General features: G+C 46.7%; 16 protein-coding genes, 1 long non-coding RNA gene, 1 other non-coding gene and 1 pseudogene across 21 annotated transcripts; 11 read left to right on the plus strand and 8 right to left on the minus strand.

The window, feature by feature from the left end:
* Positions 1-1,273: 1,273 nt before the first annotated feature.
* On the plus strand, positions 1,274-5,831 carry LOC100821797 (dnaJ homolog subfamily B member 1). The gene is made up of 3 exons (XM_010232376.3): positions 1,274-1,796; positions 2,613-3,088; positions 5,167-5,831. Exons 1-3 carry the CDS (start codon positions 1,632-1,634, stop codon positions 5,603-5,605), a joined length of 1,080 nt encoding a protein of 359 aa, XP_010230678.1. The 5' UTR covers positions 1,274-1,631; the 3' UTR covers positions 5,606-5,831.
* Positions 5,832-6,522: 691 nt separating this feature from the next.
* Positions 6,523-10,762, minus strand: LOC100832234 (triose phosphate/phosphate translocator TPT, chloroplastic). The gene is made up of 12 exons (XM_003566180.4): positions 10,392-10,762; positions 9,993-10,061; positions 9,807-9,872; positions 9,605-9,683; positions 8,923-9,043; positions 8,734-8,829; positions 8,336-8,448; positions 8,134-8,211; positions 7,927-8,043; positions 7,583-7,682; positions 7,371-7,471; positions 6,523-6,862 (listed from the first exon to the last, which is right to left on the minus strand). Exons 1-12 carry the CDS (start codon positions 10,670-10,672, stop codon positions 6,848-6,850), a joined length of 1,236 nt encoding a protein of 411 aa, XP_003566228.1. The 5' UTR covers positions 10,673-10,762; the 3' UTR covers positions 6,523-6,847.
* A 13,849-nt stretch (positions 10,763-24,611) lies between these two features.
* LOC100836856 (receptor-like protein kinase HSL1) lies at positions 24,612-28,623 on the plus strand. The gene is made up of 2 exons (XM_003566189.4): positions 24,612-27,537; positions 27,624-28,623. The coding sequence occupies exons 1-2, from the start codon at positions 24,924-24,926 to the stop codon at positions 28,010-28,012; spliced, it is 3,003 nt and encodes a 1,000-aa protein (XP_003566237.1). The 5' UTR covers positions 24,612-24,923; the 3' UTR covers positions 28,013-28,623.
* Positions 28,624-35,795: 7,172 nt separating this feature from the next.
* Positions 35,796-38,385, plus strand: LOC100822421. The gene is made up of 3 exons (XM_003565510.4): positions 35,796-37,010; positions 37,876-37,976; positions 38,081-38,385. The coding sequence occupies exons 1-2, from the start codon at positions 35,906-35,908 to the stop codon at positions 37,950-37,952; spliced, it is 1,182 nt and encodes a 393-aa protein (XP_003565558.1). The 5' UTR covers positions 35,796-35,905; the 3' UTR covers positions 37,953-37,976; positions 38,081-38,385.
* Positions 38,386-40,771: 2,386 nt separating this feature from the next.
* Positions 40,772-47,394, plus strand: LOC100822731 (annotated as a pseudogene).
* A 1,601-nt stretch (positions 47,395-48,995) lies between these two features.
* On the plus strand, positions 48,996-50,252 carry LOC100823046. The gene is made up of 2 exons (XM_024458713.1): positions 48,996-49,305; positions 50,092-50,252. The coding sequence occupies exons 1-2, from the start codon at positions 48,996-48,998 to the stop codon at positions 50,154-50,156; spliced, it is 375 nt and encodes a 124-aa protein (XP_024314481.1). The 3' UTR covers positions 50,157-50,252.
* Positions 50,253-51,600: 1,348 nt separating this feature from the next.
* On the minus strand, positions 51,601-53,225 carry LOC100823363 (NAC transcription factor 56). The gene is made up of 2 exons (XM_003565511.2): positions 52,902-53,225; positions 51,601-52,432 (listed from the first exon to the last, which is right to left on the minus strand). Exons 1-2 carry the CDS (start codon positions 53,077-53,079, stop codon positions 51,747-51,749), a joined length of 864 nt encoding a protein of 287 aa, XP_003565559.1. The 5' UTR covers positions 53,080-53,225; the 3' UTR covers positions 51,601-51,746.
* A 3,139-nt stretch (positions 53,226-56,364) lies between these two features.
* On the plus strand, positions 56,365-58,472 carry LOC100823668. The gene is made up of 2 exons (XM_010232377.3): positions 56,365-57,478; positions 57,653-58,472. The coding sequence occupies exons 1-2, from the start codon at positions 56,795-56,797 to the stop codon at positions 58,187-58,189; spliced, it is 1,221 nt and encodes a 406-aa protein (XP_010230679.1). The 5' UTR covers positions 56,365-56,794; the 3' UTR covers positions 58,190-58,472.
* Positions 58,473-59,356: 884 nt separating this feature from the next.
* Positions 59,357-64,070, minus strand: LOC100821696. Of its 2 annotated transcripts, none has more exons than XM_010232379.3 (13): positions 63,753-64,070; positions 63,318-63,424; positions 62,462-62,645; positions 62,328-62,390; positions 62,131-62,233; positions 61,840-61,944; positions 61,684-61,757; positions 61,469-61,598; positions 61,224-61,287; positions 60,612-60,803; positions 60,196-60,316; positions 59,899-60,123; positions 59,357-59,821 (listed from the first exon to the last, which is right to left on the minus strand). In XM_010232379.3, exons 2-13 carry the CDS (start codon positions 63,389-63,391, stop codon positions 59,744-59,746), a joined length of 1,413 nt encoding a protein of 470 aa, XP_010230681.1. In that variant the 5' UTR covers positions 63,392-63,424; positions 63,753-64,070; the 3' UTR covers positions 59,357-59,743. The 2 variants fall into 2 exon arrangements, with proteins under 2 accessions (XP_010230681.1, XP_010230680.1); XM_010232378.3 differs by having other exon boundaries at positions 63,318-63,427.
* Positions 64,071-69,786: 5,716 nt separating this feature from the next.
* LOC104582527 lies at positions 69,787-72,501 on the minus strand. Its single transcript, XM_010232380.3, has 7 exons — positions 72,366-72,501; positions 71,765-71,842; positions 71,499-71,685; positions 70,668-70,781; positions 70,533-70,585; positions 70,216-70,432; positions 69,787-70,129 (listed from the first exon to the last, which is right to left on the minus strand). The coding sequence occupies exons 3-7, from the start codon at positions 71,655-71,657 to the stop codon at positions 69,974-69,976; spliced, it is 699 nt and encodes a 232-aa protein (XP_010230682.2). The 5' UTR covers positions 71,658-71,685; positions 71,765-71,842; positions 72,366-72,501; the 3' UTR covers positions 69,787-69,973.
* Positions 72,502-72,653: 152 nt separating this feature from the next.
* LOC100822013 (leucine--tRNA ligase, cytoplasmic) lies at positions 72,654-77,513 on the minus strand. Its single transcript, XM_003566211.4, has 2 exons — positions 77,359-77,513; positions 72,654-76,175 (listed from the first exon to the last, which is right to left on the minus strand). The coding sequence occupies exon 2, from the start codon at positions 76,169-76,171 to the stop codon at positions 72,881-72,883; it is 3,291 nt and encodes a 1,096-aa protein (XP_003566259.1). The 5' UTR covers positions 76,172-76,175; positions 77,359-77,513; the 3' UTR covers positions 72,654-72,880.
* Positions 77,514-78,949: 1,436 nt separating this feature from the next.
* On the minus strand, positions 78,950-79,023 carry TRNAI-UAU. The gene has a single exon. It is a non-coding gene; the product is annotated as a tRNA-Ile (tRNA).
* Positions 79,024-81,742: 2,719 nt separating this feature from the next.
* On the plus strand, positions 81,743-82,538 carry LOC100823972 (monothiol glutaredoxin-S3). Its single transcript, XM_003565513.4, has one exon. The coding sequence runs from the start codon at positions 81,913-81,915 to the stop codon at positions 82,303-82,305; it is 393 nt and encodes a 130-aa protein (XP_003565561.3). The 5' UTR covers positions 81,743-81,912; the 3' UTR covers positions 82,306-82,538.
* Positions 82,539-84,998: 2,460 nt separating this feature from the next.
* LOC100824485 (WPP domain-associated protein) lies at positions 84,999-89,974 on the minus strand. Of its 2 annotated transcripts, none has more exons than XM_010232381.3 (5): positions 89,650-89,974; positions 87,332-89,186; positions 85,983-86,109; positions 85,724-85,825; positions 84,999-85,449 (listed from the first exon to the last, which is right to left on the minus strand). In XM_010232381.3, exons 2-5 carry the CDS (start codon positions 89,152-89,154, stop codon positions 85,399-85,401), a joined length of 2,103 nt encoding a protein of 700 aa, XP_010230683.1. In that variant the 5' UTR covers positions 89,155-89,186; positions 89,650-89,974; the 3' UTR covers positions 84,999-85,398. The 2 variants fall into 2 exon arrangements, with proteins under 2 accessions (XP_010230683.1, XP_014755116.1); XM_014899630.2 differs by having other exon boundaries at positions 89,580-89,974.
* Positions 89,975-94,682: 4,708 nt separating this feature from the next.
* LOC112270882 lies at positions 94,683-95,493 on the minus strand. The gene is made up of 2 exons (XR_002963454.1): positions 95,352-95,493; positions 94,683-95,009 (listed from the first exon to the last, which is right to left on the minus strand). It is a non-coding gene; the product is annotated as an uncharacterized LOC112270882 (long non-coding RNA).
* LOC112270881 lies at positions 94,895-96,233 on the plus strand. The gene is made up of 2 exons (XM_024459402.1): positions 94,895-95,009; positions 95,352-96,233. Exon 2 carries the CDS (start codon positions 95,354-95,356, stop codon positions 96,200-96,202), a length of 849 nt encoding a protein of 282 aa, XP_024315170.1. The 5' UTR covers positions 94,895-95,009; positions 95,352-95,353; the 3' UTR covers positions 96,203-96,233.
* A 106-nt stretch (positions 96,234-96,339) lies between these two features.
* On the plus strand, positions 96,340-99,503 carry LOC104582528. Of its 2 annotated transcripts, XR_002963453.1 has the most exons (3): positions 96,340-97,574; positions 98,970-99,030; positions 99,180-99,503. XR_002963453.1 is itself a non-coding variant. In XM_024459401.1 (2 exons), the coding sequence occupies exons 1-2, from the start codon at positions 96,382-96,384 to the stop codon at positions 98,977-98,979; spliced, it is 1,203 nt and encodes a 400-aa protein (XP_024315169.1). In that variant the 5' UTR covers positions 96,340-96,381; the 3' UTR covers positions 98,980-99,238. The 2 variants fall into 2 exon arrangements, 1 of the variants encoding a protein (XP_024315169.1); XM_024459401.1 differs by having other exon boundaries at positions 98,970-99,238.
* Positions 99,504-101,838: 2,335 nt separating this feature from the next.
* LOC100824277 lies at positions 101,839-103,725 on the plus strand. Its single transcript, XM_003565514.2, has 2 exons — positions 101,839-103,012; positions 103,467-103,725. The coding sequence occupies exons 1-2, from the start codon at positions 101,839-101,841 to the stop codon at positions 103,526-103,528; spliced, it is 1,236 nt and encodes a 411-aa protein (XP_003565562.2). The 3' UTR covers positions 103,529-103,725.
* A 1,769-nt stretch (positions 103,726-105,494) lies between these two features.
* On the plus strand, positions 105,495-106,295 carry LOC112270690. The gene is made up of 2 exons (XM_024458715.1): positions 105,495-105,934; positions 106,070-106,295. Exons 1-2 carry the CDS (start codon positions 105,495-105,497, stop codon positions 106,293-106,295), a joined length of 666 nt encoding a protein of 221 aa, XP_024314483.1.
* Positions 106,296-107,006: the final 711 nt, after the last annotated feature.

The following is a 107,006-nucleotide window of genomic DNA, read 5'->3' on the forward strand; positions in this document are numbered from 1 at the left end:
TCTATTTCTACAGGTCTAATTTTATAATTCTACGAGGCGGTGATAGAAAAAAAACAAAAGAAACATTACATTGCACATATGGCCAATGAGCTAGAAAACTATTAGATTGCTAAGGATATGTACCCATGGCTAGCTTAGTCACCGGGCAAGCTTCTGTCTGTGGCTGCCCTAACCTGTTGGAGAGCAACTCTAGAGAAAAGGCCCTATTAAGTCCCCATGAGGGATAGGAGGTCAATGATGTCGTCACTTACGTTGAAGATGGAGAAGAAACCCAAGCACCCCCAACGGTGACGCGAAGTTTCTAGAACAATACTTGGTGAAGATCTCTTTCTCGCAAAAGTTGAAAAGCCCCTGACATGGGCAACTCCCAAGCAATGACCACAAGCATTAGGATGGTACCAAATCTAGAAAACACAATGCGGACCTCCATGGAGCGAGGTTACATCCTTGTGTGTCACCATGGCACGCCAGAGGCCAAGGATAAGCTCCCTATTGGCGCAGTAGAAGGACATGAATCTCATCACTGGTAGGAAGAAGCAGCCCCGCTTCAACCCTAAAGAGAGTAAAATGGAAGCTTTGAAAATTGTTGTTGGTTGTCTGACTATTGGAGGAGCCAACAATATCAAGACGAAAAGAAAGGATGGGTATTATATTGTATCTAGAGCAAGAGGAAGAAGAAAAGACCAGCATGAGCAAAGAACCTAGATGTCGGCATGGGTGAAAGGGATGCCATGATCCAGCATATATTCCGGCCTTATCACTTCTTTTATTTTTGTGATTTCCACACATATCTTGCCAAAATAGACGCGACACAGATAACACGCAATAAATGTTCAACACGTTTTGTGATAGGTGATCGTGTGAGTTAGGCTGGATCTATAGTGAAAACCCGATGAAAATTAGTAACTCATAAACATTGCCTACTTCTTTACTAAATAGAAAAGCATGCTTACAAAAAAAGAAAAACATGCTTACAATCCATGTCAATTTGCTTCACCTCATTAAAAAGCATGGTATGTGGGATGTGACATAGGAGTCTCTTACAGTGAGCTTTTTTTAGAATATTTTTACAGCCATTTAGGGCATTATTACACCTGTCAGCTTACGTCACACTTGCCCTCGACCTTTTTCTAACAGGTGGCCCCGCTGCTCATGGTCAAACCCATTATTGGGCTTTACTTGGGCTTACGTATTAACTTCAAAAAGGTCCATCAAGGATGACCTGCAACCATCTTCTTTTACTTCTGATGAGAAAGCCGAACCCAACCCCGACCGAACCCAACCCCACACGACCGCCGGCTAGAACCTGGTATCCCATCGGTATGCTGTAGCTGTACACGTATCACACGCTTGTTCTCGAAGGTTCTACGGCCCCCTGATTTGCTGGCAACCCACCGCGAGCGAGCCGCCTTTCCCGTCACGAGAAGGAAACGGACGGAGGGGGTCAGAGGGCACAACTCGGCGCAGCGACGCTGTGGCAGGAGCGAGCGAACCTCTCCGACAAGGGGGCGGGGACCAACAAGGCCGGCAAGATTCGAGGGGGCGGCGGAGCCAAGCGGAGGCCACCGGAGTCGGCGTCTGCGCGGGGCGGCCGCCGGCGCAAGGAGCCGCCCGCTGCGGCGCCCAAGGAGATGGGGGTCAACTATTACAAGGTCCTCGGCGTCGACAGGGGCGCCAACGACGACGACCTCAAGAAGGCCTACCGCAAGCTCGCCATGAAGTGGCACCCTGACAAGAACCCCACCAATAAGAAGGAGGCCGAGGCCAAGTTCAAGCAGATCTCCGAGGCGTACGAGGTTGCCATTCTTTCTTGATCTCCTCTCGCAAAGATTAGGTTTTTCTTTCATTCTCCGTGTTGCGCTTGTCGATGCCCCTGCGGATTCTGCTGTGGAGCGAAATCACGAAAAATATGGCTGTTCTATAGGCACATAAAACGTAATACGACATTGCCATTTAGGCCTGCATCACCAGTCATGAAAATATCACGTTTTGATACTTGTGTATGTGTGTATGCGATCGATTCAGATTGATTTATCGTCATTGCTATGCTTGTGGGAATAGATTTCGTTTAAGGACCAGCTTGACATGATATTTGTATGTTCTTTGTTGGTACTGCTGTATCCAGGCACATCATTTGGCATATTATATAAAAAAAAATGTTTAAACTGGCAGAACTGCATGGCAAATCCTTTGGAAGTTTCATCTACATCCATTTTGCAGCCCTTTGATGATGTCATATGGGGTGTTACTGCGGCCATTCGTTGCATAACTAGTGTTGTAGTTACATTATTTATCAGTGTTTAGAGGTGGTGTTATAAAAAGTAATGGGAGGTTGGAACCCCAGGAACAAGTTCAACTTCAGAAGATACTTCTTTGTTGATGCAATCTTTAATCCACCCCTTTGGCATCCTTTAGTCGGAAGAATCCACAGAAGCTAAATTGTACTAAGTTTTAATCTATGGTTGGTATTTTCTGGTAGTACAATTTAGAATGTTATTTCTTATCCAGATCTTGCAATTTGTTGGTAAGTTCAACTAATTTGTTTAGTCTCTACTTCCAGGCATTTATTATGAATGTGCATTCATGATATGCGTTTCCTCATTATCTTTCAGGTCCTTAGTGATTCCCAGAAACGCTCAATCTATGACCAGCTAGGGGAAGAAGGGCTCAAGGGGCAGCAGCCCCCAGGTGCAGGAGGTCCTGGTGCATCTTCCTTCTACCCTGGCGGTGCCCAGTCCACTTCATTCCACTTTAATCCAAGGAGTGCAGATGATATATTTGCTGAGTTTTTTGGGTTCAATGCACCATTATCTGGCATGAGTGGCATGGGTGGAATGGGTGGAATGGGTGGCATGTCAGGTGGCACTGGCGGGATGAGAGGGGACCCAAGGTTCTATGCTGGGTCACCTATGTTCAGCAACGAATTCCGCTCTTCAAGATTTGGCACAGAGAGTTCTGCCAGTAATATGCCACGCCCATTGCACAAAGCAGCACCTATTGAGAATAGGCTTCCAGTTACCCTTGCAGATTTGTACAAGGGTGCAGCCAAAAAGATGAAAATCTCAAGAGAGGTCATAGATGCCAATGGGTAAGCTTCTTCTCTATATTATTCTAGTGGTGCATTCGCTATCAGAAATTTTGTTGTGTGTAAGCTCATGTAGGCTATACGGAATTACTTTGATGAATTATTGATTGCATCTGAAACTCTTAGTGGGAGCGAAACTATTTATTTATTTATGACACGTGCATGTCCATTGATGTTGTATGCGTCGACTTGATTTCAATTTAACTACTCCCTCTGATCCATATTAATTGTCGAAATATTTCATGTATCTAGACACTTTTTAGGCATAGATACATCCATATTTGGGCAAATTTGAGACAATTAATATGGATCAGAGGGAGTACTGAAAATAGCTATGTTAAGTTGTCAGCTAATCAAGTTGTCCTTTTCGGGAGGAGTATCCGAATCTGACTCGGATTCGGATGTCTGATTTGGAAAAAAAATTGAAACATGTTCTGGAATCCAACACAGATACGGGACGTCCAATTCGCCCGAACAAAAAATAGAGTATATGGGTGTCTGCGTTGGCCTTTGTTACCAATTTACCATATCTGTAATGCTCAGGTCAAATTATGTGGTCACTGAGCAATCAAATTCCAGCACTGCTCTTAATAACTTTACCAATGGGCCTATGGATGCATGAATTCCAATTTTTTGCAAGTGCTAATCTCTGGCTAATGTCTGCACGTAAAGTCAGTCATTATGTGCCAACTTATCCTGTATAGAAAGTGTTGGCTGGCACTTTGTAATACCCATGTAAGTATGTATTCCCCCAAGCTGAGTGGATTTTTATTAAAATAATAATTCCCAAGATGATTGGATTGCTAAAAGATACCTAAACTACAGCTTGACATGCTTAGATACCTAACATATTAGGTGCTGGATGCTGGCAGTGAAGATATACATAGGGTAATGTCAAAACCGTTAGTTCACATGCCAACTGTTTAACTTTTGGTTTGATAATTTATGTAATTGTATTGATATTATCCTTCATCAGCATCTTCTCTCAGTCTGCCCACTTAAAAAAGCAAAAGGATTGGCCTTTGTTACTACCAATTTACCATATCTGCAATGCTCAGTTCAAATTATGTGGTCACTGAGCAATCAATATTGTGCATGAAACTTTTTTTAGGTCAATATTGAACTGTTTTATAATTCAACATGTAGCTCAATATTGGAAACATGACATGATTGCATGTGGGGGAACCACTTAGTGCCAACAAATAATATGCTGTGAAAATAGAACTCCTTCTAAAACTACAGTATGGATTGCTAGCAGATCAGGTTCTCTTTTACTGGGTGTAGAATAGAACTAACCACACAGAGATTGTGCTAAAACATAGGTGGCTGCTGTTCTGCCAAATTGTTTAGGAGGCACAAAAGCTGCATGTTTATTTGGATTCTGCCAATAGATTAGGTCCATGTTTGTCATGTAGAATTGGGCGGCTGAAGAATACCAAGCACTTGTGCAGTTTAATGCCTCCCTTGGAGGTTAGCAGGTTGAACCTTGACAAGTTATTGCAATCCATATTAAGTGTGCCCTAATGATTCCTGGCCATGTGTCTCACTGCTCACTGTTGATGGTGCAATGGCTGCCCATCAACTCATTTCTACAGTAGTGGATGACGACAACATATTATACCTAGAATATATTCAAATTGGTGGGTTTCAAAGAAGAATTCATCATATGATTCTTTCAAAGAAGAACCTCTATAATTATGCATGCATGTATATTTTTGTCTAATTTGCTGAAGCAAAGCAGGGCTTAGTGGGCATTCACATTAACCATTTTTCAGCCGCCCACCCCGTCAAGGTGGCTTAGGATATTGAAAACTTGTGAAATTATTTTTTCCTTCTTGGTAGCAATGTCCACCCAAAGGGTGTACATGGTGCTGCTGTTTCCTTCTTTTTTGTTAACTTACGACAAAATCCCCCTCCCAAGTTTTAATTCAGCTGCTTCTTCTGTGACTTATTTTGCATGTTGAACTGTATGACCATGTCCTTGTGAGTTGTGAATACTATCTATTATGCTTTGACGCAAATAGATCATTGTTTCTAAACTTCTTTACTTAGTTCATGCTTGCTAATCCTACTTTTTTCAGGAGAGTCTCACAGCAAGAAGAAATATTGACAATAGATATAAAGCCTGGTTGGAAGAAGGGGACAAAGATCACTTTTCCTGAAAAGGGGAATGAGGCTCCAACCATGACACCTGCTGATATTGTTTTCATCGTTGAGGAGAAGCCCCATGATGTTTTCACCAGGGAAGGAAATGATCTTGTCATGACAGAGAAAATCTCTTTGGTTGAAGCGCTGACTGGCTATACCGTGCGTGTCACTACACTTGATGGACGAAGTCTGTCGGTACCTATTAGTTCGGTGATCCATCCTAGCTATGAAGAGGTGATCCCTGGAGAAGGCATGCCATTGCCCAAGGAGCCGAGTAAGAAGGGAAATCTGCGGGTTAAATTCAACATCAAGTTCCCTTCCAGGCTCACCGCTGATCAAAAAGATGGGATCAAAAGGCTTTTCGGTTGTTAGCCGTAGATGGCATTCTATAGTGAAAGTGATTGTGAATATTGCCGTCATGTAGCTAGGTAGATTTCTATATGTCTGGAGGAGGCAATGAGCGGCAAGTGATTTAAGGAGGGTGATTCCGTGACATTAACATACCTGTAACATTATAGTGTTATGTGATGCTTTTTATCCCCATAATTTCCTAGAGGCTTTTGACATATGCAAGAAGGTGAATGTTGCCATTGTTGAATCTGTCCTTCCCTCATGGAATTGATGGTTGAGTCCAGGCAATGTGGTAGGTCTCGCACCTCTACTGGTTGTCGGCAAATTATCTTTTTCAAAACCTCTCAGATACATTTGAAATATGATCCTGTACGGAAAGCATAGGGACTAGTTCAGTCTGACGACAAGTCTGAGCTTCTTTGGAAGCTGTGAATTGTCAAGGTAGACAATTACTTCATCTGTTCCTAAACTAAATATGAGATCTTCGAGCTTTGTCCTAAGTCAAAAAATCTAGAGTTTAATCAAGTTACCAACATCTGTAACTCAAATTATTAGTTTTATCAAAATCATCATGACATACATCTTCATGATATACATTTCTGATAGTGTTACGTTAGTGCATTTTTTCCATTAACTGGATTTTTTTTTCTAGAATACTTAACTGGATTGATTTGACCTAGGACAAAAATAGAAGATCTTATATTTACCAACAGAGCTAGTAGCTCGCTGTTTGGAACCCTTCTATGAGGCAGTGTAAAGCCTTGAGAACTTCAGAGCAACATTTTCTTCCTAATATCAGGCCTTTTCTCCGTATCGAACTCAATTTCTGTATCGCACAATGCGCATACGTGGCCAGGCCACCGTGGCCAGTAGGAACATAAATGGGCTCTCCAATAAGGCAATAAAATGGTGGCAATTTGTGCCATGAGAGATCAATATGCACATCGGAAGAACTAGCAAAAGGAAGAACACAAAGATACAAAGAAGATACTCAGTTTTCACACACGCACAACGAAAAGACTTCACAAGTACGAGCGTTTATTTCTGCACATTTGAGCTCTCTGGGTGATAATCCGATCGGAACCAGTCTTAACATCTGCAATATTGCTGTTCGGCCTCAGACTAGGAACAGTTGAGCAGATAACCGAAAAAAACAAAAACAAAATAAAGGAAGAGGAGACTGGTTCTCGTCCAAGTCGTCTCCGGGGCAGTGCAAGTCAAACACCAGAATCATCCAATCATATTCACAGAAGCCACACCTAATCACGCGCTCTTTGCCTGCAAGATTTTAGCAAGATAATGAAACGGCGGCATGTAAGATTCATTCACAGAAACACTGGCATCAGCATGGCTCTTGGACCATAGAAAAATATCTACTGTACTATAAATCCATGTTGGTTTTCTCTATAGCCATGGTTAACATCGACCATCACAATCATATTGTTGGAAACTTGGAATGTTTGCTTGTTGTTACTTCTATGTAACAAGAAAAATATGAGTCAACCGAAGAAAAATATGTATTATTTTTTAAAAGTAGCTGCCTTTTTTTACTTTTGAGGACCTTAGTTATTGAGGTGCAATATGCATCTTGCTTGGGGTGATAACCTAGAACAAAAATTGTGGTTATCTTGCTGGAGTTAATCAAGAAAGTGTTTCAAGTTATTGTAGTAATTCAGCGTCACCAAGTGCTGTGCAGCCATATTCCAATCAGAAACAACTCGTATTGGTTCCGATTTACATGTATTCAGATTAGAAGACACTGCAACAATTGAGTGCAAAAACTTACCCTTTTCTCCTCCTCGATCTTAGCCTTGATGTATGAGTAGATAGCAACACCAGCTATTGCAACGCAAGTACCAATTCCAGTCTGTGTGGTAATTGTGTTGCCTGCTCAACATTAAATTTAGCAAGTGTTAAGCTAGCCATAAACACATGATGTAAAAATGACAACATAACGAACGGTGTTCACTCATAAACAAATGGGAATTTTTCAGTTACCGAAAATGACGATTGAGAAACCAATGACGAAAACCCTTTTCAACACATTGCCAACAGCATGTGTCAGAGGGGCCACCCGCTCCAGAGTGTTTGTAGCAAGCTGCCACGCCATAATTGCATTAGCCATGTTATAGATCATAACAGATGAAAGGTACATTTCATGCATGCCTTTCTTATAGATCATAACAGATGAAATGTATATTTTCCATTAAAAATGGAATGCAACAGTTTGGCAACGTTATGATTAACTACTTCTAAATGTTTATCTCTACACTGTACGAGAAAGAGATGCCGGTACATCGTTATTGAAGTGCCATTACAGTGCATGGCATGGAAGCGGTTACCTGGTTATAGAGATGGTAGAACAGTCCCACCAGAAAAAGGTCTGAAACAAATTTTGTCAGGCCTACTTTTGCAATGGCGTCATTTAATCCATACTGCATGAGTTGGGGTCCTTCAATCTGCAAGGTTGGTCATGAAAAGGAAACGTCAATGTTAAGCCGGATTATAACGCAAGATTTTATTTTACTTGGGCTAAATTTATTACTTACAATAAGCGCAGGTGGTATGCAGACAAGGAGAGCAATTATTGAGATGTAAGCATACACGTTGGTGCTATCCATGTCAGTCTGCAACAACAAGAATGATTAGTGAAAAGAGAAAGATGAAAACAGGAACTGAAGCACCAAAAATGATCAAATAAGAAGCAAATGACAGGAAGAGTAAAGAGTTGAGAAGGAAATAGGCACAAACCATGGCTTTCTTGGAATAAATGCTCCGGTAAGTGAACGAGATGTTAGAGATCATGGCATTGATGAAACCCTTCCAGTTAAATGAAAGTTCAGTGAGGGATGCCATAGAAACACCTGGTAATTTTCAAGTGGTTAAATAGGTTGAAGAGGAAAAAGGCATGGAGTCCATGGTCCTAGTGAGAGTGTGAGATCAAAGAAGCTACAAGTACGAAGTAGCACGTGTCAAATGTGAAATAGGTACTGTGCTATTAGAAAACCCGCCCTCATCTGATTGAGATATTCTTGGTTTATTAATCATTGTATCCCACATATTCCTTTTGTTGCTAATACTACTTTTAGCAAGGGCTGCATCCCAGGTTTACCAGCAAACAGGTAAATAAGGCTTAATTCAGAAATTACCAAGCACGACAGGGGCAAGAGACAACCACAGAGACAAGGGAACTGTCTGTCCAAGGACAAACTGGGTAGCAGCTGCATTGAAGAAGGGCTCCAAAGCTGCATCGCAATTATACAAAGAAAAGAATCAGGATACAGAACAGAAAAGGGATGAGGAAAGTCTACAATAAAATTTGCATATGAAAGAGGCACCTTTGATAGTATGGGCAAATGAGACTGCAACAGTAGCAAAGGACACGTTGCTTGTGACATGACCAAGAGCATGGCACAACGCCACTGGAAAGAGCAGCTTCAGAAGCGTTGAATTGATAGGCTACAAAAGACAGTGGTATTATGTGTTAATTTATTGCTAATTTCGAGATAAGAAAGATGACCTTGAATAAGAAGCAGCTGATGATTTATGATATACTATTCTAATATAATGTTAAGACAAGGCATACTGTTCATATCATCGTACGTACGCGCAAACTTTCCTAACACACGAAAAGATGGAGGGTGTGTATCAAGTTTAGTTTAAAATTGTGTACCATGCAAAGAAACAGCAGATTTGCTTTACGTTTTGAGTAAGGATCTCTGTATCATTTACTGAAAAACTGCAGGTAGCCATACTTCATTATTCCCTTCAGAAACCAGAAAATGTGAGATTTCCTACCTTTTATCTAGATGTTTGAACATGGCAATGACAGATGATCCATGAGTGGCAATATTATAAACAAACTTATGGCAAGCCTATCAGTCGAACAATGTTTATAAACTTTTACATAACCTTTGTTCTTTAAGTCAGTTTTATATGAATGGAGGACCATTCTGATCCATGTGTCATGTGTGAGTTCTCAAAAGAAAACACAAAACTATGGTAGGTTGTACAAATTACCGCACGCTTTGGGAGACCAACAGCCCAGCTGATGAGGCAGTACACAACACCCACGAGTAGATGGATCACCGACACAAAGCTGCAATCAGCAGTACAATTTTTCCATGTAAGTTGGAATCCAAGCAAGAAAATTGAAAGCGAGATTGGTCAGCTCACTGATTTCACTGTCTCAAAAGCAAAACCAAGCGTTTAACACACTTACTATGGGTAGGGGAAGTAGTTGTAGATCTTCTTGTTGAGGATGTTGAATATCACGTTGAGGAAGTACCTGCAGAATCACTTGCACCAAATTGCAGCATTTAGCCGAAGCAATCACTTCAATATAACTTCACCAGGACATGCCAGCCAAGAAGAGGCCCCGTTAACTGAGCGGGCAGCGAAAGCTTACCACATGAAGAAGAAGAAGCCGGTCGTGATGGCGGGGTACTTCTCCAGTAACCCCGGCGACTTCGCCTCCCTATTACAATCACAACCAGAGAGGAAAATTAAGGAAGGCACGCGACAGGTTCTGAATTATTGCAACTTTGCAAGCATAGCACGCAGCAGTTCCTGACCGGTATCACTAAAGAATTGTGTACAGATTTCGTTGCTGTGAGCCCCACTGATCAGCGATCGGCGTGGCTGCAAGTGGGACCAGAAAATTTCAAGTGCGTCAAGCAAACTAGTGGCGCTACAAGTGCAGCAGCGCAGATGCGGCGCGTGGGAGCGGGGGAACCTACTAAACAAAACGGCCGGACAGAGCTTCTAGAAGCTTCCAGGGTCGGGGTGTGGCTAAATCAGTACTCACCCGGCAGGCTCAGCAGAGGCAGCGGGCGGGCGGAGCGGCAACCTCTTGGAGGCCCGGGAAGGGATCAGGCCAGCGGGGAGGAGGAGGCCCGGGCGGAGCTGCCGGCCCCAGACGAGCTGGCCGCCGTCGTGGACTGCGGCGGCGGCGGAGCACCTGGCGCCAGCGCCGGCAGAGGCAGGCAGGGGCGACGCGACCGCATGGCCCCGGCGGAGGCGGAGCAGGCCGGCGACTCCGGCGGCAGCGCCGCCGCCGGCGGAGATCGTCCCGAGCGGCGCCGGCATTGCTCGCTGCTGCAGCTTGACAAAGCGGACTAGCGGAGACGAGGAGGGGGGGAGGAGACGCGGCTGGTGGGTGGTTTTGGATTTTGGATAAGTTTATGGGAGGAGGGGAGGGATTTGGGTGGCGGAGACGCGCGCAGGGGGGGAGGAGGAATGGATAGGCCGGGCTGGGGATTGGAGGCGTCGAAGAGAGAGGACGATGTCGGCCTGTCGGGTCGGGCGGACGTCGCCGTCCTCGGCCCGCTGCGATGCGATGCGAGGAGAAACCCTTTGGACTCGAATGGAAATAACTCAAATATGGGCGGTATTTTCAGGGAGGAGCCCGTGCAGATGCTTGGAAAGTAGTGGCCGGCGTCGACAGAAGATCCAAAAGCAAACAAGAGCCTTTCAATTCCAGGTGGGAAAAACTGAAAATGGAACGGTTAATTTCTGCGTCCTAATCTACTGCTCGCTTGAAAGCTATAGAACTTCTTTTCTTGTTGGAAACGAACTGTCAGTTAGGAGCCTCTCGCGCTACAGTTCAAAGAGCATCACAATGGTGTCTGGCAGAGTAGCAGGACAGGATGCTCGTCGTTGACCTCATGGGTAGATGAAAATAGGTACAATTTGGTAAGGAACGTTATGTTCCGTCCATTTTAGTTTACTAATCACATTTAAGTGAAGAACATTTTATGGCCAGTTTTTCGTTCCAAGAGTGATTATATTAATGTGTATATGAGTCTACTTGTCAAAGAAACAAAACCGGAGGAAGTGATCAGGGGATGCTTAGGTTCCATCTTATTTGAAAAGGTTGATCTCTGCTACTCCTCCGATCCTAATTAATTGTCGAAATATTACATGTATCTACACATTTTTTAGATATAAATACATCCATATTTGAGTAAATTTGAGACAGTTAATATGAATCGGAAGGAGTATCTGATTTGCCGCCAGGTAGTGGTACTACATATGCTCAACCCAATTCAAGCAACAAGCATACATGTAAATGAAATTTTGAAGAAAGCTTACCACGTTTGCCGTGTGGCAACAAGCATACTTTTAAATCGAGTACAGTACTACGGATTAATAAGGTTGTTGGTACTCCCGCATTTGGTGTGAGCGGCAAAGGCGATGCTCCTATCTTGACTAGCAATTTTCTCTGTGGCTCCTCTTGCGTCCATGAAGGGTTTTTTTTTAGCACTAGATGGTATGAAAAAATGGAAGAGAGACTTGGGCTATCTTAGCACTAGATGGTATGAAAAACTGGAAGAGAGACTTGGGCTATCTTCGGCACTGCTTACAGCCCAGCAACCGGAACAACTCATGGCCCATTGCGAGGAAAAATCGTTACTCCACAGGCGGGCCACACAGTTTGCATGACGCACCCCGACCGGGCTCCTAGTGGCAGCCCATTCTTGGTATTGCAACTCCTTGCGAAAGAAACAAGGATTCACCCACCGTGTAGTCTCCATGCTTGTTTAATTTGGGCCGTCCAAATATACGGGCACATTTTTTTTCCGTAGCCTTCGTTCTTCTTCCACGATGATTTATTTTGATGGACCAGATTCAAGGCCTCTCTCTGCATCCGTTGTTTCATGCGGGAACGCGCGCATGCTGAATGATGAACACTGGTGTGGTGAGCAGCGACCCCTTCGTACGATCTCGACATGGCTGGATCTCGTCAACAGCATGGGCCTGAAAGAATACATTCTACGTACGTGACCATCTATCGAGTCTGACAATGAGCGCACTGGTCTAACCAGCAGACCGACCAGATCAAGGGGCCACGAGCGCTTGTAGTTAGTCAAGGCCGCTCAGATGAGGAAGAATTGTTTGCACAAAACCTTTTGTTCCGGCCGCCTAACTCTTGGATTGTGACGTAGTAAGTGAAATGCACACTACTAGTACCATAGTATGGTGGGTGTGCTTTTGTCCTCAGTTGTCTAAAGTTGCCACAATTCCATAATGACGATGCATGATCATTGAGCTGACTATGTTTAGCGCACCTTTCCTTTCGAAGCTCCGTTTAGGCGTTTAGATCAACGATCAAATGATTGATCCAGTTAGAAGCATCACGTCAAAACCATAATTGTGCTCTCTCTCAAGTCTCAACAACAACAACAAAAGAAAACAATGCTAGTGCAGTTGTGTACGCCTCGAGGCAATGCCTGAAATGCAAAAAATTCACCGCAATCAGTTCAGTTTCTGTGTCTCAGACGAGATTATGGCACGTACTTTTGCAACGGGAGATGGTGATGGACGATGCGTGCGGAGTTGGCCGCTCTCTTCCTTTGTTTCTCGCTCTGCCCCAAGGTGCGTGCTCAACGACCGTCCGTCGCTGTTTCTACAAACGCATTTTTGGAGTCTTTGCCCCCAAGGAAACTTCCAAAGCGAGGCCACTACTCTACAAACGCAGAGCAAGACCGGGGTGGCATGCTTGATACAGAAGTAACAGAACTCACCAATCTACCCTAACACGATCTCCAAGTTGCTCGATCTATATTCTGTCTGCAAAGAACTTGTCACTTTGGAAGACTCCGAAGCATACAAAGCGAGTTTAGCACGTTCTGGTGAATCTAATGATTCCGCAGGCGAAATTTTTCGTCGCCATCAGAAGTACTCGCAGTGGGATTTTTTCGGCCGCGCGTCGTGAAATGCAGGCTTTTGCGCGCTTGCAAACGCACGTCGTCCTGCTCGATGGACAAACGCGCTACCACTAATTAACCGCGCCAATTAAAAATCCCCGAGGACGACTGTCGCCCGGTCGGTGTTGTGCCGGGCGGCAGAAGAAGCCCCTGCGAGGTGCTCCCCGCGCGCGCAGCCGTGTTTGACCGCATCGCCCCGGCGTTTTCACACGTGCACGCGCGGCGCGGGATGACATTCCGTTCCGTCAAGCCACCACGGAATCTTGGATGGGAACATCAGTCCAGTGTCGATGTGTGATCGAGCCCCTGTTACATTCATCGTCAGACTAGGCGTGGTGCCGAAACCGAATGCCGCGGCGTCTGCGTCCGATGACTCCGATCGCGACGGCCACCACGGCAATGCGCACGGAGAACCGATCCATGGCAACATTGACGCCCAAGAACCGACCACGACCCGGTTTTCCTCTCCCCGTTCAAGACGGCACTTGGCTGTTTCGTCTTTGATTCGGAGTCAAGAAATGGTCTTAAGCTTGGAGTGCTAGCATCTAGTTGGGTCCCTAATTATTCTCTCGACCACTTGTCCTAAAGAAATAACTTGGCCTCCCAGACCGAACCGCTCAACTCCCCACCCAGCTCGATCGTCGAGCACGATCTAGTAGACGAGCAATTAGAATATTCCATGCACTTCAAATGTGGAGCACGCGTGATTAGGACCTACAGCACACTTGCTCATGTCAAATGGGCTTCTTCTGTTCTGCTCGAGCTTACACATTGCTAGTAATGTATTCCCTGCAGTTTGCAAGTTTCACCTAATCCGTTGCCTTCCCGCAGTAAGATTTATTTTAAAGGTCAAGTGTCGGTCCATGCGAACGGTGCAATATCAAACTCTTGCATGCAACATGATATTTTTATGTAAGCAACATAGTTGCGACATTTTCGCCGCAATCACCTCAAAACACATTCCAAAGCCTTACAACATTCCAAACACGCATATGAAACAAAAGATTCAGCGAATGCAACAAATCACTATTACATTGTAAAAAAAATGTTGAAAAGAGGTCGCCACACATGCAACATGAAAAACGAACACACATAGCATCGAAAAACAAGTCATGCAACAATAAGAAACATGCTTTGCAGCATGAAAACCACCCTTATAGTAGAGTCTAGAGCCATTGCAACATGATGCCCGCATGTAGTAGCAAACAACACATAGTTTGGTAGCATGTCGAAACAAGGAATGTAGTATAAGAAGAAGAAGAAATCTAAATTAACTAACCTCCGTCACCAATGGCAGAGGTGTCAACCATCACCGATTTGGACTTGCCGGTGGCAAATCCAGCTCGTTGGAGTTCCCCGGATCCATTTCTCTCTGTCCCAATGCCTTCTGCAGCTCGGTGACAAAGATCTCGCGTCGAGGAAAGCGACTGTGGGAGACTAAGGTGATCCGAACAGGGGGAGGCACTTGGAAGAGAGGAGGGAGCTGGCGTTGCAATGGTGAAGAGTTTGGAAGAGAACGTGCTGGAGAAAGACTGTTGAGAAATAGCAATGCATACTTGAGAATATTCTGGAACACTCTGGATAATTGGAGAGTGTTGGGAATTAGTTATGCATATCTGAGAAGATTCTAGAATAGTTTGGATTATTAGAGAAGATATTTACAAGGAGTCATCTAGTGTCATGAGAAAGGACATTAATATTCTAAAAGGCTTGGGAGGTTACTTGAAGAGTGTTGCAATTTACCATGTAAGGACCTAGTTAGGATAAGTTTCAAGAATAAGTGAGAATTCTCTAGAACTATGATACATGTAGAATATTCTAGAGAATTGTAGGAGGAAATTGCATCGGAGATCCATTAACTTGGCAGCCATGTTCACTTTGATCCACAATCTTGCGGATTAGAAAAACGGCACCTTAAACTTGGCACGCGGGGTTAGATTAGTCCAAATTGACGATTTCGGGGTTAACTATGCCACGCTGGCGTCCGATGTGGCTACGCAGGGTCCTTTTCACAAAGTTTCGTGTTATGGAATCTTGCAATAACCCCCCCTAGAAAGAATCGGCTTCAGACTCCGGTCCAACACAAACGTGCTATGTAATATATTCAGGAACCCCCCTCCTTCCTATCCAGTTACACGATCGGGCCCTTGTCCTCCTCTGTAACTTCGCCTGAAGGGAACGAAGCGACGCAAAGGGCGGGAGGCAGGGCGGCGATCGTCGACAGCCATCGACGGCACAGGCAACGACACGCACTCGTCGGAGATGGAACCGCGTAGACGACAACCAGGGCGTGAGCCGCCGGATTTAGGTTAGTTATGATCTTCTCATTGATTCTGGTTTTTGGTAGTTTTTGGGGTGTGGATGATCAGACAGTTGTAGATTATATGGACGATTAGGGTCATGTATCGGCGGAATTTGTTACTCTTTGTCTGCAATGTGTTTGCTTTTTAGTCCTGGACTTGATGAACAGATGATGGGATTTAGGGTTTTTGTGTTTCTGAAATTACTCAGAGATTAAGCGCATGACTTGTTGTAGTAATTATTTAAACCTCACATGTTGATTAATATGTTCATTACAAACTGAAAGCATGTTTATGCATAGAGAATTGCCATTAATGTAGTGAAATTTCTTTCTAAAAATGTGAATGCAGGTTCATATGGTGACTATTTTACTGTTGAAATACACCATGCTGGCTTCTTCTGTGGTGTTGGAAAGAATAGGACATATTTGGATGCTAAGGTTGATTGGTTTGACTATTGTGATCCAGACACATGGTCTTTGCTTTGGTTTGAAGACTTTTTAGGGCAATTGGGGTATGCTGCGGAGGTGAAGAAGAGGAGCATGAGATGCTACTGGTGTGAGCCAGGGAAGGTTGTCTGTAATGGTTTAAGGCAAATGACAATTGATGCAGATATGGTTGATATGACTAATGCTAGTGGAAGAAACAAGAACATTCTCATTTATGTAGACCATGTCAATTTGTTAGAGAAATAGAATGTGGATGGTGTACTCGTTGATGGTTTCAAGGAGCTGCCACAAGTCATCAGCCCACAGAAAGCAAGCAAGCAGCAAGTGGTTGTAGATGAAGTTGGCAGACAAGCAGCACCAAGGAAGAAGATAGTGAAGCTTGATGTTGAAGGCTCTAGTAGATGTGATCCTGCAACAGAAGATGAATCAGAGGAAGAGGGAGAGGACATGACGTTTGATAGTGATTCTGAATTGGATTCAGATTTTACTAACAGTGACTTTGAGCCACATAAAGGAGATGATGACCTATTTGCTAACAATGTGGACAAAGATGTGGAGGATAACATGTGTTCTGCTAAACAAATTGGGAAGGGCAAGAAGTTGACTTGTAAGGGCAAGAAGAAGGTGATAGATAAGGGGAAGGGGAAAGAGTGTGAAGGAAAGAAGAAGTATGAGATTGATGATGTGCCATATGAGGATGAGATAGACATGAAAGATGCAGACTCAGAAGCAGATAGAGGTGCACAATGGGTTTCAGATTCAGAATCAAATGCAGATGCAGAAGAAGATGAAGATGAAGATCCAGAAGAAAGGAGGAAAGTGAAGTTCAATTCATTTAATCCAGAAGTTGATATGAGAGCACTAAAGTTTAGGGTTGGAATGACTTTCTCAGATGTAAAAGAGTTGAGGCAAGCACTCACATCTTATAGCATTAAAATCAGAGTTCTAACCAAGAAGATAAGGAATGATAAGAATAGGCTTGAGGCAATTTGTGCACCAGGTTGTCCTTGGTATTTGTATGCATCATATGATATCAGGAGCTGCAGCTTTATTGTGAAGAGATATGACAGAGTGCACACATGTCAAAGGCAATGGGTGATCAAAGCTCTGACAGCCCCTTTTCTGGCCAAGTTCTTTTTGGAGCAATTTAGGGATGATGAAAATATGACATTGAAGACATTTGCAAGGAAGGTGCAAAGAAAGTTCAATTTGAGAGCAAGCAGGACAAAATTGGGCAGGGCAAGAAAGAAGGCACTTGCCATGATTTATGGTGATGAGATGGAGCAGTTCAACCTCCTATGGGATTATGGACAGGAACTTAGACACTCAAACCCTGGCAGTAGTTTCTATCTGAGTTTACAGGAGATAGCTATCCCTCCTGCCCCTGCAATAGAGCACTTATCTACTTTGTATTTTTCTTTAGATGCTTGTAAGAGGGGATTTCTCAAAGGGTGTAGGCATGTGATTTGTTTGGATGGTTGCCATCTAAGAACAAAATTTGGTGGTGTAATGTTAACTGCTGTTGGGATTGACCCTAATGACTGCATCTTTCCTATTGCTCTTGGGGTGGTTGAGGTTGAGGCAACACCATGTTGGACCTGGTTTTTGGAGTCCTTGAAGAAAGATTTGGGGATAGATAACACAGGAGCATACACACTCATTAGTGATAAGCAAAATGTACTAATTATTAACTTGTCCATTCCAACATTATTTATGAACTGCATGCTTATGAATTATCTAATTTGTTGCATTGAACAGGGACTCATTAATGATGTGCAAAAAGTCTGGCCTGATGCTGGACACAGGTTCTGTGTGAGACATTTGTACCAAAATTTTCAGAAATTGCACAAAGGTGAACTCTTGAAGAAAGATCTTTGGGCATGTGCAAGATCTTCCAATATTCCAGAATGGGAGAAAAACATGCTGCAGCTTCAGGCAGATAGTCCTGCTGCACATCAATGGGTTGAGCAGCTAGCTCCTAACACATGGGTCAAGGCATTTTTCTCAGAATTCCCAAAGTGTGACATCCTTCTGAACAATACTTCAGAGGTGTTCAACGGGTATGCAATCTATTGTCCATTGCACATCCTTCTGAACAATACTTAATAACTGCAGCAGTTGCTAAACCCTTTTATACTTTTCCTGTTGCAGCTATATTTTAGATGCTAGGGAAATGCCAATTCTCAGCATGCTTGAGCAGATTAGATGCCAGCTCATGAGTAGGATTTGCAGCAAGCAGAAAGAAGCTCTTGAGAAGTGGATTCGAAGCCTGTGCCCAAAGATACAGAAAAGGCTAAACAAAAATGCAAAATATGCTGCCAATTGCTTTACTCTAGCAGCTGGCAACGGAGTTTACCAAGTCACAAGTGCTGAAAATAAATATGTTGTAGAGCTGGAGTTAAAGAGCTGTGATTGCAGGAGGTGGCAACTGTCAGGCATCCCTTGTAGCCATGCTATTGCTTGCCTCAGGGAAGAGATGATCAATCCAGAGGAAAGAGTTGCTTCCTGTTTTAAGATTGAGAGATACATGAAAGCTTATGGATATAATATCCATCCTTTGAGAGATACCCCTCATTGGGATAAGATGAATGGTGTGCCTGTTGCACCACCAATTTACAAGAATAGGGCAGGTAGAGTTAGGAGAAACAGGAAGAAGACACCAGAAGAAATTGGGAAGAGGAAGCTAAGCAAAACTGGTGTAACAATGCATTGTAGCATATGCCATAGAGCTGATCACAACAAAAAAGGGCATCACATGTATGTCAACACACCACAAGGTCAACCCATGATGGACATTAGCTCAGAAGATGATGATTATGAGGTAAATCATCTACTCGTTATTTCTGTTAATACATAACTATGTTGGTCTCTACAAGGATTTGACCATTTATTTCATTACATGTGCAGTGCAATAGCCATGAAGAGATAAATCCTAACATAGAACCAACCTATGTTCATGATCCAATGGTAGATATTTTGAGCAGTGAAGTAAGTATTGAAACTGCACATCTTCTATGTTTACAATGTAATATTAGAGATTAATTGACTTTTTCTACATGAATGAAGTTGACTGCTAGAGCACAGCAAAATCCAGGAACACTACCAGAAGAGTCAAAATTTGTGGTTGAAGCAAGAGCAACAATGGGCCCACCAACTGTGAGAACAACTGCAATGACAGGATCAAGGCCAAGAGGAAGAGGGAGGGGAAGAGTAGCAGGAGCTGCCGCACCTCCAGGAGAAAGTAATGTGGCTGCAGCTACAACAGCCAGAGGAAGAGGGAGAGGAAGAGCAGCATCAGCTGCAGCTCCAGGAGAAGGCAGTGGAGTAGCTCCAGGAGAAAGTAGTGGAGCTGCAGCTACAACAGGCAGAGGAAGAAGGAGGGGAAGAGCAGCATCAGCTGCAGCTCCAGGAGGCAGAACAGGAGGGAGACCAAGAGGGAGTGGCAGGGGTAGGCAGCCTGCTGGTGCTGCTTTGTATCATCTTATGTTTGGAGATGATGGAAGCCAGCTCTTTGATGTTGAAGTGCAGGCTGATGAGCAAGATGAGATGAGCAACACACAAGATGCTCCTGTCTTCAACAGTACTCAAAATATGTGATCCATTTATGCAGTAGCTTTGTTGGTCTGAGAACCATGTCTTACTAAGATGGTGTTATTTTGGTCTTATCACAAACTATGTCTTTTGGGTCTTGTTTAACTGTTCAGTACATTTTCAGTGGGATCTGTGGGATGTTATATACTCTAAATTTGCATGATCTGTGGGATGTTATATACTCTGCATTTTCAGTACATTACTATGTCTCAAGGTTGTCAATATGTGTATGCTTGCACCATATATACCAGCATCTTTGCACTAAAATTAAAAACTGAAATTTTTCATAATCAGGTTCAGCACGGGATCACAGAACTATTTGGTTCAACTGCATACATAGGGCACTAAGCCAGATTAGAACCATTATACATTCTGGTTCAACATCACAGAGAGAGAGAGAGAGAGCTTACAACAGGTTAAGCTATCGCAATTGCCAATGCAAAAACTAGAGAAATGGCAGCACTAAGTGTACATGAAAGCTTCTGAACTCAGCCATTCTGGTCATCTTCAGGTTAAGCTCCTTATTCTTCTTCAGCAGCACATTCTGAACCTGCTTCTGCTCTTTCACTTCTTCTTCTAGCTCAACCATTCTGGTCATCTTCTCCAACTCTTCTCCAACTCTCGTGAGGAAATTGCATCGTCTTCCTTGCCGGTGAAGCCACTTCGGCCAGCCATCGGCGGCGTCCAACCAGCCACAAGAAAGGCGGCGGCGAGGGAGAGACGGCGAGACGGCGAGAGAAAGGGCTTCGGGGGCGAGCCCTTGGACGGCGGCGGCGGCACCCACTCGAACGGCGGCGGCGCCTTCAGAAACACACCGGCCAGCAAATTTTGGGACCAAGGGTTAGGGATTTCAGCATGTACCAGAGTCTGAAGCCGATTCTTTCTAGGGGGGTTATTGCAAGATTCCATAACACAAAACTTTGTGAAAAGGACCCTGCGTAGCCACGTCGGACGCCAGCGTGGCATAGTTAGCCCTGAAATCGTCAATTTGGACTAATCTGACCCCGCGTGCCAAGTTTAAGGTGTCGTTTTTCTAATCCACAAGATTATGGATCAAAGTGAACATGGCTGCCAAGTTAATGGATCTCCGATGCAATTTCCTCGAATTGTAATGTGATGTACCACATGATCTTGTACAAGTATAAATAGGGGTGCTCCCCACCTCATAGGTGTACTACAAGCAGCACAAGAAGTAGTGTACCACATTAAGAAAAGTGTGAGCTAACAAGAAATAGTACTATAGTTGTGTAGTAACAAGGTAGCCACTAAAGGAGTGTTGTACCAATATTATGAGAGTAAATAAAGTTTTGGGTTCCCTTCCAGTGCGTGTGGTATCCCAAGTAGCGTAGGTGTGCAAAGGTCCTAAGAGTGGGTGTTAGGGTCCACGTCCGTAAATTCCTTTGTGGGAATGAATCGTTTTACTTTACTTTTCTGCATATACTACTCTGTCCAATCCTAAATTATTCTTGTGTTGTTTTAGTGCAAATTTTAACTAAAAATGACAATAATTTAGGGTTGGAGGGAGTAGATTTTTTGGGTAAGACGTGCATATACTTGATCAGGGGAGCTGAGTGTCGTTGTCCCGATTGATATGTATCAACGGATTCGTGGTCTTAGCTACATTCTCTCGCTGCTAGTGCTGTCGTTAATCGTTGTACTGGTTATACCGTTATAGTATCAATCAGGACTATATGGATCATTTATTCCATTCTTTAGTGGCACACGTCCTTTATGCGCTCCTTAATCCATCGGTGATGTTGCTGGTCACGACCGTCGTCAATTCTCGTTGTTTTTAAGCGTGCTAAAGCTAGCCAGGGCTTTTGACAGTTTTAATATCCAGCGCCAAGGCTTTAAAGCAAAGCACGACAGTCAGCAGCCCAGGCTAGTTTATAGATTGGCGAGCTAGTTGTATTCCCATTACCTCCCGTGCCTTTTTTTCATGTTTTCCTCAAAGTTTTATTTTACTTGCAAACATAAAAGCACCTGACGAGATCATGTGTCATGGCTGATTTCTCAGTTCTAAGTGCAAAGAAGAGTGACAGTATACGAGAAAGCGATGATGAGGAACTACAACCACGCCGTTTTGATTCTAAAGAAAAAAGGCAGCAATCTATCATGCCGTTTTCATGTAGAAGTTAGGTGTACACCGTGAAGCTCAGATAAGATTCGAACAGTTCTCCAAATGTGCAGGCAGAATGAAGTGGCAGATTTTCGTGGGCCAGCATATCACTTGCTCTGTTGTTCGATGCAGCCTGTGATCGGAGCAGTTTCGGTTCTTGTGATTGCTACAAGCCTGGAGATTTGAGGGGCAGGGAATAAAGGCACGAAGCTTCCTCTCCTTTTCCAGCGACATGATCAGCGTAGGGCGGTGGATAGAGCGAGCGAGAGGTGCTCCTTTCTCCAACAGACGGCAGCGCCTCGATAATGATCGAATCATATCTCATATTCTTAAGTGGCAAATAAGAGCTAGGCCCAATCTTTTTTTTTAGTCAGAAAATGTGAACTTGTGCGACGAGTCCACACATTTTTCTCAGATTGTGTCGAATCTACGCACGGAGCAGCTTAGCAGCAGCACATGCATGGTTTCCTCTTATATAAAAAATGCTGGAGCCTATGACTGCATGCAATGCGCTTTACCAGTTTACTGGAGCATTTTGTTCGTTACATGTTTGGAACATATCCCGCTGGATTAAGGATTCTATGCTGGATTAGTTTAATTTCCATTTTTCCAATCCATTTTAGGTTAATCGTGCTCGACCTGCGCATTTTTTGGCGACGACGTATACAAGCGGCGCCCGCATGAGCCATCTTTCCAGCCGAACATGCATCCTGAAACGACGAAGGACTGGAGCGTGTCGCGAGTTCTCCCAAGGAGAAAGATACATGGCCAACCCACCAAAACCAAGCTCAAATTGGTGCCTAGATCGCGCTTTGATTACTACTAAATCGTCACGGGCGGCTGACGGAAAAGCAAGTAAGAGCATTGCGCCCTGATATCTGTACTAATTGCCATGTTCAGTATAGCCGGAACTTAATTAGGCTTTTGTACTTGCAGAGCACTTTTTTTCTTCTTCCGCGTTCTATTCTCTTCCAACTGCAGTTCGACCTGCTGCTGTACGCAACTTTGCATCACAGCATCGTATTATTCATCATACATGCATGTGCGGCAGAATCCAAGTCGTTGAGAGGTGCAAACATTCTCGCAAACATCGCCATCGCTCGTTCCATTTCACCGCTGGAGAAAGAAGGAGGAGACTCGGGAGAACCCAACCCATGTGCCCGGAATCTAACGTGCGAGCCACCCGGGCGTACATGCCACGTCACGCTGCCGACCGTGGCAGGCGCTGCCGGTTACCGGAACCGATCGATGAAGCATCGATCCGTCGGTCGGCAGTTACCCGTCTCGCGTGCTTCCGTCCACCTGGCTTTCTGGCCGTACGGGATTATTGCCGAATATTCTAATAGACACAGTTAATCAAGCGTAGTACTAGCCATCTTCTGCAACGAAAATGTGCTGTGTGGTGACGGCGACGACAAGCAGATTCGTTGGGGACGTGTAAGTTAATCTGTGCGCGGATAATTTAACGGAGATACTACCGGCTGGCGGCAACTCGAAAGCGATTTGGTGTTGGGGAATCCATCAACATAATGACGAGTGCTGACCCCGGCGTGCTGTTGTCTGTACTCCTATCAGTTGAGTAGTTGGAGTACTAGCAGTAGTACATTGTTGCGCTCAAGTTGCGATATCGAGAGGCCGGACTGTTGTGTATAATACGTGACTGTACTGAAACGATGACCTGAGTTAGCATAATTGCCACGGGTTCAATGATACAGTAAGTACAGTAAAGATAAACGATCCATCCTTTGCGACATGCAATTATTGCCGAGATTTGCAAGGAATGTAACATCGGACAACAGCAGTAAAAAGACGAACACGTACGGTACCTACCGTGGGGACCATTGGATCAGGCAGCAGTACGTGTTGCCTTGCGCCGAAGCTACCTGTAGCATGATTCGACTCGCCCGCAGCGTGCACCGGCATGGAGCCATGGACCAGTGCGGTCCTGCAGCCCCGGCCCCCGGTGGCCTTGAAGGCTTGAACAGATCTTGGCCACGCGTCGTGCAGAAACCGGGGCATGCACGTACGGTGAAGCGCTTGAACCGTACGTGTCGACCTGCGGGGTATAATATTAGTAGCTGTGGAAACTGGTCGGATACAGCAACTTAAGCGGGTACTTCTTTCGTTTTATAATTCTTGTCGCAGTAATTCATGTATGTAGACGTTTTTTAAAATAGATACATTTATTTTTGAGCAAATTTGAGATAAAAATTATGAAACGGAGGAAGTATTTCAGAGTTGAGATGTTATTTTTGATGGCGAAATTTGACAGCCACAAAAATTAACCCGTAGTATTTTTAAAATATAGTCAAATGCCTTTACGTACATCGTACTCCTATAAGCACAGGGGCTCCCCCTGTTAAACTCTCTTTAGAGCAAAGGAAACATGGTTAATGAGCGGAATCTAGCTTACAAAAAAAACCATCTATTTTGCCCGGTCTCTGTTGTTCGGCCACTGTATGAGCATTGAGACTGAGCCAGTGGATCTTTAGTTGATGAAAAATTAAGTTTGGCCTGGACATATACTGTTTTCCCCTAATGAACTAAATGCGGAGGGATCTACCATTTATACCGACAGAGAATCTGTGGTTGAGTTTGCGCAAAGAAGAAAAATGAATTTGAGGGTTGAGCTGATGCTCAGAAGAGTAGAAACCAGCTCAGATTATCCACCGACAGAACCTTGGACGGATGAATTTGAACTTTGACCGCAAAGGAAGCATCCGGCTCCACACCCCAGAGACCCAAACCCAAAGCAGAACAAAGGCTCTCTTCCGTTAAAACGCGTGTAGCACTAGAATCCAGAGCCCAACGAAACAGGTCAACCGGCAGTCTCCCCGAGGTTTGTTTTTCTACTACTGTCGATTTCGGTTCTCCCTCGCCGAAGAATTCCCCTTCCGAAACAAAGCCCCGCTTAAAAAAATCGGACAGCTTCCATCCACTCCCCCACTCTCCTGGGCAGTAGTGCGTGCTCTGCTCGGGCTCAGCTCAGCTACCCACTTGCTTCCCTTCTCCTTCTTCCCCGTCAATCTCCATCTCAATAAGAGCACTCGCAGTCGCCGTGGCCAAATGCCGACGCCGATGTCGCTGTCCTTCGCCAGCTCGCTCTGACAAGCCTCGCGGAGCACCCAGCCAAGAAAGAACCCGCGCCCGCCGCCGCATCCCAGAACGGCCATGGGCGCCTTCCTCCCCATCCTGCTGCTCGCCGCCGTCGCTGCCAATGCCGGCCTGCTGCTGGCGCAGGCGCTTAACCAGGACGGGCTCTACCTGCTCGACGCCAAGCGCGCGCTGACCGTCCCGGCGGGCGCGCTGGCCGACTGGAACTCCCGCGACGCCACGCCCTGCAACTGGACGGGCGTCTCCTGCGACGCGGCCGGCGCCGTCACGGGGCTCTCCCTCCCCGGCGCCAACATCAACGGCTCCTTCCCGGCCGCGCTCTGCCGTGTCCCGCGCCTCCAGTCCCTCGACCTCAGCAACAACTACATCGGCCCGGACATGGCCTCCGAGGCCGTCGCCGGATGCAAGGCGCTGGCCCGGCTCGACCTGTCCGTGAACTCGCTCGTGGGCACGCTCCCCGGCGCGCTCGCGGGCCTCCCGGAGCTCGTCTACCTGAACCTCGAGGGGAATAACTTCTCCGGCCCCATCCCGGACTCCTTCGGCCGGTTCCCCAAGCTCGAGTCGCTCTCGCTCGTGTACAACCTGCTGGGCGGCGAGGTGCCCTCCTTCTTCGGCGCAGTGCCCACGCTCCGGGAGCTCAACCTGTCCTACAACCCCTTCGCGCCGGGCCCCGTGCCGGCCGAGCTCGGCGACCTCGCCGCGCTGCGCGTGCTCTGGCTCGCCGGCTGCAACCTCGTCGGCCACATCCCGGCTTCTCTCGGCCGGCTCCGCAACCTCACCGACCTCGACCTCTCCACGAACGCGCTCACGGGGCCGATACCGCCGGAGATTACCGGCCTTGCAAGCGCCGTTCAGATCGAGCTGTACAACAACTCGCTCTCCGGCGCGATCCCCAAGGGGTTCGGCAAGCTCGCGGAGCTGAGGAGCATCGACATCGCCATGAACCGCCTCGACGGCGCCATCCCGGACGACCTATTCGACGCGCCCAAGCTGGAGACCGTGCACCTCTACTCCAACTCGCTCACGGGGCCCGTGCCGGAGTCCGCGGCGAAGGCGCCGTCGCTCGTCGAGCTGCGGCTCTTCACGAACCGGCTCAACGGCACGCTGCCCTCCGACCTCGGCAAGAACACGCCGCTAGTGTGCCTGGACCTGTCCGACAACTCAATCTCCGGCGAGATCCCGAGGGGGATATGCGACCGCGGCGAGCTAGAGGAGCTGCTGATGCTCGATAATGCGCTCACCGGGCGCATCCCCGAGGGGCTCGGGCGGTGCCATAGGCTGAGGCGGGTGCGGCTTTCCAACAACAGGCTCGACGGCGACGTGCCTGGCGCGGTCTGGGGCCTGCCGCACATCGCGCTGCTCGAGCTCAATGGCAACCGGCTCACCGGGGAGATCTCCCCGGTCATCGCCGGCGCGGCTAACCTCTCCAAGCTTGTCATCTCCAATAACAGGCTAAGCGGGAGCATTCCGTCGGAAATTGGATCTGCCGCGAAGCTCTACGAGTTTTCGGCCGACGGCAACATGCTCTCTGGCCCGCTCCCCTCCTCTCTTGGCAGCCTCGCAGAGCTTGGTCGGCTCGTGCTCCGCAACAACTCGCTGTCTGGCCAATTGCTCCGAGGATTCCATTCTTGGAAGAAACTTAGTGAGCTCAACCTTGCTGACAATAGCTTTACAGGAGGCATCCCCCCAGAGCTAGGTGATCTGCCGGTGCTCAATTACCTTGACCTCTCCGGCAACCGTCTTAGCGGCGAAGTACCAATACAACTGGAGAACCTGAAGCTGAATCAGTTCAATGTCTCCAACAACCAGCTCAGTGGTCAGCTCCCGCCGCAATATGCAACGGAAGCATACCGCAGCAGCTTCGTGGGTAATCCAGGGCTGTGCGGAGAGATTACCGGCTTGTGTGCCACCTCACAAGGAAGGACAGGGAACCACTCTGGTTTTGTCTGGATGATGCGCTCAATTTTCATATTTGCAGCTGTTGTTTTGGTTGCCGGCATTGCATGGTTCTACTGGAGGTACCGGACCTTCAACAAAGCTAGGCTGAGTGCTGACCGCTCGAAATGGACATTGACATCGTTCCACAAGCTGTCATTCAGCGAGTATGACATCCTGGATTGCCTTGATGAAGATAATGTCATTGGCAGTGGGGCATCCGGCAAGGTGTACAAGGCAGTGCTCGGCAACGGTGAGATTGTCGCTGTGAAGAAGCTGTGGGGTGGGGCACTGAAGAAGGATATGGAGAACAGCGGTGAGGGCTCGGCGGCTGACAACAGCTTTGAGGCTGAGGTGAGGACGCTCGGCAAGATTCGGCACAAGAACATTGTCAAGCTCTTGTGCTGCTGCACACACAATGACTGCAAGCTGCTGGTGTACGAGTACATGCCCAATGGTAGCCTCGGCGATGTGCTGCATAGCAGCAAGGCTGGTTTGCTGGATTGGCCTACGCGGTACAAGGTTGCTCTGGATGCAGCAGAGGGGCTATCGTACCTGCACCAGGACTGTGTCCCGGCAATAGTCCATAGGGACGTCAAGTCAAACAATATCCTCTTAGATGCAGAATTTGGTGCGTGTGTTGCAGACTTTGGTGTCGCCAAGGTGTTGGAGGCGACTGACCGAGCCCCCAAATCGATGTCAGTAATCGCTGGCTCGTGTGGTTACATCGCTCCTGGTAAGACTTTCAGATTGTTTTGAGAAGTTCAGTTTGTCCTCTTATATATATGTGAGACTGATCTAGTTGTTGTTTTTGTTCTGCAGAATATGCTTACACGCTCCGTGTCAATGAGAAGAGCGACATATACAGCTTCGGTGTGGTACTCCTGGAGCTCGTGACCGGGAAACCGCCGGTTGACCCAGAGTTCGGTGAGAAGGACTTGGTGAAGTGGGTGTGCAGCACAATTGATCAGAAAGGAGTAGAACCTGTGCTGGACAGCAAGCTTGACATGACCTTCAAGGAAGAGATCAGCAGGGTCCTGAACATTGGCCTCATGTGTGCGAGCTCCCTGCCGATCAACCGCCCAGCTATGCGGAGGGTAGTCAAGATGCTACAAGAAGTGCGCGCCGAGGAAAGGCAGAGGCTGGAGAAGGACGGCAAGCTGTCGCCGTACTACTACGAGGACAGCTCTGATCAAGGGAGCAGTGTCTAAGGTAACCGCAAAAGATAACACAGCAGCGCCCTTCTGTGACTTACCGAGCTGTAGGTAGGAAGGTTCAAATTCCAATTATGGCCGATTTACGCCGAAGTTCTTCAAATCGGGTAGATCTAGAGTGCTGATTTTGACTGCTTGCTGCCTACGCCTCCAGCACCCAATGTAACTTTGGAGCTACTATGTTGTTCAGTCATCCAGCGATGGAGGACAGGTGGGCTAGTTAGGGTATAGCTAGTGGGGCTGCTCTTGGTTGCGCTAGCTGTCTGTGGGCCGCGCCATTGATTCCGGTAGGGCAGATGGCTCGTCTAATCTTCAGAAAAAGTCTCTGAAGGGAATCAAATTGTAGGTGTGTAATTAGTACTCTGCTACTTTCGCTTTCTCTTGATGGAGATGAAACATTTGATACATGTTCATGGCCCATGTATGGGTTGTTGCATTGACTATCTCCAGTAGATGGGATTGAACTGGATACAGATTGGTGAAATTATCAGATGTATCTTTAGTACTACGTACTACCAAGTGTTCAGTAGCAGTAGTATGATTCTTGTACTTGTTGGTTTCTGTACCATTATCATCTCTTCCAGTCCACCACAAATGATTGCACGGCATATCTGTATTGGTGCGCTAACTGTCGATGAATTTATCTTTTGTGGCGTCTCTATCAGAATCTTGCTGTGTTTCCTGTACCTACACCGCACGGCACAGTTCCGCTCGGCAAGTTGTTGGAGGCTTCGAGCCAGTTTGGCGCCATGTCTATTTTTGTTTTTGTTTTTCTGAAGAAGAAACAAACCAAGTTATTTTTGTGTAAGCTCTCAATTAATTGGTGTTGTCGGCTGGGTACGGGAGAAGACAGTGGCACGTAGCGAGGGATTGTTTAGTGGATTGCAATTTTTCGAAAAGGGTGAGTTTAGTGGATTGGCGTCTGTCATCTCTTCCGGTCCTTGCATTACATCGTCTTCGTTTCTGAGTTGCGAAAGTTTTGGAGTTTGGAATGGTTTGCGGATTACAATCTGCGTCTCGTTTGTATCAATCAGGCCGCATGCAGGTGGATTAATTTGCCTGCCACGCGTTCCACACACTAGGCTGTCCTTGGGTTCAGAAACAATGGAAACGAGGTCGTTGTGGTTGCATCTCGTTTGTGTCAATCAGCTTGGGCTTGACTCATGCATCGAGTTAGCGCATCAAATGAGTCCGTTTTCTCTAATTCCTGTTCCAAATTGCACGGCTTGCAGATCGATGGGCCAAAAATTACGATGAAACTTACCCGCAAAAAAGAAAACGATGAAACTGCATACCGCACCCTTTGACATAGGATTTTGGTGTCCCCGATCTTCCTTTTGCCAGGGTGGGGGTCTTTAGATCCTTCTTCAGAAATGAACAGAGGAGAAGGCCAACTTATGACATATCTCAAATTTTGCTAGACAACAATGAAATAAAATTTTACAATAGTAGAAGTATGTAACAACAGCCAAAGCAGTAATCGTCTCTTGAAAAATAAAATAAAAATAGTCCAAGCACATTAAAAAAGCATATTCCGTTCAGAATTATGCCTAATTGGTCGATGAAACTTTACCGATATGCTCTTTTAGCTTCATCTCTAATATTAGATTACATTCTTCTACTCTCTCCGGCTGAAATTACTTGTCTCAGATTTAGTACAAAATCAATGACAAGTAGTTCCGGCCACAGGGAGTACTTGCTTTCAAAGCCCGGGATCAACAGCAATACCATCCATATTAAGCTCATCTTTTGTGCTAAGCACTGGCATTACCAGAGCCATCTAATTTTGGATGGAATCTCAAAGTCAAGCCAGCACAGTCTCTTAAAAGTGTTCATAGGTATAAAGCGTGCGTGTAAGTGCATGTTCGTGAGCAACGTAAGGCCTAACGGAGTAACGGGATCGATCAATCACGACCGACGGACCGAGCCATCTCTTTTTTAGAGGAATCAAAAGTTCAGAACTGTTAGCGTTGGCGCTGGGCTGGGCAGTTTGCATATTTGGGCAGCCGGCCAGGAGCTTTCTGGAATTAGTTCTATGGGCTGAAATATTTCTTATATCCTGTGTTATTTACATGGGCTGGATCCGTGTTACAGCCAGTCTAGCACGGGCCTTATGCACGCAGAATTGTGTTATGCACGCACTGTGCGTGCATGTAGAGAGAGGGCATGGGCGCCACGGCAGAGAGAGGAAATTAGGGTTAGGGATTGTTTCGATTTGAGGGATTTTTTCGCCGATTTGGGGAAGCTCGGAATGGATTTTAACCAGAGTGGTGATTTTGCAAAAAAAACAAACCTGTGAAAATCAAGTAACAGTAGGCTGTCCTGGCCGAAGCCGACTTGGCAGCCACGTGGCGTGTTTAAAAACCGCTAAATCGTTTTTAAATAAAGTAACACAATAATCCCAGTTTAGTGGTTTAAGTGTGTGTTTCATGAGTTTATGGACTAAAGTGTTTTTTTTTCAAGTTCGCTAGTGGTCTATTTACTCTTGTTTCATCACCTACCGACCATTTTACTCCTTGAAAAAAGAATCATTTCTGCATTTAGTATATATTGGGTGTATGATGCGTTTGCCATACACAGATTTTGTGCCCGCTGTAAATAAAAACCTATAAAAACCAAAACACGGACCGTTCTGGGAAAAAAAGAAACACGGATCTTGTGGTTGATTAAATTGGCCACCGCCGCTTGAGATGGCAGCCTGACAGGCCCAGCAGAGAAATACCGTAACTCCGTAAGTTCGACTGCAGAAGACGTTGACGCGTGTGGAGTGGAGCGTGCCACCATCAAGTGGAACGACATGAAAAAACATCGCCGCACTGGTTTCTTGGCACTCGGCACGTATCAAATCGTGCCGGTGACCACCATTCCACCAACAGTACCCGCCGGCTATCACGTGGCTGCTCTTTCGGATCAGGCTGCGGTTTGTTCGCTCCGCAAAGACAGCGTTCAAACGAATGCCTGCCTGCACGGTGCGGAATTGCGGATGCACAAGCACAGCACATGCCAAAGCCTTTCAAACTCGATCTCGGGACATGCTGTCAAAGGCTCGCTCCTTCCTTTTCCATGCGTGATTCTACTGCTCCACCTTCTGCACAGCGGCTGCAAAGTGGAGTACTAGCAAAAACTGCAAAAGCAAAGCCCCCCTGTTCCCCTGTCACCAATTGCCCAGACGCAGCTGCGCCTCTTCCGCTATCGAGTCAAACCCGGAACCACGCCGCAAGGGGGCACGGGCCAGGGGGCGTCACATGGCTACCAGACCGGCGGTGACGCACGCCGTTGCCAAGGTCGGGATCGCCGGAACTTGAAGCCGGAGTAAAGGAAATCATTTTAAGCAGCTGGTGATCATGGATGGGATGAAGAGGTACATTATTAAGCAGAATGTCTGGCTACCAAGACAGCTCATCCATGATCATCAGCTCCTTGTAGCACTGCCGTGACACCACAGCCTCCGGCTTCTTTCTTTGGAAGCTTTGTGCGTGCAGCTTAGTGCACCGTGGTGTCGGGGGCTATCGCCTCCGGGCAACGCGGCACTATACGGATACGCATGGGCGGACCGAGAAGAAAAAAATCAGAGGGGGCAATTCATGGGCTGGGGCAATTTATGGGCTTGAGTGGGGTCAAATTCATGGACTTTGTAGCATGGGCCTAGCTACTAATGGGCCAGAAAATGAGTGGGGACAGTTTCCCCCACGGGCTTCAACGTGGGTCTGCCCATGCGCATGCGTGTTATTGTGGTCGAGCTTCTTCGTGTGATCTTCAGTATGTAGTTGTGCATGATGAAGTTGGACCGAGAGATGGCAGCGGCAGTTCTGTCGAGAAAAGCAGAATGGTAGCAGCGATGACGTCGACGGTATTGAGTCCGGGCGCCTGATTGGCCCAAGGTCTTTCGTGACGGCGGGTACATGTTCGAAAAATGCGGGTACACGATGAATGCTGGACTCAACAATGTTGCCGGGATAAGAAGTGAAGTGATGCCCCTCATTGCCACGCGGGCACTTTCCTTTGCCACGCAGGCTCCGAGGAGTGGTTCCTAGTGTTAGTTTTGGTGTCAATTTAGGCTCAACTATCGAGCTGCAGGTGCAGCCAAAACCACTGGGTTTTTTTAGAAGAAAAATTTTGGTGGAAAGATCACGTGGCTTAAACGTCGTAATTTACTTAGCTTCCCCTCAACCCCGACACATTGTTTCGGTAAATTGCGTACAACCATCGTATTTGAGACAGTTGTAACGAAAATCACCGGTTTGCTAATTTTCGCGTAGAACCATCGCAATTCAGTGAAATTGTTGCGCATAGCACTGATTTCATCAATTGTGGCGTATAAGCACGTTTCTGACCGGCCAGGCCCACATGTCAGGTTGACTGGGGCTAGAGGTGTCCGTTAGCGCCGCTTGGACCGTTTCGTTTTCTGGCTTCATTATTGGACTCCGTCGCTGCTCCCAGCTAGTGTCGCTGTCGACGTCTAGGGATCCAGCCCCTTCCTTGCCGTCCGGTTGCCCATATCCCTCCTTCTTATCCCCTACCTGAGCTCTCCCCTCCTCGCATCTCTGCTTTCTCTTCTTCTCTCCCTCCCGCAAATCGCGCCGCCGCATGGAACCACCGCCCCAGCCGATTTCCGCCCCCGTGAGCACCTTCGTGACCACCGCAACAGCCCCGCGGACCCGCATACACACCGCCCGAGCCTGTCCTGCGCCCGAGCCTCGTTGCCGCCGCTTTTTTTTCAACTCCGGCGGGAGGTCCGCCGATCCCGCTCCGCTTCTCCGCGGCCTCCCTTGCCTATCCTACGCGCGCGGGAGCACCGCGACGGCTCCCCAAACCCGATGGCGCTCTCGATCTCGCCGTCCGCGCCCTGGAGCTCCTCCGTGCCGTCGACCATGTCATCCGCCTCGACCTCGCAGTTGCGACCCACGTCCGCCGCCTCCTGTTCGATTCCGACGCTTCCAGGAGGTTTGCCGCAAGGCCGCGCATCTCGAAGACAAGGTGGTTTCCCCACGCGTCGCCCAAATCAAGCTCGACGGCGCTTCGCCGGAGCTCAGGAAGACAAGCACGCGAGGCGGGTCCAGGCGGCGGGTGACGAAGATGTGATTTCGACAATGTCCATATCGATGGACTTGTATCAAGGGAAAATTTGGAGTGTGTGTTGGCGAACTCGTCGGCTAACAAGGACACATGGACGCGATTTACCCAGGTTCAGGGCCCTTGATGAGGTAATACCCCTACGTCCTGCTTGTCGGATCTGTATTGATGAGTCGATTACAATTGGGTGCCGCAGAGTCTAGATGCACCGAGTCGTCGAGTGCATCTAGGCGACTTGTATCTAAGTTGGGTGTCTCCCCTTGGCTCCCCCTCCTGATCCTTTATATATGCAAGAAATCAGGTCTCAGGTAGAGTCTAAGTCGGTTACAATGAGGAGATATAGTCTAATTAATCTTCCTTATCTCGAATCGCAATACTTGGCAGTAGACTCCTGAAGTCGAAATAGGCTTCCTTGTGAGCCTCCAACTGAGCTGTACTGGGTATACTTGAGTTGAGTACGTGGTTAGTCAGCGGGCTCGCAGCCAACGGCAGAGAGCTTCGCGTGCGCTTGAGCGGGATTGCTCGTGCACCGGGCGGCGCTGTGGGGATAAGAAAAGGGAGCAGAGGAAGGAGCTTCGGGGGGAGATGAAAAAAAGTGGGGTGAGGGAGACAGAGCATGGCCAGGTGAGGAGATAAGGAGGAGGGAGGCTAGCTTGGGGATAGGAACAGGGAGCAGAGCAGGCAGGGACGGACGGGGCAGGAGGCATAGGACGGCCGGCCGGCCGGCTACAGGAGCGGAGAAGAGGCACGCACAGGAGATGTTGGCGGGAGGTTCCGGGCACAAACCAGAGAAACGTAACTAATGGAAGTCGCTAACGCCACCTCGGCCTGGTCAACTTGACATGTGGGCTCGGTCCGTCAGAAACGTGCTTATACGCCGCAATCGACAAAATTCGTGCTATGAGCAAAAACTTCACTGAATTGTGGTGGTTCTACACAAAAATTAGCAAATTTTGTGGGTTTTTGTTACACCTGTTTCCATTTCTATTTCTAGAGGAACCACTAGCCGACGAAATGAAAAGGCCCACTTCCGATTTTTGGAACCAGTACGTCCAACTGTGAACTGTCCAAGGCTGCTACGTCGGATGATCGGATCAGTGGACCAGTCGGGTGTGTCTGGCTGCCTGCAGCTCTGCATCTGTGCCCTGGCGCCAAGCGACCAGACTGCCAAAGCCACTGCTCCCGTGTAGTGTAGCCCCTACCCTGACATCCCGTGCTACCAACCGAAACCAGGTGCATTTTGAACGTTCCACAGGCTGCCTCGCAACGTTGTTCTGCCCGTCAGGACCCCACTGAATCACGACCCTCAACGTGTCTACGGACGCGTAGACGAGCCTACTTTACATACCAGACCAACCTCTGCTAGTATCAAATGTTCAGCAACGTTATATTTCCCAGCCATGTGTACAAACGCGTGCCTACATAAATTAATACAGTATTATCTACGGTGTTTCATGTATGAATATCAGCGCAAACACACAATCGTCATTTCAGCATCTACTTATGTCAACCAGCAGTATTCATACATTTGGAAATTGGAACCAGCACAAAAATTCAGTCTGTATTTGAAGCCAGGTTATTTTAAGTCCCACACACGGCAACTGACCAAATTATTGACAGTAAAAATGGGTATAAATAGAATTTTCTAAAAATCCTAAACCCTATCACCTACCAAGGCACGTGGCTGCCATTCCATAGCCCACCACAATAGCACAGTCACGCATCATTGGCATTTGACTTAGATGGTGTTTTTTCTTCTTTGCAATGTGGGTGGAGGCTGCTTGGCAGCAGGTCGGCCATTGTTTGTCCTGTGTGCCGTCATGTTTCATGACAGCATTTTTCAAAACATGTTGTACCAGTTTTTGTTCGGTTTTTCATAAATTAATTGGACAATTTTTTTCTTCTTAATTAATGTGCACGCAGGCAAGCTCTTGCCGAATGAATAAAATGCTTGCTTATCATACTATTTCTTCCGTTCCTAAATACTTGCCGCGTGCACTAAAATAGCGAAAAATATTTAGGAACGGAGTGAGTAATACGCAAGTCAGGCCACGAGCTTCTATTCTTCACGTGACAATCCAGCTTCCAAAATGTACAATCTCCTCCCGCCGAACAGATTTCTTCGTCACATTGTTCCGGTGCATTGGGATGCAACAGATCATTTCATTGGAACGGGTAGCCTTGGAATTCTCGGCTGCCCGGCCAAGAAAGCTGATTCTGGCGCGCGCAAGAAGCAACACGCTTCCCTCACCGTGTATTCCATCGGTACGACGGTACACTCACGCGGTGGCTGGTACGACGCAGAGATCCTCAGTCACGACTCGTCAAATCAATCCTCCTGCCCGTCACGAGGCCGACCCGATCTGCCTGCTCCGTATCACCCGAAATGCAAACTGTGTAAAAGATGGCAAAAGATAGCAATCCGTCAAACGGCACCTCGTCTCTCTTTGGCTCTTTTTAATTTGCTTTGCAGATGCCACTAGCCGACGAACAGAAAAAGGCTCTCCTTCTGATTTTTGGACGCGGTCCAAGGTCCAAGGTTGGCTGCAGCTCTGCTGCGCCTGTGCCCAGCAGCGCAGAGGACTGCCGTTGCGTGTTCACGCCACGACGGAATCGGGCGAGCTTTTTTTTGCACTTGCACGTTCCAAAGGCTGCCGCGCGCGATAGCTCTTCTGCCGCTCCGTTTATCCCCACTTCGCTCGCCGGCTTTAAACCCTACCCCCCATCACCAAACCGGGAAGCCGCGATCACCATTCCCCCGCTTCACCACCGACCACCTAACGCCAGGCACCACCAGACCGAGCTAGCTAGCGCGAGATGGCGTCCGCGTCGCCGTCGTGGGTGATCCTGGGCACGGTGCCTCGGGTGGCGGCCGCCGACGCCGACCTCCCGCCGGGCGCGGACCTCTCCCTCGAGCTGCCGGCGCCGCCGCGCGTGGCGCTCCTCACCATCCCCCCGCGCATGTTCCCGGGCCGCATCACCACCGACCGCTTCCCGTCCGTCGTCGCCGCCGACGCATCTGGCCTCCTCCTGCTCAAGGCCGACCAGGGCCGCGCCACGGGCCCCACCATCATCGACACGCCCCAGCGTAAGGAGTTCTCCTGGCGCCCCTTCGTGGAGGGCTACTTCGTCCTCGACGCCAAGACGGTCTCCGCCTTCCCGCTCCCCAAGCCCGAGCTCATCATGCACCCGGGCCACCTCGGCCACATCGCCTCTCCCGGCGGTGCAGGCCGTTACGTGGTCGCCGAGCTCCAGCCGTTCTACGGCGGACCAGAAGCCACCCTCATGCGCTTCTCGTCCGAAGTCGGAGAGTGGGTCTGCACGAACGTCGGCTTCCCGCTTCGCTCCCGGATGCTGTCACCAAACGGCGTGGTTTCGCACTCCGGGAGGCTCTGGTGGGTCGACCTCTCCTGGGGCCTCATCACCTGCGACCCCTTCGTGGACGAGCCGGTGCTGAGCGTCGTCCCGCTCCCGGAGGGCAAGGCGCTCAAGGCCAGAGAACGTTGGGGATTGCTCGACAAGTGCCGCTGCGTGGGTGTTAGCGACGGCAAGCTACGGTTCGTGGACATGTACAGGAACAGCAACAGCCCCTGCGACGGCTCTGAGCAGATCAGCGTGTGGACGCTCGCCGATCCGGATTCCACGGAGTGGACCCTGGAGTACGAGGCCACCTTTGCGGAGATCTGGGACGACGCAAGCTTCACGGCCACTGGACTGTCAAGGAAGATCCCGGTGCTGGCGCTCCTTCATCCCACCAACTGTGATGTCGTCTACTTCTTCCTGGACGAGCACCTGCTCGGTGTCGACGTGCGTGCTCGCAAGGTCGTGGAGTGCGAGATGTACGAGCTGGTTGCGCCGCCTAGCAAACACGTCGCTAGCCGCTTCGTTCATGCTTGGCAGCTGCCACGTGCTCTCTGCTCAGGTAACCATCCCTACATATAATCCTAATTCAACTTTTGAACCAATTGCATAAGCTTTTGTCCAAGAAACATGTTCGTTTAGGCTTCATTATCTTAGGCACCTGATAGATTTATATACTTGCTATTCGATACTGTTCAAAGTAATAAGATACGTATTGGTTTCTTTCAATTGACTGTTTACTTGGCTTTCATACATGACAATGCATATGCTTTTTAAGTTCAGTGCGATGAATTAATGCAGCCCATGTAGAACTTAAGTATGCTATGGATTGGAAATGTGGGATTCATAATCCTATGCTCCCTCCGTCCCATTAATTCATAATCCTATAATCCCTCCCTCTGTCCAATGCAAATCCTATACTTGTAGTTTTCTTGTTAGAATGATCCAAAATACGTTTTTTTCTATTTGAATTGCCAAGTTTCTTTTCAAATTTAAATTATCACCGGAATCCATTACTCAAGTCTACCTTAGAAAAAAAAAGCACTAGTACTAGATTTCAGTTTATGATAAATGAGCACTAGAGTCTAGAATACTTGGTACTACTCATATATTGTGACGGAGGGAGTACTTTAGAATGCTTTTCTTTGCAATAATTGTCTGAATTCTTGTGCCAGCCCCCCTATATATATTCTTGAATGTTAATAGTAGGAGCCTCATACCCTGGATATATTAAATCTTAAACAGAACTGATTTTTTTTTTCAGTTTACATGGTGTCTGAGATGTGTATACATTTATCAATAAGCACAATGAATCAACTGTTCGACCAAAGTACAACATGGTTACTGTATTTATCTAACCCATAATAGAAATAGATGATCAAATCCAAATGTGTTATATGCTTTCACTAATATGCTGTCTTTTGAAGGTTCTGCAAAGGAGACTCTCGACGGCCCGAATGACGGGCTGCAGCAGCTGCATCTGTCAGTTGAAAATGAGGAATGAGAACTGCAGTTTACTTATTAACAGGTGAAGTTAAATTAGTTATTTATGTGCATCGACCACAATGTTACTACCACAGTTCCTTAAACCATACACACTATTCTCTCTGATTTCTTTCTTCTTGGCTGCAGGTAGAGGAAGTAATACTCCAAGTTATCAGGTGGCTAGGGTCTGAAGCTGAGTGAAGACCAGTTGGCAATGGCGTTGACAGCAGTCTGTCTCAACGAAATCGACAACATGGCTGAAACGTTCTCCTTGTTTTTCTTATCACTGTTTAAATTCAGACCTTAGTAGTACTGGCCTGTAATTTGAAGGTATGGTTGATCCATCTTCTTGGCTCAGAACTGATGGCAGTAAATTCTTGATGGATTATGGCCTATGGGTGGAAAACTGGAAGTAAGGCAGTAGCCTTTGATGTCTCGGTCTCCAAAATTTATCAGTCTTCTCCCTAACTGAGTCTTCTAACTTGCTCCGTTTGTCGTCCAGTAGATGTCATGGTCCATTACCCTTCGCCTGTGACTTTGTTGCTGTTGAGGTTCTTACCACTTTAGCTCAGTGATTTCTGCTGACGGTCGAGTGAGAGGTTTTGTTTTCTTTGACGAAACGGTACGGCGTGCCATTCATATATCATAGCAGCCACCCAGCTAGCGGGGTCGAACGCGAGCACCTTAAGCCAAGCTGCAATTCCAGCCCAGACACGGCGGGCGTAACAACATTGCATGAAGATATGCAACACGCTCTCCATACTGTGCAAACAAAAAGGACACCACTTATCGTTGGCCATGCTCCTCTCGAGCAAATCAACCATGGGCACGCGATGATGCACAAGGAGCCACGCAAAGAGTTTGCATTTCTCCGGAGCATAACACTTCCAGAAGAGCTTGTTGAACGGCTACCGAATCAAACCCTGGAATTGCCCCATGTATGGGGAGCTAGAAGAATAGTGCCAGAGGAAGAAAGCTTCCAACTAATAGAGTCAGAGGTGCCGTCGATCAGCTCAACTTGAGAGACGACATCGAAAATACTGACAAACTCACCAAGCTGATATGCAGATAGAGTTCGTGTAATACTCCGTATCACGTTTCCACCTGTCATCCAGCATAGGCTGCCGGAGGCTTCGATTTTTTTCTCTTGGATCGAGCGAAGAGAAGAGGCGCGATGTCCATAGGCCGGCGGCTGATCGAGTATTCGAGTGAGAGCTTTTGAAAGTGAAGATGTGTACCTTCATGTGTTCTTGGCGGAACATTTGCGTCACATATGTAAAAATTAATACTACTTCCGTTCAACAAAAAATATTTCAACTTTAACTAAATTTGAATGCATTTATACATTAAGTCATGTCTAGATACATCCAAATTTTAACAAACTTGAGACATCTTTTGTTGGACGGAGGGAATATTTGTAATACTCCGTCATAAAATAAGGAGGGAGTAACAGTTTCGCATGCACGAGTAGCAGTGAAAATAATATCTCTGGAGCCCTGGGCTCTTGGCTATACACACCATGCTTGCACCAACAAACGAAGCAGCCCATTTGACTTAACTCAGATTACAAAGTGACCCAAAGCTTCTCTTTTTTTCTCGCATTGTTCGAGTTACAAAATCTTTCGTTTTAGATCGAGTAACCTTGAAAAGAGGTAATTGCACCACTGGTCCAAGAAGTTGCAAAATGATCAAAACTAGTCTCAGAAGTTGAGATTCGGGAACATTTTAGTCCAATTAGTCCGAATTGAACACGTGCAGCTAGATGGAGTCCCGTCCGTCCGTGTAAATTTTGCAAAAGAAAAAAAACAGACATGAACAATTTGTACACACGCTAGCCACTGAGGCTATTGGAGGCGAAGGAGAGCTTCCGAAGGCCATCAAGGCCAAAGAGCACGGCAGGGAGGGCGCCGGTGAAGGAATTGGCGGCGAGGAAGAGCTCCTGGAGCGTGGCAGTGCAGGAGGCGGAGGAGTTGAGCGTGACCGCGAGGAATCGCTCTCTTTGATTTTCATCCGGGAATTGCCGGCCTCTTCCTCTACTGGATCCGCCACACTGGCCTGCTTAGCCCAGGAGTCGCCCAGCGTCGTCCACCTCGCCGGCGCCGCCTTCTTCGAACCTGCTGGCCACATCTCAGGAGGTGAGTGGGATGAGCAATAACCGCATGGGATTTTCAGCAAAAACACACAGGACACGTGTCAACACCTGATTGGTTTGGACATTTAAACAATTCGAATCTCGAACATATAGCACTAGTTTGGCTCACCGCCCAGGTTGGCAGCTCCTTAAAAAAATCGCTTTATACACGTACATATACGACTCGCCGTGTGCTCCGTTGATCCTTCCACGGGCCTAGCTTTGCAACTTGGTCGCTCCTCTGACCCCGGCCCGACCTGGTCTGCTCCGCTATCGTCCAGTCAAAAGAACGTCTCCTCCCTCTTCGCTTTGCTGCAGCCACTAGCCGACGAACAGAAAAGACCAGAGCACAGCACAGGCCACTGGCAAGAACACACCTCGCCGTACGAACCAGACACGAACACAACCAACTCCCCGCGGCCGGTCGCTTCCTTTTCTTTGCTCCCCACCGTACAACCCCAAAGGCCAAACCCCATCACCAGCCGGCGAGCCGGCGACGCGACCACCGGCATTCGTCCATTCCCTCAGGCAAACAAGCTCCCGAAGCCTCCAACGGACACCAGACCGAGCTAGGCGAGATGGCGGGTCGCTTGCTTTTCTTCGCCGCCCACCTTAAAACCCTAAGCCCCATCACCAGCCGTGGAATCAGAAACGCGACCTCCACCATTCGCCACTTCACCACCACCTCAGGCACCGGCCATGGCGAGATGGCGTCCGCGTCGCCGTCCTGGGTCATCTTGGGGGCAGTGCCGCGGGTGGCGGCCGCCGACGCCGACCTCCCGCCGGGCGCGGACCTCTCCCTCGCGCTGCCGGCGCCGCCGCGCGTGGCGCTCCTCACCATCCCCCCGCGCATGTTCCCGGGCCGCATCACCACCGACCGCTTCCCGTCCGTCGTCGCCGCCGACGCATCGGGTCTCCTCCTGCTCAAGGCCGACCAGGGCCGCGCCACGGGCCCCACCATCATCGACACCCCCCCAGCGTAAGGAGTTCTCCTGGCGCCCCTTCGTCGAGGGCTACTTCGTCCTCGACGCCAAAACCGCATCCGCCTTCCCGCTCCCCAAGCCCGAGCTCATCTTGCACCCGGGTCACCTCGGCCTCATCGCCTCCCCCACGAGTTACGGCCGCCACTACATGGTGGCTGAGCTCCAGCCACTCCACGTCACCCATCAAGCCACCCTCATGCGCTTCTCGTCCGAAGTCGGAGAGTGGGCCGGCACGGAGGTCGGCTTTCCGCTTCCCCCCCGGATTCTGTCGCCCAACGGCGTGGTTTCGCACTCCGGGAGGCTCTGGTGGATCGACCTCTCCTGGTGCCTCCTCACCTGCGACCCCTTCGTGGACGAGCCGAGGCTCCGCGTCGTCCCGCTGCCGGAGGGCAAGGCGCTGGAGGACAGGGAAGCTTGGGGTTTTCTCGACAAGTACCGCTGCGTGAGCGTCAGCGGCGGCAAGCTACGGTTCGTGGACATGTACATGAACCACAACAGTCGCGGCGCTGCGCAGATCAGCATGTGGACGCTCGCCGACCCGGACTCCACGGAGACGGAGTGGACCCTGGAGTACGAGGCCACTTTTGCAGAGATTTTCGACGACGCGAGCTACAAGGCCACTGAACTGTCAAGGAAGACCCCGGTGCTGGCGCTCGTTCATCCCACCAACTGTGATGTCGTCTACTTCTTCCAGGACGAGCACCTGCTCGGTGTCGATGTGCCTGCTCGCAAAGTCGTGGAGTGCGAGATGTACCAGCTGGTTGCGCCGCCTAGCAAACACCTCGCGACCCGCTTCGTTCATGCTTGGCAGCTGCCACGTGCTCTCTGCTCAGGTAATTCTACTGTCCACCCTCTGCAGATCTATGTTAATTTCGGTGTAGTGCTCGTTAGCGATTGCCTGCTTGTGGTTGATATGTGAGAGATGTGATTGCAATGTCGTGCAGCGTTGTGAGAGATGCATGTCACCATGGCGTGTGATGAACTTTGTCTAACATTTCAGTGGTAGGAAACAATAGTTTAATAGAATAGGTTGTTTTAGTCTAGCTCGTGTTTAGTCATTTTGCAGGCACCAGGCAGTGCTTATGTTTGATATGTGAAGGGGCTCCTAGAGCAAAGGGCTCCAGCTTTAATGTGTGCAGGATTTATCTGTGTAAAAATGTATGGCTTGCTAGTTGGTACTTGACCAGATCACTAGATGTGATCGTAATTAAACATTCCACCAAAGTATTGCATAAGCATATGTCCAATAAACATTTTAGGCCATATAAATTATATTGGGCACCTGATACTGATAGGCTGAAAGCCTTATCCCTTGTATGCTTGCTCTGGGTAACATCTATTCTATTATATACTAAAAGCAATACGAGGGATACCGAGGGGAGCCACCACGTTGATCCACATCACCTCAATTATCTTGATCGTTGGATGAGAGATTTATGAAACCATAACCGTTAGATCTATGTCAAGTCACGTACGCGGATTCTAAATCCAAATCAAATCTGCCACGCGAAGTATGTCACGGGCCAAAATAACACGTAGAAAACTATTGCTGTAAAAAAAACACGTAGAAAACCCACCGAATTTATTCGGGCGCTAGCTACGCGTCGGCTGGGCGTACCGCGTATGGAGCACATCGATCAGTCGGTGCAACGCATCGATTCCCCAGCCTTCTTGCTCGCCGTGCCCTGCCCCCGTCGTATAACAAAACAGAAACACTATTACACACACTAATGAGACATCAAAACGCACAAGGAAAACACAAATGAAAAATAGCGAGAAAAATAAGGTTTTTATTTTTAAAGATGCGTACTCGATATGTGTCTTCTCCGTGGCTTCAGGTTACAAGTTTTTTCAGGCGTCTTCAATGTGTGCAAAAATTGGGTTTAAGAAGTCGGAAAAATATAAAGATGGGTCTTAAACATCGTGGGGATGGGTCTTAAGAATTTTTTTCTAAGGTTGGGTCGTTGCCCTGTGGATGGGTTTAAGCAAATTGGAAAGGGATGAAAGTGGGTCAAAAGCATTGTGTGAGTGTGCCTTAAGCATTTCATTCAACACATATGCATCAATTCTATTATATACTAAAAGCAATGTGAGAGGTACCGAGGGAGCCTCAGCCTTCAGGTTGAACCACATCACCCCAATTAATTTGACCGTTGAATTTTATATCTAATGGTTTAGATTTAATGAAGGGGTATGTTTATTGGGCTTTCAATTGGTTTAAGACCCACCTAACCGTCTTGGCCCAATATGCTACGGTAAAATCAACTCCATCACGGCTAGATCAAGATGGAGGCAAGACTGCACCAGCCTCCACTCCCAATCCTCCTTGCAGCCGGGTATTTTCTTTTCTCACCAAAGAATCAAATCCGTGTTAACTCCCAATTCTAATTGCCGTCGGCCGGGTATTCTTTTCTCTCCAAAGAATCAAATCCATGAAAACTACGTGCACCCATGGATGATAGATTAATCAGATGGAAAGTCAAAACAAAATATCTTTCGATGATAACAAACACACGGAAAAGAGCAAGCAGATTTATTTTATTTTAAAAAAAATGCATATAGAGTACACCTACTAAATCTGCAAGTTAAATCAGAAAATATCCTAGGTTAGTGTTAAGTAAATACGGTGCCAAACGTAACACACTCCACTTGTCGATCAACACATTACCTCTTTTTCCATTGTTTTTTCACAATCATGAGAAAATTATGTACTTCCTCCGTTTCATAAAAAGTATCTTTCATTTAGTAAAAATTTGTACTAACTTAGTACAAAATAGGCGACACTTTTTATGTATCAGACTAGTAAGTTCAGATTAATATAACGGGTACCGAAGGGAGACTCCACGTTGATCCACATCACCATAATTATTTTAATCGTTGGATCTTATATAAAATGGTCAGGATTTTAATAAGAATGACATATTTGATTTGATAGATGGGCTAGAAATAAACATCACATAGGCCCGGTACCAATTAACATCGGATAGTTTGATTAAGAAAAAAAAGAAACGGAACCGGTGCATGGTGTATGTACGTACTGCCGTAAATAGACCTTCCATTGACGTGATTTGTAGTTGGAGCTACATGCTTAGGTGAACCACGTCTGACATGATTCCCAAGATTACTTTCTGAAAACAATTTCGATAAATAGGTTTCTATTTTTTTTTACCAAATCTCAATAAAAATTTGTGTTTAAACATTGTGCTTGATCGATAAAAGCATACAACAAAACTATAACAAAAAGAAAATTTCACACCAGTAAAAACAATTTTTTGGTGTAATAGATAATCAATCGTCGATAGAAATTCATTCGACATGAGTTCTGTCAACCGTATATTTTTATGCGAAAGGCAAAAGTCATATATTAAAGCAACCAACTCTTACAGTACTATGCTCAGTTAAACACAAAAAATACATGACTCAACGTTTTTTACGTGGTAGCTGGGAAGTTGCCGGTCTGAGACAGAAGATGTCCACGATATTGATATGAGAAGCAGACCGTCGTAACTGGAGAAAGGCGACGTTGAGGGCTGGATACCATGGTAGATTTGGCCAGCTACATATGTCGAGACCTAACCTTACTAGCTCCGCGCCGAAGCCGAAGCTGGCTGAACCTTCCCGATCAAAGAAAATGCACCAAGACATGAAAAAGCATCTGCAAAATACAAAGAAAGAACCAAATCGACTACTCCAGGAGAGTCGCCGCCAATGAGATCGTCGCTTATGAGGTGGATCATAGTCGAGGAAACCTTATTCTTAAACCGCACGGCGCCGCCATATCCATCAAAGTGTCGCAGCCGAGGAAGCAAACCTAACTCTAAGAACAACGCATGTCAGAGTCCCATGCCTACCATACTATCACCGTCGAGGAACCAAATCTAATGGCTGGCCGGGGAGCAGGGGTCCATCGCAGTGCCGGCGGCGAGCGGTGTGGCGAGAATGCCATTTTGGAACAAAATTGGCTACGGTTTTGGGAAATAGAGACTTTTTTATTTTGACGAGTTATGACACTCTTAGGCAAGACGTCATGTCAACGACATATGATGAAGAGTTCGCCACATTGCAAGCATAAGTCTAATACAAACGTGAATAATAGAACAACTGGTCCACATTCTTTGCAAGCTAAAATCACATAAAAATAAATGTTGTTTCATCTCCAAAACATAACATGATATACTTCCATACTTATAGGTGTAGTCAGGTTGGTTAATTCTAACTTTGTAAATGTACTAGCGTTTATCTCATAATCTAAACTTTATTCGAATGTATTACTCCAATGTCTATACAAATACGACACTTTTTTTTTCTTTTTATGTAAAAACTGTAAGGGAAGCCCCTATAGCTGTAAGGAAAACCACTACATCATAATTATTAATTATGAGCACCAGGATTTGAACCATGTCGCGTGAAGTTATGCACCCGCGATTTCACCACCAAACTAAGAGATGTTTCTCACAAACACAAACACACATGTCAGATTTTACAAACAACTAATTGCCCTATATCACACATGAATGACATACACCTATCATTGGTTAGTGTTTTTTAAATAATATAGCAATACGTATGTTTTCTAAAAATCTAAAAAGTTATAAAGACGTATCCCGCGCAATTGCGCGGGACACCTTGCTAGTTCAATGTAATAAGATCATCACGGCTATATGCCAATATATAAATGGTCATTTGTTTCTTTCTTGTGTCTGTTAAGAGGGTCAATTGATTTGTGCACAGCTGTAGCACCTGATATTATGTATGCTTTTCCAATAAAATGCAGCCCAATGTTTTTTAAAATGTAGCTCATTTTACTTCAGTATTCCATGGACATCTGGAATTCATATCCATATTGTTCTTTGTGGATGATGACTGGCTGGTTGCTTACTGCTCAAATGTTCTCAATGTAGATCGTTTTTTCTTTATTCCAGCTTTATAACCGGCCTTCACAATCAATATGTTTTCTGGTAGAGGATCTGAATCTGCTGACGAATTTTAACTTGTAGGGAAATTATGTTGAATTGTGTAAACTTTGCTAAGAGTTTTCTTGGAAAGAACTAACCATGCCTATGCATATAAGTAAATTCCTTGAAGATCCACTTCTATATCTTTCCACAGACGCTCTCTGTTGCGCTTTACTATATACATGCACATTTGTGATAGAACTTATCTCCATGAATCCTTGAATAAGTGATTGGCCTGTTGAAACATAGCATTTTTCTCTCTTTTTTGTCATAATATGTATTAGAATGGCCCCATCCATTTTTTGTTTTCAATTTGCAATGTCCCAAAAAGGTATATATATAATTATTAATCTGCATATCCGCTATTAGTCCCAGACTCACAGTACTACATAAAGCAAGCCGATCAAAATGAATCGCCATAACTCTCTACTCTTATGGATTCCATATTTGTGATACAGTACTATCTTTCTTTACTGTAGTACTGAATGTGTTCTTAAGTTAATGAGCACCATACTAGAACACTATACTATATTAGAATGAATTGTTTGCAATAATTTTCAGAATGCGTGCCTTGTTTTGTTTTGATTTCTTTTTCGTACAACTGTCTGTGAACCTGGTTCTCCGTTTTATATGGAGTGCGGTCGCCGTTTGGCAGGCGGATGGAAAAAAACAATAAGCAGAATGGAATGGCTGTGCGTACGACTGTTTTCTGTCTAATTGTGCTACGATATTCTTCTCAAACGCACAGATGAGGGAATTGATGCGATCCAACGATTGACTGATGTGTCGTACAAAAATCGGAAGCAAAAGTGTTATACCCATAGCATCACTCTAAGCACAATGGATCAGCTTTTACACCTAAGTACCACATGAATTGTTACTGTATTTGTCTAGTCCATAACAGAATTAGGTGATCAAATCCAAATGTGTTTTATGATGCTTTGACTAATATGCAATGTTCTTTTGAAGGTTCTGCCAAGGAGAATGTTGTCGGTGTGAATGAAGAGGTGGAGCAGCTGCATCTGTGAGTCGGAAAAAAAAACTGCAGTTAACTTCTTAACAGGTGAAGTTAGTTTAGTCATTTATATGCATCCACCACGGTATCACTCCACTCTTGCTAGATCTCACACTAAACATTTCCTTGTGATTTCTTTCTCCTTGGTTCCAGCAGGTTACAGTAATCCTTCCGACTATCAGATGGATAATGTCGGGTTTTTTTTTCGAAAAGGGGGAGCTCCCGGCCTCTGCATTGGATAATGTCTGAAGCTGAGTGACAACCGGTTGGCAATGGACTTGTCGTGGACCGTCCCAGTGAAATCTACGACATCGATGAAATGTTTTCTGTTCAAGTTCAGACGTTATCGCTGTTTGAGTTCAGACTTAATTAGCATTGGCCTGTATACGCTATATGCTTGATCAACCGTCGTGGCTCAGAACTGAAGGCAGTAATTCTTAGGTTCTTAGGGGTTATGCTTGGGCGAAAGTAACGCATTAAACTCTAAGCTTTTTTTTTCTATCTATAGTTAACTTGATCGATCCAGCCAGTGCTTTTGTGATGCCAATTTAATCTATGTCTTCTCCTAAGCCGAGTCGCGGTGAGCTTGCACAGTCTATTAATTACCACTTTTTGCTGGGTGATTTATGTGGATTGGAGAGAGTGCTTTTGGGAGTCAGTCAGGTTGTGCTCCTTAAATTTCTTTGTTCTTGGCGGAACATTTTGGTTCCGAGTTCCGAAATGCAACAACTGTTCGTCCGGTGGAGTAGGCACTGGACCCTTTGGGTACATCACGAACGTTCCTTTGTACTGTGCAAGATGCAAGAAATGGCTACGGAAACTCGGGCGCCGTTCGATGTCCATGCTGCCGCACGACGGTCTCCTTTCCGTTTCCATGTATCCGCGGCTCGGTTCCTCTCCCTGCCCTGCGCCGCAGCACCGAGACAGCAACTGCGAAAAGATTCCGCGAGATGTAGCTTCTAGTTCAAGCTAGCTAGCGTTGCTCTGGTCGTACACTCCGATCCCATGCCTGCTTTCTCTCTCGCTCCTTCCGCCTCACAGCTGGCCTCCACGCCCTTGACCGTCGCGGTCTTGCGCAAACCGACAAAATTCAAACCCGCCTTTTTCTCTTTCCCTTTTTCCTAACAGCCAAACCCCGGCAGTCACCGCCTTTCAAAACCCTAGCTAAGCTCTCATTCCCATCCTAATCCGCCTACCAATCAAAGCACCCAACCCCGCAAGGGTAAGGCAAGTGCCGTCGTCGTCTCTGCTTCTTCCTGCGCTCGCCGTCCGTCCACGTCCCCGTCGTGGGTCATCCTGAGCCGGGCGGCGCGCGCGTCCGCCACCGGCGACGACCTCCAGCAGGGCGCCGCGCTCTCCCTCGCGCTGGCCGCGCCTGGCTCTCCTCTGACGTCGAGGAACGGGAGGTGCGCACTTGGGGCGACGAGAACGGCGTGGAGCGCTCCTTCCACGTCGGCCGCATCCCCAACCCGCGCTACCTCGTCTGCGACGTCTCCTCTCCCGCCGCCGCCGCCGCCGCCTCGCTCGTCCCCAACCCCGACAGCCTCAACAACGAACCCGGCGTCATCGCGGCGCCCGGAGGCGGCGGCCGTTTCATGGTTGTCACATCGTCGGCGGCCACCGAGCCGATCTCCTCTGCTTCTCGTCCGAGAACGGCGAGTGGGTCCGGAAGGAGGTTGTCAACCCCCTGCCCGGCCCGTTGGATATGGACCTTCGCTGACATTGTCTCCCATGGTGGCAAGCTCTGGTGGGTGGATACCGTCGCCGGTCTCCTCGCCTGCGACCCGTTTGCCGACCAGCCGGTCATGGAGTACGTTCGGCTCCCGGAGGGCGACGTCAAGCGTGGTCATGGTTGCGGTTACTGCTCCGAGAGAGCGCTCGGCTCCCGCCGTGTCGTGCAGCTGAGCAATGGGAACTTCTGCTGTGTGGAGATGAGCTGTGCAAGGCTGCAAGCCATGGCGGCGCTCCCAAGGTCTCCATGGGGGCGTTGGCTGATCCAGGAACCGCGGAGTGGACGCTTGAGTATGAGGCGAGTTTTTCCGAGATCTGGGCCGCTGAGAGCTACAAGGCGTCGGGGCTGCCGGAGAAGACTCCCGTGCTCGCGCTCATCCACCCCAAGAATCCAGATGTGGTCTACTTCTTCTTGGAGGATCACCTCTTCGGCGTCGATATGCGCACGAAGTCGGTCGTGGAGTGCGAGCCTTACGAGCCATCCACTCCACGGAAGAAAGGCAGCTTCTCTTCTTGGCTCGTTCTTCCATTTGAGCTTCCGCCCGCGTTCTCGGCAGGTAATCTCTCTCCACTAACCTGTACTGTTGATGTAGGCCGTAAGAGATGGACAGAGATAGTTCTTGTGTACAACTTTCTACGTACTTGTGGACATAGTTTGCAAGCCAAACTATTGGTATTGAGTATTGGCATGTACCATGTAGAGTTGTAGACTTTAGTGGGGGCGTTATATTAGGATGATGATGATTTTGTCAAGCAAAAAAATGGTTCAGTTTAAATGTGATCTAAACACTTCATACCGCGCATACCAGCCAGTGGATTCGACGCAATAAAACTTTGACTATAATTGATGTTACTCAGTTTTGTGATTCATGCCCTATAATTGTCATTTCTTGTACTCGATCGAAAGCTAAAGCTGAGTGCATGAATGTTATTCAGTATGTGTGAAGTAATTGTAGATACCATGTAATTATTTAACTGTGTAAAGATATGTCTAGATAGGTGTAGGTTTACTGATGGGAATTTCTTTCAGTTCGTCTAAAATGATATCTTCATACTCCTTTTTCCTGACATTGCACTAGGTTGTTATTTGAATTATTTGATCATTAGTTTCTCTGCATATTCTCTAATTAAAGTGTATCTGATCATAGAAAGAAACTAGCTAGTTTTCTGTCACTCATATATCAATTTCCATAACAAGAAGCTATCTAGTTTCTGTCACTCATATATCGATTTCCTCATTTCCATAACAAGACGCAGTAGTTTCAATCAAATACAAAGCATTTGAACGTTTCAAGTTCTCCTTTTTACCTAACATGTATTTGCTTTGGTTGAATGTTCGTCAGGGTTAAGGAATGAAGCCTCATCTACGCCACCTACTTCTGCTCCAGCTGCAGGCAACAGAGTTTAACATGGGGAGCCTTCCACTTGCATCATCCAAAGTTCCAAGCCAAGTGAAGTTAGCTGCGTGTGATCACCTGTTTGTCATGTAGTGCTCGTCTGTCTGTTACAAGCTGAATATGTTTTGCTAGTTCTTGCCCTGCTAATTTCCTTTGTGGCCTCAACCAACGTGACCTTCTATGATGGTACTCCTTTCGGCAGCAGTTTGATTTGATAACTTTGTTATGCCTCCATGCTTCTCTTTGATTATGGTTTCTGCATGCTTAATACTCCCTCCGTCCCATATTAACTGTCTCACATTTGCCTAAATATGCATGTATCTATACCTAAAAAACATCTAGATACATGTAATATTTTGACACTTAATATTGGACGGAGGGAGTAGAACTTAACTGTTGACATGTGCCTTAACAAAATCCTTGCTACGTCATCAGCACTGACAAATCAGTTGTTTTACTTACCCATTCTGGTATTCAAATTGTTCATTTGTGGTGTCATTTGTAGTTCTATCAGGCTTGCTGGTTGCCTTGCTTGTTATAAGTTTAAACTATTTTTTGCAATTCTGTGACGGTTGTTTTCGTTATAGAACATACCATTCTGTGACAGTGGGATTAGTATTAATCTGTGTGACATTATTGTGCTACCTGCTGCCTTCTGCTCATGTATCTTTCTTAGGGTTTTGCATGAGTTCTGATGATGGATCACATTGTATATAAGTTCTGCATTCTGTTCCAGTCTAATAGTAGTATGCACTGTTCTGCTGATAGCTCATACAGTTTAGGCTCTTCCTTAAAAAATTGTTTGGGCTGTTTTTTTTATTTTTAGAGAGAGCTGTTTGTTGTTTGTGGTCTCAATGTATAGCAGTTTATCTTGTTGCATGTTTTGGTTCAGTCTTTTCTGAGAATGGTTGTAGCGGTCATAATGTATACGGAGTACTATTCTTTAGGCAGTTATCAAATTGAGGACCTTATCCATAGGTGGTGCACAGTATGGAAGTACCTTTCGTTACTGTGGTAGTCCGTTGATCTTATAATAGTTATAGGCGAAGACAATGCATTTTGTTCATCGGAAGCTATTGTACTCCCAGTTCTTCTTTGCCTGTATTTCAATCAGAAAGGACTCCGGAGCTTGATTCATACCAACACGGAGTTGCAAACAGACAGATGAACAAAGTTGTTACGTGCTCTGGTTTTTATTCTCTCAATATGCAGTTGGACTGTGTGACTGGTTGGATGAAAATTGAAAGGTTCACACCAATTAAGCTGTTTGTGCCGATTCAATAATGATTGAACCTGTGTATTTTTGCTTTCATCGGAAGCTATGGTAGGAGTTTATAGTGTTGCCAACGCCAGGTGCATTAGCAGCTAGCAATGGTTGGCAAGCGCAAGTGAATTTGTGATAATATTGCACAATACTAGCATGCATGTCCACAATCGATGCGCAATTGCGCGACCTACAAATGGCAAATGATATTTACAAACACGGTAGCAAAGCTTATTGCAACATACTCGCCAGGAACGAATTGAGTACAAAAAAATTACAAACGCGCCAGGAGCGAGTCAATCTCTCGGCTAGAGGCAGCCAGTACTTTCCCGAGCGCCTAATCAATCTCAAACATGGGCAGCGATGTTGACGACGTCGGCAGCTGCTGGTCGTGGTGCGCGTCCTCGACGGCCTCGAACGAGAGGTTCCTCTTGATGGTCTCCAGCACCGACGCCAGCGTGCCGCCAGGCGCGCTCTCGCCCACGGCGCCGGCACCGTCCGCCTGCCCAGAGCCCCCCCCGGCTATCAGGTACTGCAAGATCTGGCAGTCAGTCCAGTCGTCAACGTAGCCGCCTACGCCGTACGGCGCGTCGGGCACCTGTACCGGAGCTACGCCGGCATGGCTTGGCGGAGCCGCCCCGGAGCCGAGCCCGCCCGCGTCCGGCGCGACGGGCACGGACGCGGCGCCCTTCTTACGCACGCGGCAGAGGACCCAGTCGTCGAGCCTCATGGAGTCGCGGGGGTGATTATTACTGTGGGCGGCGCCGTCGTCGGGGTGGAGAAGGCGGAACTCGTGCATGACCCAGTCGGTCTTGGCGCCCCGGGGAGAGCGGCCCTGGTAGAAGACGAGCGCCTTCTTGACGCCCAGGCAGCGCGCTCCGCCGGAGGCCAGGATGGGCTTGTCGGTGCCCGTGGCCTTCCAGTAGCCCGACCCCGCCGTGCGGTTCGGCCGCGCGCCGTTGGGGTACTTGCGCTCCCGCGGGCTGAAGAAGAACCACTCCCCTTCCCCGAACATCGCCTTGCCTGCACGCACGTACGTACGCACAAAATTGTTATAGAAATATGTCCATACTCCATTTCATTACAGGTTGCCCATGCAAATAAAAATATGTGCAGTAGTGCTGTTCCTTTCGATGGATTGCATGCTGTGGGTGTTAATTAATTAAGACGATCGAGGTGGGCAAAGCTCATCAACTGATCGTGTGGGAGTTAAAACTACTTGCTCCGTACAGCGAGATTGTATATTTCTATATATATATCGGAGTAGACAAGGAGATGAGGAGATCGACACGTACGGCCGGACACTTGTTGTACTTGTCCAATTCTCTTGTTCGACCTGGACGATGATGTATAAATAATATTCTCTCCGTCCCCCAGCTAGATTTCTCGTTTTTTATTTTATTTACTAAAGGAAAATTAATTTAAAAAAAAACAGCTAGTCGAAACGGTGGTGGATAACAAAAAGAGCTTGTCCTGTCTCATGGCTGATTACCAGGGAGTTCCCAGGGGTCGAACTTGTAGATGTCGACGTCGGCGATGATGGAGGTGGCAGCGGAGGCGGCGGAGGTGACCTTCTTCTTGAGGTAGCAGACGATGATCTCCTGGTCCGTCGGCTGGAAACGGAACCCCGGCGGCAGCTGCCACCCCCGGAACACAAACCCTTCTTCCATCACCGATATCCCTACCTACCTGTGAATCAATCAATAAGCTCCCCGGCCGGATCTTTACTGCTCACTCGCACCTTCACAGCTAGCCTAGAGTCGCCGCCTACATACGACGAAGAACTGGCTCGATTTGGGCAATGGAACACAAGGGAATCAAGTGTAACTACAGGAGATGCATGCACATATAGAACCTATATATATATATATAGCTGGCTTGATTGAGAAAAAAAATTAGCCAGCTTAGTGATCGATACTGGTCATGGTCAATGAGTAGTGTCCAAGCAAATAGCTATTGATCGATGTGTTTATCGATCCAGCTGGGACAGCGACAGGCGGGGCGTACATACACAAGGGACAGTAATTGCTGACGTCCAATGTTACGTCGCGCTTACAAGTAAGCCACGCGCACGTGACCATGACAGCCGCCGGCCAAATTAAGCTTTATGGATATTACGTACGTTTGTACGCACTTTAATTTCAGCATGCATGAATGTTAATTAGATCGGGTCGCCAGCTATATGGCTGGTGAATGTGGAACCGTCGTTTAACTGGTGTGCCGCACAAAAAGTTTGATTGCCGATTTGTCATTTCTACACCAAGCACGTTACACGTATACGGTCCTTATTCGCATTGCAGAGGCCGGCGAGAGGTTATCTTCTTTTTCGGATGAAAAAGCACACCTTCACTTGGCTACCTGTCGTCGACACGTTGATCAAGTGGACACGAATACAAGGAGCAAGGTGTTCATGTAAATGTAACATATTCGGTGTGTAACGAATATAAGGCGGTGGTGAAACCAAGAGGAACGAATTGGCTAATTTTGCAGGATTCGTAATGCATCGTGTGACGACTTGCCGGTCTCAGAAGCAGATATTTTACAGTTACACGGGCGAGGAGAGCAATGTTGCGACTTTGTTAATTGCGGACTGTCACTGTACGTACCCACAGATTAATGCTTTGTCCTTGCCCCTCGGTGCCATGTTGATCAGCAGACACCAGCATGCAGCAGCAGCAACCGCTTGGACGGTGCAAGCAACGGAAGAATTGATTCCCCGGATAGGCCTGAGGTCATCTCGCCATGAGTGTCCCGGGAAGCAACTTAAGCTAGTTTCATGATCACGAGCAAGTTACCTACGGTTGAGCCCTGTAATCCTGTCACTTTGTTACACTCTTGGTTCATGCACTGGAGCGATTATCGCGTGGCCTCGGCGGTAGAGGTCATGGGCCGTCATGTCACCTGGGCCCACTCATGACTTGGAAGGCCGGGTTCGAACGAATTATGCAAGAGGGCCCGTGTACGTTGCTCTCTTCTCCTGGGCGAGATTTCGCCCGTGTGCAAGCCCAAGCCCAGATTGATTTGTATTTCTAACGGGCCGATGGTCTTGGCAAGCCGATCTGTCCAAGTGCCGAGGCACCCCACCAATAAATTCGAGTCCATTCCATTCCCCGTATTCCGCGCCCCACGCACGGCCCCCACGGCACATGGGCAGCCACAACCCTTCTCCTGGTCCTGGATGCGTGGCTGCGTCCAACTCTCCCGTAAGTTGAGCCGATGGACCAACAACGAGACGATGATCCACTCAGCATCCAAGGAAAAAATAAGAGCCCGCAACGCATCACATCACCAACACATGCAGCAGCATCGGCTGGCCCAAGGCCAAACCCACCGCGAACCCAGGTTGCACCAGCCGGCCGGGACGGGCATCATTGCGGCAGGATTAAACTATCAACTGCCTGCGAAATGATCCAGCCAGTACTGCTTGCTGGTACTAAGCATATATAACTGTGGCTCTATCACTGGGCGAGCGGGTATAATTAGGGCCACGGGTTTGCTCGATTCTCAGACGTACACACGCCATCGTTGCGTCACAACACACTGGCTCGCGGTACAGTTGGCAGCTTATTAATTCCGTTTATATATATACGTGCGTACTGCTGCCTCACTCAACGTGCTTCAAGAGGCAAACTCTCAATCTGAGACACGTGTGTGTATCGTCCCGGATGATATGATCAGTGTGATGTTTTACTGTGCCAATTCTTGAATTGTTCGACTAATTGGTCTTTTTCGACTGAGAGCGGCGAGGACGACCTTGATAAATATACACTCGCTTGCTTAACTGACCACGAATTGAAGACGATGTCGATCCATGCAACGTGGAAGAAGTTAACCGTGGCATGCGTGCAGAGTGCGTGACTGTGATGTTGGACTGTAGCAGCGTTACTATCTTGTTAACTGACCACGAATTGAAGACTATGTCGATCGACGGGAACCGGCCGGCCGGCCGTCCATGGAAACGTGGAAGAAGTTAACCGTGACGCGTGTGCGGCGTGCATCACAGTGATGTTGGACTGTAGCAGCGTTATTATCTTGATACTTGCTCCGTCCAACAAAGTATGTCTCAATTTCAATTAAATTTGAATACATCTATACACTAAGTCATGTCTAGATACATCCAAATTTCGACAAAATTGAGACATCTTTTGTTGGACGGAGGGAGTAGTAAAATTCAAGGAGCAACAGTTCCTCCTTAAATTCAGCGGATAAACCTTGATAGAGGTTGCATGTGAGTGTCAACATTGAAGGCGATTTGCACTTAACATATCACTGAATGAATTGTATGAATATTTTTACTCCCTCGGTCTCATATTAAGCGACTAAAATTTGCCTAAATATGGATGTATCTATGTCTAAAAAACGTCTATATACACGTAAAAGAAAATCACTTAATATGGGACGGAGGGAGTAAAAGTTTTCGTTTGAAGAAACTGAATTCCCGATGATTTTTAGCGCTGGTTTGCTCCTGAATCACTGGGATGTTTGTGGATGCGCAAGCAATTCCCAATAAAAGTCAATCTACTCCTATTGTCTTTTCCAGTTTCAGGATCAAGTACGACAAGGCATCAAATAATTTTCTTGTCTTTCATATCCTTCTGATTTTCAATTTCATGTTGTCTCATAGTTTTCTGCGTGTTTTCAATCCCTACATCCAAGATGCAGTAGATCTATTGATGTTGTTGACTTCCCGTAGTCAACTGTGAAATTGCAGGGACCATTTCTCTAATCCCGTTCCGTTGAGAACACGCACACACACCACAAACAAACAAACAAAAAAAACACTTACATGGCTGTCAGTGCGTCACTCCTTCCCGGCGAAGTAACCACACACATTACCATTCCAGCCCTAATCACAAGGCGGATCCATCCAATGCGACTGAGCACAAGAGATAGAGACGGAATCACGCAGGCAGCTGAATGAAGAAGATAACCCCAATTATCACTCCTCCCCAAACGGCCAGACCTCAATCAATCATGTGCCGATGTGCGACGCGAACGCGAGTAGTACTAGAGCGCAATCATCAACCGGGGGCGTGTCGCCCAGCCCAACTGGCGAAACAAGAAAGAAAGAATTCCCCTCCGCCGCACTCGGGACCCCCTCGAGCCGAGCCACCGCAACAAAACCCCAAACCCGACACGAGAAAACAACAAAGCGGCGGCGCCCATCCATCCATCCAATCCGTAGACACCACCTCAATTCTCTTCCGCCTTCCCCGCTAGTACTCCCTCGAGCCGAGCTAGGAGCTCCTCGCCCCCTACGGGACAAGAAGACAATCGCTCGCTCGCTCTCTCGAGGCTCGCAGTGGTAGGCCAATCCAAAAAGGCAGCTCGCGCGTCATCCTTCTTCTCTCCTTCCCCGCCACGCACGCAGCAGGAAGGGAAGGCATGAGCTGCTTGCAGTCGCCGACTCCGGGCGTTGACGTCGACAGGAGGAGGCGGCCGGCGCAGAAGGCAGAGGCGGAGGGTCGTCCGGCGCTGGACATGCTCGACGAGTTCTGGTTCTTCAGCAACACGCTGGGCAAGCAGGACGACGGGAAGGGGATGCGGAGGCCGCCGCTGCTGCCCAAGTCGCCCTCCACGTCGTCCGCCTCGTCTGGGCGGACCAAGGGGCATGGCTCCGACGGCCAGCAGCAGCAGCAGCAGCAGGCGGGGGATAGTAGGCTTAGTAGCAAGTCCCGGTTCTTCGCGTCCGGGTGCCGGAGGCTCCTCCGGACGCCGTCTCTCCCGGCGCCCCGCATCGGCAGGGAGGAGCTGCCCAAGGACGAAGAGATAGTGGATGAGGATGCTGCTGTTGCTGATCAGGAAGTGGAGGTGGAGGACGATGATCTGAACTGGAGCTCCATTTACGAGGGCGTCCTGCGCACCAGGATCGCCGAGGAGGAACGCAGGTCGTCATCGGCGGCAGCGCTGCACCGGGCGCCGTCCATGCCGGTCCCGCCGTCCGCCACGATGGGCGGCCGCCGCGGCGGCGGCCTCGAGACGGCCACCATGTCGACGCCGAGCATGCCCAGGCTCCAGCACTCGTACAGCACGCTCGAGAGACACTGCCGCTCGCACACGCCCACCAAGGTACGTACGCACAGACGCACCAATGCATCGCAATTGCAACCGAAAAATTTCGACCATGGCTTCCGATCCGAGGCACCATCTTGGGTGATCGATCGAATGCTCTAACTAGCTCTGGAGCTTGTTGTTTCCTGCTGAAACAAACAATTGATTCACGTGCTGGTTGGTTCTGTGCAGCCTGACCGGCCGACACCGAGGACGACGGCAGGCGGCAGCAAGCCGGGGCGTGGCCAGCCGCGGCGCGAGCTCCGATCGTTCAGCGCGGCCCAGCAGCCGGCCATCGCCCGGAACAGGAGCTCGTTGCAGTTGCAGGACAAGATGTGGAAGAGCTCGAGCGCCCTGGAATCGATCGAGGTGCAGGGGTTCAAGGACCTGGGCTTCGTGTTCGACAAGGAGGAGCTCAGGGAGAGCCTGGCGGACGTGCTCCCGGGCCTCCGCGACAGCAAAGCGGCCAAGAGCTCCGGCTCCGTCTCGGCCGGGTCCGGCAGCGCCAGCGACGACAACGACGACACGAACGGGAGTGCCGTTGGGGATGGTGAGACCGTGCGGCGGCCGTACCTGTCGGAGGCGTGGCACCACGGCGCGCGGTCGGCGCCGCCCGCGGCGGCGGGGATAAGGCTGCAGCAGGCGGACGCGAGGTCCGCGGCGGAGATGAAGGACCAGATTCGGATGTGGGCGCAGGCCGTCGCGTGCAACGTCAGACAAGAGTGTTAAATGGGGACGCCCCGTACTGCCTCGTCCCGTCCCATGGCTTGGCTCCACTCCAACTCCATCGATCCTCCTGCAAAAACAAACTACACAGCAGCATCAGAAAGATCAAGATCAGGAAACACAACTACGCCCGATGCTATGATACTCCGATTTTTGTTACTTTGGCCTCCCTCCGCAGAAAAACTCCACACGGGATAAATATTTAGGTAGCTGTTCGGTGCTCTTGCTCTCGTTGGTTTCTGAATAAAAAGAGGTGAAAATCATCGTATTCTTTCGATCCATTCCATTCCATTGCTGCCTTTTCCACTCGCGTTTTTTTCTCCCTTTTGCTACGGTAACTGAAATGGTCAATGGGGATCAGAAGATGTCCTGAGCCACTACAGCATTCCCAGGGAAATCTGGCAGGCAACTCAATTTTCCCAGTCGACGCTTACTCAGCTACGGAATTGCTAGCGAATTTCCACGTTGCAGGCGACGATTGTTGCTACAAAGTGGAGTTTTAAACTTCGTTCGACATTGCTGTAGATTATTATGACAATTACGTTTGTCTAGCCGTCTTTTTTTCTATTTAGACATTTTTTGTGTGACTATATTCCACAGCTGATCCCTAATTATAAACTATGCTCAACACAGCACAATACAGCAACCATAAACTAAGCTTAGCAGTGAAAATGCATAAACTGAGCCTAAATCCTTCAGTCGTTGTCAATGTCACAAAATCCGGACCTCAGCTCATGGCACAAGTAACAAAGGTAAAGTGGAAACACGCAAGAGTGATTTTTTGCTGATACGTGTACGTAACTACAAGTAGGCAGTGATTGAGGCAATAATGTAATCTGCGTAGAGAACAGCAGGAGAGCATGGCGACGCATACCTAGCTGCCCGCCAGCCCACCGAATACCACCATGTGCCGGCTTCTGGCCACCAGCAGGCAAGGCCAAAAACAATGTTCGGAATCTGGTCAGTTCGGCGCCAGTAACATGCGAGATCCAATGCGAGCCAACCAGCCAGGTATAGCATATGCAGCACCATCATCATTCGTCAGGTGTCACACACGATTGGACATTAGAGCAACTCAGACTCGGCGCCGATCGCGGCGGCCGGCTCGCTATTTATTCCTTTCTTCTGCCATCCATCCATATTCCATACCACCCGAGGACGGCCAAGAGCTCAGCATGCATCAAACAACTCATTTTCGTTGTTGAAGTACACAGCATTCAAAGTAAAATAGACGATACAAGTATGACTAGAAGATATAAATAGTACTGTATTTAATGAAAGTACATGCTGCAAAAGTGAGAACTCCGGCTAGTTAAGTGGCATCCATCATGCACAATCATCAGAGGTCTCCCTTGCCGGGAGGCTGGGACATGGGCTGATTGTGCTGTCACCCATCTGGTACCATGGCAAAGCTGAGCATAGTGCCCTTGATGCCCACAAAATGAGCCCTAAAACTCCTACCTCCGGTTGCGCCTGAATGTTATACCCTGCCTAAAACTAGTTGTGCCAAAAGTTGGAGCCCAGGTTTCTTTCCCTCCAGGCTTCAGTAGGTTTAAATTACCGAGCAGAAATGCCACTGACAGCAGGTCTTTTCAAGATCGCACCTTGCAGAAGATATGACGCCTTGTTTCGAACCTGCATGAAACAATATGCTCCAATATAAGCAGTAGGAAAAGAAAAGGATGCATCAACTCAAGCAAAAGATTCGGTACCTTTGAAGCGTAGAATCTCCAGTCTGTGCATCCAATTTGGGTCGAACAGTTTCGGAGATAATTACGCCAAGCTTCAATTATCGCAGGCTTATTTCTAAACGCATCACTTGAGAACAGCAAGTTGTCCATCAGAACCAGGTACACGTACAGCCTGAAGAAATTGCATTCTTTCTCCTTCACATTTATGGATGTGACAGACTTCAAGATCTTTTCAACATTTGCAACCTAAGTATGAAAGATAGAGTCAGCACACTGGCCAAAAGGAAATTAATATTTAAGACACATCATCATGGTTACTTTAAGGCCAAAGCTGATCTTGAGAAACTGAAGGGCCAGCTGGCTCCTTAAGAATTTGCTACGCTCATTTGTTCCAGTAATGCAGTCAACAATCCTTAAACAATTGAGATCCAGAGGGACTCTGCAAGGTTATGAAATTGACTTCAGATAGGCACATAGCATAAGAGAAAACCATGGTAACGATTCAAGGAAGCATCTTTTACTGTTTTCACATGTCACGGAAGTAATGGAGAAGCTTAAGTCCTAAACATTAGCACAACAAGGTTCAGTGATGATATACTTGTCGGGAAGCAGTCATTGCTAGTCAGTATTTAGTATTTACCGACTCTTTTAACTACTGCAGCACTTTATGAGACATGGATATATGACGAAACAGTGTTGGTCACAAATTTATAATACAATCTCTTAATGTTTACCTCTTAGCAATTGACTCAGCCACCACTAGGCAGCTACTTTCCCATTCACTTGAGTTGAAGTACAAGACGAGTGAGTTCAGGCAGTCTCCCAAAATAAGCAGCAGTCCTTCAAGGTGACGGTCCAAAAAGAGGGAAATAACAATAACAAGGAGATCTTCTGCTTCAGAAGGCGAGAAGACAGAATGCATTTTTCTGTATTGAATAAATGAACCATGTAAACAGAAAGAATGATAGAACTATTAGAGTATTGGTTACCATCACAGTTTTTATAACTTTTTCGAGGATTAAATGAACACATATTATCAGTCACATGTTATCATGACCACAATAGTGACAACTGTTAACTCCTCTCCATGCAGAGATGCACATAATGTTGGGAATAAAGATAACTAACTGGAGGAAAAAAAATAGACACCTTATACTAGACTTTCTGTTGCTGACTGCAAACACACAGCAGAAGAAACTACACCTTAAATTTCATAGGTAAACAGAACATTATAGTGAATATCTAGATGTTAATTTTATATGGGCAGTTCAATTCAGATTTTGCAGGTGAATCATAAGCACAAAAAGCTATAACAAATTACCCACAGGATCAAACTTTGCAATTACCTAATTTTGCAGCAAGCAGATACAACCCTTAACCATGCAATGATGTTTTGGGGTGGACCGTCATCTGTAACCAAAAAGTTTATTTTCGAATTTGTATGCTGCTGAGAAATAGTTACAAATGGACATGGACTTTTCTGAATGTTCGCCATGACAAGTCTGAAATTCGCGATTCAAAATCAAATATGTTGCACATAAGTGATATAACTGACTAAGTGATTAATAAAGAAAATCTGTATCGAAATAACCTGCAACAGCACTTCCAGAGATGCAAGTTTTAGTGAAGGGAGCATCATGTAGATATCCATAGTTAAGTACAGCATCCTTTAGAATAGAGTAGCTTGGGAAATACCCAAACTTGATCAATTGTTTATCATCCTGTATCAATCAAAAGTCATTGTATAGAAGCTTTGAAGGTTGAACACAGAAGCTCGAAAGAAAAAGAAAAAAGAGATTCTGTTACCTCATTTAGGGAAAGGAGACTATCCCAAAATTCAGATGCAGAATTTTGTAACTTCTTGTTGGTTGAGTACAGCACTGGTGGCTAATGGTAGTAAGCATACAGTGCAATATAACATAACAATTTATGAACTGAAATTAGCATATAAATTAGTCTTACACTTGGTTAGTGTCCATGATACTATAGAGTCTTCAACAGAACCATACAAGAGGACCAACTTCAAAAGCCAGCCATCCCTCAGCATGCCTTCTAGAAAGCCCTCTCCTAGACAAACACAAAAAAACATCAAGAAGTTACTGAGATTATCTGCAAGGGGCAACACCAAAACTCGAAACTATCTATATAACAGACAAAGTAAAGAATGCGGGCAACGCAACGGGTTAAACCAAACCATGTCCAATCTCCATTTTTGGTTAAACAGGAGACTTACACACTCGTAACACAACTAACCTTGTTCCATTTCTGGATCAAAACCTAAATGCTCTTCTCCAGAGAATGATTGCAAAAGTTGACAATTTTCGATTCCCGAGTCGTTAAGAATTGGGGGCAATTTCTGGAAGCACAACTCATGAAGATAATTTAGCAGTAGGAAATAAAACACTGCACATAGCACTCAAAACATCTGAGCAGAATTAGAGTCATCGGACCTGGCAGCCAAATACTTGCAGTCCCCATTGGGGTACATCATCTCCAGGATCCATTGCTTTCGCCTTCAAATGCAAGAAGTTAATTTCTGAAAAAACAGAACACAGTCTACTAACACGTATTGATTGACAATTACCTGTTCCTCACACTCCTCAACAAATTTGCAAAAGTTAATCTCCTTCTCCCTAATTTTTTTGTCTTCGTCGTCTGAATTATATCCCTTGAGGCCGCGCTTAGACTTGCTGCCAGAAGCTTTGAGCTCATCCTTGCCCGATTCAAAGAAATCCACTAAGAGATCGTCCAACCCAATAACCTTCTTCCTGCAAAGAAGCTTTGATCAATGCTTGCTAAATCGCTAAAGGTTGTATGATCGACACACTTAACCACCATTGCACACTTTCAGTTCAAATTATTCTGGTGGTAACGTGCCACCGTGCATTCTACGGTTCTACCATCTAACCACAGATGATCAAACAAGTTTTGCACTGCCGTACACACCACAGGACTAATTGGGTACTGTGTTTGTTCAGAGAACGTCTGATTTGTTTTCTGATAAGAGCTACTCCATCATTTCCTTCATGTGACTGTTTTTCCTATTACTACAAATTGCTTTGGTTTTAAGGGGGCGCCTCTGATCCTAGTGCTGCTGCTACAACCTTTCCAAACAACATTATCGAATATCGATCGATCGGTAATTACCAAATCCGACAAAAATGAAACCGTTCGATAGCCTCCAGCCCTTAAAAGTGTAAAACCCTAAAACCACTAGTACAAGGAACCGCAGCAACCAGCTAATTCACGCCCCGACTGCTCAAAACCTCAGCAAGGCACCCCCAACAAAATGTCCGAAAATTAGAAAGCTTCGGACAATCAAATCTAAGGGAACATCCTATCCACGTGCCCCTGCCGAAATCAACAAACAAAAATGAAAACGGGACTGGAAAGAATTGCAAGGGGTGAGGAGGAGGAGGAGCACGGGGCCGCCGGGTTACCTCTTGGCGGGGCGCGGGGCGGAAAGGAGCGGGTCGTTCTCTCCCTCGAAGTCGAGTGGATCGTCTATCACCATCCCTGCGGGCTGCAGCTTTTCCTCGACTCCTTACTTCTAACAACAGAACGATTTCCAAGCAACACCATACCGTTATTAACCGACCGAAAAGCCTTAAAGGTTTTCGAGAACTAACCAGTTCAGAATGCAGGTAAACGATTTCTTAGAGAAAAAACAAGGAGAGAAGGACAAGACAGAATCATCAGCATAGAACAAATACTCTACATTCTTACACCCGTGTGCCTACATGCTAGCCAAGAAAGGGACATGGATTAAAATCCAAAGGTGAAGAGGAGTACATACTTAAATTACCTCTAATCGGTCAAACAGGGTAAAACAGGAAACTATTAAAACAACTACGGAGTACTGTTTAAGACCTAACCAAGGGCGGAGGACCCGGTAGGGCAAGGTAGGGCGGCCGCCCTACCTTGATTTTTGCCTCAGTTACGAATTGGGGAAGATTAAGGATATGCAACGGGAAGCTAAAGGGCGGGATCTGTTCGTGGGGTGATTGGAGGAGAAACGGTCGGGAACGAGAGAATTGCAGGGGAGATAGATATCTGCGGTGGAGGCGCTCGCACGAGGAGGAAGACGAGCGACGGAGCGAGGGGGCTGGGGCGCTCGGCAGCGGTGGCGGCGCTCGCTCGAGGAAAGCAAAGAAAAGGAAAAATCATACTGCCCTCTTTTCCTCAGCGTGAAACCTAGCCGCCTGGAAAAAAAAAACCGCATGCGATCAGGAGCTGAGAGCAAGATGAACGTCTCACATCGTTTTACCATTTTTTGTAAGGATTTTGCGTGTTCTTGACGGCGGCGCCTGATGATGAATGGAATGATGTTTAGATTAATGGTCTCTCCACTCCATCCCCATTTCAGCGTGGCTATCATGGTCTACTTTTTTTTACCAAACTATCATGGTCTACTCCATATAGTTTCTGTATCTCACGGCTCGTAATTTCGTGATTTTGATCATCTTTCTCATCGGTTCGGCTATGATTCAATGGTTCGACAACCTTTCTTGCGAGGGGTGTGGCCAGGCCACCGCACGTTAAACGATCTTAAGTTCTCACCCGCTGGGGTGGGCGGCTCAGTAAAACCTACAAGGTTAGTCCAACTTATGCAGGTTTGGTCTTCTACTGTTTCGTCACCAGAGATTTGGAGAAATATCAAGATGCGATCGGCGCGGCTAGAGAACTTGGCTTCAACGATTTTTGTTGTAATTTTCGGTTTGTCCGAAATCTTTGTTGTCGTCTTAATTTTTTGATCAGTTGTATTTTGCTCGTTGAATAAACAAAGTCAGATCGTTGTTCTAAAAGACAAAAAGAAAAAAAGAAAACGTGAGAGATAAATGAGCTGAGAGTTCCTACCCTAGGCCTAACTGAGAAAAGGTAGTTTAATAATTCGTGTGATGTAAAAAGTTTGTGGCCAGTTGATATCTGTTGGCAAATTAGCAAAAACCGGGAACTAGTGAGACGGGACCCCAAAACTGTGGTTTCTTAAAATTTACCCTTTTTATTTTGCCAAATATCTATGGGTGTGTCCATATCTCAGGCGCCTGAATTTTTAAGTAAAAGATTTAATTCTTGGTCGATAGTATTAAAGTCACTCATTTCCCTTTCGCTGCGAATTTTAAAACACAATCAAGATCCAACAGCTGAACAATCAACTTATCTCTAACTAAAAATCATGCAATTTGGGTATAACAAACCCGAATATCTATTTTGTTAAGCATATAAGTATGCAGATTTTTCTGGAGAAAAATATAACTATATATTTACTCTTGTAAAAACCTAACTTCATAATTCACCTCCATGTATTTATGCTTGCTTGAAACATTGGATTATTAGAAAAATACATAGCATTAATATTATTACACACTTGATAGTTTATACCTGTATACGATGCGACATTGTTTTTGCATGAAATTATTGAAATATTGAATGTTAAAAACAAAATGTTGTAAGAATTAATAAAAATACAAACAAGCACATTAAAATACAGTTTACAATTATAAAATATAAATATTAAATGTTATATGTGTGTTCTACGAATCTGTTGGAAATATGCCCTAGAGGCAATAATAAATTTGTTATTATCATATTTCATTGTTCTTGATAAATGTTTATTGCCCATGCTATAATTGTATTGATTGGAAACTCAAATACATGTGTGGATAAATAAACAAATACCGTGTCCCTAATACGCCTCTACTAGATTAGCTCGTTGATTAAAGATGGTTAAGGTTTCCTAACCATAGACATGTGTTGTCATTTAATAACGAGGTCATATCATTAGGAGAATGATGTGATGGACAGACCCAAACCTAAACATAGTTTTTGATCGTGTCACTTAAGTTTAAGTTGCTTATGTTTTATTATGTCAAGTATTATTTCTTTAGACCATGAGATCATGCCACTCCCTAGTACCGGAAGAATACTTTGTGGGCATCAACCGTCATCTCGTAACTGGGTGATCATAAAGGTGTTTTTCAGGTATCCCAGAAGGTGCTTGTTGGGTTGTATGGATCAAGACTGGGATTTGTCACTCCTTGTGACGGAGAGATATCTCTGGGCCCTCTCGGTAATATAACATCCTAATGAGCTTGCAAGCATGTGACTAATGTGTTTAGTTGCGGGGGTATTATATTACGGAACGAGTAAAGAGAACTTGCCGGTAACGAGATTAAACTAGGTATGGCGATACCGACGATCAAATCTCGGGCAAGTAATATATCGCGAGACAAAGAGAATTGGATACTGGATTAATTGAATCCTCGACATAGTGGTTCAACCGATGAGATCTTCGTGGAATATGTGGGAACTATTATGGACATCCAGGTCCCGCTATTGGTTATTGATATTTGATCATGTCCACATGTTCTCGAACCCGTAGGGTCACACACTTAACGTTTCATGTTGCTTGGGTTAGATGAGATAAATGATGATGATATCGAATTATGATTCGGAGTCTTGGATGGGATCCTAGACGCAACGAGGAGCTCCGGAATGTTCCGGAGATAAAGATTTATATATGGAAAGTTGTTTTCAGGGTTCTGGAAAGTTTGGAATATTTCCCGGTTTTGACCGGGAAGCTTCTAGAAGGTTCCGGAGGGATCCGGAGGGTTCCACCTTGAGGCCCACCTATCCCTGGGCTAAATGGGCCTGTGAGGGAGCACCCTGGCCTTAATGGGCCGAGGGGCTAGCCCACAGGGCCCATGCGGCCAGGAGGAGAGTCCTGGCCGCGGGAGAGTCCTGGCCGCATGAGAGTCCTGGCCGCCGGAAAGTCCTGGCCGCGGGATAGTCCTGGCCGGCCACGCCTCCTCTACCCCTATATAAATAGAAGGGGGGGCAAGGGAGAGAGACACCCCAAGCTTTCAGTTGGGTCTCTCTCCCCTGAGCCCTCCTCTCCTCCTCTTCTCACGCGCACGGCGTAGCCCTGCCCGTGAGAATATTCACCATAGTCACCACGCCGTCGTGCTGCCGGGATCTCGTCTACCTCTCCCTCTCGCTTGCTGGATCGAGGAAGGAGGAGATAACGTGAAGCTGAACGTGTGGATACCAAGGAGGTGCTGTCCGTTCGGCACTGAGATTGATCTCATTGAAAGTTCCACTACACCAACAACGATCTCGTGATCGTAACGCTTAGCGGTCTACGAGGGTATGGTGTTCATGATCCCTCTCGTTACATACATCTAGTATATATATTCTTGGGTTTCTTCCGCACTTCTCGTAGGAAAATTTTTGTTTCCTATGCAACGAACCCAACAGAATCGCCCTACCTAAAGAATTTTTTGTCCTTCGTCCATGTACCTAACTACCAACCCCGAGATTAATCATCTCCGGTACTAAACGAACACGAAAAAACTACACCACCTATGCTCGAATTATGAGCAGAATACCAAAGCAATCCCAGCAAGAATAACTAAACTCCGCCGCCACCACAGATGACAGAACTCACACGGAAGCAGATGACGAAAATGGCAAGAGATCAAGCGCAATAAGTCACAGAAGGCAAATACTGAGATAATCTGCGGAAGATTTCCGCAATCGAGTAGAGAATCATACCTTTCATGTGACGCTGCCGCTGGTGTGTGGTGGGTGCGTAAAAGCGGCCGCCTTTCCTCTCCTTTCCGCCGCCGCCGAAATCGTGCGCTCCCGTGTGGTGTCTCTGTTGGTGGACGGTCGTGGCCAATGAGAATCAACCACCCCTTCTGCTTCTCAGTTTGGCCCACGACGAGGAACCAATAGCCCATCTCACTTCGAAGTCCGACCCATAACACATTAGAGCATCCACCATTCGCTCTTTTCCACTAAAAAAATCCATTCTCTGATTCGCTCTTCCTGATCGTCCAAGCCCAAGGAAAACTAGAAAGGAATTGGAACGCCCCCGAGGGCCCGGCAGCGCCGTCTCGTGGACTTCTGGCACGTATCCCATCTGAGTTTGCCTTTACGACATGGTTCCAACTTCACATTAGAGAACTTAACGGTTAGGCTGGGTTCGAGTTGTTGCAGCAATGGCTGCAGCGGAGGAAATGATCGTACATACCGTCGTGGAGGTGATCGACCTGTGCTCCTTCCTTTCCAAGCGCGGGGTTGCCGTCGACTCGCTACGGCGGAGGACCATGTCCTCAAGGAGCCGCACGAGAAGTTCCACGTCGCTAGTGATCTCGACGACGCCACGGTGCTCTCCAAGATCCGGGACGTGCGTGCCTAGGCGCAACGAAGGCAGACTCTTCCCCGTCAAAGGGTTGTCGTACCCGCTGCCGTTGTCAGATCTTATGAAAGCAACTCACAATTCTTATCTTCACATTCAGCCTGAACTACTAACCCACAACATGCACAAAGCACACAATGCTTATAAAATATAAATATTAAATGTTATATGTCTGTTCTACGAAAATTAGAAAGCTTCAGACAATCAAATCTAAGGGAACATCCTATCCACGTGCCCCCGCCGAAATCAACAAACAAAAACGAAAACGGGACTGGAAAGAATTGCAAGGGGTGAGGAGGAGGAGGAGCACGGGGCTGCCGGGTTACCTCTTGGCGGGGCGCGGGGCGGAGAGGAGCGGGTCGTTCTCTCCCTCGAAGTCGAGTGGATCGTCTATCACCATCCCTGCGGGCTGCAGCTTTTCCTCGACTCCTCGCTCTCTCTCCGTCGCTCGCTGGCTCGCGGGATGGATCTAGAGAGGGTTTGCGAGTTGCCGGCTTGCCGCCCTCCGAAACCTTAACCTATGCCGAACTGAAGCGCCATCGCTGCCCCGTGCTTTCCACTTCTCCCGTTTGTGAAGCTGCAACTGACCACTAGCAACTGCAAGGAAGGCCAGGCCAGCCCAGCCCAGCCCAGCGAGAGTAGTCTACAGATTCTTCAAAAAACAAATGTTTTCCAAATAGTCTGTACCACTTCCTGATTTACAAGACATGTATTGTAATTTGTGCCAAACTTTGACGAACAATTATATAAAAAATAAATTTATAACATTAGAAAGAGTTTTTCAATACAAATATAACGATATATCTTTTGTATCATAATAATCTCATGTCACCAATGAATTTTTTTGTCAGATTTCGGTATAAAACTCCGTGTACGGCTGTAGCCTGTAGGCCTTGTAAACCCGGAACCAGAGTATTATTCAGAATTTGCAGTGTCACAGGGCCGGGCCTTCTTAAATTCGCTTCGCTGAGAGCAAAAGGCACCCGACAAGAGCAGGCAAGCAACTGTTTGCATAATTGCATGACATACGACACATCAGTCTCTCGTCTCTGTCTTAGACCACGCCAAAATCATCTCGTAACATAAATTAACCTCCATGTTTTGGCCAGCTTTTGCTTGTCAACTTAAGCGAAGTTTGAGTTTGGCCTGTTTGGGGGCTACTGCGAACGACACCTTTTGATTTAGCAGAGGGAAGAGCTCTCTGTCCACTGGTTTATGGAGTGTTCCATAAACTATCATGTCGAATAACTGTTGGCACTACTTCTTGAGCTACTCAAGAACTAGCAAGCAATCAAAAGTCACATACATGACCACCGAAGGAAGTATTAGTAAGACCTCTATGAACCATTTGATCTCATGATCGGATTAATCAGCCCTTCTGCATATTAGTCACGGGAACTTCTGACCGAATTAAGAGAAGCTTGTCTGAGCTATCCACTCATAACAAGCAAAAGCTAAAATTAAAAAATCTAACGACATTAACATAAGATGTAATGTAAATTTTAAAATTTCACTAATAGAACAATGATATATCAACCGAAGAACATTGGTAGCTGGCATGAATGCATCAGTCTCATCTTCCTGTTCATTAGTATCCAAAGATGCACTAATCCAGGCAGCAGGGGAAAAAACTGAATGCATAGAAGCAAGTAGTTCCAGCAGCAAAAATCTCATACCTGCCTCCTAATTGGAGGCCAAGTATTGCATAATTCTGGATCAGTGCACTCCTGATTTCTTCTAGATCTCAACACGACATGATTAAAGGTCGTGTCGTATTTGTGTAGAACATATACCAACTTTTTCACTATCACCACAATAGTTTGCAGGTTTCAACCGACACATTTTAAACAGCTTCTTGTGACAGCAGTTTAAAAACAAATGATACAACAACGCTCAAATTTGTGCCAAGATTCTTCTACTGATGTATAGCTTCAAAACTTCAGCCATCAACAACGTAAAAGTGAAAAGAAAAACATTGCAATCGCCCTCAGTTTTAGGGCCTTTCGTGTAAATGACATGGTAATGCCAGAATATAATGTATTCATCAATCTGGGGAAGAAAAGAAGAGCTTTCTATATGAAGACGCAAATAACAGAAGTGGATAAGCAAATACATTCTTGCCAGTAAAATAGTACCTGCCAGCAGTGCATGTGGATGTTGCCCATGGCATTCGCCCACCATGCCTTTTTCCTCCTGGTAAGTGCTCTGCAGGCAGCGGTGTGCTGGCCCGCCATGAGGAAATCAGTACCTTCAAAAAGAAACAAACACGGGACCTCAACCACTTGGGTCAGCCAGTGGTGGTCTCTCGGCCACCAAATCCCTAGAACAAGCGTGTCTTCGACTACTTTTTTACTGCCAAACAACAAAAGATTAGTTGGATACACATCACTGTTATCATTTGTAATACACTCATGAAAAAATACTAAAGAAAACTATCTTTCTCCTTCTCTACCATTTCAAAGCTTTCAAGGAAATTTGGCATAAAATAGTACGAGACCAAGGAACCTACAAAGCAGCAGGAACACAATTAAATAACAAGATAATTTAAGAACCAATCCAAATATCATCATCTATTTAGTATGCTTACTTGTTGATCAATATCAGAGACATAAACAGTCATCAGCATGCTATTCTTCCTATCAGATCGCCGTGTCCAGCCTCCCATCCTTCTCCTTCCCTGGTTGAAGGAGCAATTCCTTCTCTGTTATAAGGAAAGCATGGTCAATTAACAACGATATCACCAAAATCAATGTGCACACAATTATCACTATCATTGCATTTCTTCTGAAATTTAAAAACCAAAATGGAGGTACACAGAACAAATTGTTAACATCAAGGGACACTATGCCTATCACGTCACATGAACTTGCAAACCAAATTACTGGCAAAAATCGGCGTAGCACCTACCACTGGTCATGCAGCAATCAGCGCCCCTAAGTACCACCGATCAAACATTTAATCCCATTTACTGGCCTTAAAACGTTTGGCTCCAGAAAAAAAACATTTTACATTCGACAACCTGAGATGATTTCTTCCAGAAATGACAGCGTAAACAGCAATACCAGTCTGAAGGGGGAAGAAATATCCGATCTCAAGATTTCAATTTTAAGAAGACACGAAAAGAAGAAGAAAATACGAAAACTCTCGCCGCCAACAAGAAAAGAGATCGACGGCACTTAAATCTTGTGAATCTAGTGAATCCATCCTGATCGTAACACTAAACCCACACCCCAGGTTCTGGCAAGGCTACTGCCTACTGATCAAAACGGGTCGTCAATCAACCTGCAACTTAAACCTGTACGGTAGGTAGTGTGTTCTTGCAACGAATGCTGACAGGGACAAAGTTACCCAGGAGACTGGAGAAAAATAGTCTGGGCATGTTAGTGGCTCTTGCTTTCGGCAGCCCAATATTGCTTACAACTGCAACGAGCATCTTCTCAGGCACACGAGGCCCACCCTCATGGTTGGCCAATCTTGTTTTCCATCTCATGGCGTTGGCTATTTTCTCCACCTTTACAAGAGCATCAACCTTGTCACGGATTATAACTGCGCCCTCTGGGCATAAGATCCGGTCCATTTCAAGGAGTATATCTTCGAACTTGCACCTATTTTTCAATAATCAGGTAAGTATCAGCCATCAAGGTCTACAATTTAGGATCTCACATTTGGTTTTGCAAATCTCACTCGTTCTAGTATAAACGGAAGACATCGTTGGCATGTATCAGGTCATATGTCCTTTGGTAAGTAGAAAACCCCTCACACCTGTAACAAGAAGAAATAAACCATGATTAACATAAACTTCTTTCAGAAACAAAATTGCTTCTCAAGAACTTTATAAAAAATTATGACCAACACAATAAAATAAAACACAAGCAGAACGGTTGCATATGTACAGACTCAGATCTCCAAATGTACCAAGAACAAATACATGGCAGATGCACATCATTTAATTGAAAGCCCAAATCAAAGAATTTCCGAGGTGGATTTGTAATAACCGCAATTGTATAACTTCACCCTATAGAGCTTCATTAATATTGACACAGCTACAATTCCAATTATATATTCACATCTTTCAGTCCTCACACAGAATAGTACAATAATCTGCCCTTTTCAACATTGTTCTTGAAGCAAATGCACTACATAACAGAAACAGAACGTTCTCCACATCACAAGTTCCTTTCTGAAAAGCAGAACTACCGAAGTGCAGAAACAATTGTACAGCGAACATAAGTGACGAAACAGAATGCGAAGACAAAAATTAATAATATGAACACACGAGACATACCAGCTGTGATACATTCCTACAAGACAAACTTCATAGTTGGGCCAAATCCTCCAGGATCACAAGTAGAACGCTAAGCAAAAGAGGTGCGACTGCGAGCTCCAGGTCAAACAGGAAGAAGCAACCAGGAACAAATCGATGGCCACATCGCAGAAAGGGAAGCAGGAAACAAGAAGAAACCTCACCCCCACTACCGCCCACCCACAGGAAAACAAGGGTAACAAGTAAAAGCTTCGGTAAGCAGATGAGATAAACAGAACTTGCCAAATTGCACAGTACACGGAAGAAACCTTCTTAAACAGCAAATAGCTCTGTGAATTCCCTCAACAGCAAACAGTATCAAGTGAAAATAATCTGTGCTAAGCAACTCGACAAACTCTTGTTCACAGCGGAAGAGTAAATTCAGTCCTAAACAAAAACAAGTACTGTAGAAAGTTCAAGCTAATGTAACTTTAACATTTAACATGTCTGACAAAAATAAGGTAGCATCTCAGCAAATTGCTGCTAACAAGCTGAGCTTAGTTTGGGGCTTCAAATTCCTGCTTGCTCATAAATATTGCAACCGGCTCTCCAGGGGAAGGTGGATTCTTCTCCAGCACAGAAGCATGCCTTCCAGCTTTCGCACGAGCCGCTCCATCAAATGCAGACATGACCTCAACATGCTCAAGGCCCAACTGCCTTCTGATCAGCTCCAGGTTCTCCTCAAGCACATCTATTTCACCAAAAGGAAGCTTCAAATTTAAAGCCTGGGGACCAACATTCCTTGCTTCATCTTTCTTAAACCTGATGAAAGGCATGCAAAGCTTCTGGACTTGTTTGAAGTTTGCTTCACGGTCGATGAAGCAATTCCTCAATGCTTCATTAATTTGCTCGTCAGGGGCAAAGGAACGCGCTTGGGTATCAAAATTTGATTGAAGCACCCTCAAACATTGCTCTTTCCATCCATCATAGTGCTCATTGACATAGATAAGACCGACAGTGAGCTTGTTTTCTGCTGATGGAGGAGGCGCGGCTCCCTTCTTGGGTTTCTTCGAACCAGATTCTTGCTTCTGAAGCAGCTTTCTCATTAAAACAATTGAGTCCTGTAAATATTTGTTTGCACTTCTTAGAGTAGGATCAGGGGTGTCTGCAACTGGCCAGCCAGCTTTTATTGCAAAACCTTCCTTTCTCAGCATCTTTTGCCACACATGTTCAGCGTAGTGGGGGCAGATCGGGGTGATAAGCTTGGTCTGCACTTCCATAAACCGCCCCAATAAGTCACGGTTCATGCCTGCCACTCCACAAGAGAGTCTGTACTCATCTCTAGCCAATTGCAGGTCATAGAACCCAGACTTCAGGGCATCTCTGAACATGAAGGAATTGTAGCTCTTCTCGGTTTCTTTCACAGCAATGTTGATCTCATTGGCAAACACATGGTCAGCATAAGTAGACGGAGGACCACCTCTCAGAGAAGATTCAGCAGCTATAACCTCTTCCATCCATGCAATTTCTTTTGTAAGCCTCAAAATGGCAGCATTTGCAGTTTCGAAAACAAAGTTTGCATCGTCCATACCGTCGCCAGCATCAGCAAGGGCAAACCTAGTGGCATCTGAAGAGAATTCTTCAATGGCCTGCCTAAGAGTTCGGAAATTCCCAGTGGACTTGGACATCTTCTCAGAGTTAAGCATAAGATGTCCATTGCAACGAAAGCCACGGGGCCAATGATGCTCTGGAAGAAGTGCTGCATGATTGTAAATGCTGAATGTCAGATGGTTCTGGATAAGGTCCTTACCAGATACCCGAATGTCAAAAGGGTACCAGTACTCAAATTCTTGCTTCATTTTGCTCAAGAGGGCAGGAGATATGTCGCTTTTGGGTGCTGGACCATCACAGAACACGTAATCCCATACTTCATCTGTCAATTGTTCTGGCTTGATAGAAGATATTTCTTTTCCATACATGTTACCATTTTGCAAAAGATGTGCAATGGTGTAATAAGCCATGTATAGGGTCGAATCTGAAAGAGATTCTACAAGGAACTGCTCATCCCATGGAATGCGAGTACCTAGGCCAAAAGAACGTGAACAGGCCCACTGGTTCAGCCAGCCCAATGTGTGTTCAAATCCATTACGTGTTTCAGCTGAGAATGTGTTCATGTTTTCCAAACATCTGACGGCCTTCTGCTTCCATTCAGTTTCACCATAAGTTATGTACCACTGATCTGTGAGAGCAACAACACACTCATCACCAGATCTGGACATAACTTTCTTCTCAGGCTCACTATACAATACAGCAGAGCCTTCTCCCAACAGCTTGCTCTTTATCAGTGGCTTTGCTTCTTGAACCTTCCTGCCATCAAACTCCCCAACAATCATCACTCCATCTGTAAATCCTTTAAGATATGTCATCCTTTTTGCTTCGGCAAGCTTCTCCTTGTCATTCTGACTCTTAATCTTAAGATCAAGGCACACCTTCTCAGCTGACTTATCCCCAAATTCAGGTATGTTGATTATTGGTATAACGTTAAATGGAAGAACCCACTCATCTTTGACTCCATACTTCGCTCTCAAAGCCGGCTTTGTGATCAAATCTTGCAGTGCCATATAATCATCTGGCGAGTCACTTGGGACACTTGTCACAATACCAGTACCTTTATCTGTTAAGATAGTGAGCATGGGAAGCGCATATATGATTTTGTTGAAGGAAAGAGGAGACTTTAAAGGCAACCCAATCAGATCATTGCCAGCAAGCTCAACTAAGCAGGTTGGCTTTTCTGGGACCCTGGATAGATGCTGATATGCAAGATTAAGAGCAGACCTTGCTGTCAGAATGAAGACATCAGTTTCATTGATCTCAAAAGCCCCATAGTTTCCATCAGGCAATACCCAACAATTTGTTTGCCCATACATTGTTTCAGGTCTCAATGTAGCTGCTGCCAGATAAACTTTCTTTCCTTCTAAGGCCTTTAACTTGGGAGGAAAAGGTGGGATCACCTCCATTTTAATCAACACGTATTCTTGGGGCTGCACACCTTCACCTGTTGCCCTATCATGATCAGCACAAGGTTGTCCATCCAACGGAGAATAGATCGTGTACCTCATGTCCTTCACAACTTTGCCCATTTTCTTCAACTTGCTCATCTGCCACCGAACAAAAGCATCGTAGAAAGGATTCATGTCAGTGGTTATGAATGACCGCCTCCAATCACAACCCAAGCCAAAAGCCTTAAGGTCTTCCTTCGCCAATGGAGGGAAGTAGGTCAACCAGTGACCGGGATCCTGAAATTTGGCGATTTCTTCATCTGACATCTCAAAGCCCCTCATGATCTCCCACTGGAACTTCTGCATGCCAGTCTTTGCAGCAGCCTTAGATTTCTTACTCTTAAATTTGTCTGGGGCAACAGCAGCAGCCTGGTCAGCCTGGCTATCATCTGCCACTTCAGCACTTGACTCGTCCTCTGCTGCAGGAAAAACTGGAGGATTTCCATACAGTTTAATCTCTCTGGCAAGCTTATCAGCTGAGGCCTTGATGGGCATCCCAGTACAATGAAAAGCAAACGGCAAAAGGACATTTGAGCCACGGAGTCTGTGGTATGCAGCACCAAACTCAAGCTTGGACAGTGAGAAGGCATGGCCCAAATGCAGTAAGCCATTCATATAAGGGTAGGGAAAGTTGCCGAAGAACTTTTCGCCAGGGCCCGGAAGTTCATTGCCAGGTTCAGCTTGAAAAACCTTGCTCTCCTCCCAACACTTTTGGGCGTCTGATTGGATCTTGAGCAAAAGGTCTCTGCGGGCATGACTTTTGCTGCCTCCATCAGGATTAGATGACATTTTCCTGATCAACCAAACAAAAAAACAGGTGTCAAAAGGGCAGGCCTCTTGATTCAACTTAACTCAATTCAGGATTAAATCATATATCTTCATTACAAAGATCAAAATTTATTTCTGAATGAGCTATTGTGGTTCTATCTCCTTTCGATTTCTCATTTCCAAACATAGCTAACAAACTCGTGGATAGGAAAGTCAATGAGATGATGATATTATGCAGGAGCAACATAATTAGAATACCAGTACCATAAGCAAACATCACTGGGATAGTTAACAAAATGAGCCACGGAAATCTAATATCTATAACTTCAGGACAAACAACCCGCAAATGAACAACCAAATGCTACATGCACACTATATGTCCACAGTACCACAAGAAAATAGCAGGAACAGGAAATACATGTATGGAACATCAATCAAAATGAAAAGCAATCATGGCAACCCTCGAACATCTTATCTTTGCTAGCAACTAGTATCTGGATTGAGAGCGTAACAGAAGAAGCCTCAATACAGAAAGTTCCAATATAAGTATATAACCTGAAAATCACACAGATTCCTTTAAAGCTCGTATACACACATTCATAAGCTGTATTCATCTGTATTATCAACTACTCCCTCCGTCCCATATTAAGTGACTTTCTATTACATGTAGCTAGATGTTTTTTACGCATAGATACATCCATATTTGAGCAAATTTGAGTCACTTAATATAAGACGGAGGGAGTGCTATTTTGTTCAAATTTCCTACACGAACTTGGAAATTTTCAGGAAAATAGCAGTTCTTTTGAACTGCGAAGACAAGTAGATCCCAATTAACTTACTGCAGACCCAGGGGATAGAAGCTGCCTAGGAATCAGTTCGGGCCAATTATAAGCCCACAAGCACAACCAGAAGAAATCAGGCATGCTAGAAAAGATAAATAAGTCGATCTGTATCCTACCCCCCCATGGACTCAGCTAGTACTATAAAATTCGTCATCAATTCACTAACCCGTAGAAAAGCAAAAATTGAGCTCGTGGTAACCATAACAAAGGAATCCAAACACCGTGTGAAGAGAGAACAAATCGTCGTTCTCGCACAGAAAAAATCGTCTAGCAAGCCTGCCGATTCACCGCGCCGACGGCACTAGGCACACCCTACGCTTCAAATCAATCGCGCAGAGAGATCGGGACCGGGGTAGCATCGTTTACCTGACGAGTGCGCGCAAGGGGAGCCGCAGCTGCCTCAGGACGGGGAGAAAACTGGGCGCCAGCAGACTGCGACGGCGAGGAAGACGGAGGAGGCGGCTGCGGATGGACGGGACTAGGGTTTATCCTGGCACTAGCATACGCAATTACGCACTCATATGCTCACGTGGGCCGCACCCGTACACGACCCAGATTCAGGCTGTAACGGGCCGCTCAAGGAATTTGATTCAGCGGGCTTGAACAGGTACTGCGGGGCGGGAGCGGGAGCTGCTGCGGACCTGCGGCCGCCAGATCGCGGCGTCGGCGGAGGTGCGGCTGGTGTTGACTGTTGATGAGTCTTTCTTTTTTCCGAAGCGTTTTATTGATTCGATAAACAAAATACAGGCGATCAAAATTGAAACTAAATTTTTTCTTGAGCGGGACTCCGGAAGTATAATTGTGAGGAGGACGGGAATCACGTCAGACTTGCAGAATTGGAGTTGCCATAGCGCTAGCGAACGGCCTATTTCTTATTGGGCTAGCGAGTACCGGGCCTTTCAGCCTTCGGGAGTTTGAGACAGCTGGGTTTTGCACTTTTGCTTGATGGCCAGCAAAGCTTCAACATTCGCTAAAAAAAACATATAACTTAATTCTTCGGGAGTTTGAGACAGCTTGGTTTTGCACTTTTGCTTGATGGCTAGCAAAGCTTCAACATTCGCTGAAGAAAGCACTTCGCTAAAAGAGGAAAGGACCTTTGAAGAAAGCGCTGAGAGACAACCACCGGCGTAGGGGGTTTGTCATGTGTCAGCTCATTATTGACATGCCATATCCTCCAGCAAATCACCAAGATCATTACGTGCTGATGTTCAGGAACATATTAGTTTGATTGATTATGCAATCAAAGCTATCCTACTATTTTATATCGTGTTATTTGTATAGTTTGCATGGAGTGATTTGTTCTAGGCTACTACTCCCTCCCTCCCGTAATTAACCGCGACAAATTATGGGACAGAGTAAGTATATACCATGATTTTTGAATCAATTCAGTATGAAAAATGTCTAATACCATGTTACCTGTGTAGTTTCTGTGGAGTGATCTGCTTTATTTATATGCCATCATTTTCTAATTAATTTAATATGAAAATGCCTATATTGCCGACCATAACATGGTTTCGGAGTTCATTCTATGCAGTTTCACGTCCATACAAGGGGAGGGTGCATCCATCGCCCGTAGTAATCTGTTCACACACGTGGGTTTCAATGCTCAGAAGGGACAACTGTGTTTTTTCTTTCTCTATGGTGATCGACTGATGACGGTGTTCTTTCCGTTCAAAATTTAAGAAACGAAAGAGGCTTATCCCGTTTGACAATTTAGACACTACTAATACTCAGCGGATCTTATTTTTGTACAGATATAAGATATTGCAAAGGGGCTATGTCTTTTTTTTTAAGAAGATGCAAAGAGACTGTCTACTAGTGTACGAAGCTGTTGCCTTGAAAGGAAAAGAACTAGTAGGTACGTTCACATCTGCTCAGCCAAAGAATACATTTGAAAAGAAGGAACCGTAGAAAATAAACATTTCGAAAAATTACACAGATAGGGCGCAAAAAAAGGTGCTCCCGGCGGGGCTCGAACCCGCGACCTTCGGCTCATAAGACCAACGCTCTAACCAACTGAGCTACGGGAGCTGTTTTGATGTGTACGATGGTTACAGCTATTTAACTAATATAAATATTGGAGTATTCTATTTATTGATATCATTTATTCGTGGTTTGTTTGATGAAGAAAATTCGGGCAAGGAGGTCGGAAACTGTCGATCGCTGGAAGAAGCGTGACGTTCAGTCGTCCAGCGTCGCAAAATGAGATAGGTTCAAGTGTTCAACTTCCGGCCAAGAAGTCGGCACTGGCAAATGAAAGGATGCGCGCGTACGTGGACGTGGAGGCATATGACAACCCTGTTCCCGTGCCGTGCCTGGCTGGACCACGGATGTCGGACCTAAAAAGTAAAAACCCCTTTTAACCTGGCAGGATTTACCTGATCATCATTAAACACGTAAACTGGGTACAGCAGACACGTACGTAAACTAAACAAAATCTAAAATTGCATTCGATTTCGATGTTCATGCGACCGAGGCGCCGCCCACCACGCTAGCTGCGTCTGCGTACAGATAAGATCCTGAGACTGGACGCTTACATGGCACACACGCACGCACGGCACGGACTGATCGATGCAGCGCCAACGACGACGACGGCAACGGTAGGTGAGCCCTCGCCGTCCGCTGACCCGAGCGGCCGTGATGCATGCATATGTGCTCGCTGGCTTTGGTTGCTTGCTTTGCTTGCGCGCTCCGTCCGGGAGGCCGCGTCACGCCCGCGCGTCAGCGCAACCGACTGCCGTTGCATTTGACTGACCGTGACGCGCGCACACGCCGAATCGCCGTGTGTGCGTGGATTTATTATCCCATCCATCCATCCATCCGAATCGTCGTCTTGCGCTTCTTCGCCGGTCGGTCGGTCAGTCAGTCGGTCCAAACGGTGGACGCGTTCTCGATCAGGAGATGACGATCCAAAGCGTCGACGTGGATGACCGGACGAGCACGCACCGCTTGCTGCCTCTTGGCCGGTTCTCGCTTAACTTGCCGGTCTAGAAAAAAGAAAAAGGCCATACGTACTAGACCTCGTTTGAGAAAAGTGCAAGGTTGATTTTTCGGGTTCACTTTTTCTGCTTCGTCGATCCCCACAAACTGCACGTCGTCAGGTCTTAGAAAATAGACGGTCTTGTGATGTGATAGGTAACGATGATTATGTATGCTAGAAGATATGTACCCAGCAACAACAACAAAAAAGAATCACAATGCCTTGTCGCTGCGAGCACTGTTGATTTTTTTTTCCGTAGACTAGAGTTTCGAGAGGAAGACCGAGGTAGAAGAAGGCGGCAGCTCCAACAGGTGTTGCAAAAACAGTCCGGATTTTTTATCATGCACCGACACAAACCGTTATAGCCATGTAGGACAACTTTTATTTTTGTCGGGCCGCAGGCCGCTGCCCGCATATAGGAATCGAAGTATTCCCCGTGAGGAATGACATGACACACGGGAGAGCACAACATATTCCTGTCGGTAGTTTAGAACCTTTTAAGTTCCGTACCTCATCTGTCACCACCGCCGGTCTGCTCTACCATGTCCCTCTAAGCCCGAGAACCGGTGGTCATCTCTACCGCCGGTTACCCTCCTAACCCCATGTTGGATTCATCGGGGTTTACCTCTTCTCCACAGTCACCTTCTCGCCTCTGCTGTCCCGGCTGGTCGTGGGGTCGTTTGTCTCCGGCTCAGGCCTGACTCGCCTGCGCTGTCGCCGCCGCAACTGTCCACGGCGCCCCTGGCTTCTTCTTGAACGAAACAAAATTGTGAGGGTCAGGAGAGGAATAGACGGGACAGGAGAGAAGAGCAAGATCACAAAAGATACGAAGCGAAGGGACCAAAAGAGAAAGAAAGAAAGAGGAGGAGCAGTGCTATGAGTCCGACGGTTTCTCGTGTGACGCTTGCCCGACTTTGTCCTTCATCGTCAGATCAAATTGCTCCGTCAGCATGAGGCGTGAGATCAAATTCGTCGGATATGTTTCGGACCTGGAATGTCGTACGCAGAGCATTTTTTTGGAGAGAGGAGGTAGGACCCTCTCGGACGCACAACAGAAACCGATCCTGTCGCGCGGAGCCCCTACCAAAGAGTGATTTCACATTTATTTGATCCAAACATTACATTCCATTCGTCCATTGACCATGTGAGATAACATCAGCAACCCTGTCACATGCCCTTGGACATCGGTAATAAAAGAAGTTCTAGGTTGTTTAATTGGATCTTAATTAAGTAATCCGTAGTTAAGTGGGGCTCGCGATCTAGCTAGCTAGGTGTACTACGTACATTTGGATCCGTCAACGAAAGGAACTTATATTTCTTTGCATATATAGCTGGCGACCATCATCCGATCGATCGGTAGCACCAAGGTGGAGGAGGCATTCACCGCTCTGCTACTGAAATGGCAGGGACGGAAACGACACGCCCGTTCTCAACCGGTGACGCCGGCAATGACGCCCGCTAATTAACCTGTAGTACCACTACGTGGAGTATATATGTACGTGTACCTGACGCCACAACAATTTGCTGACCTTGTATATATATATCGGAAAATTTGCCGGCACATTTCGCCGAATTGATCTGTGAGTGTATACAGAAAGAAATACGGAGTAGTTCCTAAAAAAAAACTAAAATGATGTATGCATGGTCAAACAAGAGTATATACAGTACAACTGGTAATTAAGGAGTACGTAGTAGCTCTGTATGTGTCATGTGTGGCGCATGCCGGGACAAGGAGGCTGACCTAACATTTCCCCCCTGGCTCGCTCTCTATGCACTCTGTCCTAACCCCGAACCATATTTCTGACCGGCCGATCGACACTCCTAATTCACACATCCGCTCCCCTTCCCCAGACTCCCCCACAAGTCCAACGCATCGCCTCATTCCATTCCTTTCGTCAAACTTAACGGCCGCGGCCGCACCGCAAGCTTCAAAAAACCCCATGCAGCAGCAGCCCAAGGCAGCGGCACCGCAGCTCACGGCGGCGGCCATGGCCGCGGCGGACGTGCGGAGGGCTGTGGAGGAGAAGCCGGTGGTGGTGGTGGGCCGGCGCGGGTGCTGCATGGCCCACGTGGCCCGCCGCCTGCTCCTGGGCCAGGGCGCCAACCCGGCCGTGCTCGAGGTCGGGGACGACGTCGTCGCGGACCCGGCGGCGCTCCTCGTCCCGCTCCGGCCGCCCGGCGCCGCCAAGGACGCGGCGGCGGCGGCGGCGACGTTCTTCCCGGCGGTGTTCATCGGGGGCAGGCTGGTGGGCGGGCTGGACAGGCTCATGGCCATGCACATCGCCGGGGAGCTCGTGCCCGTCCTCAAGCAGGCGGGCGCCCTGTGGCTCTGATGATCCGATCCGATCCTCTCCGTCAGTTTCAGTTCGAGTCTTCGATCGATCAAGAGCGTAGCGTTTTTTATTTTATTTTTTCGTTTAATTCCTTCCCCTCCTCCATGCATGACGTACCTGCTGTGCTGTGTTAATGCCACCCCTTAATTATGGAGTACTGCTAAATTAGTAGCTGCATGACGTGCTAGCTGTCTCTCTCTCTCTCTCTCGTGAATCTTGGCTTTTGATTAGCACATTTGGCGACTCTAGATTGATTGATTGATTTGTTTTATTTCCTGTGTTATCGATTCTCCGTATTTCGAGGATTTGGACCGAATCGGCCGATCAGCCGTGCATGACATCCGGCCTGTCGATCAGGATCCGATCGAGAGCTCGTGAGAATTAGAAACCACATGTTAATCTTCGTTAAAAAAATTGTGTGATTCAACAAATTCGGTGTTTAAACCTTTGGGTTTACAAACGCCAGGTCGATCTAAATCCCGAGGCGGTTTGGATGGTATCGCTGATGTGGTGGTGGTTTTGACGTGTGTGCGAGGTAACGCCACCATCTTTTTTCTACGATGTACGTCATCCTACTCAATAGCGGCACTTGGTGCCGGTCATTGGAGTTGGAAGATGGTGGCTTGGCTAGGGCGGTCTCAGGCAGACACGGAGGATAATGCTGGCTTTTGTCGCAGAGTCAGAGGTTCCCTGCATGGGCATTTTCGTTTGAGTTGTCCTTCATGGGCATTGCTTTGCCAGTTTCAGACAACTGTCCAGGGCTCTAACATGTTATAATGCTGTTTACTGTATCTGTTTAAGGGGCTCCTTGCTCCCTGCAGATGGGGATGTCCTATTTGAGATTTGTTTGTTGGAGCAATCCCTGCAGCTGCATCCACAAAAATTTGATAATCCATTTATCGCATTTTGAATTTCATGTGTTTTTTAGGGCTGTGAATTGAATAGTAAGTGTTATTTGCACCTACTGCACCGACATGGTTTAAATTCTGGATCTGCCGCTGTACATGCGTGTTTGTGAGTGTTTGCGTTTGTACCATGTTTGCTAAAAAAAACTTGCACTAGTGCGGCTGTCGACGTTGTTAGGACTTCACTGTTGTACTTTTTGCGAGTTTTCGCGGTTAGATCAGTGTTGCAGCTCTACCTCTGTCGGTGCCACGATGGCGATGCTCTCGGGCACCATTCCCTCCTTGGTGGAGTCGTCGAGGAGCCTTGATCAACCTCCATGTCATCTGGTCCAATCCTCCAAGTTAATGCCTAATTCAGATTGCCAGATCAGACGGGAGAGACGCTTTTATTACGTCGCTCCCATGTTGGAGGCGTTGTTTTTGTTGAGTAACCCTTGGTTGGAGCGTTCCAACGGCATACGCCTTGGCTTTAGCAAACATGTCTTGGGCAAACCGACATCATGCCAGTGTGCCACCTTGGACGACAAGGATAGGGGTTAGTGGAAAATCCTGTGCTACGGCATACCTCTTGGCTATAGCGACCAGGTCTTGGGCACACTGACATCATGCCAGCGCGCCGCCTTGGACGACAAGGATAGTGGTTAGCAGAGGATCCCGTGCTGCGACATCTTGGTCGGACGGGTGCACTTGATGGGCATCGACCAGTTAAGGGGGACACTTATTGCGACCAGCAGGGGAGCGGTGAGGTGATGACACAATGTTCGACTTGGATGCGGCGATTGGTTACCTGAGGCTTCCGAGGTCAACGAGACAGCTTGCAGGCTTATCTTGGAGTTCTATGAGGCTACAGGGCCGCGGCGCTTTGACTCCTTGTCCTGTAGTTTTGTGTATTCGTCATTTAGGCTCGGGGGTGTTTAGTGGCGCTACTTATGATGTCTGGCTGGCGGTTGTTGGCCTTGTTTTGAATAGTCTGTTGTGTTAAACTGGTTTTAAACATGTAATTACATTCTTTCTCGAGATGCAAGCTTTGTGTTTCTCGATTATGTCATCCTAGGTAACGGTGGAGCAGAGAATAGAAAGACAGAGAGCTCAGGTTTGTACGGTTCTATTCTTTCCCTTGCCTTTTTCAGCTCCCAGAATGCGCCACTAGTCATCTGAACTCTGAAGACGACCATGTAGCCATGTCGGACCAAAATTTTTAATGAGTAATTAGTTTATGGCGCAGATCTTAGTACGCATGAATAAGTACCACAATGCATGCTACAGAAACAGAACTCAGTATTCCGTAACATCGACAAAACGTGAACTTGTAGCAAAAACAAAAGTGCCATGCAACTGCTTGTGGTGCGGTAATTAAACCTGGCGAGCTGATTTCTACTCCGTAGTAGGCTTGGCAAACCGTAACACCATGTCTCCATTTCTCGCTTACTGTACTGGCATTTCCAGATATGGATATGATGAATGCACAAATCGATCCAACATGACATACTCCCACCTAGTAGGCTTGGCAAACTGTAGCATTTTGTAAGAGCTCTGTAATGTTCATACTGTTTTCTGTGCACAAAAAGGGTTTCAATGAATTTTCCTGACGTGATTTTATGCTCAGTTGAATTTTTTTTCCTGAGTTCTCTAATCGTCGAGAATGGAATTCTGAATGTGTGTTTCAGCGCAATGGTCTACTATCTCGCAGCTCAATCTGACAGCAGCAGGTGCGCTAACCTTTACTCCCGTTTCAAATACTGTCATGCCAATTGTAGACATTTGGGAGAAGAGCAAGTCCAAAATCAGTTGTTGTAAACAGAGATGTTTCAACATATTAATATTATCTCCTAGATAAATAGCATACATCTTCAGTCACAAAATACAGATACTCCATTACTGTTGTAGCCGGTCAATTAAGTGGATCAGTATTCCAGATTTCACCTTTGCAGAACAGCAGGTGACAAAACCCATAACATCTAGGGTTAACCACGGCTGGGTCATTTACAAGAAATGCTGAAAAAGACTACCAGAACTACTGCCTACGGAGGGAAGAGAGCTATTTTGCATTACTTAGTCCTTGATTTTATAGAAAGGGATATGAACCATCTAGATATGCTATCGCAGACGGCTTGACTGCACCTTCAGGCTAATAGAACCAAGACTGTTATGAACATTAGATCAGCTGGTATAAATCTGCATAGGCTTTTTACTTCGCTATGCTTATGTGTTTCTTGATCATGTTCAAAGTCTCCATAACCTGTGAAAGATGAGTACAATTAGTAAATAAGGGGAATAACATATTCTCAATGTTACAAAAAAAACAGGTTATTTGGATGGATGCCAGCAACTGCTGGCACATCAGTATGAAATGGAGCAAGCATATGCACATGACTGGCACGCAAAGAGCAAATTCATCAATGGAGAAACAAATCTGACTGAAGTTTCTGATAAGATCCATGTCATATGATTTTTTTAGCAATATTCTTTTTCAACATGAAAGTAAAGATGGACTATGAATAAGAGAGAGATACCCCAGTATAATGTTGCAAAACCGGAGAATAGTGGTCGAGTGCAATATAGATTTTTGCAAGAAGATCCGTTAAAGCCTCAACCTCATCACCAAGTAAATCCACCTGCAGAAATTCAGAAACCCGTAGCTCATTACACCACTTGCATACCGCTTCTCTTTAGAGTATTATCTAGGTTATAGACTTGTTGCATTTTGCAGGCTAAACAGTATACATGCAGTGGAAGCTACAAGTAATAAGTTAGGATTTTGAAATATATTACCTCAAGCTCAGCTTTCTGAAGATTAGAACCTCTTGTCTCAGATATCTCCTTATATCGCAATGCCTTCTTTTTTAAAAGATTGCCTTCTTTCGTGAGATGCTTACATTGTTCTTTCAATAAGCAAAACCTGTCAAAAAAAGGACGCCACCCTCGTTATCTATTATATAATCAAAACAAAAGGACAAAAAACCATCACGTTCATCCACATAGGCTAAATAATCTCCACCATCGATCATATGGTGCATCCAAATTATAATGGTCCAGAGCTAATCAAGCAATATCTGTTTACATACGGAAAATGTGACAGTTGATTTGATCGATACAAGCGGTGGTACCGAGGCAATCAACCAGGAATTTATGCCGTACAACAATACAAGAGCTGAACTACACAGTGATGTCATGATTACATAGCACCAATCTATCTCTGCTTCCCGCTTGTATCTTCTCCTTACAAACTCTGAATTAACAAAACAATATCCGCTTCAATCGGCTCGAGGAGCCAGACGCCCGGACATGACCACGAGACTAAATCGGTATTACATTCTCTCTACCTTAGTATTTAAAAAAATACTCCCTCCGATCCTAAATTGTTGTCGAAATATTACATGTATCTAGACGCTTTTTAAGAATAGGTACATCCATATTTAGGCAAATTTAAGTCAAGAATTTAGGATCAGAGGGAGTAATATAGAATAATGCTACTAGAAAATGGCAAGAAATATATGATTATCGAGTGCCAACAATGATCTAATATTTCCTCAGTTTCAAAATCTAAGGCATCAAACTTTCTTAACTGTTAAACTTTCTAAAGTTTGATCAAACTTATAACAAAAGACATCAACATCTAAGTGATAAATTAATTTATTAGATCTACCATGAAATATCTTTTGCTATAAGTTTGACTGTCAACGGAAGGTATATCCTTATGTTTGAAAATAGAGGGAGTATTTGATAATGCTGCTCTATATAGCAGCTGAAATATTTGAGAATCAATAGACAAGATGTATTCAGCTCTACTCATACAAACGGTATAAAAAATAAACAAATATGTCGATAGTCCGATCATATAGACTGAATCATCTCCTCCATTGGCCATACTAGGGGTAGATGAATTATATTAATTCTATGACTAAGAATTCATATAACAATATATATGAAATCTAGCCACGCATATGCGCAGGTCCTCATGCTAGTTCACATAAATACAACTGAGGAATTGTTATACGAGCTAGAAGCGAATGTCAACACCGAACATATGCTAAGCATAGTAAAGACAAAACTGGTATCATAAAATAAGCACATTTTCACAAAAAAAAAAAGTAATGCTGAATGAGTGCAAATACAAGCACCTTAATTCACTGTGCTGAACTTTATTTGCAATGACAGTTTGTTGATCTGTAACAAAATTTTCAAACTCTTTCATGGATCGAACAAGACTTGTCACGCATTCTTTGAACTCCTTTTCTTTAGAAATGGTCGATGTGAATATATTCTCCTTTTCTTTGATGATGGTATGTAAAACTTGATTTTGTTTCTCCACCTCATTTAGACAGCCACTAGCATTTCGAAATCTATCATGCAAGTCATTCAAATTGATCTGATTGTGATGAACATGTTGCAGAGCTTGCTCCAGCCTGCCTACAATGACATCAAACTCCCTGTTCTTTTCAGATATACAAGAGTCTTGCTTTTCCACTTTATCTGTTAGTAAATCAAGCTGATGGAATAACGAATCTATATGATCCTTCATTGCTCCCAATTCAATCTGAGACACAAATGCCTCCTTTTCCCTTAGTACTTTATTCAAGGAGTCCACAGCTAGCTTCAGATTCTCAATCTCCTGCTTTTGTAGAGTTGATGCTGCTTCGGCGCAGGTTTTTTCCTCATTGCACTTCAACAATGAAGAATTGAGGTCTAACATTGCTTCTGCTACAGCTTCATTCTGAATGACTGCACAGATGTCTTGCTTCATATTATATTCCATCTCATAACCATGCAATCCCATTTTTATTTCATTAATGAACTCTCTTAGTACAAGCATTTCTATCTCCTCTCTAATGATGGTTGTGATCCTGGCATCTTCAATATCAGATTCTAACAATCCAATTTTCCTTACATGATCTTCCTTCATGGATACAGAGTATGAATCCCGAGTTCGAAAGCCACAGGCTTCTTCATTACTAGTGGCAGCACCTTGTATCTGCTGGATTTCAGAATCTACAATATTGCTCCTCTCTCTTTGGTCAGCAAATGCTTCCGCCTTGATGCCAGAAGTACTTCTCTTATTATTCTCCACGAGAAACCCATCCAACTTTGCCATAGCTTCTCCAATTTTCTTCCTCATTTGCTCAAATTCTTTGTTATTCCGTAAATTAGATGGGTTCGATCCTTCCTTTTTTAGGAGCTTCCCCTTTAGTAAGATTATCTCTTCTGTCTTATCTTCCACGACTGAATTATGGCGCATTTTCATATTATTCATCTCTTTAATAAAATGGGCTATTAGAGCATCCCGATCCATGTGCTTCAGATATGACAGATCACCAAAAACAACTTCAGGAGAGGCTTCAGGATTTTCTTCCTTTGTTGAACCATTTCTAGAGGATTGTTCCTTGCCTCTATGTTTACTCACATCTTCTGCACCTTCAGAGTTATACGGCGATCCTGAAAACCCCCACTCAGAACTCATGAGTGACTTCGAAATGGCATCAAGCTGCTGGCGAAGACTATAAATTTCATCATATTTTCTATCCCGACCCTCAGGCAAACTTAAGCTGCTATGTCCAAGCCGCAGCAGCTTTTCATTCAGCATCATTATCTCTTCATCCTTGGAAGCAACCTGCTGGACTACTTTTTGCTCTACATCTTTTACAAATCCTCTGATGACAGAATGCATCACGGAACTTGAGATATCTTCTTCAATTCTTGCAATGCGGAGCCTGGCATTTACCTCATCCCAAAAGGTATCCACCTGATCCACGATTTCATCAGAAGAATGCTCATCCTGGATAGTGGCCCTTCCATTGGTATCGCTGAGTGGCACATCCAAGCTCTGTCCACTATCGATAGTGCCACTTCCTTTGGTATCACCGAGTGGCACACCCAAGCTTTGTTCACCCTGAATAGTGTCAACTCCGTTGGTATTACTGAGCGGCACATCCAAGCTCTCTGTCATGTTTACTTATTTTGAGGTTTGTAGGCACGCCACTGCAAAAATGGAAAAACACACACACAAAAAGGGTACATTAAAGCATTTAAGTACAGCTGGTTTTAGGACTAGTTCAGTGAATATGCCCTGCTAAACTGCATCCCCAAATTTGAAATGGAACACATCATCCAAAACTTCTAACAACAGAATGATTTCCAAGCAACACCATACCGTTATTAACCGACCGAAAAGCCTTAAAGGTTTTCGAGAACTAACCAGTTCAGAATGCAGGTAAACGATTTCTTAGAGAAAAAACAAGGAGAGAAGGACAAGACAGAATCATCAGCATAGAACAAATACTCTACATTCTTACACCCGTGTGCCTACATGCTACCCAAGAAAGGGACATGGATTAAAATCCAAAGGTGAAGAGGAGTACATACTTAAATTACCTCTAATCGGTCAAACAGGGTAAAACAGGAAACTATTAAAACAACTACGGAGTACTGTTTAAGACCTAACCAAGGGCGGAGGACCCGGTAGGGCAAGGTAGGGCGGCCGCCCTACCTTGATTTTTGCCTCAGTTACGAATTGGGGAAGATTAAGGATATGCAACGGGAAGCTAAAGGGCGGGATCTGTTCGTGGGGTGATTGGAGGAGAAACGGTCGGGAACGAGAGAATTGCAGGGGAGATAGATATCTGCGGTGGAGGAGCTCGCACGAGGAGGAAGACGAGCGACGGAGCGATGGGGCTGGGGCGCTCGGCAGCGGTGGCGGCGCTCGCTCGAGGAAAGCAAAGAACAGGAAAAATCATACTGCCCCCTTTTCCTCGGCGTGAAACCCTAGCCGCCTGAAAAAAAAAAACGTATGCGATCAGGAGCTGAGTAACCACGGATCAACATCTGACGTCGTTTTAGTACCTTTTTTTTAATGTTTTTGTGTGTTTTTTATGGCGGCGCCTGACGGTAGATGCAACGACGCTTAGATTAATGGTCTCTCGGGTCCATCCCGTTTCGGCGTGGCTATCATGGTCTACTTTTTTTGACCAAACTATCATGGTCTACTCCACATAGTTTGTGTATCTCACGACTCGTAATTTTATGATTTTGATCATCTTCCTCATCGGTTCGGCTATGATTCAATGGTTCGACAACCTTTCTTGCGAGGGGTGTGCCCAGGCCACCGCACGTTAAACGATCTTAAGTTCTCACCCGTTGGGGTGGGCGGCTCAGTAAAACCTACAAGGTTAGTCCAACTTATGCAGGTTTTGTCTTCTACTGTTTCGTCACCAGAGATTTGGAGAAATATCAAGATGCGATCGGCGCGGCTAGAGAACTTGGCTTCAACGATTTTTGTTGTAATTTTTGGTTTGTCCGAAATCTTTGTCGTCGTCTTAATTTTTTGATCAGTTGTATTTTGCTCGTTGAATAAACAAAGTCAGATCGTTGTTCTAAAAGACAAAAAGAAAAAAAGAAAACGTGAGAGATAAATGAGCTAAGAGTTCCTACCCTAGGCCTATCTAAGAAAAGGTAGTTTAATAATTCGTGTGATGTAAAAAGTTTGTGGCCAGTTGATATCTGTTGGCAAATTAGGAAAAACTGGGAGCTAGTGAGACCGGGCCCCAAAACTGTGGTTTCTTAAAATTTACCCTTTTTATTTTGCCAAATATCTATGGGTGTGTCCGTATCTCAGGCGCCTGAATTTTTAAGTAAAAGATTTAATTCTTGGTCGATAGTATCAAAGTCACTCATTTCCCTTTCGCTGCGAATTTTAAAACACAATCTAGATCCAACGGCTGAACAATCAACTTATCTGTAACTAAAAATCATGCAACTTGGGTATAACAAACCCGAATATCTATTTTGTTAAGCATATAAGTATGTAGATGTTTCTGGAGAAAAATATAACTATATATTTACTCTTGTAAAAACCTAACTTCATAATTCACCTCCATGTATTTATGCTTGCTTGAAACATTGAATTATTAAAAAAATACATAGCATTAAGATTATTACACACTTGATAGTTTATACATGTATACGATGCGACATTGTTTTTACATGAAATCTATTGAAATATTGAATGTTAAAAGCAAAATGTTGTAAGAATTAATAAAAATACAAACAAACACATTAAAATACAGTTTACAATTATAAATATAAATATTAAATGTTATATGTCTGTTCTACGAATCGTCCTACCTAAACAATTTTTTGTCCTTCGTCCATGTACCTAACTACCAACCCTGAGATTAATCATCTCCGGTACTAAACGAACATGGAAAAACTACACCAACCTATGCTTGAATCATGAGCAGAATACCAAAGCAATTCCAGCAAGAATAAGTAAGCTCCGCCGCCACCACAAATGACAGAACTCACACGGAAACAGATGAAGAAAATGGCAAGAGATCAAGGGCAATACAGGCACAGAAGGCAAATACTGAGATAATCTGCGGAAGATTTCCACAATCGAGCAGGGAATCATAACTTTCATGTGGCGCTGCCGCTGGTGTGTGATGGGTGCGTAAAAGCGGCCGCCTTTCCTCTCTTTTTCCGCCGCCGTCGAAATCGTGCGCTCCCGTGTGGTGTCGCCGTTGGTGGACGGTCGTGGCCAATGGGAATCAACCACCCCTTCTGCTTCTCAGTTCGGCCACGACGAGGACCCAATAGCCCATCTCACTCCGAAGTCCGACCCATAACACATTAGAGCATCCACCATTCGCTCTTTTCCACTAAAAAAATCCATTCTTTGATTCGCTCTTCCTAATTGTCCAAGCGGCCAAGCCCAAGGAAAACTCAAAAGGAACTGGAACGCCCCCGAGGGCCCGACAACGCCGTCTCGTGGACTCCTGGCACGTATCCCATCTGAGTTTGCCTTTACGACATGGTTCCAACTTCACATTAGAGAACTAAACGGTTAGGCTGGGTTCGATTTGTTGCAGCAATGGCTGCAGCGGAGGAAATGACCGTACAGACCGCCGTGGAGGTGAGCAACCTTCCTTTCCAAGCGCGGGGTTGCCGTCGACTCGCTACGGCGGAGGACCAAGTCCTCTAGGAGCCGCATGAGAAGTTCCTCGTCGCTAGTGATCTCAACGACGCCACGGTGCTCTCCAGGATTCGGGGCGTGCGTGCCTAGGCGCAACAAAGGCAGCCTCTTCCCCGTAAAGGGTTGTCGTACCCGCTGCCGTTGTCAGATCTTATGAAAGCAACTCACAATTCTTATCTTCACATTAAGCCTGAACTACTAACCCACAACATGCACAAAGCACACAATGCTTAATCAGATTGACATATACTTGTGTCACAATAAACTTCTGGTGTACAGTATCGCTCAAACGCTATCTCACATCGCATGTACGGACGGGGCAGACTCATCCAACCTACTGGATTCAAAGGTCACATGGTTCAGATCCATGACGGAACGCGGTGCAAGTACGGTTCCTCTCGCCCATCCGTAATTTGTTCATCAAAATTTTAACCTCGGCATCTATCTATTATATACTAAAAGCAATATGAGAAGTATCGAGGGGAGCCTACACGTTGATCCACATCACCTCAATTATTTCCAGCCGTTATATACGAGATCTACGAGTTCTACGAATTATTGTTTGGATGTCGTCACGTTAATTTTTGTCTTTTCGCTTCCTAAGAAAGAAATCGAATTCCACACGATCCCCTTAAAACAAACGAGTCTCAGGCAACCAGATCGGAATCAACAGCAGATCAGTTAACGCTCACGTGAGTTCTCCGGAAGAGATGAAGTAGAGAGCTCCGCTCGCCGGAGCAGGCAGCTAGACCGAGGGTCCAGGACACTAGGAGAGGTCGGAGGAGGGACGGGGAGAGAGGCGAGAGAGCCCGGCTCATGCCATGCTGCTCGACGGGACAGCGGTCAGTAGCCGAACGGCGGTGGCCGGCGGCGGGAGCCGGAATTTTGGCGGCTCCACATCTGGCCTGGCGCTTGCTTGCCTCGCTGGCACTGGCGGCTGGCCACTTCCCACATGCCACGCTCCACACAGCTATGCTGCCTCAGTGCCTCTGTTTGGTAGTACCGTAGTAGTACTTCGATTGTTTCTGTAATTCTGTTCTACCGTGTTCTTCTGACCTCCTTGATGGACAGAAGGAAGAAAGAAGGGGAGTGGATACTACAAATCTACAGTTTGTTTATAAATTATGAATTTGGGTAAAAAAATACTTGTGCCTTAATTGATTACCAAAGCCAATTTGTGCAACAGAATGTACGATGGTTGATTATTAGACTTGATGTTGTGCTCCATCTAGCGAGAGATATTTAAAAGTCTTATATTGGTAAAATCAGAAAAATGTAAAGCTTTGCAACAAATTTTCTAGGCTCTAATTCTATTTAAATATGTTTTTATGTGCATTGTACTAAGTGATTATGTTTAAAATCATACTCTTTCAGATCCATAAAAAATGTCGCCCACTTAGTACAAAATGGACGACACATTTTATGGATCGGAGGGAGTATAAAAAATTAATGTATCTTGACTATTTTGATTCTTTGCATCAAATTTTTTGTCTATTGAAGTTCGGCCCACCTCAAAAAGTTTCCATCCTCCGCCCATGTCAGAGAAAGACGAGACCGGTAGGGCGCTAGCGGACACCAGCAGGAAGCAGTGGGGTGCCGCCGGATCTGGGCGAGGCGCCGTTGAGCTTCTGAACGGGAGATGGGGAACACAATGATGCGGCGGGGTTGGTTGACGTAATCGGTGGCGGCAGTGTTGGGGATGGGGAGAGGCGGCCAGTGGCCTTGCCGGTGGCATCGGCGGTCGACTTCAGGCATGGGTGAGCCTCAGCCTGTACGGGGAAAGGAAGAGAGAGAGAATGAGAAAAAGTGGAGGGAAGGAGAAAAGGGGAACAACCGGTGTTACATGTGGATCTTTCTTCATGTAGAGATAAAGGGAAGAGCAATTCAAGTACTTTGACATATGTTTTTGCAGTTTGACAAATGCGTTTTTGTTGCTGATTCACGTGACTAATACGCTTGTGTAGAATAGTTTGTAAATGACACACCACTAATTAAAATACTCTCTTAATTAAATTATAGTAATTATAATACTCCGCATTATATTGTTTATTTAAGTGCTATAAAATAAAATGATTGGAATTTAATTAATATGAATAAGTCGTTTGAAACAAGAAAGTTTAGAAAAGCGGTCGAATAAGATACTGGAAGAGTGAAATATGGGGAGTGAGATAGGGAGTCCGCCGGAGAAAACACATATTTAGGGAAATAATCTTTTATAGGGGATTCCCACGTAGAAATTTGGGAGCTTAAGTTTAGGGGATTTGCTGGAGTTACTCTTAGGTATACAAATCTCATGTCTTCGAATTTTGTGCCGAATTCTGACGAACAATTGTACAAAAAAATTGTATGTATATAAACGTTATAATATTGATATAGTTTTTCAATACGAATATAATGATATCTCTTTTGTATCGCTATAACGTGGTAGTACCAAAGTTATATTTCATCAAAGTTTCGCATAAAATCTCGTGCCGGTCTTAAAAACCCGAAACCCGAACAGTGAGAGGTACAAACAAAAAACGTCATCAGCACACGTAAAAAGAATAAAAAAGGGCCGGTCTACACAGTGCGCGCGCACTTTTTAGAGTAAAAAGTGTGTCCCGACCAGATTGCATGCAAGAAGCCCACAAGAGAAAGCGGTCCCAACAGTATCCTTCTCTGGTCCCGCGCTCACACCAAAGACATAGGTCTCCTCTCGACCCTTTTTTCTCCTCTCGACCGAAGCATGTATCTCCTCTGTTGTGCCCCTCACGTGACTGCCACATATTTTTTTCTCTCTCAACTACACGGCTTTCTTCCTCCTCCAGCTACCTCAATATCTCCATGAAACAAATCTATCCCCAAAAAAGTACCACACAAATTACATTCAGCAAAAAGACAAACAAAGTTTGCTAAGAACCATTGAAATTCATCATTTCATACATACAATCCAACACGAAATTCAACAAAGTCACTTATCTACTACATCAAAACTACATATAGTGAACTCATGAAAGTAACTCACATATATTGAAATTACATGTAACTCACTCAAAAGTAATTCCTGGCATGGAATTTACATCTAACTCACTCAAAGTAACATTTAAAAATGAAGTTACATCCAACAAGAGAAGTATACCATATAACTCACTCAATGTTACATTCAACAAAGATAGAAGTAGTATATGAAAACTTACCAATGTTACATCCATTGCTAGTGACAGTTACATCCAACAAGATCAGGGTGGAGTCCTGCACCTCTTCCTTGAGGACCTTGCAGCCGGAAGATGACGAGGGGATCAGGAAGGTAGGAGCAGATGTCGCGGAGTATTCCAATGGACCCTCTTCTTCCTCTCCTGGTTCCAGCCGCCCCACCACCACTGGCACTGTTGTTGCTCATGCGGATAGGACGATGGAGGAGGTGGCGGAGGAAGCAGGGGAGGGCTTCGCGGCCTACTGTAGGCGCGGCAAGGGTCGGAACCGCCAGGCTGCCTCCGTCACGCTGGGAGGTTGTTCGCCGTCTTCGATGCCCGGAGATGGAGGACCGCCACGCCGCCTCCTCGCGCTGGCCTCCACCATGGCCGCGACCCAGCAGTGGGCGGCGCTGTACCCGCCGCCGACGTGCGCGTTCCCAAATCCGCAGCTCCGCGTCGCCCCAACATCTTCTGCGCCCCGCACACCACCATCCTCGGCGCGCCGCTCGTCTTCGTCGGCCTCGACCTCAACAGCGCCGATCTGCCCGGTTTCCTCCCTCCCCGACCTCGCCTTCCTCCACCTCAACTCCAATCGCTTCTACGAGGTTGGGGCGCTCTGGCGGGGGTGGGCGTGGAGCCGGGTCGCGCCAGCGGCGGTGGGAGAAGCCGGGGGTAGGGCCGAGGGTGGGGCGTGCCGGAGGTGGTGGGGGAGGCTAGGGAAGGCGCCCCGGCGGCGGCGTGGAGGAAGGAGGCGTGCGGGGCTCCGATGGGGGAGGGAGACGCACGAGAAGAGAGATAAGGAACGATGGGCGTGGACGTGTCAGTGGATAAGGTTCAGAGGGGGTGAGAAGTGAGCACTCCGGGTCGCTAGAAAGTGCCCAGGCACAAAATAGATTAGACGATAAAAGAAATTGATCATCAGGTGACACAAACGTGATAGAGTTGATCACCCCCTCTCTGGCCAAGTCTGCCGCCCCCAACCAATCCGTTTCGCTGCTATGCCTCTCTCTCTCGCGCGCGCTCGCTCGCTCTTATGAAGCGCGGCGGGCCCCGTGCTCCGGCCATGTCCGTGCCGGAAGCGGAGGGGAACACGGAGCTGGAGGGGGAGCATCAGTGGGTGATCCTGGCGTGCATTCCGCACGTGGTCCCGGAGGATGAGCACGACATCACCCTCCTGCGCGCGTACCCGCCGCAGTCTTCTCGCCTCATCGTGCCCCGGCGCATCGCCCCCGACCCCAAAGACATCGAGAACCACCCCTACGTCGTCGCCGTCGGCACCCACGGCCGCTTCCTCCTCTACGCCACCCAGGGGCAGGGATCCCAACCCGCGGAGCCGCACGTCTTCGATGGCTTCCACAGCGAGCCGCTCCGCGCCCACGGCGGCTACCCCAAGGCTTACTTCCTCTGCGATCTGAGCACCCGCGCGGCCACCCGCCTCCCCGACCCCGATATCCCCATCCTCAACCCCGGCAACGTCGGCCTCCTCGTCCTCCGAGGGGGTCGCATTGCCGCTGTCGTTTCCATGGTTGTCGAGCTCCAGCCTACGGCCGGAACCGACCGCGCCGCCCTCCTCTGCTATCTGTCGTTGACCAACCGTTGGTCCGTGAGGCCCGCCAACTACCCTCCTGCTGACCGGCCGTGGGGCGGCCACGGCGTAATCTTCGACGGGCCGGACCTCATATGGGTCGATCTCTCCTACGGGCTACTCCACCTGTCCTGCTACGAGTCGCTCTTAAGCGACCCGCCCCCACGACTGCTCTTCATCCCGCTCCCGGACGGCTGCGAGCTGCCGGCCGGCACGGAGGACCTCGACAAGAAGCGCTGCGTGGGGTGGAGCGGCGACCGTCTGCGGTACGTGCAGATCCACCTGCGCGCCGACGGCGAGCCAATCGTCAGCAGGTGGACGTGGATCCCGCTGGTCGATGGGGACACCGGGTCGTGGCGTCACGACGGCGACATCTCATTCCAGGTGATCTGGGCTGACAAGGGGTACAGAGCTATGAAGCTGCGGCCGAAGGAAATCCCCGCCGTCGCCTGCATCGACCCAGGGGGCCACGGCGAATCGGTCTGGTTCTTCCAGCGCTCCCGACTCTTCCGTGTGAACATGGCGACGGGCAAGGTCATGCGGTCCATCTTCTTCAAGATGAACAACCCGCCGAGTCGTTACCACTCGTCTCGATTCATCCGTCTTTGGAAGCTCACAAAGGAGCTTTACGATGGTGCTGGGTATGCTCCTAATCTTGCAATTCTCTTAAGCGCTGATGTCACCATCTTGATCATGGACAGTTTAGAAGACTGTCAAATTTTAGCCTGCAGATATCGGTTAAGGTTGAAGCGTTTGATTGATGGATGTCTTGACCAAGCAATTAACTAATCATCCGTTTAATATGTTTGCCAACTTTGCTAGCAAGTGAATACATGCTATCTGTGACTTAAAATTCATCCATCATTAATTCGATTGCTTCATTCGCCGTTCACTTGCTCTACACTTCTATAGTTTTTTATTCACCCCCATTGGCTACCTTTATATTGGGAGAATGCCATTCTGCTCATAATTAAGTTCTTGCTGCTTAATTATTGCCTTTTCGTGGACGAAAGTGTGGAGGACATAGTAGTCTCCATGTATATAATTACAGGATCTGAATATAATTTCATTTATGTGACTTTGCCTTTGAAGTTGTTTATCCTCCAATTCTGTTCTGTTTATCTTTTATATGCTTCCAATGAGTCATGAATCATGACCCTGTTTCATGTCTTATAGTAAACCGACCAGCACAATTCATGACTCATCCCATTCGTTAGCAAAACATGGAACAATATTCATGCTGCATACATATGGACAAGCTCTTTAGAGTCTCTGGGAATTCAGGGTTTACCGCAGTTGCATATTTATTCTGCATCATGTACTGGTGCACTTAATTTACAATTATATGGCAATAGTTTTCTTGGTGAGGATGTGATTATTTAGTTCGACTCATTACTATGTTTCATTATTTACCATGCAAAGTGCAATTTAGAAAGTATCGGAACGTGTGCAAATGAACCTACAGCTTTTGTTGTTATTTGTTTTTAAACCCAAGACCCCTGATTATTTTGACCCGATCAGGGGTCTTGGATTTAAAAACAGCAAATTTGCCACCATTTTTGAACAATATGCTCTTCTTCGGTACATGAATGGTTTGTCATTTAAACAGAGTGGTCATTTAGGACACTAATATCAGCTTCAGTTTGTTGCGGTCAGCCGGGACAAGCACAATATTGTGCATGCCCGAGCATTTGGTTAACTGTAACTTGCAGCTTATTTCTTATAAGTACGGTTTATGTACGATACTCCATTGACCTCCCCTAAACATACAATTTCTTGGAATTTATATCTTATCAATTTGAGATTGTTCAACGACATTGGTTTAAGATTAGTCGCCATGATTGCCACGTGGTATAGTAGGCATCACTGGACTACATATGCACAAATAAATTAATGTTTGGATCTCTACTTTGTACTGGAGATCATGAGATTTGCACATACAGAGCATCAAAACTAATTGACTGTTATCTCCTCTAGATGTTTCAATTACCTTGTACTCGTATAACATTTCTAAGTTATGTTTGTTTGTCTTGAAGGTTCCAATGATCAGGAGGGTTCTTTGCTTCGATGATTCGTCGGCAAGACCTGAAATTAGGGGTACGGTAGCGTTCATTTTTCAGTTATCACTGCCAGTGTAATGAACGTAGTAACTTCAGTTAGTCATGCATTTATGTTACATACGCTTTATGTCGTTCATCGGCGCGTGCGCTGTCGCGTTCCGTCGGCTCATCAGACTCGCCCTGCAGAATCTCTGTCTTGGCGTCTCCAGTATCCATGGTTTTCTCGATACCTGAAGTTGACTCGAGCTCCTCGTCTTGCGCCGCTGCGTCGCCACCAGCGGCTTCATGACTGCCTTCTCTGCATCGATGGTCCTAGTTGCTCCTCGCCCCCAAACTCCACTGACCAAGGAATGTACCCGTCGAACGTCGATGTGTTCTCCTCGTCGGTCATAATAACTGTAGATAAGTCGATGACATGATTCTGCGAGGTTACCTGGTGCAATTTATCTTATCCAAGCAAAACGGATCATAAGAAGTTGAGTTTCTTTTCACAAAGGTTGGCGTATTTTATTTCGTTAAGACAAGATTTTGACCAACGAAAATCCTATTGATATGTGTTTCTTTTCACATGCGAAATTTATATCAATGGATTTGTCTTTAAAAGTTATTGCTAATGATCATGGTTTCGTGTCATATGGCTTGCATATTAATAGAGTAATTTTTGGTCAGAGATTTGTCTTACGAAACAAAATACGTCAACCTTTGTGAAAAGGAGAGAGTATATTTATTTTCACAAAGTGAGACACCAGAATGGTGGGCAACTAGCATACCCCGCCGGGCTGACCACCCAAGCTGAGTCTGGTTCTCGCCAAATTTAATTAGCAACAAAGAACTTTCAAGTCAAAACCAAAATTTATTACCAAAATAAGTACCAAAAGACGACATCAATACAATCCATTGAAAAATACAAAAAAATTTGCAAAATTCCTTCGAGGAAGACCACCATTTTGACGATAACAATAGGGGCAACGACGAGGGTGCATGTTGGATCCGAGTGGCTGTGGGCTCATAACAACTAGCAACTTTGACAATAAATTCAAAAGCGACAGCCTATGCAGGTTGGGTCCTAGTGGCAGAAGGCTCATAGCAAGCAACAATTTTGGCATCAAAGCATGACCGACGGCGCACAAGAAACCATTTTGGCAGCGACCGTTGGGCTAATGCAGGTTGGATCTTGGTAAGGGGTCGCATTATGTCTTGGGCTAGGTGGGCTCAAGCTGGTCGAGCCCAAGTTCACAAACAAGCATATATGAGTTTTTAGGCGTAATATATTGAACCACCAATGGCCAAATATCCCTTGGCCCATGATAACCCATTCCTTGGGTTGTTTTTGGGCCCACCTTGGTCTGAATGACAGCTGGTTCACATCAAGGAGCGATTTTGGTTGTAACTATAGAAGTAACATCGCATGCAGGTTAGGCCCTAGTGACAGCTAACTCACAACAATGAGCAATTTTGACCATAGCTGCAGGAACAGAAGCTCATACAGGTTAAACCCTAGTGGCAGTAGCCTCACGACAATCATCAAATTGAGTACTCCATCAAATTTGACGGTGGCAGCAATAGCAACAACGCGTGTGGGTTGGCCCAGTAGTGGCGAGCTCACGACGGCCAATGGTGAGAGAGGGAGGGGGAGGGGGGGGGGCTAGAGAGAAACAACATTTTGCACCTGTTGGTTGATTCAAGCAGATGGCCTAGAGTTTTCAAGGAAAAAACTACAATGAAGGATTTACCAAATAACCAAAACATCAAAGAGACACACACCGCAACTCCACAAGCTAACACATGCAATGCAATTAATCCCTCCGTCCTACTTTTGGAGGCGTATTAGATTCTTCAACCGTACCAAGACAAGTCCCAACGATTGATATTTTGACCGAAATAACCTTTGCATGTGCCCCTTTGTTTATTCTGTTCTGTCGCAATTGCCCAATCAGTGTGCAGACGGGGGAGACCAGCGTCTGGGGAAGGTACATGCATGCATGACAGGTAATGGGTGTGACCAGAAAAAAAAGGGCATTTTGGTCCCTCGGTGCTCAGGAGAAGCTGCGCGCCTGCAATTCGGGACGACGGGGTTCAAATAATACTCCCAGTAAAAACCGACGGAGGGAGTATTTCGCTTTGTTCAAATGGTATACAACTTCCGTACCTAAATTTCGTTTGCATTTCTGTTGCAGCACTGCTTTCTTAACCTCACTACGGAATTACAAGGCACTTGCTCCATTCACAAGTCACAGTTTGTGCTGGGCATTTGATCGAACACCTACCGTGCAGCACTTCAGAGCTAAACCGCAAAAGGTGGAATTCCAAAACTATATCGCGTAATCTTGAGCACAGCTGCCGTGCCGGAGTTCATGCTGCGGCTGCCATGGTCGTTTTGTCGCCGGCACGGCTGCCCTCTTCCAAGATGCCACGCCGGAGTCCAGGGCTCACACCGCCTTCTCGCATGCTCACCATGCCTGGCTGGAGCCAGGGCTGCCAGCTCAGCGTTACCGGTCCCCAACTGTGGGCCCAACGGCTGCATGCACAGCACATTGCACCAGACCAGAGCGCAGAGCCGTCTCCTCTTCTTCGTGCGTCCGGGTACGGAACAGAGCAAAGCAGTCGAGAGAGAAACAGCCCAGATCAAATCAAAACTAGGCCGTTCGCCGTCGCTGCACACGCCAGACCGACCACACGTGCGAAATCCGAATCATATCAAACCATCGCATCTCTCCCATCTCCTCAAGTCCTCATTCCGTCATTCGAAAACATTTTCCGTCCCACCGCCCCTCTCTCCGGCGGGCCCCCTCCTAGCGGCGGGAGCTCGTGTTCTGGCCACGACCGAGCCGAATCGGAGCGGAAGATGGAGGAGCCGCCTCCGCCGCCGCCGGAGTGGCCGACGGAGCAGGGGAAGCAGTGGGCGATCCTGGTCTGCGTCCCGCACGTGGTCCCTGGCGAACACGACTACCCGCCGGGCACTGAGTTCTCGCTCCGGCACGACAACCCGCCGCAGTCCTCCCGCTTCACCGTGCCCAGTCGTATCGCCTCCGACCCCAAGGACATCGAGAACCATCCCTACGTCGCCGCCGTCGGCGCCTACGGCCGCTTCCTCCTCTACGCCACCCAGGGGAACTGCCAAGCGCTAGCGAACCCGCACATCCTCGACTGGTTCCACACCGAGCCGCTCGGCGTCCACCACGGCAGCCCCAAAGCCTACTTCATCTGCGACCTCAAGACCGGCGCTGCCACCCGCCTCCCCAACCCCGACCCCGAGCACCCCATCCTCAACCCCGGCAACGTCGGCCTCATCAATTCCTCGTTCGGCTCCGTGGTTGTCGAGCTGCAGCCGCCCACCGCCGGCAACCACCGCGCCACCCTCCTCTGCTACGTGTCGCGGACCAAGTATACTCGCCTCGTGGATGACACCGATACTTGGCTCGTGAAGGACGTCCACTACCCTCCTGTTCACCGGCCGTGGGGCGCGCACGGCGTAATCTTCGACCAGCCGAGACTCACGTGGGTTGATCTCTCCTACGGCCTTCTCACCTCCTACATGTTCCTCTACGGCAACCCAAACCTGCAATTGCGCTTCATTCCGCTGCCGGCCGGCTGCGAGAGGCCGTCCGGCACGGTGGACCTCGACAAGGAGCGCTGCGTGGGGATGAGCGCCGGGAGTCTGCGGTACGTGCAGATCGATCTGCTCGACGGCGACCCGACCGTCCGCAAGTGGACGCTGGTCAATTGGGCTACCGGGTCGTGGCGTCACGACAGCAACGTCTCCTTCAAAGTGATCTGGGCCGACGCGAGCTACAAAGCTATGAAGCTGCCGCGCGTAGTTCCCACCGTCGCGTTCATCGACCCTCGCCGCGACCACGTGGTCTACTTCTTCCTGCAGTCCCGAATCTTCGGCGTCGACGTGAGAACGGGCGAGTTCATCCACTGGATTTTCTTCAAGATGAACAGCCCGCCGAGTCGTTACCACTCATCCCGATTCGTCCGTCTTTGGGAGCAAACAAAGGAGCTTTTCGATGGTGCTGGTACGTTCCCAATCCTGCCTCATGCCCTCGTTTGAATTTTTGAAATTCTCTGAAGCGCTACTGTTACCATCTTCAGCATGCCTATTTTAGAGACTGCCAAATTTTAGCCTGTAGATCAAATTGGTTAAGGATTAAGTGTTCGATCGATGGAACTGCATGCATGTCTTGAACAAGCAAAATAGCAAATCAAGCATTTACTTAACCAAATTTTAGCCTGTAGATCAAATCGCTACAACTGAATACATGCTCCCGTCCCTGAGAACTAACTTCATGTATCGTTAAATGGATTATTTCATCCGTTGTTCAGTTGTTCTAAACTACAGTAATAGTTTTATACTGAACACTACAGCAACTTCTTTTGCTGATCTCTTTTTCTCGGACTGTTATCTCCTCTAGATGTTTCAATTACCTTATACTCGTATACCATTTTAACATATGTTTGTTTGTCTTGAAGGTTCCGATGATCAGGAGGATTTTTATTTTTTGAGATGTCAGGAGGGTTATTGGTTTCCATGATTCGTCTGCAAGACCTGAAATTAGGGCAGGGGTTCGGTAGTGTTCAGTTTTCAGTTATCGCTGCCAGTGTAATGAATGCCAGTTACTTCAGTTACTCATGCATTCATCATTCATGTTACACAACGCTTTATGTCGTTCGTCGACACAATGTGGAGGACATAGTATCCTCCGTGTGTATAATTACAGGATCTGAATATAATTGCATTTATCTGTCTTTGCCTTTGAAGTTGTTTATCCTCCAATTCTGCTCTGTTTATCTTTTATATGCTTCCAATGACTCATGACTCATGACCCTGTTTCATTGCTTATAGTAACCCAACCAGCAGCCATCATCACATTCCTTTGCAAAATATGGAACAATATTCATGCTGCATACATATGGACAAGCTCTTTAGAGTCTCTGGGAATTCAGGTTTTACCACAGTTGAATATTTATTCTGCGTCATGTACTGGTGCACTTAATTTACAATTATATGGCAATAATTTTCTTCGTGAGGATGTGATTATTAGTTTGACGCATTATTATGCTTCACTATTTACCATGTAAAGTGCAATTTAGAAAGTATCGAAATGTGCGAAAATGAACCTACAGGTTTCATTGCTATTTGTTTTTGAATTCAAGCCCCCTGACTAAGCTAATTTGCCACCATTTTTTAGCAATATGCTCTTTTCTGGTACATGAATGGTTGTCGTTTGAAGAGAGTGGTTATTTAGGACACTAATATCACCTTCAGTTTGTTTCGGTCAGCTGGGACAAGCATAATAACAATATTGTGCATGCCTGACAATTTTGTTAACTGTAACTTGCAGCTTATTTCTTATAAGTACGTTTATGTATGATACTCTTACATCGACCTCCCCTACACGTACAATTTCTTGGAATTTATATCTTATAACTTTGAGATTGTTTAATGCGGGTGTCGCACAATTTCTTGGATTTGAACATAGCTAGTTAGACATCAGTGCAAAAAAACAAAGAACAGAAGTTAGAGATCAGTGCCAAAAAACAAAGAAAAGTTAGACATCAGTTAACTTTTTTTGTAGACATTGGTTTAAGATTACTCACGATGCTTGCCACGAGGTATAGTAGACATCAATGGACTACATATGCACAAATAAATTATTGTTTGGATCTCCACTTTGTATCTGGAGATCATTAGATTTGCACATACACAGTAACACAGAGCATGAAAACTTGCATAACTTCTTTTAGCTCTCTTTTGCTGAGACTGTTATCTGGTATCTCTAGATGTTTCAATTGATACCTTGCACTCGTATAACATTTCTTGTTCGTCTTAAAGGTTCCAATGATCAGGAGGGTTCTTTGGTTCGATGATTCGTCGGCAAGACCTGAAATTAGGGGTACCGTAGTGTTCAGTTTTCAGTTATCACTGCCAGTGTAATGAACGTAGTAACTTCAGTAACTTCAGTTAGTCATGCATTCATGTTACATACGCTTTATGTCGTTCGTCGACGCATGCCCTGTCGCGTTCCGTCGGCTCATCAGACTCGCCCTGCAGAATCTCTGTCTTGGCGTCTCCAATATCCATGGTTTTCTCGATACCTGAAGTTGACTCATGCTCCTCTTCTTGCGCCGCTGCGTCGCCACCAGCGGCTTCATGACTGCCTTCTAGATCGACGCTCCAATAACCGTAGATATATCGATGTGTTCTTGTCGTCCGTTAAAATAATCGATGACATCATTCTCTGAGGCTAGCTTGTGTTTGAAGTTTCAGGAAAATGTTTTAACTTCTGAATTCTGATGCCACTCGGGAAGAAATTGAGAAACTGCTCCGTGTAGTGTGTACAAGAGACCCGTACGTTTGGAGTTTGGACCCGGCCCGGACGAAGTAATAAGAAACAGAAATCGGCAAGAATACAAACTGCAGTCGGACAGGCCTACAATTCAGATCCCTCTTTTCCAAGAGAGGACGAACCGATCACAACGTATCAGAGCCAAACGACGATGGCAGCGTCAGCAGGCTCGTTCCGCAGGCGGCGGCGGCGGTGGCCATGGTCGGAACTCCCGTCGGAGCTGTTGGGCCTCGTGCTCTCGCGGCTGCCGTCGCACGCCGACCGCGTCCGCCTCCCCGCCGTCTGCCGCCCGTGGCGCTCCAGCGTTCGTCTGCAGCAGCCGCTCCCGCTCCCGCCCCTGCTCCCGTGGCTCGCCCTCTGCCGCGGCACCTTCCTCAGCCTTCCGGACGGCGCTGTCCACCGCCTGCCCGTCGCGGACGAGGACGTCTCCTTCCGAATCTCCACCGGCAGCACGCTCTTCCTCGTGCATGACGACGGCAGATGCTCCATGGTGAACCCTTGTTTCCCTGCGACGACGACCCCTCTGCCCGAGCTAGCCGCCTGGATCGCCTCGAAAAAGAAGAGAAAGCCAGTCGTCCGGAAGGTGGTTGCGTCCTCCGATGATCACCTCGTCGCACTTCTGGTCGAGCTCCGCCGCACCTTCTCCATGAAACTCATCCTCTCAATTCTTAGGCCGCAAGCGCAAGGGGCCAGATTGACGTTGGAATGGGTACCGACTCTCGGCAGCTTCATCCTAGACATCGCGCTCTTCCAAGGCAAGCTCTATGTCCAAACAAGTACCAATATCATGGAGCGCAACGTCCAATTTGTCCTCTATGTCCTTGACGCCGGCCGCGAGCAGACAACCGTCAAACACGCTCAATGCATGCGCGATGCCCTGAGATATCTTTTTTATTTTAAAGGTCCAGCAACTGCTGGCTTTCCATATATTAGCAGGCAGAAAGATTTATAAGGGACTGCACTAGGTAGAAAGGAGAAAAAAGAGAAGAAATAAGAGAAAGGAAAGGGGGTTGTTAACTAAGAGAGATCAAGGGGCTCCCAAAGAAGTTTTCTGAGAGCTTTCGCTCCAGCAAACGCCCATGCTTGGGCTTCGTCTTTGATGAGGCAGGAGAGCTGGCCGATTGGAATAGCCTTGTTTTGGAAAATCCGGGAGTTTCACTCACGTCAAACGGAGTGACAAACTAGGATGAACAGGGAGCAGATTCCCTTCCTGTGCTCGGGGGGACATGCCTCCGTAACGTGCTCGCGCAAGGAATTGATTGAGGCCGCCTCGCGGATGGCCACGACGATGCTGTCGCAGTTGTTCCAGAGAGCCACGGAGCACCAGAGCTGGCTGGAGAAGGGGCACTCGATGAAGAGATGCAGGGAGGTCTTAAGGTTGCGACGGCACAAGGGGCAGAAGTAGCAATTGGGCCATCCTCAGCGTTGCAGCCTATCGGCGCACCACAGACGATCTTGAAGCATGAGCCAGGCAAAGAACTTGGAGTTTGGTGGGGCCCAAACGCGCCAGATGGCCTGCGGCATGGGAGAGGACAGCCGGCCTAAGAAGTGAAGCATGTAGGCAGACCGGGTTGAGTAGGAGCCGTCGGAGGTCATCGTCCAGATGATGGAGTCGGGGATCCCTGGGCGCAGGAGGATCGTAGCCGTCATGCGCCAGGCATGG

Source organism: Brachypodium distachyon, chromosome 2, assembly GCF_000005505.3.
Source record: "Brachypodium distachyon strain Bd21 chromosome 2, Brachypodium_distachyon_v3.0, whole genome shotgun sequence".
Lineage (NCBI taxonomy): Eukaryota > Viridiplantae > Streptophyta > Magnoliopsida > Poales > Poaceae > Brachypodium > Brachypodium distachyon.

Bases quoted from the DNA above. Each gene is read 5' to 3' on its own strand.
- LOC112270881 (XM_024459402.1), top strand. From the start codon at position 95,354: ATGTTACATCCATTGCTAGTGACAGTTACATCCAACAAGATCAGGGTG.
- LOC112270690 (XM_024458715.1), top strand. From the start codon at position 105,495: ATGGCAGCGTCAGCAGGCTCGTTCCGCAGGCGGCGGCGGCGGTGGCCA. The intron at 105,935-106,069 runs GTCCTCCGATGA...GACTCTCGGCAG, and splicing joins GTCGTCCGGAAGGTGGTTGC to CTTCATCCTAGACATCGCGC.
- LOC100822421 (XM_003565510.4), top strand. From the start codon at position 35,906: ATGGCGTCCGCGTCGCCGTCGTGGGTGATCCTGGGCACGGTGCCTCGG. The intron at 37,011-37,875 runs GTAACCATCCCT...TGTCTTTTGAAG, and splicing joins GCCACGTGCTCTCTGCTCAG to GTTCTGCAAAGGAGACTCTC.
- LOC100824485 (XM_010232381.3), bottom strand. From the start codon at position 89,154: ATGACAGAGAGCTTGGATGTGCCGCTCAGTAATACCAACGGAGTTGAC. The intron at 86,110-87,331 runs GTGCTTGTATTT...TTTTTTTGACAG, and splicing joins GTTCAGCACAGTGAATTAAG to GTTTTGCTTATTGAAAGAAC. The intron at 85,826-85,982 runs GTAATATATTTC...GAATTTCTGCAG, and splicing joins TTCAGAAAGCTGAGCTTGAG to GTGGATTTACTTGGTGATGA.
- LOC100823668 (XM_010232377.3), top strand. From the start codon at position 56,795: ATGAGCTGCTTGCAGTCGCCGACTCCGGGCGTTGACGTCGACAGGAGG. The intron at 57,479-57,652 runs GTACGTACGCAC...GGTTCTGTGCAG, and splicing joins GCTCGCACACGCCCACCAAG to CCTGACCGGCCGACACCGAG.
- LOC100823046 (XM_024458713.1), top strand. From the start codon at position 48,996: ATGGGGGCGTTGGCTGATCCAGGAACCGCGGAGTGGACGCTTGAGTAT. The intron at 49,306-50,091 runs GTAATCTCTCTC...AATGTTCGTCAG, and splicing joins TCCGCCCGCGTTCTCGGCAG to GGTTAAGGAATGAAGCCTCA.
- LOC100822013 (XM_003566211.4), bottom strand. From the start codon at position 76,171: ATGTCATCTAATCCTGATGGAGGCAGCAAAAGTCATGCCCGCAGAGAC.
- LOC100821797 (XM_010232376.3), top strand. From the start codon at position 1,632: ATGGGGGTCAACTATTACAAGGTCCTCGGCGTCGACAGGGGCGCCAAC. The intron at 1,797-2,612 runs GTTGCCATTCTT...ATTATCTTTCAG, and splicing joins AGATCTCCGAGGCGTACGAG to GTCCTTAGTGATTCCCAGAA. The intron at 3,089-5,166 runs GTAAGCTTCTTC...TACTTTTTTCAG, and splicing joins GAGGTCATAGATGCCAATGG to GAGAGTCTCACAGCAAGAAG.
- LOC100836856 (XM_003566189.4), top strand. From the start codon at position 24,924: ATGGGCGCCTTCCTCCCCATCCTGCTGCTCGCCGCCGTCGCTGCCAAT. The intron at 27,538-27,623 runs GTAAGACTTTCA...TTTGTTCTGCAG, and splicing joins GTGTGGTTACATCGCTCCTG to AATATGCTTACACGCTCCGT.
- LOC104582528 (XM_024459401.1), top strand. From the start codon at position 96,382: ATGAAGCGCGGCGGGCCCCGTGCTCCGGCCATGTCCGTGCCGGAAGCG.
- LOC100832234 (XM_003566180.4), bottom strand. From the start codon at position 10,672: ATGCCGGCGCCGCTCGGGACGATCTCCGCCGGCGGCGGCGCTGCCGCC. The intron at 8,449-8,733 runs GTAATTTCTGAA...GAAAATTACCAG, and splicing joins TCTTGCCCCTGTCGTGCTTG to GTGTTTCTATGGCATCCCTC. The intron at 7,683-7,926 runs GTAACCGCTTCC...ATGGCGTGGCAG, and splicing joins TCTACCATCTCTATAACCAG to CTTGCTACAAACACTCTGGA.
- LOC100823363 (XM_003565511.2), bottom strand. From the start codon at position 53,079: ATGGAAGAAGGGTTTGTGTTCCGGGGGTGGCAGCTGCCGCCGGGGTTC. The intron at 52,433-52,901 runs GTAATCAGCCAT...ACGTGCGTGCAG, and splicing joins CGACCCCTGGGAACTCCCTG to GCAAGGCGATGTTCGGGGAA.
- LOC100823972 (XM_003565513.4), top strand. From the start codon at position 81,913: ATGCAGCAGCAGCCCAAGGCAGCGGCACCGCAGCTCACGGCGGCGGCC.
- LOC100824277 (XM_003565514.2), top strand. From the start codon at position 101,839: ATGGAGGAGCCGCCTCCGCCGCCGCCGGAGTGGCCGACGGAGCAGGGG. The intron at 103,013-103,466 runs GTACGTTCCCAA...TTTGTCTTGAAG, and splicing joins GGAGCTTTTCGATGGTGCTG to GTTCCGATGATCAGGAGGAT.
- LOC100821696 (XM_010232379.3), bottom strand. From the start codon at position 63,391: ATGGTGATAGACGATCCACTCGACTTCGAGGGAGAGAACGACCCGCTC. The intron at 62,391-62,461 runs GTAATTGTCAAT...TTGCATTTGAAG, and splicing joins TTGAGGAGTGTGAGGAACAG to GCGAAAGCAATGGATCCTGG. The intron at 61,945-62,130 runs GTTAGTTGTGTT...GTGTTTGTCTAG, and splicing joins TGATCCAGAAATGGAACAAG to GAGAGGGCTTTCTAGAAGGC.
- LOC104582527 (XM_010232380.3), bottom strand. From the start codon at position 71,657: ATGGACCGGATCTTATGCCCAGAGGGCGCAGTTATAATCCGTGACAAG. The intron at 70,433-70,532 runs GTAGAGAAGGAG...GTTGTTTGGCAG, and splicing joins TCCTTGAAAGCTTTGAAATG to TAAAAAAGTAGTCGAAGACA. The intron at 70,130-70,215 runs GTACTATTTTAC...TTTCTTCCCCAG, and splicing joins TCCACATGCACTGCTGGCAG to ATTGATGAATACATTATATT.